The 144,179-nt window shown below is 42.7% G+C and overlaps 1 protein-coding gene across 1 annotated transcript; it reads right to left on the reverse strand.

Annotated features, from left to right (window-relative positions):
- Positions 1–7,086: 7,086 nt before the first annotated feature.
- On the reverse strand, positions 7,087–72,905 carry DARS1 (aspartyl-tRNA synthetase 1). The gene is made up of 16 exons (XM_066633021.1): positions 72,737–72,905; positions 67,530–67,587; positions 63,875–63,967; positions 57,895–57,997; positions 38,679–38,781; positions 37,225–37,305; positions 35,128–35,187; positions 23,022–23,133; positions 21,263–21,397; positions 19,502–19,649; positions 16,835–16,981; positions 15,581–15,623; positions 15,135–15,215; positions 11,145–11,256; positions 10,389–10,460; positions 7,087–7,642 (listed from the first exon to the last, which is right to left on the reverse strand). The coding sequence occupies exons 1-16, from the start codon at positions 72,800–72,802 to the stop codon at positions 7,551–7,553; spliced, it is 1,506 nt and encodes a 501-aa protein (XP_066489118.1). The 5' UTR covers positions 72,803–72,905; the 3' UTR covers positions 7,087–7,550.
- Positions 72,906–144,179: the final 71,274 nt, after the last annotated feature.

The raw sequence follows: 144,179 nt of genomic DNA on the forward strand, positions 1-144,179 counted from the left end.
GGTAGTAGGCTCCAAAGTATGCTTTTCCATGTTCAGAAAAGCCCTCCCATCCACCCTGAGCTTCTTACTATGTCACACCTGACCTTCCAACCCAAAAGTAATCAGCAATGATGTCACTGCCAGTTGCTTCTGCTGTTACTTCAAACTGGTGGACCGTGTGAAGTGGTCCGACAGAAGACAAATGTTGAGAAACACTGCTTTAAAGTGGTGGTCTTCAACCTTTTCCATGTCATAAACCCAACGAAGTATGAGACTGGGGACCCACTGCCAATCCTGCCCCCCTCACAGGAACTCATGTGCCCCCTTTGCCGCGCACCCCTTTCCCCCACCCGCCCCATTTCTCCCCCTTTCTGCATGTTCACAACAACCTTGTGAGGTAGCATCCTAAGCAGGGCTGGTTTAGGAGCTGCAGGGCAAGACAGGCAGGTAGGATTGTATCAAGAACTCGGTTTTGAGAAGGCAAAAATCATTACTGGATTTGATCCAAGCCCACTTTTGCATGGGCTTTGAAAGGTTGCCATGACCACCAAAATGAGGTCCCAACCCACAGGTTGAAGAACACTGCTTTAAGTGATTTCTGCCCAATGTTACATATATGCAACAGGGACCAAATGCGTACACCCGTGGGACAGGCAAAAATGGGTTAAAGTCATGGGATGTGGTCTCCCCCTTGGGGGATATAACCTGGTCTTGCCTTCTTTTGTCCCTTCCCAAGCAAGCAGACTGGGACTTCTGTCCCTCAGCAAATAACTCACTTTGCCTCTTGCTGAACCTGACCCTTCTCTGTTCAGGTTCAGTTTCAAAGGTAGCAGCTTAGCACTGCTGTGCACCAACTCTTGGCCCTCACACTGGAGGACTGTGTCAGAAATTGAGGAGATCAAGTGGTAATAAGCCTTTGAGCCAGCCACTCCAGCAACTGGGCTCTTCTTTCTTGACTGCATGTATTTGAAAATGGGTATTTGTTATATTTTGCATACCATGCAGCACACCCATTCAGCTCAACGTGGAAGAATGTGCTACAAATTTGCCTGTGTAGCTGATGCTGCTCCTCTTTCAGCCCTCTTCCACTTTTCCTTATAATCATATTTTCTTGTTATTTAACAAATGTATAGGCTGCCCTTCTAGGAGCTCAAGGCACTTTGACAGGTAGGTTAGACAGAGAATGTGACTGGATCAAAGTCACCCAGGTGGTTTCATGGTTGAGCAGAGACTTCAACCTGGAATATCCTAGGGTTAGTTTAGCCCCCTAACCAAGACAGCACATTGTGACCAAAGATCTTTCTAGAACAGTGTGAAATAGCACTTTTTAGACTTCTCTCTACCTGCTGTTAGATCTGCAGTGTTTTTTACAGGCCTTTGCTTTTTAGAATGGTTTGATCTGTCAGCATTAACAGGTAATCATACTGTATGCACTGAAAAGTTAATCTGTTGGTGGTTCTCAGCACAGGAATGAATCAGGCCTTTTCCCTGGTCACTTGGCAGTCTTTCCTGACAGTATAGGATCCAAGATGTCAGCTGTCATGACATTGGCTGCTTTGGCATCGTGTGCGGTTGGGGCAATTGAACGGAATCTTCAAATCCATGAATAAAAAGATTAACTCAATAGCTTTTTTCCCTACTTTAGAATGCCAGACCCAGACTGCCTGTGCTTGCCTGTCTGTCATAGAACTCCCTTAATCATAAGGATGCCACCACAAGTAAATCACCTGACCTAGATCATATTCTCTACATGTTCAGTTCTTTGAACAAGATGATAGCAGATATTGTTCCAGCACACTATTCTTCACTGAACACAGGAGTGAAGAACTGTCATTTTCAGTGATATTCCTTTGATGGAAACAGGTGCGTCTCTTTAGCAGAACCTATTGAAAGTGCATCATGGACTACAATTTCAAAACCAGTAGTTCAGGGTGCTCCAAACAACAGATCTAGCGCATCAAGAAAAACCTCTCAGGTGTGGTGCAGTCCTACAGTTCTGCCCCACAACTTCCCATCTTCTGCCTGATCTTCATCAAAACTCATGTCAGGCAGCCTATTCTTCAGGGAAACTGGAACACAGAGCCTTCTGGGGTGATCAACAGTGGAAGCAGCTTCCCAACCTGATTTTCTATGGTGATCAGGCACAAAGAGGAGGCGGTGGGGTAGAACAGTAAGGCTTCGCCACCACTGCACCTGAAAGATTTTTCTTTGCACACTGTGGGCTGTAGTTTGGAGACTTCTAGTATAGTCCATTATCTTTACCTAAGCCAGTGTGAGTAACAAACACAACTAAGCAACATTAACCCAGCCATCTGTCACTACAGCTGTGAAGTATCAACTTAGGGCATCACCACACAAAAAGGATAAATGTGTACTGTATGAGGCAAATTACAAGGGATGAAAGCAATCTGTATATTTGTTCTATAACATGCTTTCCCAAAACCTTTCAGCATGAATCAGTCATGACTTTTTTGTTTTATTTGGATGAAGCATCCAATAAAGGTTATTATCCAGAGATATTACTAGATCTGTATGAGAAAAGGTAATTGAATTTGATTGATTCCAGTTGGATTAGCTGAACAAACAAACTTTCTGGAGCCAGAATTTAAAAGTAATAAATCTGTGATAATCAGCTGTTACAGGTGCAGCCTATTTATCCATGGATTTTTTATCTGCAGATTTGTCTCAAAGCAGATGGGGTGGGGGAACCAAAAGTCACACACATGCTTGCCTCCTTTGCCCTGCACTGGTGTCTCGCTCCATTTCCAGGCAGCCCAAAACACTACAAAAAGGCTCTGCCTCGCCCAGGCAGGCACATAACCCTGGAGCCCTGGAAGAGGTTCCCCTTGCAAAGAAACAGTAAAACTCCTGGAGCCCCAAAGCCAGCAAAGAGGCTGAAGAGGGGAAGGGCGCTGAAAACCTCTTTAGCCAGAACACGTGCAGCAAGGTGGAACTCACTCTCTAGCTCTTGCTTGCTTGCTTGCTTGCTCGCACTCTCTCTCTCTCTCTCACACACACACACACACACACTCTCACTCACACAGGGGCAGGTGTGGTAGCAACAGAGAGGATTGCTTTAAAAAACCCAGGGAGTGTTTGCCAAATTCCCCCCCCCCCCCCATGGTGCAGGCAATCACCAACACAAGCAAGCCTTCCCACCAAGCAAAGCATGAAATATAGCCTACAATCCTCTCCACACTTTCCTGGAAGCAAGCCCCATTTACTACAATGGGGCTTACTTCTGAGTAGAAATGCATAGGACTGGACTCTTAAAAGATCAGCATCCCATGTGAAAGAAGCCGGGCAGCTGGCAACAGGGAGGGCTGAGTATGGAGAGGAGGGAATTGATAACAGCTGCCTTAGTTTCCTTCCATCCAGAAGTGTCTGGCTGCAGTGTATTTGCGTAACTCTATGGAATTTAGCACAATGCGTTTTTTGTTAATCATGCTGAGTCACGGAACGGAACTAACAAGGATAAATAGGCTCCACCTGTATTTATAGTCCACTTAGCAAATCTAACTACAACCAGGGACACAAGCAACAATTTTTTTAGAAGTTTCTGGGAAGATGCCAGGATTTGCTTAGCACAGTTGTTCCATCAGCTTGGCTATCCAATCTGATTTTGCAACTGGATGGCTTCACAGAGAAGGCCGGAAAAAACTTTAAATATAAAATTTAAATAAATAAATTAGAATTAGATGAATGAATAAATGGATGAGTGGGCTCATTCACTCAGCCTCTCTGGCAGAACACTCTCCAGATGCAATCGGAGCACAGCTCTGATCATGTTCAGATGAGTGGGCCAAAGGCTTTCAGGGAACAAGAGACTGGCCGTGGGCCGGATATAGGCAAACTGCGGGCCGCATCCGGCCCCCGGGCCAGGGTTTGGACACCCCTGTTCTAAGGGGTAATTATCTATAATACAGTTTTTATCATAAAATATGAAACATATGGTGAAACTGCACTTTCCAAGTTTCGCTGAAGTTTCTATACACAAGTTTTTGATCTGCATCTTTAATTATTGTTAATAAACCTTGAAAACTCAGGGAAGCCCAGCTCAGTATACTACCTGGTACTTTCTACTATCAAATATACCAATGCTTAACTATTCAGAAATGCTTACAAATAAGGAGACTAAGATGCATCACTTAAAAGAATTCAAATTTTTTAATAGGTGCAGTACCCTAGCTCTAAAAGTGTACAATAAAAATTAGGAAAAATTACTGAGTTTGGAGCATTAGTAATATAAGTTGCTATTCCAAATATTTTGTAAAGTAAATGATACTGTAGAGGCCTTCCTGAAAATTAAGGGGAGGCAAAGCTTTAACCATTGATCTTACAAAATGCAAATATATCTTGTAAGTTGGCTTTATAGTGAATTGCACAGATATGCAATTCTAGCAAAGGATGTAATAATTCAGTCATGTTCAACTTGAGATTCTCTCACAACACATGGTCCATGTAATTACATGGAAAAAACACACATGAATTACATGGTCCATGGCTCTTGAGCTCAGCTATAAGGCCTATCTATTAGAAGTAAATTGGAGGAGCAGTCTGTCCAAGGATGTCCTTCTTGACTAAGCGATAAATTATGTTCAACTTAAAGTTATTTGTCTTAAACTTTATTTGGGATAAAGTTATCTCATAAGAACATAAGAACAGCCCCACTGGATCAGGCCATAGGCCCATCTAGTCCAGCTTCCTGTATCTCACAGCAGCCCACCAAATGCCCCAGGGAGCACACCAGATAACAAGAGACCTCATCCTGGTGCCCTCCCTTGCACCTGGCATTCTGACATAACCCATTTCTAAAATCAGGAGGTTGCGCATACACATCATGGCTTGCACCCCATAATGGATTTTTCCTCCAGAAACTTGTCCAATCCCCTTTTAAAGGCGTCTAGGCTAGACGCCATCACCACATCCTGTGGCAAGGAGTTCCACAGACCGACCACACGCTGAGTAAAGAAATTTTTTTTTTATCTGTCCTAACCCGCCCAATACTCAATTTTAGTGGATGTCCCCTGGTTCTGGTATTATGTGAGAGTGTAAAGAGCATCTCCCTATCCACTCTGTCCATCCCCTGCATAATTTTGTATGTCTCAATCATATCAACCCTCAGGCGTCTCTTTTCTAGGCTGAAGAGGTCCAAACACCGCAACCTTTCCTCATAAGGAAGGTGCCCCAGCCCCGTAATCATCTTAGTCGCTCTTTTGCACCTTTTCCATTTCCACTATGCCTTTTTTGAGATGCGGAGACCAGAACTGGACACAATACTCCAGGTGTGGCCTTACCATCGATTTGTACAACGGCATTATAATACTAGCCGTTTTGTTCTCAATACCTTTCCTAATGATCCCAAGCATAGAATTGGCCTTCTTCACTGCCGCCGCACATTGGGTCGACACTTTCATCAACCTGTCCACCACCACCCCAAGATCTCTCTCCTGATCTGTCACAGACAGCTCAGAACCCATCAGCCTATATCTAAAGTTTTGATTTTTTGCCCCAATGTGCATGACTTTACACTTACTGACATTGAAGCGCATCTGCCATTTTGCTGCCCATTCTGCCAGTCTGGAGAGATCCTTCTGGAGCTCCTCACAATCACTTCTGGTCTTCACCACTCGGAAAAGTTTGGTGTCGTCTGCAAACTTAGCCACTTCACTGCTCAACCCTGTCTCCAGGTCATTTATGAAGAGGTTGAAAAGCACCGGTCCCAGGACAGATCCTTGGGGCACACTGCTTTTCACCTCCCTCCATTGTGAAAATTGCCCATTGACACCCACTCTCTGCTTCCTGGCCTCCAACCAGTTCTCAATCCACGAGAGGACCTGTCCTCTAATTCCCTGACTGTGGAGTTTTTTCAGTAGTCTTTGGTGAGGGACCGTGTCAAACGCCTTCTGAAAGTCCAGATATATAATGTCCATGGGTTCTCCCGCATCCACATGCCTGTTGACCTTTTCAAAGAATTCTATAAGGTTCGTGAGGCAAGACTTACCCTTACAGAAGCCATGCTGACTCTCCCTCAGAAAGGCCTGTTCGTCTATGTGTTTTGAGATCCTATCTTTGATGAGGCATTCCACCATCTTACCCGGTATGGATGTTAGGCTGACCGGCCTATAGTTTCCCGGGTCCCCCCTCTTTCCCTTTTTAAAAATAGGCGTGACATTTGCTATCCTCCAATCTTCTGGCACCGTGGCCGTTTTGAGGGACAAGTTGCATACCTTAGTCAAGAGATCTGCAACTTCATTCTTCAATTCCTTAATAACCCTTGGGTGGGTGCCATCAGGGCCCGGTGACTTATTGATCTTTAATTTATCAATGAGGTCTGAAACATCTTTTCTTTTAACCTCTATCTGACTTAACTCCTCGGTCAGGAGGGGCCGTTCGGGCAGCGGTATCTGCCCGAGGTCTTCTGCCGTGAAGACAGATGCAAAGAACTCATTTAATTTCTCTGCCATCTCTAAGTCTCCTTTTATCTCCCCTTTCCCTCCCTCACCATCCCTCACCACCTCCCATCCCCTTTCCCTCCCTCACCATCCCTCACCGCTTCTCTGGTGGGTTTCCTGCTTCTAACATATTTGAAGAAGCTTTTATTATTCCCCTTAATGTTGCTGGTCATGCGTTCCTCATAGTCTCGCTTGGCCTCCAGTATCACCTTCTTACATTTCTTTTGCCACAGTTTATGTTCCTTTTTATTCTCCTCATTAGGGCAAGACTTCCATTTACGGAAGGAAGCTTCCTTGCCCTTCACAGCCTCTCTAACTTGGCTGGTTAGCCATGCGGGCACCCTCCTGGATTTAGTGGAACCCTTCTTTCTTTGCGGTATACACCTCTGCTGGGCCTCTATTACTGTTGTTTTAAGCAGCCTCCATGCACTCTGGAGAGATTGGACTCTTTTTACCCTCCCTTTCAACCTCCTTCTAACCAGCCTCCTCATTTGAGGGAAGTCCGCCCGTCGGAAATCAAGGGTCGTCGGAAATCTCAAACAACATGCTGGAGTTTCACAAGCATAGGTATGAATGTGCTGTTTGAACATGCAAAAATACAATCTGTAAACAAAAATTCTACAATGTTGTAAAAAAATTAAGACACATAATATAGGTAGTTAGAAGCTTTATTGCAACCTGCATTCACAATTCAGTAAGATCAAAATTAGTTCACAACTTCCCAGCTGCTTTTCAAAACTGCCCTTGTTCAACTTGTTACTGCACAAATCTTAAACATCTGCGGTCAAATGTTCTCATTTGAGATCTGTAATTTTGTTGCCATATGTTAAAAAACCAAATTTATCTTTATTACACAATTATGAATTATTAAAATTTAAGTGTTTAGAAACTTAGTAAAGTACAACATGATAAGAGTACTCAACTTAATGTAAGTTTTCATAAAAAGGTGTTTTCTGAAACTAGAATCCAGATCTGTTAAAAAAGTTGATTGAAAATATTAATAACTAATGAGTCAAACTTTTGTTATTGTGGCACTTCATTAGTACGGATCTTCCTTTGCAGACTGCAATTAGGCTGGACCACTGAGAGCAGGAAACAGACTTTTGAACTCCAGTCTTAAGGTGTCAGGCGTTTGGGATCACGAGGGAACATAGATGTTTGCCGGACATTGCTCAACCCAAGATACAGCATGGTGACTCTTTCCAACCCTGTCAAAATGAAATCCAGTTTAATCAGCAAAAAGAATGAGCTATGCATATTGTATACACATATGTGAAAACAAACATATATTAACTATGAAGGTATGATGACACTATGAGAAAGTAGGTCAGCAACTAGCCTAAAAAACTGTTTACTCCTTCCTTCCACTTTATAAAGCTCTCCTCTTTCAATTTTGAGCACAGTTTGAATTAGAAGTAATTCTTTGTACTAACATTGTAGTTAACTTGTGCCACTTGCCAAACAGAGCATCTGTCCTTATTGTACACAAAGCATCTTGTCCTCAACTGTATGCATGTTTGCAAACTGTATGTTTACATTTTCTTGAAAACGATTTCCATTATTCAGAGCCTCAGAAGAATAGGCTGCCCCACTTGTTTCAACTGAGCAGAAGCTCTTATCCACCTTTAAGGACTGCCATGTGCTCACCGGAGCCATAGCAAGTATATGCAAGGGCAAACTGCTTAGCTGAACTCCCTTTTTAAAGTTATGTTTCAAAATGTGTCATTTTTGTTTGCATCCAAATGTTCCACAGCCACTTCCACAGTTCCACTTCATCCAAATATATTTTATTTATAAATATTCTTAGTTTTCCAAGTGAAGAATAAGCCAAACCTGGCACACCCCAGCAATGTGTATTCCAGGGCTGACCAAGCGTTGAGGAGAGGAGAGGCAAGCTGCTGCAGGTAGCAGATGCATGCAGGTAGTACCCATGAGACACATGCTTGACTGCTTCACCTGACCCCTCCTGGCTCCAGTGCTCTGTGGGTTGGAAGAGTGGCAAAGCAGGGCACACAAGGAAGCCAGGAGAAGCACCACCCTGCTTCCATTTCTCCTAGCTTCCTGATTCTGCCCCACTCTGCTGCGATATTTCAACATAGCATGACAGAGCCCAGAAACTGAAGCAGGTAAGAAGGGAGGGATGGCAGCAGCAGCAAACCAGGAAGAGGGCTGTAAGTGTTGTTGCTTCTGCCATCTCTTCTGCAATGAGGTTGCAGAGGAGAAGCAGAGAGATGCAGTGGCCACCATCACCCTCTTAACTCATCCACCCAGGCCGTCTCCTCTATGAGCAAAAAAGCATGCAGTGGCAAGTGGGCTAGAGGGCCACCACAGATGCCTCATGTTCTTCTTGCAAATGTTCACCCCTCCTGGTCAGTTTTTTCCCTTCAGTTAGGCTCACTTCTGGTTTAGGAGCTTCACTGGGATACCAGGTGGGGAAAAGGCCCCCCTCACACACACACTCACTGATTGCTCTTGAAAATGCCTCCAGCTCCCCATTAGCATTGGAGAGATGGGGCTTGTGAACTGCACATTTCCTTCACAATGTCTTCTTTGGGGGAGCACAAGATAGCCTTAGGAGAGTATCATAAAATAGCACTAAATATTCTGGACTTTATAAAGTACAGGTGTAGCCTATTTATCCATGGATTTTTTATCTGCAGATTTGTCTCAAAGCAAATGGGGTGGGGGAACCGAAAGTCACACACACGCTTGCCTCCTTTGCCCTGCACTGGTGTCTCGCTCCATTTCCAGGCAGCCCAAAACACTACAAAAAGGCTCTGCCTTGCCCAGGCAGGCACATAGCCCTGGAAGAGGTTCCCCTTGCAAAGGAACAGTAAAACTCCTGGAGCCCCAAAGCCAGCAAAGAGGCTGAAGAGGGGAAGGGGGGACCGAAAGTCTCTATAGCCAGAACAAGTGCAGCAAGGTGGAGCTCTCTCTCTCTTACTCACTCATTCACTCACACAGGGGCAGGTTTGGTAGCAACAGAGAGGATTGCTTTAAAAAACCCAGGGAGTGTTTGCCAAATCCCCCCTCCCCCGGTGCAGGCAATCATCAACACAAGCAAACCCCCCCCCCCCCCCGTGCAGGCAATCTCTACGCAAGCAAGCCTTCCCACCAAGCAAAGCATGAGATATAGCCTACAGTCCTCTCCACACTTTCCTGGGAGCAAGCCCCATTGACTGGAATGGGGCATACTTCTGAGTAGAAACGCATAGGGCTGGACTCTTAAAAGATCAGCATCCCATGTGAAAGAAGCCGGGCAGCTGGCAACAGGGAGGGCTGAGTATGGAGCGGAGGGGATTGATAACAGCTGCCTTAGTTTCCTTCCATCTGGAAGTGTCAGGCTGCAGTGTATTTGCGTAACTCTATGGAATTTAGCACAATGCATTTTTGTTAATCACACCAAGTCACGGAACAGAACTAACGCAGATAAATAGGCAGATAAATAGGTTCCACCTGTAACTCTAATTGTCTGGTACTCCTGACAGCCCAGCATGAAAATTGTCTGGGACTGCTCTTAGCTTCAGAATGGATTCCTAACTTTGCTGACCCTTGTGCAACACAGTCACATATAAGCTACGGAAACAGCTCAGGGACAATTTAGTAGCACCCCTGTCAACATAACAATGGGAACACTAGATTCAGGAATCACTGGGGTGGGATAGCACTTTCTGATAATCTGGCATATCTGATAATTCAGTACTACCTAGGTCCCAAAGGTGCTGGCTTATTGGAGTTTTACTTTTGGTATTGTTTGTATTACATGGGTAGGAATAAGTCTTCATCAGATAAGAGACGTGTTTCTTTTCTCCATTATTCCATGCACTGCAGGTGGGAAGGAGAAAGAGAGCACAGCTAACAAGCAGTAGAATTTTTTGCTTTGATTATGTGTCTTTGAACCTTGTCAGATTACTTCCTCAACAGCTGTTTCATAAAAAAGAAAAGTTACATTACCTATGCCACCACCAGCATGAGGAGGTGCACCAAAACGAAAGGAATCGATGTAAGCCTTAATTTTCTCTAAATCTGAAAAGGAAAGAATTTCTGTTATTTCAGGTCTAATTCTCATTAGCATTGTGGGTAAAGCCTCCAGGAAACTAGAAAAAACTGATATCCATAGACAGGGCTTCTTCTAGACCCTTCCTCACAAAGTCCAAGTTATTTTTTTTGCACTAATCCAGTCTTAGTAGTTTAATACCATTCTACAGAAAGAACAGCCTGCTGCTTTTTAAACATTAAACAGATGTGCACTGCAGCACTTGAGAAGGGGGGGGTTCCTCCTTTGAATCAAGGAACACCACTTCAAAGATAGCAAAACAGAGAATAGCCTATGTAGCTGTTTTCATGTATTTTTTTCTATGTAGCATACATGCTAGGTGTTGGTAGGAGGGGTGTGTATTTTCCTCCAGTAACCACACAGCAGTTGCACATTTGCCAAGCAATAAAATTATGACGAAAAGCTTGAACATATTCAAATCTACTTTCATGCATCCCTTACACACAAGACTGCATGACAACACAACCCTATAAATCACTCATTTATCTGAACACTTGCCGTACCACAGCTCTAGTGACATAAATAGCCTATTTTAAACTAAACAAAGCCTTGACTTGAAGAAAATTCCCCAAATCCCTGTCACATGCTTCGATTTTGCAATTGAATGAAAATAAGATATTTTTATAGTGAATAGCTAGAACTAAATGCATTACCAATGCCATGATGAAGGGCCCTCTCAGTCAGCAGCTGGGGATCATGAACTCGCTGAGCCCCAGACAGAATCTCTTCTCCTCGCATGAACATATCATAAGAGTTAGAGGTTTTCTGAAAAAGGTTGTAACGGGAGGAGGATTATAAAATTGGCAGCTGATTTATGCAGGCATGAGATCAGACGGACACAGGTAAAGCCAGCTTTGTTCTGAAGCAGCCATTTTCAACCACTGTGCTGTGGCACACTGGTGTGCCGCAACTAGCCCCCAGGTGTGCCGTGGGAATTAGGGAGAGGGTCATTTATCAATAGGACCATTGGGGGATGTGAGCCCCCCACTGACAGCACAGTTTGCCTTGTCAAGTGTCAAAAAGTTGATGGTGTGCCTTGACCATTTTAGTGGCTTGCCAGTGTGCCGCGAGACAAAAAAGGTTGAAAATCACTGTTCTGAAGCCTGATGTCTTGGTCTCCATCTTAAACCAGTTTTAATCTGATAGGTGAAAGTCTCACACACCTTTTTTGACAGAATACAAAAGATCTTCCAAATTTGAAATTCAATACGATTTTTGATTTTAATAATTTGTATTTTTAGAGTAACTTCTCTTGTTTGTGCCATTTGCACCATTAACTTACAGCCCAAACCTATGCTGGCTGCCGCCCTGTGGTACAACAGCATCGGAACAGTCGCCACTCTATCCTGTGGGGCCAAGGAGGCAGCTGGAGGTCTCCTTGGGATAAGGGAATACAGCATTGGTTTCCCTCACCCCATGTCGAGCCTCAGCAGTCCCTATGAGTCTACTTGGATCTGTGCAAGCTATTTAGCTGTTGCAGAACTGTGGAGACTCATGGCCCAGAAGGGGGGATAGCATGTGGCAGCAGCCTCTGCTGCTGTTACCACCCCTGCCCCTTTCCTGGGCCTGAACTGCACCCAGGCCACCCTCCCTCTGCCCAGAAACACCCCTCCCTGCCTCTCTCCCCCGGAATGGCTCCCAGAAGTCATCCATCCAGTGTGGAGGCCCAGCACTGACTGACACTGGCCTCTCTGTCAGCACCTTTCCTCTCCCAGCCACCACAGCATGCCTTACAGCAAGTCTACAACAGCCATTGCCAGGGAGCACAAGGGACTGCTTCCTGGTAACAGGATTGGGCCCTTAATCATCTTTCTTCTAAGTCAGTCAGGTTCCCAAACTGTGGGTCAGGACCTGATTTCGGGTGGGTGATGGAAAGATCAGATAATAAATTGCCTCAAGCCCTGAACCTATTCAAAAATTAACTGCCCTGCAGTTTGCAAGCATGTGTGAAACAGGGAGATAAATGTTTGTGGGTCTTTCTGGTTATTATTACTTATAAATAAATGAATAAAATATTTCTTTCTAGATCTCTTTTTAAAAAGTCTGGTAGTGCTGAGGCAAGTGTCATTTTAATAAGTGGGTCCTGGTGCTAAAAAGGTTGGGAACCACTATTCTAAGTGAAATACATGGTAGAAGTTTATAAATGCACGAACAGCGTGGAGAGTAATTTTGTTCATCTTCATCAATCCTAATTGGACTCACTCAATAGAGATTATTGCAGCAGGTCCAGGACCAAGAATATTTTGCACAACACAATCAACTCATGAAGGGCAGGATAGATTTAACAATGGCCAAACTGAATCTCCACTTTTGAGGGGGAGAGGCCCCATGGGAGGGATCCAGAGTTCCCTTTGCTAGAATGGCCCTTGCTTAATAGGTGGAGGAGGACCACTGGGGACAGGAACTGGCACTCACCCATTCTCATGCATTCCCCCTCCTTTATTTCTTTCATGCCTGTTGTGTTGCAGGAGCTGCTGCTCTGTGCTGGGCCCAGCAGCCCAACCTTGCCTTGCCAATTCCCTCGTTCTTTCACCTTCCAGAAGTTTTTCTTCTTCTATACTTGTGGGATGGCTCCAACATCTCCCTGCCTGCCCTTTTTATTGCACCTTGCACTGCCTATGTGGGTCCCTCACCAACTGAGAAACAGCTAGAGCTGAATGAGGCCCTCCATCCACTCACAGACATGGCCTCTGGCCTCTATGTGGGTTACCAACTCCGGCATTAGAATGATATAGGCTTAGACTGCCAAACACAATCTGCTCTAACTCAAAGAGTAGCTCATACTACACCAGCTAAAACTGATCCTCTAATTTTCTATTCATCTTCTTTATTGTCTAACTTTCTTATTGCTATGGAATGGCTGCTCAAGTGAGATTGAGATCTATGTCAAAAAACAGGGTTAAAATATACTGTTGTATTCTGTAAACACAGAATACCTCTATCTGCAAAATACCAATTAAGCAGTACATAAGAACATAAGAACAGCCCCACTGGATCAGGCCATAGGCCCATCTAGTCCAGCTTCCTGTATCTCACAGCGGCCCACCAAATGCCCCAGGGAGCACACCAGATAACAAGAGACCTCATCCTGGTGCCCTCCCTTGCATCTGGCATTCTGACATAACCCATTTCTACAATCAGGAGGTTGCGCATACACATCATGGCTTGTACCCCATAATGGATTTTTCCTCCAGAAACTTGTCCAATCCCCTTTTAAAGGCGTCTAGGCTAGACGCCAGCACCACATCCTGTGGCAAGGAGTTCCACAGACCGACCACACGCTGAGTAAAGAAATATTTTCTTTTGTCTGTCCTAACCCGCCCAACACTCAATTTTAGTAGATGTCCCCTGGTTCTGGTATTATGTGAGAGTGTAAAGAGCATCTCCCTATCCACTTTGTCCATCCCCTGCATAATTTTGTATGTCTCAATCATGTCCCCCCTCAGGCGTCTCTTTTCTAGGCTGAAGATGCCCAAACGCCGTAGCCTTTCCTCATAAGGAAGGTGCCCCAGCCCCGTAATCATCTTAGTTGCTCTCTTTTGCACCTTTTCCATTTCCACTTTGTCTTTTTTGAGATGCGGCGACCAGAACTGGACACAATACTCCAGGTGTGGCCTTACCATAGATTTGTACAACGGCATTATAATACTAGCCGTTTTGTTCTCAATACCCTTCCTAATGATCCCAAGCATAGAATTGGCCTTCTTCACTGCCGCCGCACATTGGGTTGACACTTTCATCGACCTGTCCACCACCACCCCAAGATCTCTCTCCTGATCTATCACAGACAGCTCAGAACCCATCAGCCTATATCTAAAGTTTTGATTTTTTGCCCCAATGTGCATGACTTTACACTTACTGACATTGAAGCGCATCTGCCATTTTGCTGCCCATTCTGCCAGTCTGGAGAGATCCTTCTGGAGCTCCTCACAATCACTTCTGGTCTTTACCACTCGGAAAAGTTTGGTGTAGTCTGCAAACTTAGCCACTTCACTGCTCAACCCTGTCTCCAGGTCATTTATGAAGAGGTTGAAAAGCACCGGTCCCAGGACAGATCCTTGGGGCACACCGCTTTTCACCTCTCTCCATTGTGAAAATTGCCCATTGACACCCACTCTCTGCTTCCTGGCCTCCAACCAGTTCTCAATCCACGAGAGGACCTGTCCTCTAATTCCCTGACTGTGGAGTTTTTTCAGTAGCCTTTGGTGAGGGACCGTGTCAAACGCCTTCTGAAAGTCCAGATATATAATGTCCACGGGTTCTCCCACATCCACATGCCTGTTGACCTTTTCAAAGAATTCTATAAGGTTCGTGAGGCAAGACTTACCCTTACAGAAGCCATGCTGACTCTCCCTCAGCAAGGCCTGTTCGTCTATGTGTTTTGAGATCCTATCTTTGATGAGGCATTCCACCATGTGACCTGGTATGGATGTTAGGCTGACTGTAGGCAAGCAGTAAAGACCTGTTCTCATTTTTCAGAAGAATTACTGAAAATGGATTTAGCATGTGATTGCAAACATGCTACAGGTTTCTAAAAGCTTTTTGCCACAAAATTCATGTCAGGCAAGTTCCAAGAGAGTGGCCTGCAATACTCATAACTTTTTTTTTCAAAACAATGTCACTTAACAAAAAACTTTACTTACAGGATTTGCTGGGTCTGGCATCGTATAGAACGGTCTTACGGCAAGGGGATATTTGTCAAGAATATAGAAGTCTGTGTCATACTGCAGAAGACCAGATATTATTAAAATTAATGCAAGATACTTAAAAAGGGTTTACAAGAAATACATACAGAAAAACCTTAGTTTCAAAATGCCTATTAACTTTTATATAAGCAAGGAGCAAATGTCATGACACGTGATAATCCATTAATTCCAACTTTTCTAAAGTGTTTAAAATTTGTATCACGTAGGCTCCAAAACATATTAAAACAGATAAAAATGACAGAATAGATATAAATTTCAGGCTACAAATATATGCAGAGATTCCCTGTGGCAATCACATCCAGTTTAATACTTGCTATAAAATTTGCTGCTCTAAAAAAGATACAGTTTACTTTTTTGAAAGAAATGAAAAAGGAAACCATTACCTTCTCTTTTACCAGACGGCCCAAGAGCTTTTCATTTGGTGTACTGAAAACAAAGATTCCCAGGTCAGATTAAAACAGTTGATGACTTTTACTGTGCATATCTCTAAGAAGTTACAGGGGTTTACATTTGGTCTGCTTTGCTTACAAAGTTTCAAACCCTACTAATGTGATGACATGCCATTTAATGTTTCAACTCTGGAGGAATGTTCAGGGTTCTTCCAAAGAATCTCTAGGAGCAGCTATTTCCAATACTCTCCATCTGTGCCATTGAAACTTGCAGGTGATTCTAGCTCATGCTGGTGCCTGCTTGGCCACATGACCAGACCAGATTGTGCAGTCTATGATGCAGGACTACCATGAAGTATGGTGAAGCAGTTGCTTTAAGCAAGAAGATTAAGAGCAGGTGCCATTTCCTTTGATCCAATTATGTGTCATTACAAAGAATGGTCAACGTAGAAGTAACAATTTGAATTGCAGAGGTTTGGGGGGGCAACCCCCCCAAGGTTTTCAAGGGCCAAAATATATAAGCCAGGCTACACATCTACTAAAATCATGAGGCAGACCCTTTTGGACTCTACTGAATACAGAGCAACACACCACAGTCTTCAAGCAAAGTAAGTTTTTGCATTGCATATACAAGACAAAAATTTCCTGGTGCTCTCTCTGATGTGTTTTTCTATATGCCAGGAAGCTTTCAAACCTATATTCCTCTACACACAGTCTCAAGAGGTACTAGGGAAGGAGGATTCCAACACAAACTAAGTGGCATTCCTACAATGTGCATACCTAGCTTCCTGCAGTGACTGTCAAAGTGACCTGTGGAGTGGGGGAGAGTTGTGCTTTTCCTGGAGATTTTGTACTAAATCCCCAAACAGACGAAGAAACAGATGAAGCTGTTGCTTAGGAATGCTCAAATTAAAAATACTGCATATTCCTGTTATACTATAGGGAGCGATGCTGTGTCATTGTCTTTGGGAATCAGGAATTGGTATGTGTGTTTACTCTTGAAGTGACATGTACTATAAAAAAATAAAGATGGCAGGGTTTGGAATGGAATGTAAGCTCTCATGGGCTGTGTCACTACACTATTATTCAGTCACTACAATGGGAGTTGCTCCTCAGTTAAGGATGCAATCCAGTGTACGCTTGCATGGGAGTAAGTCCCACTGGTATCAATGAGATGCAGCCCCAATGTGGTTACATTTGCAAGCCAGTAGGTGGCACCAATCACTTCCAACAAGTGCATGAACTTACCTGAGATCATCCTCATCCCCCATCTCTACTCCAGCTTCACGAAGCATAGCCAGACCTTCCCGGTACTCCAGCCTCAGGGTTGGCTCCAAGAATTTGAATGGTTCACATGGAAACTGTTTGCTCACAGTCTGAATTTCAGTCTGAAACCTGAACATAAAGATAAAGCAATTTTCTACAAGGCAAGAAGACAGTAAGAATGGCACTACCTTTTGTTGCCACAAGAGCTCAGTCTGACACCATACAAAATTTACTACTTTTCTGAATTTTTCTGCAAGAAGAAATGAGACTTTGGACATCATACCTGTTAAAATACTGCTCCTGCTGCACCCCCCTTTTCTCATTAAGTTGGTTAGATTTATAATACTACCCTAAAAATACCTGGCCTGTAAAGATTGTATTAGTGCGAATCCTCTGCAAGTCTGTATAAAAGCAAATGGTATATGTTTATTTAAATAGACTTATACCCCACCTTTCCTCATGAGATATTGGGTGCGCCAGGTGGCTTACAACCAGAACACTTAATGAAACGGTTAATGCCACCTATTAGTGACCTGGAAAAATGAGAATTAGGAGAACAGCAAGGTGTTTCATGCTGAAGTCTGAACCTTTACTGAACAGAGAACCATCTGCTGTATCAGACCAAATATCCATACAGCTCTGATGCTGCATCCAACATTGGCAAATTTGATGCCCCTGAAAATTTCCCAACAGGATACGACTAGCACTCCTGTTCCTTTAGGAGAGACACAATGCCTGTAAACATGGAGGCACAACCTTTATTTGCAGCCAAGTCTACCAGCTATTGACAGGCTCATTCATGAATTTGTCAAATCCTTTTTAAATGAAATCAAAGCTAGCAATTATCACTACTAAGGTTAATGAATTCCATTACTTAATTCTGCCTTGCAGAGCATAATACATTGTTGTGCTTGCCCTTAACCTGCCAATCTATTTGCCTGTGTTATGGTAGGCAGAGAGAGAATGATTCGTCTCCATTCTCTTCATCATACACAACAGTGGTTCCCAACCTTTTTTCACTTGCGTACCCCTTGGCAGCCCATTTCCGTAACCCGAACCTCTCCTATTAGCAAAATGTCTGTAATTAATATAGCTGCTGTCATTTCAAATTTATATGTTGCAACTGTAAATAAATGGCCCAATAATGGGATTAAAAAGCAATGGAATAATTTTTATAAAACATTCAACAAATATTTTATACACAACAAATGTTCAGTGTGATCCTTGAGCTTGTTTTGAGGCACATAGTTTTTTGAGATCAGGTTCAACAGATGGCAACAGTCTTAAATATGGAACTACATTCAGCTCACTTTGGCATTTATTTTTCATGAAGGGATAGGAAGAGAAAGTCCTCTCCACCAGCTCCATATCCTCGCTTGTATAGCTGGCATGTTTCATTCGTAAATGCCACAAGAAGGAAGGTTTCATGCCCACACACTACACAATGGGGCTTAGGACAGTCCTCATCTCCTGATTACAAAAACCTATACTTCATGTATTCGTATAAAGTATTTTCTTTTTTTATTTATTTGAAGAACTGAAGACTATGCCTTTTCACTGCTTTGCACCAAACTGTTAGACGTATCCTGAGAAATTCTTAGCAATTGATTACTTTCCACATTGTGTTTCAGCTTTTTTACTGCGCTGGTTTTCAACTACTGATTCATATCTGATAATACATGAATGGACGGCCAAAAGGTAAGCAGCTGGTCAGGTTTTCACAGCCAGCTAGCTAACTTCCCTCTTGCCTTGCCAGCCCCTCAAGGCATTCTAATACAGACCTGCCTTTTTCCACCATTTAATTCTTTTTTGAGTACCCATAAAGGTGCTGGCAAGTACCCCTGGGGGTACAAGTATCCCAGGTTGGGAACCACTGATATACAAGATGTTTGCGCCTTGCTGACTAACTGCAGTACCAAAATTGTTCAGGGATTTCCACAAGACACAGAAATGAAACTTTGTTTGCACTGAGGCAAACACATCCCAATGACAGATGTGTCTGAAAACAGGGAATTTTTATGTGTGTTGCCAAAAACATACAAGTCTCTGTTGCATTAGCAGCCAACACTCCAGCAGACCGTCAACAGGCCATACCCATGGCACAATTCAAGGATAGGACTTCCCCAATTCAACCATGCAGGAAGGAACAATTTCAAAAGGTAGTCAGAAGCTGTAAGCTGAAGCAGACATGACACAGGAGACCTAAGACTTCTCCCTACCCATCCCACTTGAAAGCAGCTGCTGGATACAAATACAGCTTACATTACAGCTGATTACAACTATAATGCAAGGGCAAGGGGATTAACCCTCCCCCATCCAATTTATATCATGCCCCTGAATCTATCAAATCCATGTTGGGAGAGAGCAGCCGGATATGGCACTTAAATTATGGAAATCAAGTGTGTGTATTGGGGGAGGGGTGGCAAAATCCAATCAAAATCTCCATCCAATTAGAATTAGAACTTTCTGCAATTGCTTTAATATATAGAAAAGGTTGGGAGATCTAGTCACTGCTTTTGCATGCCACATCTCAGCCCTATTATCTCCGATCGCAAGAATATAAGCTCTGTCTACTACCACGTTTAGTAGATGGAAGAACTTCTGCAAGTTCTTCCAATTTCTATGGTAGTATAAACATTCTCCTTTTACCTTTCTTGGAGTCCTTTGAATATCTGCACCATGGTGTCTGCGATCTCATCCACCACTTCATGATAATGGTAATTAAAGGCCATTTCAATATCCAAGCCAACAAACTCGGTCAGATGTCTATGAGTATTTGAGTCTTCTGCTCTAAATACTACAACATGAAAAAAACACTTTACACTGTATTTTAAACCTGCCAATAAATGTTTCTTGTCTTAAAAAAAACAACACTTTTTACATAACCTTTTTCCTATAATGAGTCTCAATCAAACTATAGAACCAATCTGTGTGACCAGAACAGTACTTTTTGGAAGCACAACTCCATTCTCCCACCAGAGAAGAGCTTCTGAAGTACAGTACCCTAAATGAATAATATGATAGTGTCTGCAACTTTCTTCACTCTCAAATTTACCTTTCTTGATCAGGACCATGGTATAACAAAGATCCCAAATGACTATAAAAATGATCTCAGATTAATACGGTATTAGATTTAAAATCAATGGCACAAGCATTAGGCCTGTTTTCAAACTCCCAGGGAGTTGAAAGCCACAGTAAGTTCTTGTGAGGGTGGGGGGGGGGGAGGCAGTGGGGGTGGAGGGAAGGCAGCAGCATGATCCCCAGGATCATGCCACTCAGGGGGGCTGCATGGGCTTGGGTACACTTACCAGAGCCTCCTGCAGCATCCCGGGAGTGTGGGGAGCCTTGAGCAGCTGTCCGCAGGACTCCCCGATGCTTCACAAGTGAAAGTGGAGCAATCGCGCTCCGCTTCTGGTTTAGCAGAAGAGGAGTGCGATCACTCCAGTTTCACTTGTGAAGTTTCAGGGAGCCCTGCAGACAGCCGCGCAGGGCTCCCTGCACCCCCAGGAGGCTGCAGGAGGCTCTGGTAAGTGTACCCATGCCCCTGCAGCCCTCCTGAGCAGCACGATCCTGGGAATCACTCCGCTGCCTCCTCCCTGCCTCCTGGCTGCCCCCACCCCTTAAGGGGAAACAGGTCAGGGCCCACAAGCTGGGGTGTCACGATGCCCTAGTCTGAAAAGCCCAGCATTAGGCAAATCTTATGTTTGAAATGGGGCACTGAAATCAGGAGCCTAGAAGGTGTATTTGAGAGTTTAATGCAGCGGTTCCCAAACTCTCATGTAAATGTGTGCGGGGTGGAGGGGATTGTGGTGATGCAATCACCATGACTGTGCTGCTACCAGGGACAAAAGGCTTTTTTAAACTCGCCCCTCGCAGCACCAGCCTTCTGAAGGGTCCAGTGAGCCTGTGGAGCCCTCTACAGGCTTCCCAAGCCTCAGAAAAGCTAAACAATCATGAAACCGGAATCTCATTGTTTTAGCTTTTCTGGTAAAAACCAGGGCTCAAAACTATTTTGCACCCCTTCAAATTTAAATCTATTTATTTCCAGTAAGTATATTTTTACTTCTGGCGCTGCCAAAATTGTAGGGTCTGCATTATGTTTGGTGACAGATTAACTGCTCAAGCCACCTTTTCCCTCTCTGAAGCTGCGGCAGAATATCTCAATGGCCACTAGAGAACACCATTGCACTATTTGTAGTTCTCATTTCAGCTGAATTGTATTTGTTTCACCCGCAGATCCTGTCAAATTGCCATCTGGATTAGTAATCTTTGCACGAAACTTTTGACTTTCAGATTTGAAGGGAAAAAGGACTCTTAAGACTCAGTGCATGTCTAACCCCAATGTATCATGCTTGGACCAAAAACATGGCTGCTAAATTAAAAGCTAAACAACAGTGAAGTGCTCCTTACCTGGCCCAATGCAGAAAACTTTGTCAAAGTCAGCACAAATACACATCTGCTTGTAAAGTTGAGGAGACTGTGCAAGGTAGGCACTGCTTTTGAAGTAAGAAACAGTAAACACATTGGCACCACCTTCACTGGCAGCTGAAAAGCAAAGGGGTCAAGCGGTTATCAATAACACAGTTGCAAATTCTGACTGGGGCATTAAAAACTTACCTCATTCCAAACAAGTCAATGACAGGCCTAAGACAGGCTCAATTATTTTGTGTTGACTTTTAAAATTTTAATGCAATTAAGATCTGACTTTTCTTTACCTTTCAGATAGAAATTTAGTTCAAATGCATTCTTCCACAGTCAGACCATAAACAGAGTATTTGGGTTACACTGTAATATATGTAATATAAACCCACTTCAGTGGCACTGAGTCAACAGACAAATCTTTCCACATCAGCCTTCAGAAAAGCAAAATCCTCCACCCACCCTACCCCTGATATCTTTTTAGTGGCACTAAAAGAGACCAAAATAGAAAGAAAATGGAAAGGCCATTGATAGGGTGTTTTATGACAGAAAGGAGAAACTGTAGGAGGCATGTGGATGTTGCAGTTAGTACCAGTCCAAGAGAGCCTGAACCAAAGCTCTGTACTGGGTATCTCAGGGTGCCTCTTGATTGCTTCTGGCGGTACACTGGGTGCTACCACCAGGTTCCTGCTACACTGTGCAGCTTGGTACCAAGCTCTGTGCACCTCTGCAGCCTGGAAGTTCAGCAGTGACATGTGATGTAATTGCAGAGAGGCTTCGTGATGTCACACAGCTACAGATGTCTCATAGCTACAGAAGGTGTTCGCACAGTGGTGCAGACCTTTTACAGCAGGGTCCTCCAAACTTTGGCCTGCAAGCCAGATCTGGTGTAACACGAAAAGCCCCTTGGATGTGGTGTAGCCTTACCACTCTGTACTGCAGCTTGCTATCTTCACCGTCAACTGCTGAAGACACTCATGCCCGGCAGCTGTTTCTGCTGGGAAATTGGGGTACAGAGTCTTCTGAGGTGATCGCAGTGGAAGCAGCCACCGGTTGTGAGTTTCTGCAGCAATCAGCTGCAAAGATAGGCTGCAGTACAGAATAATAAGCCTGCGCCCCCACCCCACCTGAGAGGCCTTTCATGTCACACCGTGGGCCAGAGTTTGGAGATTCTTGCTTTACAGGGAACCTAGGGTACCGCTTCCACTAATATTGAGGGCTTAGCAATTGGACCAGCCAGGTGAGCCCTCAGACAGTGCCTGACTCTCAACTCCAGCATTGGCTGCAATCTATGTTTGGCCCAGTTTCTTTTCCCTCTCGGACTGGGACTTTCAGACAGTTACAAGTCCAGTGGCACTGAGATGAGATGTGGTTTGCTAGTGCCAGTCTGCAGGCCCAACCTGGCTCACAAGTCATCTGTTGTCAGCCACTGCTATAACCATGCAACATGCTTTTATACACAGCAGAGTAGCTGCTTACTGGTTTAAACATAATATATGAAAATGGAAAGTACAACACTGTAATAGGTCTGCATAACTGAGCTGAATTTCAACATATGAAGCATTTACCTAAAATTTGTACAAATATTGTTTCAAAGAGACAGCTGCAACTAACATAAAATGTGTGTTTTAATGTGTAGTTAAATGACTGAAAGTAAATTAATGTTTTCAGTTTCAATACGGAGCCCCCAACCATGTTTTCAGCAACCAAAGTGTGAACATTTCTGAATGTGTTGCAAACAAATACATACCAGAAATAATCTTTGGAGTTTGAATTTCCACAAACCCCTTGTGAATGAGAGTTTCTCGAAAAAGCTGGCAAATCCCAGACTGGAGGCGAAAGACAGCTTGGCTAGTAGAGGTCTGTAAAGTGAGGAAATTAAGTTACAAATCTTGATATAATTTTGCTTTCTGGACACCATTTGCTTTGGCCAGGACAACAGAAAATCATTATATCATTCTCTCAAAGATATTTTATTACCCCAGGGTCTGCATAGAAAAGATCTGAAGCAGGTTTATACATAAGCAACAATAGCAAGAGTAACATCTGAAAACCTATATTAATCACTGAGCCAAAGTCGATCATTACCTTGAATTCTTTACACAGTTGCATATGTTCAGGTATACTTTAACATCCAAACTTTACAGAACATTTGCTGTACTCTGCCACCAATGACTGAGTCTGCTGCACAGCTATTGTTGGCCAAAAGAGACATTATAGATGTAAGTAAAAATGTATGATACACTAGATCAGGGGTGTCCTAACATTTTGGCAGGGGGGCCGCATCATCTTTCTGACACTGTGTTGGGGGCCAGGAAAAAAAGAATTAATTTACCTTTCAAATTTGAATAAATTTACATAAATGAATATATTAGAGATGGAACTTATATGAATGAATGAAGGTCTTGCAATAGCTCAAGGCCTATAAAAGGCCTTTCACAAAGCAAGGCCAGTCTTTCTTTTGCTGCCACTGCTACATCACAGATGTGGAACAGTAAGCAGTGGAGGAAGCCCCCAACACAGCTCATGAGAGAAGTCAAACAGTACGCTGTCACACAGAGAACAGTTGCATCAGGCCTGCATGGGCTCCAGCAAGTCTCTGGAGGGCCAGAGGCTCATTGGAGACTGGGGGCTCCCTGAGGGCCAGATTGAGAGTCCTCGAGGGTCGCAAGTGGCCCCAGGGCCGGGGTTTGGGCACCCCTGCACTAGATGAAGGAAAAGACCTTGGACCCAATCCTATCCCTTTCCAGGATTGATGTAGCTGGAATGCAGCCCCAAGGTAAGGGCACAAACATTGTCTTACATTGAGGTGGCCTCTGTAATTGTCCCCCCACCGTGGGATGCAGCACACGCCCTGCAGGCACAGCTGCATCAGTGCTGGAAAGTTGGGTAGGATTGGGCTCAAAGTTGCTAACATGTATTTAGAAAAACAATCACAAATCTAGTCCAGCTGAAAGGGAGTCTGCATCAGTGGTATGACATCTATATGAAGTTTGGCTTTATGGACAGCAAAAGGTAATACCCACTCGTCAAGGGGAAAATAAGATTCCTCCCTGCCCCTTTGCCTGATTGTATCTCCAACTCCAACTTTCTCTTAAAATGCATGACGAGCTTCAAAAAACCACAGGGATTGCTTGCTGACGAAATGAGTAACATACATGCACTTGAAACAGATTTAAAAGTGTTGACATTAACACAAAGAAAAACAGAAAGGACTGCTTAGTCGAGAAGTGCTCAGTTAATACCAAACCCACAACTGATGTCTGTGCTGGCAACATACTGAGAACTAGGAACCTGCACCTGTACGTAAGTCTATAATAATCACAGGGTTTGACGACTTTTTTCTTCTTAAAACGGATGTGTGTCATAGCACTCTGTTTACTAGTTTCTTTTTTCAAGATTTCAGTTAGGTTGAGACGTGTGGTTTTTCACATGACATGCCACTAAGCCACAGATGTACATAAATCAACACAAATGCGATATAACTATCCTTCTTAAAAAAAAAAAAAAAGCAAGCCATCCTTTGAGCCAAAGTTCACCTTCATTAGTAGGTTCCAGTAACTAAAACAGTGAGAAAGTGGCTGAGACAATCTGGCTGGGTTTCTGACCAAATGAGCTCTTAACCACAACCACACTAGGTTCCTAAAGATACAAATCTCAGGTTTACAGCAACCTTAAATCCTCCATCATGTTTTAAATGATCTGCTGGAAATGGCCTGATTGTACTATAGAAGGAAGATAGACTGGCAGGTCTTTACCACAACTATGAAAAAAACCAGAGACACAGACAAGAGAGCTACAGTCTGTGAACTGAGAAAAGTCAGCCCACCCCACCCTACCCTTCCCTTTTCTGCCATGCTATAAGCTCCAGAACTGAGATGTAGGAGCTTCCTAGTACTAAGTCCAATGGAGCAAGTTTACCTAGACAGGCATTTGTGGTAAAGCAGCCCAACTTTATGTATATAAAAGCCTTTTCCATAGATAACCTATTGCTCCTGTTCCTATTATTAAACATAGTTTTCCCCCCTCACATTTATATACTGCTATTCTTCTAACAGCAGTACATGGCTCCACCTTTATCCTCACAACCACATTATAAGGTTGTGGTGGTTCTCCCCTCTATTTTTGGCCTTTCACTGGTTCTGGACCTTTCTGAACCCCAGAGGCTTAAATGATGCCTCAGCATCCTTAAAGCTGTTAAGTCATCTAGATGCAGTAGCCCAGTGTTTCTCAAACAGACCTGAGATTGTTTCTGCATTGGGGGGGGGGGGGCGAAACAGGTGAAGATAACAATTTAATCCTTCCTGCTATGCAAATATCAAATGCACTTGATCTCACATTGTGCGTGATCAAGTGACATGCGCTCACTCAAAGGAAATTTTTAAATTCAAAAGTACTACTATACCACATGTGCAAATTTTTAATCTACTAATAGACAAATAATGAAAATCAACTGGCTATTTTACCTAAGTGATTCCTCTAATGGGACTGTTACCTCAAACTGAAAACATATTCTCCACTTAATTTGAGACAAAACTATACATAATGTACACAATGCTCTAACACTTGAAACCCAACTTTTAAGAAAAGACTTAACAGTAAATCTGTTTTAAGTTATTGTACCTTATTTATCCCACACATCTGTCAATTGGCAGATTATTTACAACGGAATATTTACAAAGCATTTTGAATGGTCTAAGGCATTTTCAAACAGGCTTAATTCAGACATTGTCACAAAGTCTGTCACATTTTTGATGCTGTGAGAAATCAAGCTTTGCACTAAATGTAATTTAGAAGCCAAACCAATTTTAGCTTCCAGGTGTACACTGGGTAAACTATAGATTAGATCTGCTTGTCTGCTTAAAATTTTTTATTGGATTAGTACACAGAGTTCAGTTTGTTCCTTTCCTAATGGTAGAGCACAGAACAATAGATTGAATAGACCATCCACAGTTTGCAAATTCATCTGAAACCATGGTTTCATTCTGATTTGCTGGCTGAATGCAAACCATGGGTGGTCAATTAGGGCATCAATTAACCCATGGTTAAGCTTCTGTAACCACAGTTTGGCACAATGCCTGAATTGAGACATGGTGTTTGACCAATAAGACATGAAGATAGAGGTGTAGTTTAGCTACATAGATTAACAATTCCTTTCAGAAAAGCATGAATGCTACCAGACAGGCTCCAGCTTAATAAGAAAATTGTAGCCCAATTTCCATGGCTTTTTATATCTCAAGCTTCTGTGCAGACTGTCAACAAACACAGATGGCTGTACAGTAAAAGGCAGACAGGGGTACCAAATTGCTCCAGTTAGGCTGAAAAGGAACCAAAAGCTTAATTTGGTGATGGGGAAAGGCTTCTATATGATCCTGTCAGATACATGCCAAATGAGAGAGTCTTAACAGTAAGGTTTTCTGTCAGTAAGTAGTAATTCATTGCTACTCTATTACAATCTTTATTTCCCGTTCTGAAGATGCAGAGAAGAAAGTCATTTTGAATATATTTCTATATAGCTTTAAACACCCACAAACAGTGAACTCACCACTCCCTACCCTGTGAAATTCTAACCCAGTGTTTCTCTACCTTTGTCCGCTGATAGACCATGAGAAGTGGTCTATCTTAAGTACTACAAATACTATTGATGCCAACACATGGCTCTGCCCCTTCTGGTCCAGTTACGTGGAAGCACCCGGGAAAGATGGGAAAGGTTCTTGCTCTTACTAGTCAGCAGCTCACCAACTGTTTGTTGGAAGTCAGTTGCCAACAATCAGCTGGTGAGAGGGAGCCTGCTTGAGAAGCTGATCCTCCAGGCAAAAACCTAAGAGCCTGGTGTGCTACCGTTGGTGTTCCTGCTCCCCCCCACGCTCGCCCACCGCTGCAGAAAAGGGGTGGCTGCGCTGTCTGGGAGCTTACCGGTTCCACTGCTGCTGCTGTTACTGGAGGTCTGTGGGGGGCTGTGCCAGTTCAGGGGGGGACCCCACTGCCTGCCGCCTCCTCACCGCCACCTCTCCACTGCTGCTTGGGGGGGAGCGGCGCTTGGGGGGAAGCAGCGCTTGGGATGGGCACTTTGCTGCCCTGGTGGGCCTCCTGTGGGGTGCAGCGTCGCTGGGGCCTGCAGAGCTGCCATTACTGGAGGTCTGCAGGGGCTGCGCCGATTGAGGGGGGGACCCTGCCGCCTTACGCCTCCTTGCTACTGTTCCCGCTTGGGGGGGAGCGGCAACCGGTGGGCGCTTCGCCGCCCTGGCAAGCCTCTGTGAAGCGCACCACTGCCAGGCTACCACCAGCCTGTGTCCCTCCTGCGGGGAAGGGCGGCGGGCCCAAGATGGTGGCCGCCACATGGCTCTGGTGCTCCTTGCTGCTGCTGCAGCTCCTTAGTTGCTACAGTTACTTGCCAGGGACATTCCAGCCAAAGTTAACCCTTTATTATCCTTCCTTCTGCTGCAGTCTGGTTCTGCTTGGCAAATGCTTGCAAAGCAGGTCTGTTTTTTGAAACACCAGGATGGGACCCTCCTTCCCAGGCTACAATTCAGTGCACCATTACTTAAGAATAACACCCATGGAAAGAAGTGGGTCTACTTCTGAGTGAAAAGGGTTGCAAATATCTCTCTGCTGTGAACTGAATTGCACACTCTCAGTTATGTGTTATGGGCTGTATGTTGTATGTAGAGCTTCTGGCTTAACACACCAGACACCTACCTTAAAGGTGTCTTTGATACATGGTTCTTCTCATGTTCACCTTAAAGGTGAATTTGATTCATGGATCTCCTGCAGTGGTTCCCAACCTTTTTCACTTGCATATCCCTTGGTAGCCCATTTCCATAAATTATACGCTTCATATTAGCAAAATGTTTGTAATTAATAATACAAGCCTTCATCTCCTCCATATGAAAGCCCAGACTTCATGTACTCATCACATATTTTCTCTTTTCATATGTTTGAAGAACAGAAGACTCTGCCTTTGCACTGTTTTGCACCAGAAGTGTGCTGAGAAATTCTGGGTGATTGATCACTTTTCATATTATGTTTCAGCTTTTTTACTGTGCTGGTTTTCAATCACTGGTTCACAGATGAATTGATGACCAAAAACTAGCTATTGGTGGGGCTTTCACAGCCAACTAGCTACCTCCCTTCCTGCCTTGCTGGCCCTTGCAAGGCATTCTGGAGCATGACCTGCCTTTTCTGCCATTATTTTTCAATTACCCCTAAAGGTCCTGTTGAGTGCCCCTGGGAGTAAGTGAATACCAGGTTGGGAATCACTGTTTTACTGGTATGTAGTTTACAGTGCACTTACTGAAAAAGAATAAAAATGTATCTTATGATCTTTTACTATGTTTTTAATAAATTAGAGACTACAGTTCTTAGGTAACAATTAGTTGTAGGTTATTTTTCAGGATCTGGCCTCGGGTAAAATCAGACAAAACTATAGTCAGAAACCCCCCTAAGTTTAACCCCCCGACTTATCCAACGGTCATAGAAAATTCCATGATCCATTGGCTCAAAACCTGCACTTGACTTATCTTATAACCTTATCTTATAGGTGAGTGTCTGCAGTGACTCAAGAGTCATAACACATTGCCATTGTGACTTGACTCATGAAAAATTTTGAGTTTTTCGAGTTATCATCATTTCAAGAAATGACTCATGAGTCAAGCTCTTCTCCGAGCATAACTTCACAGGACAAAAAGGCAGGCGGTGGTGGAGGAGTCCGTGTGTGAGAGTTGTCATTTAACACTCCCCTGATGTTCCCATCCCATCTGCACTTCAGTCAGCTATGTGTTGGTCCTTTACTTCAAACACCATTTAAGTAAACCAGGGGTTCTCAAATTGGTGGTTTGTGACCCACCAGCCTGAGGAGTGCTGCCTATGTCCTCTTAAGGACAATTCCCAGGATTGCACCGCTCCAGAAACACAGGAACTTTGTTTTTACTCTGGGGTAAAAGCTGCCTCAAGGGAGTGTGGGGAATCCCGCGGAGCCCTCTGCAGGGCTCCTCATGCCTCAAAACATTAAAAAATGCAATCACAACCCACTTTCAGATTGCATTTGTGAAACCAGAAGTGGGTCGCAATCACATTTTAAATATATTTTACAGGATGGGGACGCCTTTAGAGGGCTCCACAGGGCTCCCTGTGCCCCCCAGAGACCACTGTGGATGGGGGTAAATAAAAACAAAGCCCCTGTGTTCCTGGGAGCAGTGCAATCCTGGGGATCGCATTGCCACCATGCCCCTGCCTCTGATAAGAATTTCCTTGGCGCTCAAACTCCCTGTGAGTTTAAGAACCACTGATGTAAACAAAACTGCTGTTTTGTACTGCTGTTACTCAAGTTTAGTGGCACATACAAACAACTGGTTCCATATGAACCAGTGTCCTCCTTTAGTTCACACGCATGCGCGCACACACACATACAGGATAGGGACTTAAGTCATTTTGAGTCTAAAGATAAGTCTGTACTGGCCCCGAGTTGCGAGCAGAGTCAGGGTCAGTGCCGTCCACTACTTGACTCGAGTCATCAAAAACACTGTTTTAGCATGAGCTGAGCCAATGAGAGTCGGGTGCCCATCCCTACCTTCTGGTAACCTGGTGCTCTGCCTGAATGTAGGGTAGGACTGATGTAGGCAACTCAGGTTTTCTAACAAAAAAATTGGGTTTATTTACAAAGGATGCTCCAGTAGCACTCTCGCTCTTAAATGATTCAACGATGCAATTCAGCAGTGACATAGCTCAGGTGATTCAGTTCCAACTTCCCACACTGAATGGCGAAGAACTTGCTGTTTTACACACTTTGGGGTTGCTTAGCTCCTCCCCCTTTCAGCTGGCCATATGGGAGGGAATTTTAAACCAAACCACACCTCCTTAAATGGTTTTGGAGGGAGCAGGTAGCTTGAATTCCAAACCGTTTCCCTCAGAGAAAGGATACAGTTTTTAACCTCTGTTCACGAGGAGGAAAAACTGGAAGATTTTCTCCTCAATATATTCAGGGACTGCTGCTAACACACAAGCTCAGGCAGAACTTTCCAATGTTATGTGACCTTACACAGATGCAGCATTTTATTCACATTGCTGAAGCCAGCAATATATGCCCAAGCCATCTTCCAGTGGCCTTTCACCGTATTTCTTCCAATTATTGCTTCATAAAAAACACAGATACTTAAAAGCAACAAAGCATAAGTGCTTGTGACAGCATCATCAGTTTTTTGCTGCCTTTGTGAAGTACACACCACAATTTTTAAGTGGTATGACACTTCCAGAAAGTTAAAGAGCAACCATTGACAAAGTTGATCAGTCACGTATTTCAAGATGCATTTTTACCACTCCCCACCATCATACAGCACACTCTTTCGAACAGTTTTTTTTAGGTGGGAGGGACCACAACGATGGAAGATACAGAACAAAAACACAAACATCTTATAACTTTATACATCATTTTCCTTGAATTGCAATTAGAAATACACTATTTCAACATTATGTCTATCACAATGTGTAGTTTTTAATGCTTAAAACTATCCTTGACCTCAGGGTAAATCTAAATTTCCTTTTCCGGTCACAGAATAGACATCCTCAATAGTCCACTCACTGCATTTCCTCCAACTAGTAGTGAAATAAACATCTTTCAGATAATAATACAAGACTTGGATCTTACAAAATTCACTGGAGGCAAAAATTTCTTGTAGTTACCTGTAACCATGACAAATGTTTCTAAAAGAAATATTTAGATTCTATATCCCATGTTCTCATTCTCAATCTCAATTTTAGCTGTTACAGGTGGCAAATGATGGCGCTAGCCCAAATCAAGCTTTGACATATCAGGTGCCTGCCCAGGTTTGCCCATCTCCTCTCTCCCAACATGTAGACATAAGTTGAAGCATCAGAAAATAATGGAACAGCAAAAAGTAAGGATGTGATGCTAGTTTTAGCACATCAACTCAAACTGCAATCCTAACCACACTTTATTGAGAGTAAGCCCCATTGAACAAAATAGGACTTACTTCTGAATAGACTTGGTTAGGATTGTGCCCTCAATTGTCTTCACAATCAATAAAATATTTTTTGCCCATACACCCTAGAAAGCTAACATTTCTAGACTTCTATATAGACCTATTCTATATTCATAGAGTGACTTGTTATTATTCTAATTACATCTATACCCATGGAGTGACTATATTTGACCTGTTTAGCAAAATTTGTAAATATATTTCCATTCACAAGCAAGATCTTCCAATTGGAATTTTTTTCTTTTGCTATGCAAAATTACCCTGAAGAAGTGTTCCAACACATTTCCCTAGGATTTTGTAATATTGAGAGGCATGTATACCTCTACTAGAACTTCTCATTCTCCTACCAACTCTGGGTTAAAAATTCTGTCCTATAGGTAGCCTCCGCACAGTTGGTAATTATTTAAAACCAATTTGTTTGGAATATGCAATAGGAGGTACAATTATGAAAGGGTCAAACTTCAGGTGACAGTCAACTTAGCATCCAATCAAAAAAAAAGCTACAGATACCATACGGCATTCTGACTACCACTTCTGCCCTCAGGAGCTCACTGTGCAAACAAAAGCTTCCTACGTGAACAGGAGGAGTGTTCCACTCATGGATTTGGTCGTCTTGTTTGTGAAATGCTCCTTGTATTCATGGAAAAAGCTTACATTTCCACAATGAGCTCAAATGGCAAAAATGCTAGTTGAGATGCCACTCACAGTCTTAAAAATTACAAAAAAAGAGAAGGTTTGCATAGGTCAAATTGGTTTGCAATTTGAAGGTTTGCATAGAAAATTGCCTAGGTCAATTTTTCATCCACAATGGATGATGATGCCCTGCTTCCAAGCTTGAGAGACATGGAAAAGCAGAACACTACCACCCATGTACATATACTTCTACTGACCTAAGCAGTTAGTTGCAGGAAGTCAAAGGGTTGTACGTGCACACAAATTTCTCCTATAATCTTTGTATCTCCAATTATCTCCCACACCTTTCTGAAACCTTATTCTTTTCCCAATTGAAAAGACCTGCTGCCTACTATCCTCGGGAGGTGGGCTGCCCATGGGAACATATCTACTCAATTCTACCCATTCTGAAGTAAGAGCCAAAAAAGGATATACAGGCAATAAGGACCGCATACACAACAGTGGTTAAAGCACAACAAAGAGGTTCTTAATGAGCCAGTTAGATCTCCCATAGCTGGAGGCAGAGTTTACACAACAAAGATGTTGGCTCTTAATGCAAAGAAAAGGCATATATCTCCAGTAGCCCATGCAGCCAGCTAGTGTCTGGCAGGGAGTGCTTGTTTACACAACAAAGGCACTAGATTGGATTGAATATAGCTTATTGCCTTAACTGCATAACAATGGGGATGGGAGAACATATCCCTGTGGATAAGTGATGCACACCTGTACTCTCTTCACCTGTCTCCCTTGCACTATAAACCCATGCCATCTGTATTAACAGCTATGCATGGTTGATGGCTCCTGAACCATAAGAATGGTAACCATAAGAACTGTAAGAATGTCTCCCCTGCTAATCCTTTACTTAAAAAATGTGAACTATAGTCAGCCGACATTTTATTTAATGGTTGCATTCCAGACTCAGCGCATTGTTAAAAGCACATATATTCAAGTCAAGTCAAGTCAACCTTTATTAGGCATAAAATATATTCAAAATTGCCTTGAAAATCCTTTACTTGAAAAACTAAAAGGTACATGGGAACTGAGACTGAGGGAACAGCAGCTTCATTCTCCAAACTCACTTTGGAGCTTGTATTTTGTAAGTGGAATGGTGGATGGACTTCCCTACACTATTTAAATGGTTTTTCTCCATTTTTTGTTGTTGCTGTTTGCTGAGTCTGTGCACTTAAATTCTGTCAGTATGTGTAAGACATGAACGAACTGTACATTAAAGTTTCTGGTAAAGCCCTCACCTGCTTGCAGACAAGACTCTCCAAAATTCAAAACCTATCCTGTAAATACTATTCAACAGCCCTCCTCCCCTTTTGTTGGGTTTTCATTTTTTTCTGCAGTATTGCAAAACTTCGGAATGTTTTCTTCCCTACATAGCTACCTAAATCTGTGTTCCGCACAGCCACCCTCAAAGTTTCTCTAAACTGACTCTCCATTTTGGCGTTCCTATCTCTTTTCAATTTAGAATCACCAGTGAGTTTCAGTAACAAGCAGTTTCCTTCGCAGCTTCCAGAGCATTAAGAGTAGTTAACTGTAAATTGGATGCATCTATTAAGACAGTGGATGGGGACCAGAAAAGAGCAAACAAAGGCACATCAACTGCATCAAGGTCACTTAGGTCCTGATTACAGAAGATGATGCATCAGTTAACTGACAATGAGAACAAAACTGTTCAGCTACACTGGAACACGCTGCAATACATGCTCATGATGTTATGAAGAGTCTCATTAGCAGCCACTCATCAGCAATAATTGCCTCCAGATAATTTTTCCCCAGTTTATAAAACCTGCTAAGTTGAGAGTGTTAGTCTATCTGAGGGCAAACTACTTGATCTGCCACAGACAAATTAAGTATTTATGGATGGGTAAAACATGTTTTGAGTATTTGCATAGCAGCTTTTCTGAAAGTATTGACAAGATTGGTGTAATAATTCATTCATTCATTCCACCTTTATTGGCATAAAAGGTGTAAAAATGAGACATCTTACATAACATGAAAGCCTTGTATGATGAATGCCAACAGAAAGACTGTAACCTTCTTACCTGACCAAGTGCTTTATCTCTATTGCAGGTAGGTATTTCGTAAAGGTTGGGTGCAATCCTATACATATGTAACAAGAGCCCTACTGGATCAGGCCAAGGGCCCATCTAGTCCAGCTTCCTATATCTCGCAGTGGGCCACCATATGCTTCCTAGGACAGTAAAACACCTGTATCCTGTCGCCACTACCTTGCATCTGGCATTCAGATAGGCTACTGCTAAAAACTCACAGGCTGAATACAGATTAGTAAACCCATCCCCCCCAAAGTAAATCTGTCAAATTCCCTTTTAACAGCAGGCCAGATGCCATCACCACATTTGGTGGCAAGGAGTTCCACAGATTAATTACATGTTGAATAAAGAAATATTTCCCTTAACTGTTTTAACTCTCCTGCCAATTAACTTTAGTGAATGCCCCTGGTTCTTATGTTGTGGAAGAGGCAGAAAAACCCTTCTCTCTATCCATTCCAAAAGGAACTTTCTTAACAGATATTGTCTATTGATATTATATCACTTTCAAAAGAATCCATGCTTGAACACGCATTCTGATGCGCATCCCAATGCACAATCAGGTGTGAATATAGCTGGATCAGGACTTCAGAGTTAGGGCAATTTCACTGGCTTCCTCATGTCATCATCACGTTACTATGCAATTGATCAGGATCGCATAGCAAAGAAAAAAACAGTCATGTTGAAATTAAAAAATGGTAGCAACATATTTGTGGGACATTGGGCTGAAAAGAGGCAAAAAAAATAGGTTTCTTGTAGAATGCTTTGCAAACCCCTTAAAACCACTTTACTCCTTAAACTTTGCACTGTTGAAAATTAATTGCAGATCTAACAGGTCACTATGTAGTACACAGGAGTACAGGTACATGTCAACTGACAGATCTTCAAATACTTTTGAGTTTATTACATCAATGGCCTTTTTAATTACATGAAACGTAGAGTGTGTTCATTTCACACATTCAAAGAGTTAAAGTCAAATAGATGCTTTCTATTACTGATTTCTGTTAAGAGTGAAATAAGTTTAACAGCCAGAGGTTATTACAAATCCTTCAGGATTCTTAGTACAAGCACTGTTCTTGGTGCCCTCTTAACTATTTGATAGATTGCCGGTACAACATAGTGGGATTCTTACCCTCAAGTCAATCACTCTGTTGTCCAATCTCGTATCCTGGTTTACAGTAGCTCTTCCTTCCTGAACAGTTGCAACAGAAAAAACACAACAAAAACCACACATGTAGAAAAGAAAAGAAAATGACGCATGTTTTCGTAGTACGAGAATATTACACATAGAGCAAAATTCACAAGGTGCCCACACCAAAGATTCTCAATACCTGAGGCACAGACATCTGCTAAACGTCTAGCAGTTTGTGTGAGTGACTTGATGACACCAAGATACAAAGGCTGTGAATCTTCAAAGATTGTGTATCATGTTGCCTTCACTAAGTATGTCTGTGAAAAGGAGCTCCCTCGGCTCAGGGTCTCATGCTTTAAACACTTGACAGAAACATAACAATTAAAGCAGCAGGTACAGTCTGCTTGCCTCATCACAACCCCCAGCTATAGGTAGGTAACCAAGATGGACCATGGCCTGGTAGCTTATGCTATAAATTATCCTCTTCGAAATATATGCAGCACACTTAAATATGTTTTGAGCACAGTAGGATCATCTTTTTCTTGAGCATCATCTTTCCTGGGTCCTTAAGAGAGTTGCAGGCCAATACTGTCATTCTCCTTGTTTCCCTTTTATATGACCCTATCAGCTCAATTAAAAAACCGTATATCCACCTCTTTGGTTCCCTCATTAAGTTATGTTTGCGGGGACAAAAACGGTTCTTTTTCGAAAATCACACCAGTTTGGGAAGCTGCGGCTTTCCCCACAGCACCAAGACTCTTATGTCACAGGACTGTTTTGAGTATCTCTTAACAGATTTATCCACTACACACTGGAGCATCTCATCGTAACCCAGCTATACTCCCCCTCCACAATGGAATGACAATGATTACAAAATAGTTTCTTTTGCGGAAGAGATGGAAGCCTCCGATCTTCTTAAATTATTTACACATAATATCTTGAAAACACCAATCATAGCTGCAGGTACCAGCACCTTAGCAGCAGGAAGAACTCTTCACTGCATCTACAGTGGACCCTCACTTTACAACCAAATCACTTTACAAATGGACTCTTCACAGTAAAACAAGGTTTACTTTACAGTAAGTTATCCACTTTACAATGGGTCCACAACTGCCATCATAGATGCTAGATTAGCCAATCAGTGATGCAAATGCAAATGTTTGGTCATGTCTAACCCATTAGCAGTGTTTTTAACATCATGACTATCATCATCATGGAGGGAAGGATATATAACTGAAGTGAATGCTGCTGCAAATACAAGCCTTCTAGGTAGCCTCTCAGTCAATATCAGCATTTTTAACATCTGGCTGTATGTGTAGAGGGGAGGATATAGCCTTGTAATTTGTGTTTTAGAATTACATTGTGTAAACCGATAACCATGGCCCTTAAAGAGTGCAGTAGACACCTTTTAAATCACCTTTTAGAGAGGCGACTAGTTTAGTTCTGTAGGAGAAATGACAGTTTCCAAGTTTATTATCTTAATAATAACAACAACATCTTATTATCTAATTATCTTATTTGGTTCACATTACAATACACTTTACAATTACACTTTCACAATACAGTGGGGCCCTTGGTATCTGCGGAGGATTCGTTCTAGGACACCACCCCCTGAAGATACCAAATTCCACAGGTAATGAAATCTGGGGGGGGGGGGGCTGCACTGGAAAACTGAAAGTGAGGCTTTCTGAGGCTCCCGGAAAACCTCTGAGGTGCAAGGAGGCCACATGCAGCCTCCCTGAATCTTAGAAGGCCTCCTGGATGCTTCTGAAGGGCACTTCCAGTTTCACCTGAGAGGGCTGAGGCCCTCCAGCCACCTGCTTGGCAACCGCAGATATTCAAATCCATGGATGATGTCCACAAATAAGGAGGGCCCACTGTATAGTCGTGTCTCCTGAATGGATTACCACTGTAAAGTAAGGGTCCACAGTACGTACCGCAAAAGCATTAACAAGAAAGCATAAACTGCTAGATTGTAACAAAACAATTTACATCCAGGCCTTAAAAATTATGAACAGTAGCTAATAAGGTGATAAGCCTTTGCTTAATTTTTATTTTTTTTAAATCTTGTTTATATTGAAAATGATACTTTCTCACCTCTTCTCCTTCCACTTCTGGGCGAACAGCATCATCCAGCTGCAAGGGTAGTCGGGGTTCAGCCAAACTAATCACATAGATCTGAAAGAGACACAGTAACAAAAACAAAGCAAAAACTGTAGTGTGATTTACAGAGGTATGCAGTCCCAGGGTAAACGGGAGGCGGGGATGGGACCTGGCAGTTATGCTAGATCCCAACCCTGTTTCCCAAGCAGCGCAGAGCAGCTTGAAGCCACTTTGTTCTCCTCATACTTGTGCCACCACCTGAGGTGACGTAAGTTCCAGAAGACCCATTAGGGTTGTGGTGGCTTACCCGGGGTAAGGGGAAGAGTTTCTCCTTATCTCCAGCTGAGCCACTTCCTGTCCCAATGTTGCGCTGGATACAGTGCAGGCCTCCTGGCCTGCCTGTTCAAGCACAAGATAGGATTGCACTGCATGTTGGATTACACAGGCCAACACACATTTTGCTTCCTTACACATTACACCAATCCCTGGGTATACTTGGGGTGCTGATTCAAAAAATGGCATCTGTTTTGCCCTATCACGTCTAGTTTTGGAGATACCATATTGCCCTTTAGTGAATGGTTCAAGCAGCTTCCTCATGAGGAAGCTGCTGAACCATTTTTAGATTTTTAGATTTCCATTGAACTTCAAGGATTGCAGAAATTTGAAATGTTACAGAAAAGGCACAGAAAGAAGACACCTCACTCAACAAATATATATTTTGCTTCCTGGTGAATTTAAGGGTTAAAGAGAAAGAGTAAACAAAACATTCCTAGATAACTTGCTCTCCATGCTGAGGGAGGGGCTGACTGTTGAGGGAAAGAACTCTGTTGCAGTGTAAGGGTGAGTGAATGAAAGGGAGAGAAAAGAAAGGCATGACCTAGGGAGATTTGAACGGGGGGGGGGGGGGCGCGGCGGCGCTGGTTGTTTCATAAAGACAACTTCAATTCACCCTAAATCCTAACATTATGACCCAAGACATCCATGCTCTGAAATAAACTCAATTACCATACAATTATTCCAAGGAAGATGTGAACATTGCAGCACTTTACTGTGGTGCCTTCTTTGTATTATTCATATATTCCCTAAATAAGTTTATGGAGAAAATGTGAACTAGTTATTACGAAAAAGAAAAGCAGGTGTGTTCGCACATTTTGATTTTGGCAGAAACTGTTCTTAAAGATGATTTCAAAACATAAACTAAAACTAACCATGTAAATCACAGAAGGAAACAAAACACTCCAAAAATCTCTTCTTGTATATTCAAGAAGAACTGCTTCAGTTGTTTCAGTTTCTATTTTCATCTAAGTTGCTGCACAGATCTATTTTATTTGTTATTTTGTTACCTACTTGTATAAATGCTCACCCAGGAGGACTGCTCTTGGGAAGAGCATCTATCAAAATCCTAAAATCAGTGTGAAATAATTATTGACACATTATTTGTTTCTTACTCTTTGAATGTGCAGTTCAACATCTTGCTGAGTACAGCCTCCAATTTTATGTGGCACTTTCCTCACAACACCTTCAATGTCGACAATACTTTCTTTGTTGATGCTGTCAATAAAAAAAATAAGTCAGCGTGATCATCTTGTCACAGGAGGAAGATTTCACGTGAATTTTAGTTTACCCTGAAAACAGTCAGAACACCAGACTTTAAAAAACGTTGGCCCACTACTATAAAATAGAGCATTTTCAACAATATTTAGAAATCATCATTAGGGAGAGCAGAATAGGCAGTTACTAAATCGTTCTTCAGCTACCATAAATTAACACAGCGTGGAGAGCTGAGACGAACAGCCATAAAGAGATTTCTTCAGCATTTCAGATTCAATCATTATATCATCTGCCTGGGAAGCACTAAGCAGAAATAATGTTCTATGTCCAAATGAGCAAGAAAACAGCACTATTGGAGAGAATCAGGTGTATGCTTAAGATTATACCAGTGTTATTCAAACTGTGCGGCGCGCCTCTTTAGGGAGGCGCCAGGAATTCAAAGTGGAGGCGCTGGATGTCCTCTTGCAGTGATACAGTCACACCCTTGGGAAGAATAAGAGCCCTCTTCTGCCCGTTGTCTGCGCTTTTTTTTTAAAGCAGAAGAAATGGGAATTGCTCAGCTGCGAGAGTGGCTGCTTCCGCCCCGCCCTCTTCTCCCTCCACTCTGAGGCTGCTGCCTTCTGTGTTCCCTGCATGTTGTTTCCAAAGCTCTTCGACTCCAAACCCCATCTGACAAGTATGGAGCATGCTCAGCTTGCAGTCCTTAACCCTCGCTGATCCTTGTCTGGTTGGTTCCTAGTTCCCAGCCTGGGATCGCTTCTCATCAAAGTGAAATCTCTCTTTTCAACCCCCTCCCTCTTCCACTCCCCCCTTTCAATCTCCAAACCTTCCTGCTTTCCTCCCCCTCCCCAAATAATACACTTCCTATTTTACCAGTGTCTAGGGGTCTTAAAGTTGTTTCCATGCAGTTGGCAAAGGGGGGGGGGGAATAGAGAAGCACACACTTTACTTGGTCAGGAGCAAAAAAAGGGTACTGTTTTTAAAGTGATTTATTAATCTTGTTTGACTGAAGAGGAAAGGCTGTATTTTTAAAGTGATGAATCTTGCTATTTGAAGGGAATACTTACCAGCCACTGATGAAGTGATTGCCAGCCCAATCCTATCCACACTTTCCTGGGAGTAAGCCCCATTGACTCTAATGGGACTTACTTCTGAGTAGACATGCATAGGCTTGAGCTGTGCATCTCCTAGTACAGGAGACAAATCAGCTTCCTAACCAAACACTTATCAGCTCTGATATATTTTTATAGTCTATTTTTGTTTTCCCCACCAGCTGCTGGAAAAATTTAATTTCATTCAATTAATAAAGGGTTCAATCCTATCCAAGGAAAATGGGAGAAATGACTAGTTGGATTGGGGTCCACAGGGGTGTGTGTGTGTGTGTGTGTGTGTGTGTGTGTGTGTGTGTGTGTGTGTAATGTTGGTCAGACTGGTTGTTCACAAAGTTCATTTGATAAAACAATTCTATTGGTATGCTTACAAAGTTTAAAAAAATGAGTACTCCTGGACCAGACAAAATCTACCTACTCCAGCATCCTGTCTCCAATAGTGATCAGCAGCTGATCATTTATAAAGCATGTATATTGCTGTGCATTAATATATTTTAATATCTGCATTTAATTAATATGATTAATATAATTAATGTTAATGTATATTTAATATTATATTATAATAAATATTATATTATATTTAATATAGTTAATATTTCTGGCCACTTCCTGTTTAATGATGTCACATCCAGCCCTCAGGAACATGATGGGGAGTCATGGCCAACAGCCACAGGGGTCAAGGGAGCCACTGGCCGGGAAAGTTTGAGTACCACTAGATTATACACTTGAAGATAAGCTGCATATAAAAAAACGAACAAGTGATGAACTACATGTTGCATATTCTGGCTTTGCTGTTCTTGCTTGAACTACCAGCAAACAGGAAAAAAAAGTTTGGGGTGCATTTTCTTTGTCAAAGAATAATTCATCATGCAATTATTTGTAGAGCAGGTACAGGAGCTTTTCTTTAGTCAAGAACATCATAACCTCTATTTTAAAGTAAGAATGAAGAAAAATTTTACCAGTTTATTAAGCATCTTGTCATATTCTAGGTCCTCAAAACCTAACTCTGTATTACAGTGTTACATGTACTTCAGTTCTACAGCATTTTTCAACACACAAAGCATTTTACAATTCTGTCCACTTACTTTCACAAATACTGGAAGAAGCAGGTTAAGACCAAGAAAGATTTGCTCAAGGTTAACCTTGTGAGCATCATGGCTGAGCAAGAACTTTACCCTGGACCTCTCACAGTGTAAAACATGTTTGATAGTTTCTATATTCATTTGTGCTTCTGAACTAAGATCTTCAGCATACCTTATATTATCGTAGTATGAACCCAAAATATTCTTGCTTTACCCTGGTTAGTTGAAATTATTCTACATGTTATGTTACAGGTCAGTAGTAGTTACCATCCAGAAAATTTTTATCTACACAGAGCAAGTTACCCCAAGATGCTGCCATCTTGCTTGTCTCAAAGGTTTAAAATGTAAAATGAATTTCCACAAACCCCTGAATCATCATCAAGTTGAGCTCTACACTTTTCATTATTTAACAAGACTTTCTACTGAAAGCAGCTTGCAAAATACAAGACACAGCTATTATAAAATTAAAATTCATTAGATGAATAAGACATTAGCAGACAATAGACACCAATACATAGCAACATCACAAGATATCCTGAAGTGCTTATTCAAATACATTTCTTTTCTTCTTGAATATCAGCAGTAAGGACACTGGTAGACCACACTTGAGCTGCAATCCTATATCCACTTTTGGGAGTCAGTTGCAATGAACAAAATAGAACTTAGAAGCTGAGCCTATTTATTCATGGATTTTATCCCCTGGACCAACACTGAGCTAGACTTGGCTCAATCTGAAGCCTCTGAAGTCGACCAGAGCTGTGGAGTGGTTTCTGAAGCCTGCAGAGCTGCATGCATCCACCTACAGCCTCTGCAGGCTTCAGAATCGCCCCGGAGAGCAAAAGACATGACTTCCCGGTTTCCGAAAGCCATCTGGGGTGATTCTGCAGAGGCCACAGGTGGACATGTACAAGCTTCGAAAACACTCCAGTCACCTTTGGAGGGTTTAAAGGTGCCAGAACTGCGGATTTCATTATCCATGGCTTCAGTATCCGGTGGTGTGTGTCCGAGAATGGATCCCTCGCAGATACTGAGGCACCACCTGTATTTCTGAGGAAACGTGCATGGGATTGACCTGATCTTTCAGCCCATCACATTTTTCAACTCTTTCCTCAGACAAAGGACTCTGTGCAAGGCTGTCCTTAGCCAGCTGTGATAGTGTTCTCAGATATATACAGAACCTAGGCTACGAAAAGCTTTACAGCTCAATATCAGCACCTCAATGTCAGCAAATAGTCAGTTAAGTTGAAACACCATCTTTGAAAATGTCTCTGTCTCACAACTCCTTTAAGGAGAGAGATGATGAAATTTTTCAATGGTCAAAACTTTCTAGTAATTTTCAAGGACAGCCCTGCATAAAGCAGGATATTAGTTGATCAAAACTACAATTTGATGACAGTAGCGAAATCAGGAAGGAGCACAGTCAGTATATCAGGTGGAATGAATTGAAGGTAATAGTAACTACTTAATTATCAAGGAACAAGGGTGAGCCTGCAAAGTTGATCCAGCAGGGTCAAATTCTTGCTGCTGATAGCAAGCAAGCCATGTACTCCAATAATTGGTTAAAAGGGGAATAGAGCCTGACATAGGAAAATAAACCACAATGAGGTATAATTTTTTTTATTCCACCTTTCTTAAGATCACTATAGTCAGCAGTGTTGTAGCAAATTCAATAGTGTTTGAATCAGAGTTCTCTAACCCATCATTAAACCACTGTGTAAATTAAGGGCTGCCATCAAGATCCTTTTAAAAAAATGACTGTCATTCCTTGATCTGCCAATGTCTGCTTGAAGCTGTCCTTTAAGTTTCTAACCATCTATTTTTAACAGTACACTGAAAAAACTTTGAGGTGAAAGAACATGGTCAGCGCTTTTGCTGTTTTTATTTGACTCAGTCAAAAGTCCCTTCTGTGTCTCACACATTCATTTCCCAATAACACTACTAACCGTTGATGGTACAATGATTTACATCAAAAATACTGACAGACTGTGAGGAGGAAGGGGGAAAAAGAAAATGGAGCATTTTGAGAGAGATTCAAGAATGTATGGGTAGCTATGAACTTGATTATTATCCTAGAATTCATAGAAAGGGCTTCTTGGGTTAAATTCAGTGATGTTCCTGAGGGCAAGGGGGGCAAAAGCCCCAGGATATCACATGTGATGTGATATCACAATATCAAAATTGCTCTCCTGGTCCAGTTGTACGCCCTCCATCACCAGTGCGGACGCCCACCCTCCTGATTTAAAAAAACCATGGAGGAGAGCAAGTAGCCCTCGGTGCAGTGCAAAAAAAGCTCTGAGGGTAGCTCCTCCTTCTCCAATTTAAAGAGGAAGAGGCCAGACGGGAGTTTCAGAAAAACTCAGTCACTGCGCAATTGCAGCCAACTCAGAGCATAAGACCTTGGCATAAGACTTCCCTCTGACCTGGGATCAAAATCTGCATTTGTGCTAATCCCATACAATTATCTACAGTAAGGATGTCAAACTTGTTTCATACAGCTGGCTGAATAGCATTCATGATGCCTGCTGAGGGCCACAGGTCAAAAAGCAGGAAGTGATGTCATTAAACAGGTCATGACCAGAAATAAGCACTTTTTTCTCACGTAGGAACTCATTAGCTACATATGGCAGAAGAAAAATATACACAAATTTTCATATTTTCAAGAAATGAGAGCGCCCAACTATCACATGGACTGCCCTTTCAGCAGTGACAGCTCAGCAGCTGAGAGCAGCTGATGGTGGTGCTGAGAGAGCTTGAGGGCTGAATAAAGAGCTTCAGGGGGGCCTGTGGGCCTTATGATCAACACTCCTGATCTACAGCATTCCACCTGCACAGAAAAAAAAAAGACTCTATGATGCTTTCATTTGTGGGACTTGATACTATGCCAAACACATCCTGCCTTTTACTTTCTCCCTGGTGTGGCTATCACTGTGTATAAATATGCTTTAAAAATGGTTTCAAAAATTGTGTTATGAACAAGACATCATTCGATTTCAAACCAGAGCATAGAGACCAACATTTGACCCAGTGGCAGTCAATTCAGGTCAAGCAGTTCAGCAAGCTATATATGTTGCATCCCACTCAATAATTTAAATGAGGTACTCCTATATACATCCCATGCATTTCCAGGACATTTGTATACTTCAAACTGATGGTGTTTCATTACTGCTAAACGCACACTCTCAACTATCTGCATATTAGTCAAGACTTTCTGTTTTAACCACATGATTGCAATCTGGCTGCATCTGTGCAAACACATCTTTCAACAACAACTAAATATTGCAAGATCAAACCCACAGCAACCACTTAGCGATGAATCACTTTCAATCATGTTTCTTCATCAAAACTTTCCAAACTACAGAAAGCTAATGAAGTTATTTCCTTAGTTAACATGCAAATACATTAACTTTTTTTTTAAATTCCGCAATAGTAGCATCATTGGACCTCATACTTATTGTGATCAGATACACACTGACTTCCAATTCAGCTTCTGAAGTGTGGCTTTGACTATGGGCCAACTAAATATATTTGCAAATGTATGATTTTTACTCTTTAATGTTTCTCTCTTAACCAATAGCATAAAGGGCGTGAAGAGTCTTGTAGCACCTAAAGATTAACAACTGTATTGTGACATAAGCTTGGGTGGAACAGAGTTGGGGTCAATACATCTGACACAGAAACTTGTAAGTACTCAATAAATTGACTAGCTTTTGTTTTGTTTTTATTTTTCAAAAACAACTATAAACATACAACAAAAAACATAACACTTCACTACACAAAAAATACAAAGGGTGCAGGAAATATATATCATTATCATATAACACTAAAACTAATAAATCATTACATATCTTGATCAATTCCTCTTCTAAATTTACCTCTTAATATTCTTTTTTCATTCATCATACATGTATCACATCGTATCAAAGATAATATATATGTAATACAATAATCTAAATGCCCTATCGTATTTCTAAAACTTCATTTTCAACCAAGCAGGGTTTTTTCCCTTCAATTTGTGTCGGTTTTCATTGTTAATCCAAAACTTCTAGAAGTCTGTCCATTTCCGTCACATTCATTATTTTCTCTATTAATTCATTTTTCATTAATATTTTAGAATCCTTCCAATATCTAACATATAAGATCCTCACTACAGTTAAAATCATAATAACTAGGTATACATCATTTTCTTTATCTATAATGTCTAAAATATAAAATTTATTGCTCTAAGAAGATTTTTTTTATACTTCCAGATCTATTCCCATTGATCCATTGTGATATCATGGCCTATATTTTATGCCCAATTTTATCATGCATTGTTTTACTGTTTCTTCTTACATCTCGAAGTCCAATAGTCCATCTTATAATGCATATATTAATTTGATCTCAATCTTTCTTTAACATAAATGGCAACACTTTTTTTCTTCATCTGAAACCACAAAAACTTCTCCTAATTTTTTATTCCCCAACAATGCCCTATTCATTAGTCATCACGTTTCTTTTTACCGGTCTTCCTCTCTTTTTGTCTTTTTCTTGTTGCTATTGGTGAGCGCCTCTTACTCGCTCCTCTAAGCTCTTCCCTCTCTGATCCATCTGTTGTTCCTAAATCATCTGATTTCTTTTCATCAGACTCCATTTCTGGTCTATAATCTTCCAATTCTTTTCTTCTTGATATCTCTTCCTCCTTTTCTTCCTTTCTTATCTCATCTTTCATCACTGTACTCAAGAAGTTTTCTGCTTTCATTGTTGAATTTATATTATATCTCTATGTCTGATACTGAAAAAACATACCTTCTGGAGAAAGCCATCTGTATGGTATTTGCCTTTCTCTTAAAAATTTTGTCAGGTTTTCATATTCTTCTCTCTTATTCCTTACTTTCCATGGAACATGTCTCAAAATGTTGACTTTGTTATCATCCACTGTCCATTCCTTTTCCTGTGAGGCCTTCAGTAATTTATTTCTGTAAATGTTCTGATGAATTTCATATGGATTTCTCTTAGTAATTCCTGTTTTCTCAGATAAGAAGTGCTCACTGAGTCCAATTCTTTAGGTATCTCCTCCATTGGTGTGTCAATCCATTCTGATATTAATCTGACAGTCCACTGCGATGTATCTTCTCCTTTCTCCTCTGGCATATTTTGTATCCTCACCACTCAAGCTGCACTATCCATCTGAATTTCCATTAACGTTGTCTCTGCATCGTGCTGATTTTCTTCTATCTCCAATATTTTAGCTTGATCTTTTCTTATCTTTTGTCCCAATGTCTCAATCTTTTATTTTCTTCTGATGTAATTTTCACCTCCATCAGTTGTCCAGTAAGATCATCTAATTGTTTCGTTAAAGCATCCACACTAGCTTGAGTCTCTACAGATTGGTTTGTTAGTTGCTGTACCATCACCAACAGTTTTTCTATGTTTTCTTGCACAGTCTGTTTCCAGTCTTTCCCTTTCGGTTCCTCTTGTACTAATTTTCCAAGTCCCGTCTCTGATGCTGGCGAGCCTTGGACTTTCACTGTCTTGCCCGCCATCTTCCTTCTGCTCGCAATGTTCTTTAAGGCCACTAGATGTCATCAGCATATAATCTTCCTTGCTTCAATTATAAACACAAATCCAGTTTTTGCAATGTCTTTTAAAATTCATTAGATGTCACTAGACGTCACTGGTGCTCTATTTTATATATATTTCTCTTATCTTGTTTAGACTTGTAACCTTGGCAACTCAGGAATGTCCGACCACAGGAATGTCAAAACATCCAGCCGTTCCTCCAGGCACTCCCAAACGATAGTAACAAACCAAGGCAATAAAGGCTCCAATACACAAACTTTTCAAGGACAGTTAATTTGTAATCCACCAAAATTCAAAGTTGTAAAGTTATAATTATATTTTCATATATCCATAGCAAGCTTGGTAAATCTCCTCTATGATTTCTCCTCACACCAACAAACAGCTGGAGGGGAACCTTCCCCCCTCCTCTTCTCATGGCAAAAAACAAAAAACAAATCAGACAATCAAATTACTCAGTCCACACCAGGCATACACAAACGGAATAACACTTACTTGTCTTTCAACTTGTTTCCCTGCAGGGGCCTTCAGCTTGATTCAAAATGAATTCTTCACCATTGCTGCCAAGATGGCAGAATCTCCTGGGAAAGCCCTCTGGATGGGCTTTATCTCCTCAGGAATCTGCCATCACATGGAGGTGTTTGTCTCTCCTGACAAACAATCCTCGGATCTCCTTGGATCCGCAGTTTTTGGGAAAAAACAAGTGCCTCTCAAGAGTCTGAGAGAGGCACGTCTGTTCAGCTGCTGGCTGGCCCCTCCCCCTCCAATAAATTGACTAGCTTTTTGAGGGGTCAGAAGAATTTGTTTGTACTGCAACTGACTAAGAGTGCAATCCTAACCAATTTGCCAGCATTGAGGTAAAGGCAATGCAGCTCCTTACCTTGAGTAGGCCTCTGTGACTCTCCACTTGTTTGCTTTATAAACCATTTTATTAATCCCCTTCTCTCTGTACTCCATAGCACTTGCTTCTTCTGTCTGTAAATCTCTATTAGCCTCCTGTCCTATTCTGTCTCCCCCATAAAAACACATACTCTCTGAACTCTATACAGAACATACTGACATATTGTGCTTCTCTCTGCACTGCCACAGGTCTGCACCACCATGTTTCTTATTCCATGCTTCTGTTTCCTCATCTCTATACCCCTCTTTCCACTCTACAGGTCTCCCTGCATCTTCATGTTAGTTTCTTCCTTTAGCCACTTTTTACTCTTTCTGCCTTCTAGAAAAGCCGTAGTCCTCCTTGCAGAGTTTGGTGGTAGCTGCACACAGGATTTTTACTCACCCACAATTCATGCACTAAAGATATCTCAGACACAGACTGGCTATTCAGCTTAACTACTGGAAAAATTGGTGCCAATTCTACCACATACCACTCCAACCAGGGAAGCAGGAACAATACAGACCCACCAGTGCAGGCATTCTTCCATCCCCAAACACTTCTGAGAAACATGAATCAGCCACTGATGTTTCTACAACATGGCGGAAAAGAGTAACAAACAAAGGGTATTTTGAATTACCCCTGGAGACTACAGCAATGTATGAGGCCACAACTAGCCCACATACCTACAACTAGCCCACATTTATCAAGTTGGCCCTATACTTTCAGTTTCAATAATTTCCTACAGTTTCTAGGTCATCCAAATCAGTTAGTTTACCATCAACAGCCATTACAATCCTTTTGTTCACATTGCCAGGATGATTAAGCTATTGTCAAGAGAATATTTACTCTTTCTACCCTCTCATTAAGCATCTTGTATTTTTCTTCAAAGATGTTCTCTCAGAAAGTGTTCTCTCAGGGGTCACTTCATCATTCTTCCCTTTAAACAGCCAAGTGGACTTACGGGGATTATTAACTGCTTTTAATGAATGCTGTGATGGCAAATTTACTGTGCTCATTATAATAAAACTAAAATAATTGTTTTTGAACACAAACATATGACTTGTACCTGAAACATTTTTATAAGCTGGAATCAAGTCACATGACTCTTTAAGTATACCAGTTCCAAGGAAAATTCACCTTGAACCTACCAAACTGAAGACCAATTGAAGAGCAATGTGTATGTGTATGCATATATTACACACACACACACTTTGTAAATCAACCTCTGGCACCTTAAGATCCAACCTATTTTAAATCTCCTGGGATCTAAACTACAATTTTTATTTATTCACAGCTGTGAAACCTGACATATTAGTAAACTGATGAGCATGCTTTACAATACTGGATACTTAGAATTATTCCAAAGAGCACATTTGCAATATTAAGAATGGCAGTGGGTACATTACCACTTCTAACAAAAGTTCCCATGGGTCTGTTAAATGCAATGTAAAATGTTAAATGCATAATAGATTAAATAAGATGTGGTGGGAAGAACAGATGCTAATAAATTTCAAGAAAGTTTCATGGGCCATAATCAAACCCAATGGATAGATAATTTTTCTTCAGATAATTTTCTTTTGCTAGCTAGCATGTTGTAGTGACTAAAAGGCGAAGCTGTGAATCAGGACTTCCCTAGTACGAATTTTGTTTCTGCTATTGAGTGGCACTGAATTAGTCACTCCCTCTCAGCCTCACTTCTACAGTTGCAATACAGGGATAATACTACCTAACCTACAGGTAACTACTTAACCATACAAGTAATTCCTGTAAGATAACATCACACATGTTATCACACACATGAAATTGTTTACATACACAAAAAGTGTAATATAAATGAAAAATATTTTACCTTGCTCAGGTTTCAAGTAATGCTGTTAGAGGGGCAATTTCACAATATACCTTCTAAAAAATAAACTATGTGAAAATTGTGATTTTGAGGATATTATGATTACGTAGTGAAAAATAATGCAAGCTGTCACTAGAAATCTACATATTTTACTGCAGATCCTTACTTTTGCTTAGATTTTAAAATAGTGATATGTTAGACATGCACAAGATTGGGTTGTAGCCAGTATATAAGCGGCAGAATCTGAGCCGAAGTGGGCATATAGGGGGAAGGAGGAGACTCCGTGGGATACCACTGGAGTGGAAAGACATCTGGAAATAGACAATGAATGAACTATGAGAAAGAAAGGCACTGAAGGAGCTGACAGCAATGTGGAAGGCTGGGGAAGAGAGAGATTGAGGGAGCCATGAGTTTGTGTGGATGGACATCGTTAGGAGAGGGGAAGATTGAAAGAGAGGTTTCATTTAAAGAACATAAAGAGTCAAGGATAGAGAAACACTATGTGAGACTCAAGAGGAGTGAATTTACTTTCCTTCAATATTCTCCTCTCCCAAAGAAGCACGATTGCAGAGCCATGGGGAGGGGGCAAATGACACAAATTTGCAAAGCATGAGCAATAGTACAGACCATTATGGCAGGCTGCAGCAGCAATTGACTTTGCAGGCTCACTCTCACTATGTTGCTGTGGTCTCCATGTGACACACTGCTGTTGGCGGTGGGGTGTCAATTTTAAGACCACAACTCAAGTCTGCAACAGATCTCTAATTCCAGCAGGTCTGTTGCAGGGTAAATATTATTATTAACAGTGCTAATAATTAGTAGTCATCACAATGACTACACAATGACACAATTAGGAGTCACAGTGTTAGCAACCTAACAACCAGGGCTTGTTGAGCCCTGCTTTACAGTATTTTAGCTTACCACCCTGAACAAATTTTGAATGCATGTCAACCAATTATTTAGCTAAACCCAACTAGTTTTATCAAGGCACAGAGTCAGGAAGTGATCTGCCTGGATTAGCATTATTTTATGATTAGGAGATTGATGGCCAAGGTAATTTGGAATCTCATTGACTATATGAACTCTTGTGATGTAAGTGCAGAAATAAAGAAGAGTTCAGGAAAGTACAGTGGACCCTTACTTTACAATGCATTCGCTTTACGATTTCAATTTCAAAAACCTTTATTAGGCACTGGCAGTCAGACAAAAAACATAGGCAAAGCAAAATATAAACAGACTCTCTGCCTAAGAAACAGAATTGTTAGGGTGGATGGGGAATATGGTTCTGCATCTAGTTAGAACATAATGCAAAAGCTTAGCCAGTTGGTTTATGACTTGCATGTTAGTAGAAGGCTTTATGATCAAACAGCAACAACTGATTTTCTGTAGTAAACAAGGTTCACCGTAAGTTATTCACTTTATGATGTGCACACAATTGCTGCCAACAAACCTCATAGGTGACAGATAAGCCATTTAGCAACATGAACACAAGCATTTGGTAGCATCTCAACCAATTGGAGCATTTTTATCATCATGGCTGTGAGTATTGAGGGAAGGATACAGTCTTGTAATTTGTGTTCTGTGGCAGAAACTTCAGTTTCTGAGTTGAAGCAAATTACTGGAAAACAATGCAATATTATAGATGTTCCCAAACTCTTTGGAAGAATTTGGGACCTCATGTTTGCTAGGGAAGAGGGCACCAGCACTCCTGTGATCATGTTGGCACAGGGGCAAAAAAGGGCTTTTTTACACTTACTGGGGGTTGTTCTTCCCCTCTGGAGGGTATAGGCACCTTTGGGAAGCTCTGCATTATTAGGTTCACATTACAATATTTTCACAATACAATTGTGTCTCTGGTGGTCACCATCATAAAGGGAGGAGGTGCCACTGTATAACTAAACCCACTTCAGCCTTGCAACATAACAAGGTAAATAACTTGCATAACTTTCAATTTCATTCTCCTGAAATGAAATGACAACATTGTATTTTTTTAAACTGTAGGTTTTAGCTGAGACAAAGATAAAATATAAATATTTTAAATAAATGAATTTGCTAACCTGGCCCAGTATACAAGAGAAAACAAACACAGAAAGTTAGCATGCCACTCTTTTTTTCTTGTATAGAGGGCAGGCAAAGCTAGCCTTATGCTGAATTCATGTGTTAACAGTGAGGAAAAATATACAGACAATATAAGAGATGCACTCAAGAATAGCCTACAAGAAGGGTACCAGACAAGGCAGTGTCTTCTACAATCACTATCTTTCCTTGCACAGCTTTGAGGAGACCTGGTAAGAAGACTTGGAAGCTTTTAATTTAAATTTTGACAATTTCCATACTTTTCCTTACATATTATGTATCAGCAGAACAGTTATATTTTATGACATTTCAAAGCCAAATATGGTCTATTTTCTTTCCAACTTGGGCACAAGAAGAACCTTTCTGAACGTGACTTTCAAGTAGCAGAAACCCATTACCCAAAATCGGTTTCTGCAAGAAAGCTGAATACTTTCAATTAAACACATCAACTACATGTCATTAGTTATTCTCTCCCCTCCAGTTATGAAAGTTCTCAGTTATGTGTCAATATAAAAAAAGAGGAACTATTACTTGTTCAGCTGTGAAAACATATTACAAGAAGTAGAAGGAGCCTGTATGACCTCAGGTGCTCCTAAGTTCTTTCCTGAGAAAATAGACTTATTTCTCAAGCAATCAGATATTCAGAACTGTTCCTGGATACATTCCATGAAAAGAGCCAGAAAGCCAGGAACAAGGGAACTGAAGGCAAGGTGATTCATTCATACAAAAGCAAAGGATTAAACAACAGCACCCAAACATAGCTTCTTAGTATACGACCATTTATCTTAAGTCATTTCTGCCTAATGCTTACACGCAACAGGGATCAAATGCGTACACCTGTGAACTGGGCAGAAATGGGTTAAAGTCATTTTTACATTTGATTTCCTTTAAAGCAGTGGTTCTCACACATTTAGCACCGGGACCCACTTTTTAGATTGAGAATCTGGCAGAACCCAAAGGAAGTGATGTCATAACTGGAAGTGACATCATCAATCAGGAAAATTTTTCACAATCCTAGGCTGCAATCCTACCCACACTTACCTAGGAGTAAGTCCCATTAACTATCATTGTTAAAAGAATAGACATAGTAGCTTGTTAAAAGTACAGGTCTGTAACATTTCCCCAAATGCAGTCACATACCATGGTAGTAAAGTCATATTAAAAATAAAATACTGAAATGAATGGGGACCCACCTGCAATTGGCTTGCAACCCACCTAGTGGTTCCTGACCCACAGTTTGAGAAACACTGCTTTAAAGCAAGGTGAAGAGATATAAAATGGCAAAGCACCACAGGTGCAATTAGACAAATTTAGGCTAATTAACATGCCTCTCTTTTACATGAGATTCTTCTTGATTCATTGTTCTCTTGAATCAAAGTAAGAGGTTAGAGTCAGCACTCCAGAGAACACACTGTTAGATTCTACATGTCAAGGAAAGCTGTTTTTGAAAGTTGGGTAAATTTCAAAATACACTTTTGGATGTGTGCACAAGGATGGGCTGCAGTCAAAGTTCTGCTGCAAGGGCATGCATGCACATACTTTTAAAGAAGCTTTCTGTATTGGGGCTATAAGTAACAGTTTTTGAGTATCTATTCAAAAGGCTGCAATCCTGCATGCATGGAAGTAAACTCCCTGAACTCAGTGAGCCTTACTTCTGAACGGACGTGGATAGGATCAGGCTAAAGAAAACAAACACACACACACTTAATGTTCATTTGTTGGACTTTAAGCACCAAAGTTTATGCATCAATTTAGACAGCATAGACAGTTATGGATAAAGATTAAAAGATAGCAATAGTTTCCCTGCTACTATTTCATATTTGTATGCAGAAAATAACAGTATGTTTTTATTTGATCATAGACCATATCACTAAATTCAAAATCATGTCGTATATAAGTAACTGATTTCTCCAGGTAAACAAAGACCCAAGAATCAAAACAGATTTGACCTCCTTTCCAAACCTAAAGCTAGAATGTCTACATGTTGTGTCACATGCAGAATAACAGATCCTAATCAACCAACACTTCTGGAAGATTATATACATACACCACTGGTGTACACAGTACCATGTAGAATCAGACGAACTAGACAGGTCCTTATCTATGCAGCTTACAATCTATGTAAAGGGGAACGCATACTGATACACAGAGATAGAAGGGAAATCAGGAAAGAGTGTAGACAAATGTATCTAGAAAAGATGCAGTCAAATTGCACACGCTTAAAGCTTGTTTGGCAATGAAGGGGACGAGCTATAAGGCACCAGAAATGAGCTCTGAAAGCGATCTGAAAGGAAAGAGAACAGTGGCACAATGGAAATTAAGGGTAGATTTTTACACACAAGGGGGCAGTAAAATGGATGGGCAGAAACATTTAAAGAAAGCAGGATCCCTTTGGTTAGCTAAGAGTGGTAAACTGAAGAAGCAGAGGCAATTGGTAGAGTCATAACAAAAAAACAAGGACAAATTACAGGGTATTGCAAGGCAGTGAAGAGCTTCGAAAAGGTAGGGTTTATGCTAAATATGGAAGGGAATGGGAAATTACTGAAAGTATGCAAGGAAGGGCAGCACAGTCCAAGTGATGTGAAAGTGAATGATTTTGGCAAGAAAGGTTTGGAAAGGTAAGACAACTGAGGTACAAACGACAAAAGCAAGAGAAAAGTTTGGAGCAGTCACAGTGAATAATGACCAGACCATGAAAAAGGGTTTAGCTAGTGGGACAAAGAGGAATGGGTGGAGAGAGAAATGGCACAACTTGGCAACTGATTTAAGGAGAGAAAGGAATCAAAGATAGAATCAAGGCTACATGCCTGGTCAATACAGTGAATGGTGAAACTGGTTGACAGATCTGGGAAGCAATTGCAGAGAAGACGGGTCGGGAAGAAAGTTACATTTGGTCTTTGAACCAGGGGACATCCACTAAAATTGAGTGCTGAGAAAGTTAGCACAGACAAAAGAAAATATTTCTTTACTCAGTGTGTGGTTGGTCTGTGGAACTCCTTGCCACAGGATGTGGTGACGGCATCTGGCCTGGATGCCTTTAAAAGGGGATTGGACTAGTTTCTGGAGGAAAAATCCATTACAGGTTACAAGCCATGATGTTTATGTGCAACCTCCTGATTTTAGAAATGGGCTATGTCAGATGCAAGGGAGGGCACCAGAATGAAGGTCTCTTGTTATTAGGTGTGCTCCCTGGGGCATTTGGTGGGGCCGCTGTGAGATACAGGAAGCTGGACTAGATGGGCCTATGGCCTGATCCAGTGGGGCTGTTCTTATGTCTTGGGTATGCTGAGTTATAATTAGACATACAAGTGGACAATCGACATGCAGGCAGGCAGAAATGCAAGACTGAATAGAGAAGAAAGGGATTTGGGATAGAGATTTACGACTGGGTGTTATCGGCATACAGATGGCATAGAAAGTGTTGGAATTCCATTATTTCATGCAAGGAAAACGTAGCGGAGAAAAATGGTGACCAAGAACAGAAAAGTGATCAATTATATCAAAGATAGAAAAAAGAAGTTTATCTGTTATCTTAGGGCCAAATAATATGTAATGTTAAATGTATCGCTAGCACCTCAACATGCTTTTCTTCATAAACAGCAGCTACATCAAGATATCTAGCAGAGCAGGTGCATGGGTTGGGGGTTTTAATCTTACCCATATTGTGTTTGGATTCAGATTCCCTCTTCCCTGGGTGTTATTTGCCAAGGAAAATAAGCTTTCCTTGGTGCCAAAAGAAACATTTTCTTCTAACAAATATAATATGCAAGGAAGAGACCCATATGGAGTTGGACCTTGAAGAGGGTAAAATTAAAGACACCCAGCTGTCACATCTCAATGATTATTTACCCAAGAAAATTAAAGCACATCAGGGCTAGTGATGTACAGCATTATACATAGTTTGACCCATAGAAAGGGAAATTTCAATGAAGCGCATAAACCAAATTGTAGGCAGTCAAGAATAGAGCTGAAGTGAAAATGACAAGACAGCAAATGATCAATCAACATGATCCAGGTGTTTGGACACAAAGAAGCAAGAAGAACAACAACTGGTTAGATGGAAAGTTGTGTCAAGGGACAGCTTTTTGAGAATGGGGCATGTTTTAAACACAAAAGGGAAGAAGGAGAGGTTGATAAAGTAACCAAGGGAGATGGAAATCAGAAGAGAGGAAGATAAAGGTGGCAGCATGTGGAAAGGGTTCAATGGGGACAGGAGAGTGCTGCTGAGAGTGCCCTCTCATCATGCTGCTGAAAGGAGAAAGAAGAAAAAATGAGAGTGGTGGAGGAGAAACAGAGTGGGAGGTAAACAGATTGCAGTGGATTGTTTCAGTATATAAAGAACTGTTATGAGTTAATCCAGAAAATAAAGCAGCATCTTGGCTGTTAACATTTACTGAAAACCACTGCAAGTTTGTTGTCACCAGCAAAAAGTTTCCTACAAAGAATATAGGGTGTTAAGTGAAGCATGACCTAAGAAATAGTTGGGCAGTTGAACAAGTTGCCTAGGGAGCTTGTCGAAGAGACAGAGATGACAAATTGACAATTAGAAGCAAAATACACAGCTCAGCTAGGGAAAAAAAACTCAGTATGAAGAGAAGATACAATAGGAAGTGTCTGGTGCACAGCAGATGATAATAAAAAACTGAATGGAGTAGCTGCAGCCATTAGAAAGGTTGATCAAGGACTCATAACACAGCTGAAGCCAAAGAAGTGATGGCACCATCTAGAGAGGCCAAGTGAAGAGAACTCATCTTTTCTCTAATTATGTTATTTAAGAACTAGAACAAAACCAGACTTTGAAGCCATTAAAGAAGAAACAAAACACTTCACACTGACCATACACATCTAACCACTACCATCATTTCTACAAGACATTACTGTAGCACTGTCCTTCCCCGCCACTGATCTCCCCCAAACCGAGCCTGCCACTTCTGAGTTCCGTCTCCCCAGCAGCCACTGCAACTGGATTTCTGGGCAGGTGCAGTGGGCTGGGGCTCCGTTTGGGGGAGACTGGTGGCAGGGAAGGACAGTTCCCTGGTGAACGGTAAGTGCCAGTCATGCCAGGGACGACTTTCGCTTTGCACACGGTCTCCAGTTTGGAGGCTGCTGTCACAGAGCAATAGGATGATTGGGTCAATCAGGAGAGAACTAGGATAAATTTAAGCTGGCCACTTGCCGAGGCTGCCCACTTCTCTGCCTTCCCCAGATACCACTCTTAGGTTGAAATGGTGTTTCCTGAGATGGGTCCTTGTGGCTCTCTGAAATTGGGACAGGAATCCACATGAGGTCTGTCTGCTTTATTCACCTGGGGCTACTTGGCCTCGGAAGGGGATGATCCCAACTTTCTCCCTTGACATGTCTCAATCATGTCGGAATGGACTGGAAGCCAGCAAGGTCAGCTGCTCCAAGACTTTGAGCCAGGGTGGGGCTGGTTAACTTGGAAACTTGGAATGTGGTGCTTTACTACCATGCAAACAATAAAGGTCAACACCTGCACCAAGATGAACTATTTCCCTAACCAGCATCCTTACAACAGATATTATGCATTCAATGAAATTGTGGCTCATTTAAATTTCAGTATGTCTGTCTGGCCTCTCCTTTACTGGTATGTGCACATTTTGAAACTCTGCTGAAATCTAAAGAGTAGCACAAGTAGCCCATTAAACCTCACTAGTTGACACTTAACATGAGAGAATGGTCTAAGAGAGGAAAAATATTTGCTGCTCATGGGGTGTAGGGACTTCAAAAAGAATCCTTTTTTGTTGGAGCATTCTAGTCTTTTCTTTTCTCCTGCTTTCATTCCAGAAGATCAAAATTAGAACCTCATTGAGTGAAACAGCCTGGTTGATCCTTAAGCTGCCCAGCTTGTTTCCAGGGAACCTTGCTTTCTGCCCTCATTCCCAGATTCCTTTGGTAACCCAGGAATCTGTCAACTTATCAAGCCCAATTTAAAAGACTCCTGTGGCGAGAAGGTGCACCCCTGACTGTAATGCTTCTTCCTAACACAGAAACAAAGTCAATTACTACTTGGAATAAAAAATTAGGAAGCAAAAAACACACAGAACAAATTTTAGTGCCAGTGACAAAGATTAAGAGCACAAATTAGGTTCTTAACACTTTTCATCCTAAGAAAAAAGTTACAATCCTGAACTTCCAAACACATTCAGCTTGCACTTGGCATTTAGAGGAGTTAGAATATATTATACAGTGAAGATCCAATACTTAAGAAGGGAAAAAAGGATTGAGCCTGTGTCCACAAGTGCATTCACACATCCAACAAAATAATGTCTGAGCTCAGTCTGCCAACCTTTTTGTTAGCCAGCTTGAAACAGAGACAGAGACAGAATGCTCCCTCAGCAGTTCAGAATGAATCTCAAGCCTGTGTTCCATTTTGTCCTTTGTAAGTGTAATGCATTGAACACTATAGTGAACTGACAATTTAAATAACTACATTTTAAAAACAAATGCAGCTTTGATGTTAATGTGCAAAAATGGTCCCAACCTCTGGGAGCCTGGGTTGCTGCTATTATTTACTGTGACAACAGGATATAATTGCTTACTTACTTGGCAGCAAACTTTACCATCTGCTTACTTGCATGGTCTCCCACAGCCACCAGAGCCTGGACATTAAACTGCTGCTGACGAAGGACTAAGAAACACTGTTTTCCTGAAAAGAAAGAGGAAGGAACAATGCAGGTGTATTCAGATCAAGTTCCCCGAGTTTGTGCTGAATGAGTACATAAATGTTCCATAACTTTAAAATTAAACCACAATTCCAAACATTTATAAAACATATACAGGCAGGCATGCGTGTTCTGTGCTGCAGTTGAAAACTGCCACAATCTACTTTTGAGTCAAATTTGTTTCAAAATAGTTTGCAAAGTGACAAGTGCCTTGTTAAAAAGCAATGTCAGACACCTGGCATATGTAATACTCAGAAGTCCACCGGTATTGGCAGTTTCCTGTGCTTTTACTGGTATCCAAGATTTCTGTATGGGTCCTTGAGCTGCTCTCTATCAGTTGGTCCTATTTTTATTCCTGTAGTTCTGTTGTTCCACTACTTATTTTGATTGCTTTTAAGCCTTGTGGCCACTCAGGGCAAAAGTCAGGACATATAAATTCTAGAAATAAAATAAAGCCCGAGGGGAAAACACACAGACACACCACCCACTCCCCACCAAGACCAATATATCCACAGCATATATTGTCACTATGAATTATACCAATGCCTGCTGATAAAGATGCCAGGATACAAAGTATCACACAGTGTTTTTACCCAAAGCGAGATTTGGACCTTTGCTTCTGGAACCAAAGGAAATTTGAAAAGCAATTTGAGATATGGCACATTAACAAGCAATAAGAAATCCTACCATCTACCTGAAGGAGTTTTTCAAATAAATGCTGTTTAGGACTTTTTCAAATGAAACAACTTGTCTTCAATTTTATAACACAGTCTATCTGTGTTAAGATGGCCCAAATATTAGGTAAAAAACTTATGTTGATATCTTTTCACGGTAGCCACAAAAATGTTACAAACAATACAGCTGTCTTTTATATTAGTATACATTCTCTTTACAAAATAAGACAAAAGTAGCCCTTAAAGATCAACTGCTAAGCAAGCCATAGTTTAGTATGTTGCTCAAATTAAAAACAAAAGAAACTTGGGCTGCAATTCTATCCGCACTTACGTGCAATTCTGTCCGCACTTACGTGGGAGTAAACCCCATTAAACATAATGGGACTTCTGAATGGACATGAATAGGATTGGGCTCTTACCCCCCTAAATACTCTGAGTATTAGAAGCAATGGGGGGGGGAAGCATGTTAAAGATACCCTGATGTAGACTGATCAGACTTGACTCTGAATCCACCTCCACAGCCATCAAGTTTCATACTGATGCAATATAAGTACAAGCAATATCAACCTTTTCTATACCAAAGTACATTGATATATGCACTACTGGGCCCAAATTAACATTGGTGATTTAAATTTCTAAAGCCCTTCACAGCCTGGGACCTATACTGCTTTAACTAGTGAATCCCAAACTGTGCACAGCAGTACCTTGTGCATTGTGATGCCCCAGCCAGAGAGCCCTGGCCACTTTCCCTTTAAGAGACAGGAGCAGGGGGAGGCAGCAACGCAATTCCCAGGACTGAGTCGCTAAGGGGGCTGCAGGGACTGGGACGCACTCACCAGTCCCTGCAGCAGCCTGTCGGGGCTGTGGGAGGCCCTGCATGAACTTCTGCAGGGCTCCCCAGGTCTTAAAAAGTGAAAGTGCAGCGATCACACTCTGCTTTCAGTTTTGCGAAAGTGGAGAGCAATCGCTCCACTTTTTAAACTGCGGAAAGCCCTGCAGAAGATCACACAGGGCTCCCCGTACGCCCGACAGGTTGCTGCAGGGACTGGTGAGTGCATCCCAGCCCCCTTAGCGATGCGATCCTGGGGATCGTGTTGCTGCCTCCCCCCAACCCCCACAAGAACTTACTGCGGTTCAAACTCTCCTACAGAGTTTGAAAACCGCTGCCTTAGGGTGCCACGGCACAATTACAGGGGCAACACCAGATGTCTCTGGTGGCCCTTCTTACCAGCTGTCCTGGGCACCTTTGCCCTGGATCAAACAAAATCTTGTGAGATTTGGGCACCACCATCTTCGTCTGTGCGACATTTTGCATGACTGAAGATTGATGGCACCCAGCTGAGATAGGAAGAAAAGGCTGTGGGGGCGCCATGACTCCAGCAAGTTTGGGAACCACTGGCTTAAACTGAATCCTACTCAGTATAGGATAATTAACACCAATTGAACTAGAGTGAAACATGTTTTCTCAACAGGCATTTGAATAATTCAGTGCATTTTGTGGCTGTTCTTTGAATACTGATTTGTTTTCACTTGCTATTGGTTAACATTTCAGCTCCAAGCAAAAACTTCATAATTTCAATTAAGCCCAACCTTCTTGATTGCTGTGCTGGTTTGGTGTATCTTTCCACTCCTTTTGAATCATTTTTAGTGTTACGATCAATTGGGGGTTTTGTTTTTGCATTTTCAATGATTTTACTGTTTTAAATTTTGTGCTGCTAACCACCTTGAGTACAATGCCGTTCAGTGGTTTCAGGTCATGGAAACAGAGTTTAAATATTTACAAACTCTGAAGAGAAAGACCTCAGCAATTACCCCATTCTAAGACAGTCTGCCTGAATGAGGACACACTACAGTCTTAACAGGTAGCACTGAAACGTGTGTTATATGAATTCTTACTTTTGCTTTCTAGGATTGCTCACATTTTCACTTAGGTATTTTAAAAGGAGAAATGTAAGGAAACCTATTTTAAAGTCTGGTGCAACATGAATGCTTATCATGTCCTAATTCAGAAGCTTATATCTGAACTGATGTAAATATCTGTATCTGAATTCTTGGATATGGTTGATTAGTATCATATATTATTGTGCAGAATGGTTACAGTTGAACTCTCAGTTGTTGCAGATTTGTGGTCTTTTCCCCTCTTCACAGGTCAACAGAAGAAATGATTGATACCTAAGCACATGTGAAAAAATATTCATATATTTCCAACCCCTCTCCCCCATTACTGACTACTTTAATCTGATTCATAAAGATTGATACACTTAAGCAAGGTGAATTTCATTTAAAAATAGGCAGTTAAGATGATTTCACACTTCTAACACCAACTTAACTCAACAGGAACATTTTAAACAGTTCTGTTCAACAGATAATATTTACTTTCCACAAGTGACTCAGCACTGACTCATAATTCTACTGGCACTTTAAACTGGTAAATGGGTTTTCTGCGGAAAACCAAACCAGAGTCATACCAATGTGTACCCCAGAGACATAGCATTAATCGTGCCATTGGTTCATCAATACATATTTCTGTGAAATGTCATGAGTATCTACCAATATAGGAAGTTTTTGTAATATAAGTACAATCTCAGGCCACACTGTGGATCTTTAAACAGTTATGGTATTTTTATGATCAACACATGGTGATAATCTAGTGTTCCAATAGCAATATATGAGCAGAAGGAACAAACAAAACAAGTAACATATTAAGTGCTCTCTCTCACATGCTCACTTTCAAGCATCCAAGTATTCTCTCTCCTCAAATTAATATCTCCTGGGATGAATGTTGCAATCCTGTAGAGTAACCAGTTACATTAAAACATCTGAATTAACACACATGGATTGGAATGAACTCTTTGTAAGGAAATCATGGACCACAGAGAACCAGAAACACATACAAGAGTGCTTCATTTATCTTGTTCACACATAGCTATGAACTGGTGAGAGAAAAGTATTTTCAATGTTTATTACAGACTTTTACCTTCAAATAAAAAAACTGCAAATGTAAATAGTGTGCAATGCTAAACACTATCATGAAACAGCAAAGGTAGGTTTAAGATCTCTGAGCACTGGATAAACAGTTCCAAACTCTACATTCTGAAACATGCAGAAAAGGGAAGGGGAAGAACAGGAGCCTATTCCTCCACCTAATGTGAGATACAAATGAAGCAATTTTATCTATCCTTCCTCCAAGGAGGACACAGCAGTGCAAATGGGGTTCTTTCAGTTTATTTTAGGAACAGCCTAGGAAGTTGATAGTGACCAGCCCAAGGCCATTCATGAGTTCTGAGTCTAAACAATGATCTGAACCTATGCTACAGACATTCTAAACCAGTACTCTAACCACTGCCAATGGCTTGTACATAGGATATTAATGTATAGTATCTTGTTATGTACCAGTACTTAGAGGAGTCTTCAGACAAAACAGTAAAATTTCAGACTCCAAAGTTAGCAGTAGGGGTGAAATCATTACAACAGAAGCACCCCATCTGAATTCCACCTCGGTTCATAATGCTTAGCCAACCTCATCCCCATGTATGCACCCCTTGTCACATCTTTATAAATGAGAACTGTTGTGTTGTTGTAAGTGAGGGGTGGTTGTAAGTAAGAGGGAGAGAAGGAAAACATCAAAAGCGACTTAAACTGTTCCTGCAGCAATGAACTGTAGAAATGCCAGATTTTTCTTTACTCATTTAAACTGTAAGAAATAAAAATGTTAAAAAATTGACATTTCTCAGGCTGAAAGCTATTTCTTCTAAGTAGTTCCTCACTCTGCACTGTAGATTTTTGACCCTGCTCAGAACCTGCACCACTGAGTCAGGGCCCATTCTTATCCAACTTTCCAGCTCCAGAGTTAGCCACAATGCAGCCCAGTGGTAAGGGAACACATGTTCTTATACCTTAAGAAGGCCCCAATGCACACCACACTGGCACAACTACTCCAGCACTGGAAAATTAGAATTGGACCCCCAGCTACTAAGACAGGAAAAAAAACAACCTACACAATTTCAGAAGTTCCCATGTACAATGGAAGTGTCTTTTTCACATATTGAGTCAGAGGGTGAATAGTAGTATGCCTGTTAAGCAAGTAACGCCCAGATCAACAGAACAGCTGTCAGTCTTTGATGTCACCTGAATGAGTCAAAAAACATGTTTAAGCTTTTGCACAAGAAACTGATCTCCAAGAGAACTTATATTTTCACGGTGAAGAAAAATGACTGGCAGCTGGTTCTGAGTGAATGAGATGTGCCATAGATCGCAAAGCTTTGAGAAGAGTCTTTTTGAGGCCACTGTAAAAGTCAATTTTTTTTTTTAAAGAACGAGCTGAAATATTTCGTTTGTGGCAACATGAAAGCACAATTTGTTCCAGGGTTTTATATTTCTTTTAGAAAATATGATGCAGTGCAAACCAGCTATATTCTGATTATCAAGGTTGAAAACAGAAATTCTAGAGTGCCTGATGACTGATACTTCTCTACAGTTTAAAATCTTACATCTAAAAGATACTTTGTGTCCTTGAGGGTATCTAAGAACATTCTACCGTAGAATACTAAAAAAAACACTATTTACAGTTGAGCAAACTAACAGAAAAATCAGCACACTCATGTATCTACACACAGTACACAACTTAAGGAATGAAGGAGCATAACTTCTGCTGTGTGTATTTGGGAGCTAAGCTCATCACAAAAGTGCCCTAAACACCAGGCTTGAAATTCCAGGCTGGTGTCATCTCTTTCAAGTTATCTATTCATGAGTAAGCTGCCCAGCTGTCACTTCAAGAGCAGGCTAAGGAACTAATCTTATACACACTTACATAGGAGTAGGTCCCAGCAAGTGGAATATGACATGTAGACATGTCCAGAATTAAGAAGCAGATCCGTGCATGGGAAAAAGCTGAGGCTTACTGTTGGATAATTCCTTCAGTCAAACTTCTTGACAAGAATAGTTCTAGTATGCCACACTGGCTGGTAGATGAGACTGGTAGATGAGACTCTTCCCTACCAGTGGATTTTTTAAATAAAGCCTTTAGTCTGCTGCTTAAAACAGCAGGCTGGAAAACTTACATGAAATAAATATTTAGTTTGTTCATTGCACAGGGGGAACATAAAAGGAACTTTCTGAATCCATAAAGAGTTATGGGGATAACTGGCACAGATCTAGTGAAAGAATCTCAAAAATATCACATCATACCTTTTGCTCTGCTGGTATGAATCCTGCCACGAACCCAGACAACTTCATCAGCTTTCTCTCCTGTCAAGTCCTTTATTCGAACCAAAACACGATCTGTATGTAATACATGACGTTATTTAATTGTCTAAGAACACTACTGCTTTTAAATAACACAAATCAACCTTCAGATTTTGTTCACATTGATAAGAAAAACTATAAAAACTGCGAACACTGGGTAACAAATGAATGCTCATGCAACCTATGCAAACACATGATGCCACGCACTATAGAAAATTCAGGTTTTATATGCCACTTTTCAACAAAGTGGTTTACCTAAGGAAAACACATTAATATCTTGCTTTGTTGTTAAACTACAGGCCCAGCCTTGTTATACAAGGATTTTTTAATATAAGGATTTGACTTAACACGAATGGCCACTGCAAATGAGAATGAATGTGCTGATCCCTGAAGAAGGGGAAAAATGCACCCCTTTAAAATCACAGTTTAAAATACTGCTTTTTACTGTTGCAGAGAGACAGTCATACAAGTGATTACAGGTATAACCTAAGTATCCACAGATTTTTCTATCTCAAAGCTGATGAGAAGGGCCCTTTAAATCAAAGGAAAACAGTCGTTTAATAATGCCAGAGAGGGCAGGCAGTTGACAATCCATCAACCATTCTCTCTGCAGGCTTCTCCCTTCCCCGAGCACATGAAAGAAAGCTAAATGGCAGTGATTATCACCTTCTCCATTCTTTCCCCCTTGCTGGGGCTCCTGGTGAAGGGAGGGATTGCTGCCTCCTAGTGAAGCCTAAGCTCCTGGAGAGAGACTGACTCTGTGTGCATTACAAAGGACATCAGGACTGTTTTTAAACCAACAGAGCAAAGAAACTTTGTTTTTTTAATTGATTTGCTATAGTGCATTTTTTGCCATTCACATGAGTTCTTAGAACAGAACCCTCACGAATAATGAGACTCAACCTGTACAGGTATTTTATCAGTTTATTCCATTTGAAAGGCTACTGTGAAAGAGGCAAGATCAGCACTATTCTTGATACCAGAGAACTGCTTGCTTAGATGCATGTGGAGAGAGGGTCTTCTGTTGTCTGTGGCACAATCACCTGTTTATGTCAGCTGAGATGCTAACTAAATGTTATCCTAGCTTAAATCTGAGATGGACATCTCTAGAAAGATTTGAGCAGATAGGAAACTCCTTCTGACCTCACCTCATTTTTATGTTTTCAAACCTGCTCTTCCAACCTAATTCATTAACACACAATGCCATGCAACTTTCTACTTGCATCCAACAGCAAATGGGGATCCTAGTTCCAACCCTGCTTTTGCAGACGAGTTTCTTACATAAAAACAGCCCCACTGGATCAGGCCATAGGCCCATCTAGTCCAGCTCCCTGTATCTCACAGCGGCCCACCAAATGCCCCAGGGAGCACACCAGATAACAAGAGACCTCATCCTGGTGCCCTCCCTTGCATCTGGCCTTCTTGACCTTCTGCCAGAACTGTTTCTGGTTTTGAGAGCTTCACAACAGAAGTGACCTCTCTCATTAGAGAAGTCATCCTTTTTCTTCCTCACTTCAGAAGAAGATCACATTTTTCTTTTGGGGTTGTTGCCAATCCCTGACATAATCTTTTAGTTCTGTCTTGATACTTCATGAGTTCTGCAGATCCAAAGTATTCCTTGTGCTACGCTCTAAAGTGCTACACCCTTAACATTTTAGAGTATTTTGAATACCTGCATGCTTATATTTTTAATAATGTATGACAATAAGACTATTCCATATTTGAGCATTTTATAAAGCAACTAGCTCATCTGATTGAAAAACACTACTGTTAATAATGGAATAACTCCTTTCTGTTCAGTAGCACAACTAGCTAGAGGTCACAAGATCTCACTATAAAGTCTATCTGTTCGTTTTGATGGTGAGTTTAACTTTTCTTATTATAACCCTACTCCAGACTTCTCAGAGTTCTCCCATTCCATGCCACTGTCTGTTTTCTGAATCTTTCAAACTTCTGAATATCTTCACAGCTACCCTACTGTTACACTATACACTGAGCTGGGATTCTCTTTGGAAGTTTTTTTTAAGTTCTGCAAATTCATTTAAGCTTCTAAAAAGGATAATATAACATTAAAGATGGTCTATGTGAAAAAGTCTCATAATTCTGTCGTCTTTATACACAAGAACAGATCAGCGTTAATGCCTAATTTTCCACAAAGAGGAGATGTCTTTCCTCACAAAGTAACTTAAATGGTGGTGAAAAAAATAGTGATCATATGCTGCTAGGGTTGAGGAAGAAAAATAGAAAAGAGGCACACAAATAACTTCTAATCCCACTTCAAATTTCAGCATTACTAATGATTATCAAAATAGATTAACTATAATTCAGACAGAATCACAGCATCAATTCAAAAGTACAAAGCAACATTTTCCAGACATGAATAAAAACAGAACATGCATATCATGCATATTCATGCATAGCACCCTTTTCAGAAATCCCTACTGTTCAAGGCACTGTTAATCTGCATTAGACTAACTCAAAGAAATTATTGTAGACGTATTGTTTTCATTAAAACCAGATGACAACATACATTTGGCTACATATTCAAATTATTGTTTTTAACTGTTGTACAGTGCATATGAGAAGTCAGAAGCAATTGCTAAAGAAAAACATTGTGAAGAAAGCTGTTTTTGCAGAGGTGAATGAAGCAATTTTACTGGTTTTCCTTCCTTAGTGATTTGTAATCACAGCTAAAATGTCACTCACACCTCTCTACTACTACATTTTCCCATCAAATCACTCTTGGGTCGTTTCCTTCCAATCCTGTTTTTCTTTGCTTACCAGGCACAAAGACTCATTGCTCCCATTTACCCTTTATTAATCTCAAAACTAGAATCACACCTCTCGACTAGTTCCTCCTTTAAGTTCCATTCGGCAAATGCATTATTAGTACAAGTTAACTCACTGATTTTGTTGAAGAGCTGAATTAATGTTATTGTAAGATGTGAATACTGTATCCACAAGCCTACCTGGGAATTAGATTAGTATATGCCAAAAATTCAGGAATAAAATTACGTACATGGCCAATTCATTAAAATACAGTCATTCTAACAAATGGCAGTGAGTGGCAGGAGGATTCTTAGCAAGTGAAAAACGGCCTTTACTTGCAAATATCTTTAAAATGTTGCTCACTTTATAAATAGAAGAAACAAAGTAAAGATTAAAGAATGACACATCTGACCAAAGAGAACAGCAAGACATCTATTTATTTTACTTCACAAGTACTTCTTTGTTCCATAAACTGCACTGTAAACTTTTTTTTGTTGAAAAGCAGTATATCAATATTCCGCATAATAAGAATGTCTTAGAAATAGGCACTTCTCTAATGTTTGCCTGGATATGTATCAGTTCTTCACCTCTCATTCAAGTTAAGATTAGAATGTGTCATGTGCTAGAGGTGGTTAGATCCACAGTCCTTGGCCAACTAGGAGACTCAATGGAAAACTCGCTAACCTTTTTTCTCAGACAGACTGGCTCCACTGTACCTAAAAATGGTATCTGTATATTCAGATTGACACAGTAATCGCTTCTATCTTTCACAGTCTGGTACTTACAACCTGACAAACCTTTGTGTTCTTCCCAGAATTCTGAAACTGACCTGGTTTCTCCTGGGACTGGATCAACGGCAATACACCATATCTTTCTTTTGCATAGTCCTAAAACAAGAACAAATTATTACACTAAAAGCCTCTAAACCAAATATATCAAATTGAATGAAAACTATGTAATCATAGATACACTGCTGACTTAGCATATTTCATTAGATCATTGCCAGCTCTTAAATGGTGAAAATATTGTAAATTTTTTTAAAAAGTATACTCTACTCTTCTGCAATCATGGGACAACCAGGGAAGTTTATAACAATAAAACATTTATAACAGAAGCAAATACAGATAAAATTTTAAAAACTACAAAATTACAAATAATCAAAACTATAGGTCAGTCAGCCAAAATAGCTGACTTAAAAATTGTTGCTTAAAAGATCTCAGATTCTAAGCCATTTAGACCTTGCTGAGGGAATGAATTTCATCATTTGGACACTATTAAAAAGAACATCCTACTCTTTGTTCCTGCCAATCACACCTGACTGAGTGGGAAGACATGGAGCAAGGTTTCAGATGATAACCAAAATGCACATATGTATGCATGTGAGAAAAGATGGTCCCTTAAGTATCCAGGTCATAAGCTGAATTGGGCTTTAATAACCAGCACCTTAAGTTGGACATAGAAACACACTAGCAGCCAGTGCAGATCTAGCTGCATGTTAAAACGAGTTTCCCAAACTATGGGTTGCAACCCACTGGTGGGTTGGGAGCCTATGCCAGGTGGGTTGTGACCTGGGCTCTCCTAGCCACCCTCACCTTCATTTGGCTCCAAATTGGAAGACATTACGGAGACAGGGGAGGCCCCAGAGACCTCGGGCCAGGCTGGAAACAATCTACAGGCCTCTGCAGGCCTCAGAATGGCCTCCAGAAGCCTCTGAAAGCTACTACCAGGTTTCATAAGGCAACTTCTGGTTTGCCTCTAAAACCCAGAAGTAGCTTTCAGAGGCTTCTGTAGGTCATTTGGAGGCCTACAGAGGCCTGTAGAGCAGAATCCTGTAACCATGGTTTCACCTATCCGTGGATCGGGGGGGAGGGGAGTGTACCCATTACCTTCTTTTTTCTTTAGTAGCAATTGAAGCACAGATGTTTCTTGCTTAACCAAGGAACACTGTTGCTTAACTAAAGTATGTGATGTGCAGTTAACCAGCCTGCATACTAGAGGGAAATTAACAGGTTAACAGAAAGCAGGAACTATCCGGTTTCCTGTAAATGTTCAGTCAGTCTCCAGCCTGCATGTTGTATTCTTCAATTAAGCAAGAATGTTCCTTGTTTAAGAAAGAAACACCCAAGCTTCAATCACTACTAAAGAAAAACAAAGGCCATGGGCACAGAGTTTACATAGAGTTCCCCTGTATCTGCAAGTTCAGTATTTGTGGGAGGGGGGTGGCAGAATGGAACCCCTGTAGATATTGGGGGGAAGGGATGGAATGCCTGTATATGGCATTGGACAAACACAAGAAACACACACATGCACACTATGAATGACCTCAATCTACAGATCAACTTTCTCCAATTGCTCTTTCATCACAGAATTATTTGAGTCTTGACAACTGTGAAATCATGATGCATCATCATGATAGAAGGGATAAGCTCATTGCTCAACTGCAGTCACTAGTTATAAACCTATGGAAACAGAATATTTTCTGAGCAGGAACCTGACTCTGGCATTCAATTTCCCAGCTGGTCTGCCAGAGTCAGACTTCAAACCATGGAACACAATTAACTATTTACTCAGGCTTGCATCTGACAGGTGCACAAATGATACTACTTAGGATTATAAGGAAATCAGTGTTCTCAGAATTGGCAATATTTCCACATATCAATTTTCTGTTATATTTTGACTATATCATAACAATGCTAAGAATATAAAAAGGCAAATGTATACAACAGTAAAATGAACAGAAAAACCCACAAAAGATTGCAGATAAGTAAAAAAGGCAGATCACTAAACACTCATCCTTAAAACAATCTACTACAGCATGAATACCTACACTTATCTCACAAGTTATTTCGCACAAGCCTCCTTGGGTCCCTTTGGAGGGAAAGGTGGAGTAGAAACTCAGTAAGTAAATTTCCATAAAGTCAAGTATAAATTTTGACCATCGGTCTTTCAACCTAGCCCAGTATTTCTCAAACTGTGGGTTGGCACCCACTTGGTGGGTCGTGATTTGACTTCTGGTGGGTCCCACAGAGCATCCAATGAAAACATGGGTGATGGAAAGATCAGATAACTAATTGCCCCAAACCCTGAGGCTATTAAAAAACCAGATAGCTGCTAACTGCCCAGCAAACATTGAGCTTTAGCAGTTTGCAAGCTTGTATAATTATTGGGAGATAAATATTTGAATCTCTTTTTTCTGGTGTGCCTTTTTCCCCCATGACCATCAATGGCAGGTAGTGGGAGCAGGTGAAGGCTGGGTAACATAACTAAGTCCCACAAGTCTTGAGGCTACGCAGCAGAGTTGCCTCATTACAACAAATGGATTGAGGTTTTTTTTTTACAAACAATTTATTACTTGTAAATAAATAAAAATATTTCTTTCTAGATCACTTCTTTAAAAAGTCTTATAAAGCTAAGTGGGTCCCAACAGAATGTCATTTTAAAAGCAAGCCCTGATGCCAAGTCTGAGAACCACTGTACCAACTAGTATGGCATAGCAATTTAGTCACTGTTATTGCCCTCAGTTTGTACCCATTAGCCCATGGGTTCAAATTCCGCCCTAGAAGGTGAAAAAAGAAGAGACCTGTATGTTCTGTCCATTCTATGACAGAAGTCATGTTTGCATGCAGAAAATTCCAGCACCAATCTTTTCCATCTCAGGCATTACAGCTAGGAAAGACTTGCATGAGATGTCAAACTACCACTGTCAGTCAGACTAGGTCTAACAGACCCAACAAAGAAGGAGCTGTATATGTTATGTTATGTTAAAATCAACATGCACTCCAAGATTACTCTGAGGAAGAAAAATGATAGCAAAACAAAAGTAGTTCCATCCAAGAAATACAAATCGGTCCTCTTTACCTGCTGCATCGGTCCTCTTTACCTGAGGTACCAATGCCACATATTTGACTATCTGTAGTTTTGGACCAACCTGTACCTTCTGGACGCAACCGGAGGTTTCCTCCAGACAACCTGAGGGTGTTCTGAGGCTACCAGGAGGCTCTAGAACAGCAGTTTTCAACCTTCCTTATGAGGAAAGGCTATGGCGTTTGGGCCTCTTTAGCCTAGAAAAGAGACGCCTGAGGGGGGACATGATTGAGACATACAAAATTATGCAGGGAAAGGATAAAGTGGATAGAGAGATGCTCTTTACACTCTCACATAACACCAGAACCAGGGGACATCCACTAAAATGGAGTGTTGGGAAAGTTAGAACAGACAAAAGAAAATATTTCTTTACTCAGCGTGCGGTCAGTCTGTGGAACTCCTTGCTGCAGGATGTGGTGACGGCATCTGGCCTGGATGCCTTTAAAAGGGAATTGGACAACTCTCCACCCCCTTCTCTTCAGAAAGGTGAAGACAGTCAGAAAACAAGGAACTGCTTATGGCGCACATGATTATGTCACTTTTGTATCAGGTAAAGGGGGTGTGTACCGTTTCAAAAACCTAAAAAGCTGATACATCAGAGACAACAGTGCGCCAAAACTGACATATTACCGTAGGCCAGTGGTTCTCAAACTTTATAACATCAGGGCCCACCTAAAAAGCTTTACCAACCATGCAAGCATTAGCATTTACAAAGGTTATTTGACCATAGTGCTCCCCCCCCAAGTAGCAGATTGTTTAACCTTGATGCACATAGACCAGTCCAGAGATTTTCAACCTTTTTCATCTTATGGCACACTGAAAAGGCACTAAAATTGTCAAGGCACACCATTGGTTTTTTGACAGTTGACAAGATACACCTCACTGCTGACAAGGGTTAAGAGTATCCTCCAATGGCCCTACTAATAAGTGACCCTCCCCCAAACTCCCATGGCACACCTGTGGACCATTTGTGGCACACCAGTGTGCCACTGATTGAAAAATCGCTGATCTAATCTAATTGCCTAGTCTAGTCCAGTGGTTCTCAAACATTTTACCCCAAGAACCTGCTTTTTACAATGATAATCTGTTTGGACCCTCCAGAAGTGATATCATTAACCTGGAAGTGATGTCACGGCTGGAAGTGACATCAAGTAGGTCAATTTTTAACAACCCCAGGCTGCAATCTTACCCACACTTACTCAGGAGTACACCCCACTGAATATCATTGTTTAAAGCAGCCATTTTCAACCACTGTGCTGCGGCACACTGGTGTGCCACAAATGGTCCCCAGGTGTGCCGTGGGAATTTGGGAGAGGGTCATTTATCAATAGGACCATTGGGGGATGTGAGCCCCCATTGACAGCACAGCGTGACTTGTCAGTTGCCAAAAGGCTGATGGTGTGCCTTGCCAGTGTGCCGCGAGATAATAAAGCTTGAAAATCACTGGTTTAAAGCATACACACTGTAGCCTGTTAAAAGTACAGATCTCCCCAAATGCCATTTACCCAGGAATAAGTCCCATTTACTGTCATTGTTAAAAAAATATACATAGTAGCTTGTTAAAAGCACAGGTCTGTCACATTTCCCCAAATGCAGCCACAGACCATGTTGGCATCAAATCTAATACACTAAAAATAAAATGTTGAGATGAATAGGGACCCACCTGAAATGGGCTCACAACCCACCTAGCGGGTCCCAACCCACAGTTTGAGAATCAGCGGTCTAGTCTAACTGTTGGTTTTGTGACCCACCCAAAATTGGGTCAGGACCCACTGGTGGGCCACAGACCCATAGTCTGGGAAGCAGTGCCAGCGCAAAGCAAAATGTCCCACACAAACAGTTCCCTTTGAAAGGCACTCGCACACACACGCACTCCCCACTGTGGTGTGTCTGCAACCTCCAAAGCACCACAGGGAGGACTGGCAGTAGGAGAAGGGCTCAAGGCGAGTCTGCCCACAGCTGCGGACCCTGAGGGCAGGGGTGGCAGGAACAGCCCCCAGAGCTGAGCAACTGGGAGAGATTCTGGCTGGGCTGTGGGGGGGAGGGGGGAGGCACTGCCCAGGCACTGGGGCCTCTGAGTCTGCAACCCCTCCCCCCTGAGCTCAGTGTTCGCCCTCCCCCTCTCTCTCCCTCCCCCCAGCCCTGCTCTACCCCCCCCCCCCGGAAACCCACATCAGCGGGCGGTGGCTCCATGGCGAGGTCTCGGTTTCGCTCCTTGCGGGCAGCAACGCCGGGCATTCTGCCACATCCAGTAGCAGCAAACTTGACCAAAGGCTTTTTTTTAGTCTTTTGTCCCCTAACAGCTCCCGTACCACCTGGCAAAGTCCTTCTCTCCCCTCCCCCCACCCTTCAATTCCTCTCCAGCCGCCGGCACAAAACTCCGCTTTCCCTCCGCGTGTCGCACGCGCTACTTCCGGGCACGTAACGCACGCCGGGCAGAGAAAGAAAGAGAGAGAGAGAGCGCGCGCGCGCCGACTAGCACGTCATCGCTTCTACTCGCTCTCCCAGCCTCCCTCACCATCGGGGAGAAGTATCGCGAGAACTGACTGCTTTCTCACGAGCTTTTCTGAGGTGCACCTGCTGATCCGAACAGGGCTGTCACTGACTCTCCCCCTCCCCTCTGCAGCAGGGCGGGCTGTGAGCCCATTGCTAGGCATGTCTACTCAGAAGTAAGTCCCATTAGCGTCAATGGGGCTTACTCCCAGGAAAGTGTGGATAGGATTGCAGCTTCACAGCCCAATCTTATCCACACTTTCCTGGGAGTAAGCCCCATTGACGCTAATGGGACTTACTTCTGAGTAGACATGCCTAGGCTTGGGCTGTCAGAGAGGATAGCTGAGGCAGCAGCGGGGACTTGGAGCCCAATGCTAGGCATGTCTACTCAGAAGTAGGACCCATTATGGTCAATGGGGCTTACTCCCAAGAAAGTGTGGCTAGGATTGTAACCTGTATTTGCCTGTTACGGGCAGTAATAAAAGACTCTTGTGTCACCAAAAGAGGAGCAGCAGTACAATCCTGTGCATGTTTACTCAGAAGTAAATGTCACTGTGTTCAATGGGGCTTACCCCTGGGTAAGCCTGTGCACGCTGATCCCATTGATCACAGTGGAACCTTACTTCAGAGTAAGCAAGCCTGAAGCGTTGTGGCTGCCTTTGCGGCTGTAGTCAACAAAAGTTTCTGACACACAAAAAATGTTGGTCTTTGAGTCCTCAAGACTCCCCTCCCCTTTTTGCATTTACTGATCAGGGTGCCATGGCAGGAAGCCACTAAATCAACCAGTGGTATTTGTACCACCTGTAGTACTTGAGGTGGTGTCTGGTGGTACATGAGGGCCTCCCAGACTCCTGCCACCTGGCAGCAAGAACAGCAATAGAACATGACAAGAAGCTGTAGGCTTGGTTTAGCAGGCAGATCTGCAGCGTACCCTTTTCATGTGCTTTTAAAAGCCCTCCTGAGCCTCTTACTGGTGTTTTTTGCTTTGAGTCTGTTCTCCCAATCTGGAAGTAACTGGCAATGACATTATCACCAGTTACTTCCAGTGTGGTACTTCCAATAGGTGAACCATGTGAAGTGGGGGACAAACGCTGAGAAATGCAGCACTAAATAGATGATGCTGTGAGTGAATATAGGCAGACACAGTTTTAATCTACTCTTCACCTGTTTTTGTGTACACCCCTTGGTTGTGTCTGTTGTCTTGTGTGCTCCCTGGGGCATTTGGTTGGCCACTGTGAGATACAAGAAGCTGGACTAGATGGGTCTTTGGCCTGATCCAGCGGGGCTCTTCTTGACCTCAGCTTAAGAGAGCTCAAACAACAGAATCAGTCATAGGTCAGGCTCAGTAATGTTATGCACCCCCATTCCCTGTTCTGCCAAATTCTCGACTCCTGCCGACCACGGCAATTTGTCCCGTCCAAATATCCCAACTCCCTTTTAATGCCCGCTTTTTGGCTAATTAACACCCTCCTTTTCCAAGAAGCACAGCTGCAGTGTGCAATGGAATGAACACAGAACTCCTTATCTATAGCAAATAACAAGAATTTATTGCTACAAACACAGCCACTCCCTGCAAGTCCCCTTGTCCAGAGGCTTTCCCTCCCCAAAACTCCACTTAACTCCGGGGGTAACGTCTGAAGCCTCCAAGTCCAATCCGTCTCCAAAACACAGTCCAGTCTTCTGCAGTAGAGTTCCTCCTCTCCAGCAGTGTGTCTCCTCCAGCAGGGTCCTGGCAGTCCTCTCTTCCTGTAGGTCTGGGTCAGGTAGCCCTCTTGGTCAGCGTCCGGCTTCCGGCTGGGTCAGCATCCTGCTTGGCCAGCCCTTGGCTCCTTCTGAAGCTGCCTTTTATCCTGCAGCCCCTTGTTAAGTCCAAATTCAGCTCAGCTGTGAGCTACCTTGTTAAGTCCAAGTTAGGCTCAGCTGAGCTATCTCTTCAGTCCATGAGTCCATGCAAAGTCCCATCAAGGTCCAATGAAGCTCAGGTGTCCATCCAGGTCTCCATTGGCCTTGATTGATTACAGCTGTGGAGCCAGCCCTGCCCTTCCCAGAGCTGTCAACCAGCTGTCAAAACAGGGAATCGCTGTCAACACCACATCATCCACCTGATGATCTTCTGATCTTCCATTACATTCCCCAGTGATGAGACGTTCCAGGGTAGCATGACCTGCTATTGACTAGAGGAGAGATCAGTGAAGGCATATGTTGCCTTTCTAATATTCAGTTTATTTACGTGTTCCACCAGGGTAAACAACCATTTGGATTGGGCCAAGAGTTAGTTAATATTGAGCTATTTTATTCTCTTGCACAGGCATCCGAAAAACCTATATGGACCAAGTTAAGCTCAGTATGAAGCGGACTATCTATGGAGAACTTATGGATCTTTAAGCAATTAAGGGCACAATCCTAATTTGCACTGTAGCAGCCGGTTCCACCCCCCTCCTGGTCCCAATTCATCTCCTGGGCTGCTCTTCCCTCACCCAAAAATTCACCCACCCCACTTCCATTCCACCTCCTGCCACCCTCTCCAGCCTTCTGTGCCAGCCTGTCTGGGCCAGCACAAACCTTTTCTGGGCACAGGTTCGGCACTGCTAGGCCTTCGCACATCCTTGCGCTCACCTAGCCTGCTCTTGAGTAGCTGCGACAGTGCTTGATGGCACATTCACAACACTTGGAAGTGACACTCGCAACACTGAGGGCGCAAGTCCCTCGGGGAGGGTTGGATTGCTCTGCCCACCAATTCTAAAACTATAATAGAATCCAAAATTATATCTCCAAGTTTGTACAAAATGGAAATATACAGACACAAGGGGATTACAGTATATTACACAACAAAATTGCATTAAATAGCAGGTACATAGGAAAGTGGTTTTTTCCATCTGTGATGGTCTTCTCCAAGAGCAAAGAAATTCTGGCAAAAAATTATTGCAGTAGTTGGAAAAAAATGGGATAGTGTTTCCGTGGGACCTGCTAATCTTTTTATTAGATTATGTTAAAGAAATATTATCAATTATCATGAATTCGTTTCATGTTTTACTACTTTATCCAGAACAAACCATACACAGTATAGAAAAGTCACAACAGTCCCAACTGAATGGGAAAATAAACAGTACAACAGCCCAGTCCTGAGCTGCTCGGAGCGCAGGGCTGTCACAGCACAGAAAATGGCTGCTGTGGCTTCCTGAGTGTAACCAGGCAGCCGCTGGTGGTTCCTCAGGGGAAGGGGACGTTTGTTACCCCAGGTAAGGAGAGTAGCCCCACAAGGGGGCTACTGGATTCTGTGTCAGTCCTTGGGCAAACAACCTGGTGCAGAATCAAGAGCCTCCGTGTCAGGCTGCACAGTCTGACATGGAGCTCAGGATCCTGTGGAGCTGAGCTCCACCAATCCAGCCCTTCTCCCACCCTGCTCCCTCCCCCGGAATGTCTCCCCCCATGCCCCTACCTACCTCTCCGCTGCCTGGTTGTTTGCCGCTGGTGAGTACCGCAAGTCCAACAGTGCTAACCAGCACCTGCTGGCGCTCAGCTAGCTCCAGTGCTTGGCCGGGGCTAAGCCTCACAAACGTGTCTTCTGGCACATTTCTGACAGTGCACTCTGGTGATAAGCTGGCACACACTGCTTAGGATTGGGCCTTGAGAATGCTATCATGTCTGAACTATATTAGAGTGAAGTATACACACAGTACAGCAATCATGTAATAAATTTATTCAGAACTGGATCACATTTATTATTGGCAAAACAAAGGTCATATAGCTAAAAATGTGAATTTTTTTTCTTGCACCTTTATTTGGATGTATTTGTATGTATGATATGCATACAACATCCTGTGGCAAGGAGTTCCAAATATCAATTACACACTGGATGAAGAACTACTGTTCTCATTATCTGCTGGGGTAAGGTTCCTGGAAACCACAGTAGACACCAAGATTGTAGTTAGCAAATCATTGATCCCATAGGATTAACGAGGTATGGGGAGGTGCCAGCAGGAGACCCTCAGGATGGTAGCTGTGACTAGTTCAGAAGCTTTTAAAATGGCCATGTGAAGCTTCAAAATGGCATGGATAGCTTCACCGCTGGCATTTTGAAGCTTCCCACGGCTATTTTAAAGGGCTCAGCGCTACTTGTGGATGCCATTTTGAAGGTTTCCACTGCATCCTAAGGATCTCTGAATGTAGCAGAGACCTTCAAAATGGTGCCTGCGAGCAGCACAGAGCCCTTTAAAATAACTGTGGGACACTTCCAGCCATTTTTACCCTAATTTTTTTAGTCCTACTCTTTCCTTATGTTTGGAATGTGAGGTAGCTTGTAGTTTATTGTGTCTTTTCACTAAAACAAAATGAATTGAATATATATTAGTGAGTTTACTCAGGAAAGCACATTCAAAAAACATGAACTATAGACAAGAAAACTGATGGGCTAACTGTGATGAAGATAAGCAGCTGCATCCATATGTCTAGGAATAAATGTTATTAAAAGAAGGGGACAGGATTTAAGGATTATATTTTTATTAAATTTTGAAAGGGGAAAAATCAGCAATTAATGCGGTTACCATACTTTAAAAGACTCTTGTAGCAGCTGTGCCACAGGCAGAAATTCAGCTTTTCCCACCATAGGGCTGCAGTGATGGAGAATGCTGCACGTGTTTAATTTCTGTCTGTCCTACAGACAGATACACCATTAGGCACAAACGTGGCAGTCATATATTTCCTGCCATTTTCTTTCCTGTGAAGCTTCTGTTCCAGGCTGACTGGAGCTCTGAACAGAAAAAAATGATGTTGGGGATATACTGCAATATTTTGCTACAGATTTTCACTCATTTCCTTCAGTATCAAACTCAAGTGGTTGAGAGCCTATCAGTTTAAACCCATTTTTGCCTGGCCCACAGGTGTACGCATTTGTTCCCTGTTGCATATATGTAACATTGGGCAGAAATGACTTATTAAACATGATTTGGGGTCACCCAAAAATAAGGTAGGGCTTTCTACGTACTAAGTCTACATCTCCTGACTCTATAAGGATCAGATATGTATGTTTGTATAAGACATGTAAAACAAAACTGAGGGCACAATCTTAACCAACTTTCCAGCACTGACCTAGCCGCAATGCAGCCCCAAGGTAAGGTAACAAACATGTCCTTACCTTGAGGAGGCCTCCTTGACCGCCTCCCCACTGCAGAATGCAGTGCAGGCAACATTGGCACAGCTATGTCAGAGCTGGAAAGTTGGTTTGAATTGTGCCCTAAAAGTTTTAAAAACAACCCAACAAGGACCTGGAGGCAATGTTTGTTCTCTTACTTTGAGACTGCATTGTGGCTGCATTTGCACTGGAAAGTTGGATAGGATTGGGTTCTGACGTAATTTTGGATATATTACTTGGCCCCTTTTGCCAGGGATGGGATACTGCTTTAGCAGCACAAACCCTCTTACAACACCAACAGCTAAAGCACCAGCTTGTTGAAGAACTTGTCATCATCTGCAGGCTTTCCTCTCATCTGCTGTGATCAGTGTTTGCCCTGCCCATAGCAAAAACAGTAAAATCTGGATCCAAAAACGAGCTTTTCGACTATAAAATTAAAATTAAACAGTTCAGCCTCAATCAAGTCAAATATGAGTGTAGCTCCACACAAGGAGTCCCAAACAGACTCAACAGAACCCTTTCCTCCCCTTCCTGTCAACAAAAACACCCCCTGCATTAACCCTTGCACTGCTTGTGTGTGCATCCTGGTGCCAATAATGATGGGAGGATGGGGAAACATGGGTTTAGCTGAGGATTGTTGGACTCTGTCCACAGGCTTGGGCACACTTACCTAGAATGAATCATTATTTTAGTCCAGAAATTCTGTTTTGCATGCAGAACTCAAGTTCACAGAATATGCTTTTCTTCAGAATGTAGGGGGCTATGAATGATTTCTCAGACTTTTCCAGGAACTAAAATTTTAACTGTTCCACAATCATCTGATAAAATATTTGTTTTGTATGTCCAAATATAAGGGGAAGGATCTCTGAACAGATCCCTTCCCATCACACCACTCACACCACAGCTACTTTGTATTGCCCCCTTTTTTTTTTGAGATGTTACCTTCTAACCCTCTGTTCCCAACAGAAATGCATTTTAGCATGAATTGCAATAGGTTTCTGCAGCAACACACTGAAAATCAGACCAAAAGACCCTTCACATCACAAAACATTCATTTCAGTTTTCAGGTATTGGCTCTGTAGTGATTTTAAAATCTATTTGAAGATGTAAGCACATTTTTCAGTGTCGCTCATGGGATTGGCAATGGATTTTAATCAAATTAGCTCCGTCTGGAGTACAAGTGGATAAAGGCAGCATAGTTCATCTGCTTTGCCTTCTGTTGAGGGAAAACAGTTGCCACCTTCTGAGCCATTTTGATCAGAAAACCAATTAATAGGGGCGCTACCTGCAGCGCATCCTACAGCAACGAGTCCAAAGAAATTTGTTGCATGGGTTAAACTGGAAGAACGAGCGCTATGAGCTCTCCTCCGAAAGCTTTGACTCTCTCCCCCTTCATTCATAAGGGATTACCAAATGGGGATGACATCACCAGCTGTCAATTGGATGACCCCCTTGGGTATACATGGATGAAAGCGGTATTGCACTTAAGTAACAAGACATGACAGACCATGTGTGAGTGTTAAATAATTTATGACTCAGGCATACAGTAAACCACAAAGCCAAACCGAAGACATTTCAACAGTTTGGGATTTAAATCAGAATTAGTTATTTCCCCCTGCCCTTCTCCAAAAGGAAGTAACAAAATGGCAAGTACAATGCAAAAAAAAAAAAAACTCCCCCAAAACCTAAGTGGATGAATTTACAGGTTATAGTCTCAGTGGGTATACTTTAAGTAAATCCTTGGCAAGTTCTGCCAAAAAGAGGCCTTGCTATATTTTAAAATTATAACTTTGCTGCATGCATCTCTTTTGAGGTCTTGTTTTTAACTTAGCTTTGCCTCATTCTCTGCAAGCATAAGGAATATGGAAAGACACACTTTGTAGGTTGCAGTCTTGGGGCAGGTATATGTCAATAACAGCATGATCCTAACCTAAAGATGATCCTATTGTCATCTTTTAAATTGTTTTAATGGTTTTTATTTTTTTATAGTTGATTCTAACATTTTATCTTTATGTGTTTGGTTTGTTGTACACTGCTTTGGATTTTAGAAAAGTGGTATATAAATAAATAAATAACCTGCACTGGACAGCCATGCTGCATCGCCTGTGCTGTATCCAATTCAGCTTAGGAGGTGGCTGGAGGTCACCTCAGGGTAAGGGGATATATTTCCCCTTACCCTGAGGAAAGCCCCAGCCATCCCTATGGGGAGAAGTTACTTATGAGTAAATATGTTTAGAGCTGGGATGTTAATAAATTGCAAAAGGATAGTCTCTTGCCACCAGTGACAGACTACATAACAGGTCCAAATACAGGGTTGGAACCCCACCACAAACCATGTTGCCAGCTCTGTGCCCATGTCTACTCAGGCAACATCATTACAGAACTCAATAATGCCTGCTAAGAGCTCATTCATTTGCTCATTATCCAATGAGATGTACACAATTACCTGCCAACAAAGCCCTTCTACTGTCTGCATAGGCAAAGTGGTCACCCTCTATGCAAAAGAATAAATGGATAGAAATCACTGGTGTTCGGGGGGGGGGGGCGACGACACTAAGGGTGCAATCCTAACCCACTTTCCAGCACTAACATAAGGACAATGCAGCTCCAAGGTAAGGGAACAAATATTCCCTTACTTTGAGGAGGCCTGTGTGAGTACCACCCAACTGCAGGATGCAGCACACGTCCCATTGGCACTGATATGCCAGTGCTGGAAAATTGGTTAGGATTTGGGCCTAAGTTTCTTCAGGTGCCAGGCCATTAGTGTAAAGTAGCTCCTTCCCCTCACCTTCAGAGCCAGTCAAGGCTGCAAAATCTTTTGCTTCTGCAGCCGCAACAGGCTCTGGAAGCGAGGGGGGGGACCACTTTACACCTGCAACCAGGCACCTGAAGAAACTTAGTGTCGTCTTCACCCAGAACACAGTGATACAGATTTGACATCACAAATGGCAACATCCAGAAACCAGTTGGGGAACATTTCAGTAACCGAATCATTCCACTGCAGATTTCAAAGTGACAAGCCTTCAAAAGAAAAACTTCAAGGAGAGATTAGACAGAGAAAAGACTGAATTAGAGTTTATAACTAAATTTGACACCATCACAGGAGACAGACTCAATCACAACTAGGGTTTTTTTATCACATTGCGATTCAACATCATAGTGAGGCCATTATCACTAATTGTGAATTGTCACTGTGGTTAGCTTACATAATTTAATGCGTGTTATCAGCATTGTTTAATTTCTTCTTTCCAATTTCATATGCACCAATTTTTAAATCATATTTTCTAGTCTATATTTATGTACAGTGTATATACCTGCTTGCTGGTATATACACTGTATATACTGGGATTTCATTTCATGCCTCTGATGAAATAGGTTATAGCTCACAAAAGCTTATTCTGAAATAAGTTTGTTTGTCTTCAAGGTGCAACAGGACTCTTCATTATTTTGGTTGCTAAAATAGTTTGGTTTCAAACTAAGGTGATACATGTCAACTGTACATGTCAACTCTGGTAATCTGGCACCATACTTTATCCTAAATGTATTTGCTCAGAAAACCCCATTGTTTGCACAAAATGATGCTTTCAAGTAAAGATGCTGCAAATGCAGTCCTAACTGTATTTAAGAACTTAAAACTTAAGACTGCAATTTTCTGCACACTTACTTCCCGCTGAAAAGCACACTGACTTTTGCAGGGCTTGATTTTTGAGTAAACATGCGTAGAATAAAGCTGTGAGTTTTTTTCTGCTTTTGTTTTGAATTCAACAAGTGTTACGGTAACTTGCACTTTGCATAAGCAACTACACAGTAGAGAAACAGTTTCTACAATTATGACATGTCATGCATCTGAGTTTTATTTTCCAATAAACGGGGTTTTTTAAAACGGTAAAATGATGAGTCAATAGACAACACTGTGAAGGAACTAGCAGTTTGAGAACTGTTTAGAGTGACGAATAATTTGATTTATAAGACAGGGATTCAGGATCTTTGTAGATGCTCTTAGACCCCTTTGAGTTTCTCTAAATATGCAAAATTCAAATCTAGGTGTGACAAAAGCAAAATAAGCAGAGTGAGGCCTGGATCAGAATGGATGTTTCCCCATGGGTAACTGTACAAAAAGTTAAAAAAAAAATGCTTAACCTAAATTAATTTATTGTCTAATTGTAGATAAACCATGATGGGAAAGGGAGTTACCTGGGCCACCTGTGCTTAGATGCATCCTCTTCTCACTCACTCTTTTGAAGAGTGAGCAAGGATGGGGAGGGGTCTTCCCTCCTCTTTCTGAGCTCCTTCTTTTATTTAAAGCTATGGTCTTTGACCTTTTTCATGCCACAACCCCAATAAGTAAGAAAATCTTGCCCGCTCCCAGGACCCTATCTGCCGCCCTGTCAATCCGTCCCTGCTCCCGGGACCCTATCTGCCCACCCTGCCCCCATCATCACCCATTCCCTGCCCCTTTATGCCCTCCCAGCACTATTGACTGTTACCAAATATTCTTAATAGACAGGGCAGAAAACATTACCATGAAACCTGGAACTAGTGAAAGCTATTTTAGCACAATTACTAAGAACCTGAGCAGGACTGGGACACAATCTCCTGGTACCTGAACGAGTACACTAGATGCTTCCCCTTTTACCTGATGGTACTCTAGTTTGTTAGTTGTCAATCTTTTCCATTACTGTAAGCGGCCACAACCCCACAACTGAGGCTTTGGAACCCTATTGGGGTCCCAACCCCAAGGTTGATGATCACTGTTTTAAAGGGCCTGGCTGAGTAGGGAGCATGTTGGAAGTGAAGCAGCATTCATGCCACCCAAACCCCTATTTATCTTCATAACAACCCAGTAATATCTGAGAGAGAGCAACTATCCCAGGATTCCCCATAAAGGATTTGAATATGAATCTGCCCAGTTTAACTGTAGCCCAACACTGTAGCCACACCACCACACTAAGTGTCGAAGTTAGGCATGGCTGTTCTTACCACTAGGCAGGCTGCCCAATTTCAAGTGATGGATTTGGGCTAAAAAGGCTTGCAACAGAAGATTTTATTTTTAAATATCAGGAAAAAAAAGATAGTACTGTTACTACCACAGGGCACACCAAGAAATTAAAAAAAATGATACGCACCACTTGCAAAATACTTTTTAATCTAATTGCCACTGTGTGAGAAAAAGTTCAGCTATTTATATACTATTCCCAGCCCTTGGCAAGCTATGGAATTTATCAATGGTTTTGTTTTTTGCATAAAACTCCTGTGAAAGCATAACAAAGGCCTCCAAAGCTGTGTCGGAGTTCGTCTTGTAGGGACATCCAAATCCGTCCTGGATTTTCATTTAGGAAGTTGCTTCCTTTAGGAAGTTTTTAGTCAATGGGAAACAAAACCTTATTCAAAGGATTAAAAGCTCTTTGTTTTACAACTTCAGTCCAAAGCTTTTTCCTCTGACAAACAGCATTTTCAATTAATAAGACTTCTAAAACAGGAACTTTGAGGAAGTGCAGGCTTATGATAAGAAGCAAAGAGTATTTCTTTTCCAAAAGGACTTCACACAAAGAGGCATCCTTTTTCAATTAAGAGGCTGATAACAACTGGGTTTTAAATCAGGTTTTAAAGGACTATTCTGATAAGAAGCTTGCCAAATTCAAAGTTAAGCTGTGATGAGTAGTGCATTTAATTGGGAGAGAACCAATTTCATCAACACTTCAGTTGCTATGAATCTCAAGGTCCTTTTATAAAGCGAAGGAGAAAAATTCCAATCATCTGGTATATGGAGCAAAGTTAAACCTAGCATTTTTGAAAAAGGAAAATTTATGAATCTTATGCTCCAGGCATACATACTCTGTCACTTCCCCAATATAGAGATGCTTCCCATTTTCAATACTTAGGAAATATTTAATCATCATGTCACCAGGCTGTCTTTATTGTTGAGAATATTTAATGGTTGTCATTTGATTTCACTTGAAGTACTTCTTGGGGATTTTATTTGTCCTGATGAATCATATAGGAACATTTCTATATGACTGCCTTTATGGCAGCTTTAAAGCCTGCACTCAAATAAGGTCATTAGTGCTATAGAATCTTTGCAGGGTTTCTGGAGGGCCTTGTACCTGCTTTCGCCAACACCTAAAACCTACTTGATTCTTTCAAGGTAGTTTTTAGTTTATGTCCAAAATACATGTTAATGTAGAGGAATTCTTTCAATGAGTTGGAAAGGCAGGGCTGCCACCCAGAGCTGGCATTGCCAGGCAGTGGAAGAGGGCCCAGGATTCTCAGAAGTGCACACTGTTGAAGTGCACAGTGCTTCTGTGCCCATAGCCTTCTCGTGGTGGTGGAGGCCACCTCCCTGGCCTCCCCCTCATCCCACAGGGGATGTTCCATGTCTTGCGGGTGGGGACATGACATTTTATAGAGACAACCAAACAGAAGGAGGTTTCACTAATTTATTCAAAAGGAACACAGGATCCCAGTTGGGATGGCAAACACAAAGTATGTTATTCACTGTTATCTCCTCTAGAGGCCCAATGCCCAGCAGTTCCTTCACTTTGCACAGATAGTTTCTCAGTTAAGTTAGGTTAAGTTAGGTAGTCACAGCCACATCAGGATGAGCAGGGGTATTGTAGGCCCTAGTAAATCTATTGGGACAGACAGGTGCATGAGATTGATTGGCTCTCTCCCATCTCTACCCATAGGAAAGGAGACCCTTGAGTCCCACTGTGAGGGATGTGACTCTGCCTCACTTCAGTCCCAGCCAAGTGAACCCAGTGGCATGGCATGGCTTTTCCTATCCATTCTGCCCTCTGGTGATATTCTGTCTGCCATTGGTTGTGCCCCACAATGATCTACCACACTTTCCCTCCTGGGATTTCCCCCTTCCTAAGTTCCTCAGTCCCTTTTGTCTTCCCACTCAGGTTCTCCCCTTCTTCTTGGACCTCCCTCCATCTTTCTGTTCCCCGTGGTCTTTCTTCTCCCCCTCTTTCAACCTTTTCCATTTCCTCAGCATCTCCCCTTCTCTTCCTTTTCTTCCTCTTCTTCTTTCCTCCCTGCCCTCCTTTTTTTCTCCCTCCTTCCTGTCAGCCGTTTTTAAGAGCTGATACCAGCACCCAGCTGTCATCAGCTCCTGCAGATGAGCAGCTGGAGAGCTGTCGATCTTGGCTATATCAGAGGTGCTCAGTGAGGATGTCATTACCAAGTGTCTCCAGAGCCATACTAAGCTAACCTCTGTGATGCAAGGCTTGTACTGCACTGTAGCAGTCTGCAGCACTTCATATGGTGGTAATTCTCTTAGCCAAGACCTGTTTGGGCACCGGCACCTATGTGGAGTCTGAATCAAAGGTTGACGGTTTAACAGACAACCCATGGTGTCAGAAAGGAATGACTTCCACAGAGACCAGTGTGTGAGTTGTGTCTCTATGGCTTTTGAAAACTAGAAATCTTTCAGAGAATTAGACTCAATAGGAGCTGATTTTTGCAGAACCAGAGTCCAAGGAGCAGTCTGCAGCTCAAAAAGCTGTTCATTTTCTCATATGCGTGTACATCCGAAGGGCTTCTCTGTTCATCAAGCCACTCCCGCTCCTCTAAATCCTTCCTCAATTTTATTTCCTCCCTGAAACACAATGGCCCCTCTTTGTGTATCTCTGATATCACACATTATCTCCTTACTATTCCTCTCCACAGGCAAATCTGAATGGGCTAAGGGTTGTGTCCCGTCCCCCCGTCCCCCGGATTTTCTGAGATATCAAAAGGGATCATAGAGTACTCCTCTTGGGTTACATCATATACTCACTTGTGACTGCAAGCTTTCTTCTGCTTGTCCTGGTTCTGGTCAGGGATCATGTTATGTCTGCTTTGGGCGTAGCATCAAATATACATATTTGGAACAGAATAAGTGTTCAACAGCAATCATCGTGAAGCAAAGAAACTTCATTTAAGAAAGTTTACTGACTTGACTAGACACATTGCAATAACAACAACAAGCCTGCTGTTAATTAAGGCAAGCCAAGAGATCTGGTTGCATGTACACAATGAATCAGAATCCAGGATGACAGTAACAAAAGATGTCTCGCTTGCAGCAAGTGGACTGAATGATTCCTAGAGGAAATAAACGTAAGCATGAGAACAACAGCTGAACCAAAATCCCATAAGCCAGGAAAAACAGCTACACAATTACACTAACAGGTGGCTGATTTCAAAACAAATTTCAAGGTCTGACAGCTTTGTGCACCTGCTATAGGCTGACTTCTTTTAAGGGGCTGAGTATGGTATGATTCATAGATGGAAATACAGCTCTTATTATCAATAAGAAAAGCCATAGTGGGGAAAAAAACACAAACAAAATACTAGAACTTTATTCTCCATCCTGAATTGTGACAGTAATATTCAGGCCAGAAATTGTCAGGTATACAGTGTCAAACCTATGGGTATAAAAGACACTTCTTTCATGATTGCCAGCAGCTTCTACAACATCAATATAATCCCAAGAATATAATCCCAAGAATGGAGATTGGCAAAGCACATAGCAAGGAATCTTTAATTTTGTGCCATTTTCAGTTAATTTAAGACCCATCTCAGCTCCCAGAAAATTTTTGTATGTCTGAATCAACGTTCAGAGGACATTTGTAAAGTTGCTATTTTATATCTGAAGTTTGTTTATTTTTCCTCCGGTATTTCCTTAGGTCATGGTACACATTTTGGCTTTCCTATTTTGATAAAGGTATGCAGAAATGTGATCCATTACCATAGAATTTCCTTAAGAAAGTAGGGTACAGAAACCTGTAAAAATAGAATACAAAGCAACCAAGAAGAAAGATTTCTTTTGATGAGATTTGCAAATTATTGAACCTCATGAGGTGGCTTCTGGGTTTATCAATGAACAGAAAAATGAGAAGATGAGTGTGATTTAAAGATGAGTGTGATTTAAAGATGCCTGGCATCTCCAGGACCAGATCTAAAACCCTGAAGAACTTCTCCCAGCCAGAGTTGATAATATTGAGCTACATGGATAAATGGCTCAGGGCCCAATCCTATCCATCTTTCCAGCACTGGTGCAGCCACAATGCAGCCCATACCTTGAGGAGACCTCTGTGACTGCCTCCCCACCACAGGATGCAGTGTTTGCATCATTGGCATGACTGCACCAGCACTTGGAAATTGGATAGGACTGGGCCCTCAGTGTCCTGAACGTGACTCACCCTAGGACTCCAGAACCATGAAAACATGGGAGTGAAAGCTGATGAGTTACAATGGCCAGTTGAGGGCAAACAGCCTGTCTGCCGGCATCTGCAGAGCAACAGGCAGTGGTGTTGCTAGGGGGTGCGGACTGCACAAAGTGACATACACGAGGGGGGATTGTGACACCGCTAGTGACCAAAATCACTAAAATCACGGTTTGTAGGAATAATACCATAATGTTATATACCATTCAATGTGTAATTTACAGCGGAATGCAGTGAAAAAACTAGAGTGAAATATATCAGTACTATCTAAAGCTATGGCCAAAAACCAGAAAACAAAAATGCAACTGTCTTATGTAAAAAAAAGTACATTTCCTTAAATCAAAATGGACCAATGATACTGATTGTTTGAAGAGCCAATGAGATATTATTATGACACAGCATGGAGCCAATAAGGTGTTAGTGACACCGAGGGGGATGACATCACCAGTGACCAAAATCGCTAAAATCACGGTTTGTAAGAATAATTCCTTAGAGCAGAACGGAATGAAAAAAAAACACCATGTAGAAATATCTGTGTTCTATCAAAAGGTATATAGCCTTTACCCCTGCTAATTGGGTAAGAGGCACTTTTTCAAGTGGGTGCTCCTTTTTTTAGCAGGGGGAGAGTAACTGGCCCACCTCACCCCAGCAGTGTCTGTTCTGGTGGCTGTCTGCTGGTATTCATTTGCCTCTTTTTAGATTGTGAGCCCTTTTGGGACAGGGAGCCATTTAGTTATTTGATTTTTTTCTGTAAACCGCTTTGTGAACTTTTAGTTGAAAAGCGGTATATAAATACTGTTAATAAATAATAATAATAGCCCAAAGCCAGTGGGGGTGGGGAGATGTTACATCATCCACCACCTGGGGCGTTGCCCTGCCCACTGCATGGGAGGAGGTCTCTCATGGGGTAACACGCTGGCCCCCTGCACCAGGTGACACAAACCCTAGTTTGTGCCACTGACAATAGGAACCCCACCTTGCTAGCTCACAGAAAGCTGGATCCTCGCTGCAGCCAGGCAAGCAAGCACTGGGCAGAACCACTGAGATGGCTAGGGTGGCACCAGGGAATGCTCTCGCAATGGGACCTGAATGGAGGCTGAGGGTGATTTCTCTGCGAGCACATTGAAAGCCTGCAAGCTGGAGCAGGAAAAGTCATGGCCAGCTCATTCCCCCTTGAGGGAACCAGGCCCAGTGAGTCAGGGAGGGGAGGAAGGGCAGAAATGAGAGCGGGGAGGGATTTAAGGGATTAGAGTTCCAGAAGGGGTGGGCCTTTTCTCCACTGCTAAGGATATAATAAACTTCCTCACAGGGCTGATGAGAGAGACTCCTGGCAGAGGGCAAGAAGTGGCAGAGGCCATAGCAGGCACCTGTAGCCAGCCCATGGAAAAGAGGAGCAGCCATGGAGTAGGATCCACGGGGATTCAACCCCTCCCCAAAGCATGGTGTGAGGCCCCATAGAGGGGAAAATGGACTTCCAGGGCAGGAGCCAAGGGTGGAACTGGCCCTCACCCAGGGTCTCATGTCCCTCTTGGTGGTGAGACCGACACTCAGTATAAAGGCATGTTGTACTTTGCATAAATTCTGGAATACCCTACAAATCAGGATTGTTGAACAACACAGAGTTCTCTTTAAATGTAAGGAAAGGTTGATAGTACCTTAATGGTAACCTCTTGTCAATGTCTGACTCAACTGAACATGTGGGGATGACATTAAAGAAATCGATATCTCTGTGCATTTTAGATATCGTCCAGTCTGCCTCACCAAATCCAGTACTTGGAGAACACACGCAGCATTTCTCAAACTGTGGGTTGGGACCTACTAGGTAGCTCGCAAGCCAATTTCATGTGGGTCACATAGCACCTAACTCAGCTGCCACTGAAAATACAGAGCTGAAAATACAGGACACGGAGCTACTGGGCAGGGTGGGCTCCCAGTGGGAGAGAAGCATGGCGTTTGGCCCTGAAGAGGTGGGAAAATGAGATGCTGAAAAAGGAGGGGGGCTGTGCAGTTGGAGAAGGATCCAAGTCTGTGTTCTGCCTTGACTTCCAAGCTGGAATGTTTGAGTTCAGAACTATGCAAAATAACAGCACGAGCGAGCTGTGTAATGGGAACTTCGGCTGATTGTGGCTTAGATTTGAAACCTAAATTGATGATGTCACTTCCGGCCATGACATCACTTCCAGGTTAATGACATCACTTCTGGTGGGGTCCAACAGATTGTCATTCTGATTGTCACACTCAACTAATCCTGGTTCCCTCTGATGAAAGAGATCATTCATGGGAAGGGTGGATGAAGGGAAAAACAAACACAACACCAAGCAGTGAGTCCTGCCCCTTCTCTCTTCCAACTGTTAGATCTGGGGGGGTATTTGGGAAATTTCAGTGGATCTCTACTTCCACCACTAAGGTAGAGAAAACGAGACAGAGACCACCTTGGAAACCTCCCTCCCTCTCTGGAAAGGGGATTCCAAAGTCTAAGGGAATCCCCACTTCTGCAAAAACCAAAACAATGACTGAGAGTTCTGAGAAACAAGGCAACTGACTGAGGAGCTGAGTCTGCACAGGCAACAAAAAGCAATAAAAATGAGTTCATTAAAAAAACAAAACCGAATAAACAAGTCAAAATAGAAGAAATGGGGAAGGAATGAGGATGCTAAAAAATGCAAGGCAAAGTTCAAAAGAAAGTAGAATTGTCCAGAATAAGATTTGGCAAAGTTAGGACAGGGTTTAAAAGACTAGCAGAAAACAAAATAAAATTACTGAATGTAAGTTGCTAGGTATTTTAGCTTCTGTCTTTAACTACTCACACAGTCAGAGAGAAAGGGAAAGGGGTCTAGTTCCTGCATCCTGATGTGGGTTGAATGAGTATTTCACTAATGTGTGGACATAGCACATCAGTGATGTTGAATTAGAGGCAACATGCCAAGGGAAACTCTGTGAGTGCCTTGAAAAATCCTAGATTTGCAGTTGTCATAAGATCAGCCAATCGGAGGTATGAGCATCACACAGGACCTGCCATCCCATCCCACAAACCAGATGAGTTTGGCTGCCCAACTGGCCAGCATATGATAATCACAGTAGATGGTCACCAGCATCCTTTGTCTCTGGGGAAGCCCAGATGTAATGACAGAAAATTCACATAGTAATTATCTGGGATGCATGTGACCCTTCTATAAGAGTGCTGGATTAAAAAAGACAAAAAAAAAAAAAAAGACAGGGCTTATTGCAGGAAGATGCCTTAGCTACTTTTAAGATGCTGAGAGATCACAGAAGCGGGGGGGGGGGGGAGGGGGGAAGCCTGCCAAATAGGAGAAAATATGCAGAAAATAAGGGGAAATGCAGGAATTTTTATCACACTCCCTGATAAATTATTATTAAAAATATTTGTTTACAGCTTTCAACAAAATAAGTTCACAATGTACATGTATGGGGCAAATGTTTGCAAATGTATGTTGGTTGCATTTATGCATTATGTTTTAAATTGTACATTAAAACATCTTTAGGCATAAACCTAAAAATATGTAATGCATGACTTTACTCTTGACCCTCAATGATATATGTTTGATTGCCACATTTTGTTACCCTGGAAGACTTCCTACTGCAATCAAGGCAGAGTTTATAATGTATTTTGCATACCTTCTCTGAATTAGTTTTGAGAGGTTCATCAAGTGATCTAGAGGAGCACAAGAGAAATTCATCCCATTAGTATATCCCTTCCAAAAATCTGTTAAGGAAACTTGACTATTAAATAGTACACTGACCTTTCTTACAATATGTTCACAGGCTGGAAGAACCAGAGAAATGTAGAATTACTCAGTTTTGTAAAATTGTAATCCAGGTGCCTTCTAGAAGGATTTAATTCCTTGGACTTAAAATTCTATTGTATTACAAAGGTCGCTGTGTTGTCATTAATACATTTATATATTATATTTATATACAATAATATATATATATATATATATATATATATATATATATATATATATATATATATATATATATATATCTCTCTCTCTCTCTCTCTCTCATTTTTACATACTTTTAGGTTTTATCCTATGAAGGTTCATGACTTCTTCCTGTGAGATGCCAGCACTTCCTGTAGTGGTGTTGGGTTCATTGCTCCCCTGACCATTAAGATTTGGATGTAGCTGTGTAGCTTTTGGCAGACAAGGGTCTGAATAAGTGAGAGTTCCAGCTCCCCCATTCAAATAAAGAAATAAAGTTATACACATATTCAGAACAAATTATAATTCCAGCTTCATTACCTGAACAGCTTGATGAATTTTGTGGGAGATAGGAGTAGGAGAAAATTAGAAAAACAGGTGTAAAGCAGAAATTGTCCAGGACACTTCATGCAGAACATACAGTATATGTTACAGATCTGTCTGCTTTTGAATCTTGCTTTCCCTAGTTCCTGTTGAACTGCAGAGTAGTGTCTGTATAGCTGTTTTATATTAGTTTGTAACCTGACAGGAGCAGTTCAGATACTATCTCATATGTATCTAATGCTTTTTGACTGTTCTCACCATGTCACGTAAATTATTAAAGAAATCCTGACAGGAAGTGAGATGCATAATATGGTTAGCCCTTACTGCAAACAGGAGGTCAGAGGAAGACACAGTATTTTGCCTATGACCATGTTGTGAGTTCATGATGTGAAATTTGAACTGGCGACTTCTTCATTTTCTTACAGCACAATCCTGTGCATGTCCACTCAGTGGTAAGTCCCACTGTGTTCAATGAGACTTACTCCCAGGGAAGTGTATATAGGATCATGTCCTTAGCCACTATACTACATCAGCTCTCATCGTTTCCACAGCAAATACTTTCAGTCACCATGTTTGCTACCAATGCACAGGAATGCGGGGTAGGGGGCTTAATCCCCCTTGCACTTTCTGATTCTTCCCTGTATAAATGAATTCTTCCTGGGTCACTTTTTATTTAGCTAACTTTATGTCCTGTTTCAGAACCTGATTGGGGGTGATCAATTGAAAGCAGACAGGGAGCATCTGCACGGGAGAATCAGTAGATAGGAGAAAGGTCAAGGAGCACTTTCTTGTTTGCTGAATTCCCCCTGCCCTCCTCCCCCATGTTAGCTACTAAGAGAAACGTGGCACTAGAATTTTACATTTCTCTCATAATGTCTAGTTCTGCCCTCCTGGTTCATAATGACGCATTCCACTTAATAGAGGAAACAGCTGAAAAAAGAATGGCCTTGGCGCTGAATGTGATAGGCACATTTTATTGGCACACTAGCAAGCAAGAACAGGGTAACTGCAGTGCTGATGTAGAGAACTTGGACTTTGATTTGGGGTGGCCAAGGAGTTCAAGAAGTTTCTGTAATTATCCTGTGGCAATGTGGTCCTTTCACAAACTGTGTTTGGGAAGAGTTTATGGTGTCTGTGCCCTCTTAAACATGACCACACTCTCACTTTGGTTCTGATTGCCACTATCTTGAAATATCTTTTATGCTGTAGTACATGCTTCCAAAATCACCTGCACACCCTTCCTTTCTAACCACTGATGTTACAGAAAGTATTTAAAATAGATGATCAAAGCTGAAATTAAATCCGGATAAGACAGAGGCTCTCCTGGTTCGGAAATCCTCGATGCAGGTGCTGGATTATCAGCTTGCTCTGAATGGGGTTGCACTCCCTCTGAAGGAGCAGGTCCGCAGCTTGGGGGTCCACCTGGACTCGCAGCTGCTCCTGGATTCCCAGGTGGCGGCTGTGGCTAGGGGGGCCTTTGCTCAGCTTCGGCTGGTGCGCCAGCTGCGTCCGTACTTGGATCGTGCAGACCTGGCCACGGTGATCCATGCTACGGTGACATCGAGGTTAGATTATTGTAACGCGCTTTATGTGGGGCTGCCCCTGAAGACGGTTCGGAAACTGCAATTAGTGCAGAATGCGGCGGCCCGTGTGGTCACTGGAGCTAGGCGGTTTGACTCTGTCAGCCCGCTTCTCCGGGGGCTACATTGGCTGCCCATTCGTTTCCGGGCCCAATTCAAGGTGCTGGTTTTGACCTTTAAAGCCCTATACTGCTCTGGGCCAGGTTATCTTAGAGATCGCCTACTCCCATACAATCCGGCTCGTCCTCTCAGGTCATCAGAGAAGGCCTTTTTACAAGTGCCGCTGCCTAAGGAGGTACGTGGGGCGGCGGCAAGAAATAGGGCCTTCTCAGTAGTGGCACCAACGTTGTGGAACTCCCTTCCCCTTGACTTGAGAATGGCTCCCTCTCTTGAGTCCTTTCGGCGAGGCCTGAAGACCTTGTTGTTTAACCAAGCCTTCTGATGTTCTGGCCTTTTAAACATCTTTTATATATCTTTTAGTTGCTTTTTTACAGGCCCGATTCCTCTAAGAACTGCTGTTTTATGCTCTTTTATTCTGACTCTTCTGACTACTGTTTTTATGGGTTCTGCTAATGTGTTTTTTAATATGTTTTTATCTGTGAAATTATGTTTTAATTTGTTTTATATGTTGTTAGCCGCCCTGGGTCCCTTTTTGGGAGAAGGGCGGGATAAAAATAAAGTTTTATTATTATTATTATTATTATTATTATTATTATTATTATTATTATTATTATTATTATTATCAAAGAAGAAATCCAGAATTTAAGATACGCTGTAATCACATACCTTTCAATTGTTAATATAAAATGTAAAGTTTTGAGCACTCTTTGGATCACAGAACTTGTTACATCTATAAAGCAGAGAAGTAATCTTGTAACATGTTACTTGGGCATAAATCCCATTGAACTTGGCGAGATTTATGCATACGCACCTGAACCTGAGATTGCAGCCCAAGACAGTAAGTACTTCATCCGTAGTCGCTTGGTGTATTTTCATTTTTAAATTATTAGAAAGATTGTTTGATGTCACATTTATTTAGCTAGCTGCTTGCCCCATCTGAACATTTCAGACCATATGGTTATCATTAAGCCCATGTACATGTAACTGATTTACAGCCCAATCCTGAGCTGCCTGGGGCTGCTGCAGTGCCAAAAAGGACTGCTACAGCATCCTGAGTGCAACTGGGCAGCCACCGGCGGCTCCTTGGGGGAAGGGGACGTTCATCCACTTCCCCCAGGTAAGGAAAGTAGCCCTGCAATGGGGCTACTCAATTCTGTGGTAGTTCTGGAGCTGCCACAGAAGAAGAGTTCTGTGTCAGGCTGCATGGCCCGACATGGAGTTCAGGATCTAGTGGCGCTGATCTCCACTGGTCCCGCCCTTCTCTCCTCCCTCCCTCTTTCCGGCATGCCTCCTCCCTCCCTCTCTCTCTCCCTGCACTCCCCCCATCCAGGAATACCTCCTCCCTCCAAACCGCCACCTACCTCTCCACTGCCCCACTGTTTGGGCAACCCCCAAGTGGCAGAGCACTGGCTTTCCACGGGTGCTAGCCTAGCGTGAGCTCATGCTGGACTAGCTTTGGTGCTGGGTCAGCGCTAAGCCCCGCAAATGTGTCGTATAGCACGTTTGCGACAGTGCATGCCGGCAGTAAGCGGGTGCACATAGCTCAGGATTGGGCTCTTGCTGTGCAATCCAATATGTATCTACTCAAAAGTAAGTTCCACTTATTTCAATGGGCCTTACTCCTAAGTAAGTATGCATAGGATTGCACTCATAGTCACATATTCTTTCTCTGTCTACCTCTGCCTAATTTCCCTGCCCTTCCTCTGGTGTCTCTCTGTGTTGATTGTTCCTGTCTTTGGGACAGGAACTTGCTCTCTTGTACTTGGTAAATCACCATGCGCATAGATGGCCTTATAGAGCTGACTATAACAATTAGAGATGTGTGCAGATGGGGAGCCCATGTCTGGAAGCTCACATGCTTACTGTAAAGAAAGCAGAAAAAATGCATTATGTTTAAATTAAACACAAAGTACATCTGAGTACAAATGATCTAAACAAATGGGAATACTGGAAGGGGTGCAATGACATTAGCATATTATAGTACTTTGAGCTTTTAGGCAGCATTGCTAGATGTTGATACTCCAAGGTGTGATACTAAAGCTGTGACTTAGTTGCACAGTTAATACCTTCCATTGTTACTGTGACATTGCAAGAAGCAGTAGGATAGTTCTCTCCTGAAAGAGGAATAGTAGTATTCCTTCCTGGGCCCATGCTGTCCGTTCTCCTCAATGCAGACAGCAGAAACATTATCCCAACAGGGATTTTGTCAGGATACTGCTAAGCCCCCTGTTGTTGTTGCTTCCAAGGCAATTCAGAAGTGTTATAAGGGGGGGGGGGATTTTTTTTTTTTTTAAACAAAGGCATTCCTGGAGGGGGTCAAAACAGTAAGCGTCTTCTGGTGCCCAGAAGCCCATGTAAAGCCACTGCTCCCCCCTTGCTTCCAAGCTAGTCACAGCTAGGAAAGCAAAGTGGAAGGGTTTCCTCTGCTTTGCTCTTGTCTTCCTGAATGGCTTGTATTCCCAGCAGGATTGCATTCCTAGGGGGGGTGGAGTATTTGCACTTGATCTCAGTGAGTGCTGCTGGAGGCTGCAGGAGGTGCGGGGAGCCCAGTGCAGCCCTCTGCAGGGCTTCCCAAGGCTTGGAATCTTGAAACAGAGTGATTGCAATGCACCTCCTGAGGAAGGAGGGCTCCCTACACCTCCCCACACTGGGCTCCCCACACCTCCTGCAGCCCTCACTGACACCAAGTAAGTGCAAACACCGCCCCCACCACCACCTCCCCATTAATTACTTATATAATTTTATGTAAATCATTTCTGAAGGTCAGATATGGTATTCACGTATAGGTTGCTGCTTATTTGGGGGCTGCAGGGCTGGCCCCAGCTTTTGGGAGGTTCTTGGTAAACTTCTACTGGTTTGGAGAGGATCACTGGCCTACTACCACATAAAGCTGCAGAGGTCATCTTGGGAATCTGCATTTGGGCCTTCTGAGGGTTCTGTACCCCCAGTAGCTGCCCAGCAAAGATGACCCCTGAAACTATCCTCATTTTGAAGGGGCTAAGTCAATACTTGTAACCTGCAGCTGAGTTTAGAACACCTGTGCTTTTATTCTGGTCCTGTTTCTGTGTAGAACGACTGACATTTGGCTTGACACTGTTTGGCCCGCTGTGGGAAGGAAACAAAATAAATAGAAGTGGAAGTGGCAAGGTCACCTTTAATAGCATATGAAGTACTTCTTAACAAGTGTTACAATTGCTTTGTTTCTTCCTCCTGAAGCATTATAAACATGCATCCTCAGAGAAAGCTTGTGAAAAACAACAGAAGGAAGCTGGAAAAGCTCTTAAGAAAAAAAAACAAAAACCAAAAAAAGAAGGAGTTAGCCAAAAAGCTTAACTGAGAATGCAACATTGTCCAGTGACTGCATTGTGATATGACGTCTGCCCTGGGAAAAACTGTTGATGTTTTGAAGAGGAAGGAATTATATTGTCCCAAATTCCTGTGCTCCCACAGCAGCACAAAAACCATGATAGTTATGAGGTTGAAATTTAAACAACAATTTAAAAACATTTAGAAGTGCGACGCTCACAAAAATCAATACCTCAGCACCTTTCTTACCATACAGACCTGTATCATGGGCCCCTCCCTAATGTTTGGCCTGAAAATTTGACAAGAAAAACTATTTCTGGCTTGAAAAAAGGAAGGAGTTATTGGTGTCTTTTCACTTTTTTGTAGCTTTCTTTGTTGGAGCTACATGGATTCCTGGATGCTTGATTTGTATTAATAGCCAGATGTAATTAATAAACGTATATGCTTTCCTGCTACAACTAGTAAATGCCCTTTAGTCATTAATTTCTGTTCCAAAGACTCAGGGCCCAATCCTATCCAACTTTCCAGTGATGATGCAGCAGCAGTGCAGCCCTAAGGTAAGGGTACTGATATTCCCTTACCTTGAGGAGGCTTCCATGACTGCCCCCCCCCCCCCGGAGGATGCAGCACATGCCCACTTGGCATGACTGCATCAGTGCTGGAAAATTGGATAGGATTGAGCCCTTAGTGTCAGTTCTTCTATGCAGAGGTCTACCTCATTTGCTAACATATGTTTCAGGTCATCGTACCAGTGGCTCCGGCTCCTACTGACCTTGGGATGGATTTCAGTGTCCCTCATTATCATGGTGTTTTCCTGAACCCAAGGATAAAAGTAACAACTGAGTACAGATAGGATAAACTGGGTTCAGTAATTCTTGAACTCCATCAGCAGTACCACCCATTCTATTATTCCTAACTGCGAAGGCTGGTAAAATTTCATTAGCTAACCATCTCTTAAGCCTTTGGAAGGGATTCAAGTTTTTTCCCCTTCTTAAGAGTGACCTTTAGCTCATTATGCCTTTAAGGCCTTTGAGGAAGAGAGTCCATGTATAATGGTTCTCATCTGCTGCTACTTAGTAACTTTTTTTTTTTTTTTACAACTGCTGCATTTATTAGCTGTGGCACAACTGAGAATAGAGATCTGATTCATCCATTGGCTTTTATTCTTTCATCTACTAGGTGTTGCTTTGTTACTAACTCCTTTTATAGGGTTCTGGTTGTGTTGATTATGTCTTCAGCTAACCAAGGAGACTTCTGGCTGCTTCCTGGTACCCACTGGATACAGTGGTAGCCACTTTGGAAAGCTCAGGATTGGGCTGTCTGATATGATACAGCTTGAGTCTAACAAAGCAAAAGTTCTAACAAAAACTAAACATACAACAAAAATGTTGAGAAAATGCTTTGAAAGAGAGAAGTTAATAAAATAATTGTTAAAATCCCCTAAATACTTCACTCTTTCAGGCTTTAAAAATCCAAGTGCTATTTCTGAAAAAGAAGGCAAGGCCTAATAATCTTATCACAGCTTTAGAAATCTGAAACGCTTTTGTTTCTTCTTGTGCTTATTTGTGTTTTGATATTATCTAGAAGGCTTGACTGATTTCTTCCTGCAGAACCCCCATTTACTGCAGCAAAAGGAAGGGCTGGGGAGCTGGAGTCTTTTGACTGCTGAGGAAAATGCAAATGGCACATATTACTCCCTGTCCTTTCCCTGCCTTTCTTATCTCACTGCCTATTCAAAGAAACTATTCTTTGAAACTATTTCTGCCTATTCTATTCTGCCTATTCTGTCTGCTTTTGGGGCAGACTCAGGGCTCAATCCTATCCAAATTTCCATCACCAGTGCAACCACAATGCAGCCCCAAAGTAAGGGAACAAATATTCCCTTACCTTGAGGAGGCCTCTATGATTGCCTCCTACCAAAAGATGCAATGCATGGCTGCACCAGCACTGGAAAATTGGATAGGATTGGGCCCTTAGCCAATAATCTTGTGCACACTTACCTGGGAAAAAACAGACTGAACACAGTGGAATTTATTTCTAAGCAAACATGGACAGGATTGGGTTGTTAATTGCTTTGTGGCAAGCCCAAAGTGTCTCAGCAAGAGCCCACCTCCAACATAGGGCCACGAGCTGTAAATACAATATGGGAAACAACAATTGTTAAAGCCAATTTGACTTACAGGATATCGGGTTTTGACACGGAATGTAACATGGAATAAGTCTGAGCAATGATGCAGAGGAGGAGGCTTATTCTCGCGAGTGGCCCAAGATATTTTGCATCTGACATGAGGCACCAAAGAGCCAAGCCACCTCCCCCATTATCTGGGGGCAGGGGCAGCAATATTTTGCTCCTTGCCAGCAGGCATATGAATAGCTAGTTCCTTGTCAACCTCCTTCTGCACTGAATTTCAAAAGGTGGGGGGCCAAGAACTGGGATAGAGAAGAGAGCCCACTACCTAAGGTGTCTTCAGCAGCAGAAGCAGTGGCACTGGCACCAATAGCAGTGGTGAGTTAAGGGGCTCACTCACAGTTCCCTTACTCGGTTCCCTTTTATATGTCTGCTGTTCTAGTTGAAACAACACTGCCTGATTTACAGTCACCTCAGACAGAGCCTGGTTCCCTTGTCTTTTCAGATGATCCCTTTAGCTGCTATTTTAGAAGGGTATAGAGGGCATGGTTTCTTTATAACTGGGAAGAGCCCAGGGCTGTCTGATTTCATTACCACCCTCACATCTTTCCGGGTTCCATGAACCCGGTTCATGGCTTCTTTCCTTCACCTTCTCCATGCTTCCCTATGCCTGTCAACACAAGCGCTGCAAGGCTGCATTCCCTTGGCTGTTGGAATGTGGACATTCCATTTCATAGCCCAGAAATTATTGACAATGATTAGTGTCTTCAATAACATGAAGAACATTTATGCGCACACCTCTCCAACACCCATGAAAACTGATGGTGGAGGGAGGTTCGAAGGAGAGAGACAGTTATTTCCCATTGTGCAGGGATGTGAATATACATATGACTATGATGGTATGTCATTGACAGAAAACAAAGCCTCCTCAATGCTCTCACTCTGACAATCAGGGCTGGGGAAGGGAACACTTCCGCACTGCCAAAGCCACTGATACTGATACTCTTGTTTCACTAAACTGGTAGTTTCATTGCCCACCAGCCCATGGCAGCAAGAGAGGGCCCAATGGCCTCAGCATCTTGGGATACATTCTCTGTTTCCACACATTTAGTGTGAGGGAAATGAGAGGGCTTTTTTTTTTTTTTTAACAACATGTAACCTCATATGTCACTGCCAGCACATAGTCAAATCTGATTGCATTTCCTGAACATTCGCCCTTTGTCCTAAGAATACTCATGATGAAAATTCAGCACAGCACCACATCCAGTGACATGAGTTGATGGTTTCACATTGCTCTTCCTCAAACTCTTGAAAACCTTTTACTGCAAGTGGGGAAAGCTGGAACTAAGGGGACCTTCCATCATAGCAGGTGCTAATGCAGTCAGGTGTTGTTTCTGACATCCTTGCCTGTGGTTCCCCTGGACATGTCCTCAACAGTGCTAGTATCCCAGGATATTAAGTATTTGGTCATGGTGATCACTGTGTTTGACTCACTGCTTATTAGGGCCAGCTTGGCTGCATGAGTGTTTGGGGTAACCACTGTGTTTAGGGATGACATCATGACTCCTAAAAGAGTATCATGAGAGTTAAAATGTGTGTCCTAGTGACTTTTGTGATGTTCCAAGGGAACCAGGCAGTCTTGTTTCTGACAATGAATGAAAGTTTTCTTCAGGAATGATGAACGAAGCCCAAATGTTTATTCTTAAAACCAGCAAACAATAGATAGCATCTCTTCTGCTATAGTGTGACGATAGTTGCATTCCTAAGAAAATTCATGTTATCAAAAATCACGTTATAAAAGCAATTGTTTCAAGGGGGAAATATGGGCTAGAGAGTTTCAGACTTGCAATAACAAAGTTGACTGAGAATGGTTTAGGTGCCAGCATTCGTCCTTATCTGCATGAGCACTTGGGGGCTTGTGGATCGCTGCCAATATTCCGGATCTCCGAAGGCAAGGAAGGGAAGAGAATGTATGTAAATATAGGCAAGACAAAGCAATCCTAACCATACATACATGTTGGCAACCTTCTGTCTCGAGAGACTATGGTATCGCGCTCTGAAAGGTGGTTTTGGAACATCGTCTAGTGTGGCTGAAAAGGCCAATTCGGGAGTGACAATCCCTTCCACAATGGGAGCAAGTGCAGTCTGACCCTGGTCTGTCTCCCTGGCTATGGGCCTTCCTTCTTTGCCTCTTAGCCTCAGACTGTTGGCCAAGTGTCTCTTCAAACTGGGAAAGGCCATGCTGCACAGCCTGCCTCCAAGCGGGCCGCTCAGAGGCCAGGGTTTCCCACTTGTTGAGGTCCACTCCTAAGGCCTCTTGCAGATGTCCTTGTATCGCAGCTGTGGTCTACCTGTAGGGCGCTTTCCTTGCACGAGTTCTCCATAGAGGAGATCCTTTGGGATCCGGCCATCATCCATTCTCACGACATGACCGAGCCAACGCAGGTGTCTCTCTTTCAGCAGTGCATACATGCTAGGGATTCCAGCACGTTCCAGGACTGTGTTGTTCGGAACTTTGTCCTGCCAGGTGATGCCGAGAATGCGTCGGAGGCAGCGCATTTGGAAAGCGTTCATTTTCCTCTCCTGTTGTGAGCGAAGAGTCCATGACTCGCTGCAGTACAGAAGTGTACTCAGGACGCAAGCTCTGTAGACCTGGAACTGTCTCTGCTGGAGAGAAGGTGGAGTACCTCAAGACATGAGGGATGCAAACATCATCACGCTGTACAAGAACAAAGGTGACAGGGGTGACAGCAATAACTACGGTGGCATCTCTCTCCTTAGTGTTGTAGGAAAGTTGTTTGCCCGAGTTGCACTAAAGAGGCTCCAGGTACTTGCAGAGAGCGTTTATCCAGAATCACAGTGTGGATTCCAAGCCAACAGGTCCACCACTGATATGGTATTCTGCCTTAGACAACTGCAGGACAAATGCAGGGAACAGCGACAGCCACTCTTTATAGCCTTCATAGATCTCACGAAGGCCTTCGACCTGGTCAGCAGGGATGGCCTCTTCAAGATTCTCCCCAATATTGGATATCCACCCAGGCTCCTCAGCATCATCAATCCTAACCACATTTATTAGAAGTAGATCTCACTGAAACAAAAGTGCTAAGCCCTATGTGAGCAGGGGGTCTGAAGAGTGAGCCCTGTTTGCCAAGCAGTGTTTCAGGCTGTAGGGCATGGTGGAATCCACCATGGTGAGGCCTGGCAGTCTCCTGCCTGAGGTGGGACTCATCCTGCTTTCTTGACAGAAAGGCAGCCAGATTCCTGGAGAAGGCTCATTTTGCTGTGCTATGGCTCAGTGTGGCCTCCATTCCCAGTGCATCTTCTTCCTTTTTGGAAGACAAAGCAACAGTGGCAACCCCACATGCTCTCCTTTTCCATCTTTCTGGGCTGGTGGTGCATCAGTGGTGAGTGGGATTAGCTGTGAGGAAAACATGCTTGGACATGCTGTAGCCAGAACATGCTCATCTGTATGGCAGGGAAGGAGCAGGCCCTTGAGTGAACCCTTTCTGTTTCCCTGCTTTGCCTGCAGCTGCACTGCAAAAGCGGATGGCAGCTCAAGAGGGGTGGCCGAAACAAACAAACAAACAAAAAAACTGGCAGTGCTGCAGTCTGCTGCTAGTTTCTTTCCTTTGCGCTCCCATTTTCAGCTCTGTTGCTGCCCCAGTTCTCTCTCTCGACTATGTTCAACAAAAGAACTCGTATCACTATCACTTCATAATCAATAGCAGATTGCATTATACAAATCACATTCCCTAATTAATCAATCACATTATATCCAATTCATATTATGAAAACTTGCAGTGTAGGAGAAATGCCCGTACCTCCTTCCTGCCTTGTTATCTAACATCTGGTCTCTTTCTTCCCCTTATATTCATGGCTACTGCAGAGGATGAAATGTAAGAATGTCCCCTTCAAACCAAAAGTATTGGTCCAGTGTAGGGAACAACAGACTGCATCCAAAGAAACACAAGCAGAATTCTGTTAATGCAACAGGGATTTCCCACTTCCATCTCACCACTGCACTCACTGGAAGTCTTCTCCTGAAGGTCAGGAGACTCTTCCAGACCCAGAACAATGTCACATGGGGAGTGGAGAGCTACAGCAGGAAGGGCAATCTGCAGAAATTGGGGGAAGTGCCTTTCCACTGGTGCAAAACATCTCCAGATACAACCCATCTGTTATGCAAAGTTAAAAAAGGACTGATACTGAAATTTCAAAAAAGTGAAATTCAACGTTTCTTTTAGGTTCCTCCCGAGGAGGGACAACTGAGACTGAGAAGACAAACAAGTTTCTACATAACAGCTGAAATTTCTCAGGAGGTTTCTGTACATCCCCTAAAGTAAACCTTATCCATTTCTTGTTCTTCTTTCCACAGTGTTGGCTTTGGTTAAGCAGTTTGCCTTTTAAAAAAAGGAATGGAACCTTTAAATGTCTGTCTATAAATTTCTTTTTCTGCTATTTTGTCATATTATTCTTCATAACTTGCAGGAAGCCAATACATCATAAAGTGCTGGCAAGTGAGAACTAGCTACATTTTTCTGGTGAACGTTCCTGCTCCAGAAGAGCTTCACCCACAACCAGCAGCAAGATAACGTCCTTGTGCATTAACAACAATATCTGCGAAGCTTGTGGAGTTACACAGGTGTAGCCGAGAACTAAATTCAGTCTCTAAAGTATTGAGCAAGGAAATCAATGATCATCCTTTTTTCTTAGTCTCTTTCCTTTTCCGGGAGCAATGAGCGTAGAGATGGAGGGAAATGCACAAATGCGAACCAGTTTTTCTCTAAGCCCTGAGGCCCTTCTTTACACACCAGTTGAGGAAAGGAAATGCACTAGGATTAGTCCATTTCCCTTTGAAGACAGCTGTGTGTACACTGTGCAAAGAACCGGTGTGTTATTTCACTTATTGCCGGCTGGCAGCAGGCTGAATTTGCCGTGTCATCTTAAACAGTAGGAGGGCCAACGGAATATATAAAATTGTTGCAGCATATGCCAGGCGGAAGGAGCTGGAAGTTTTGTACTGCTCTGCAACTTTTTTTTCTGTTTTTGTTATTGCAGCTTGGCATGAAACTATTAAATAGAGAAGCACCAGAACACCTTGCAACGGCAACAGCTGCCAGTGCTGAAGGTGTTTGGTAGGGTTTCTCATTTTGACTGCAAACAAGACTCATATTTTCTTCGCTCTATCTGTTTTCATTTTATGGGGCACAGCTTTCAAATAATGTGAAACACTGGAGAATTCAGACTGTATCTCATTAATATATTTTAAAGGCAGTCACAAGTGTGATATGAGTGATGGTGGAGTGAATTGGATCAGGATTATGGCAGTAGGAGGGAAATTGTGCAATTTTCTAGATCTAAATCATCTATTCCCTTCATGCTGGTCAAACTGCTGTTTGCTCTGGTAGGGAAATCATATGGGTACATTTGTGTTTTCTCCAATGGGGAAAATAGCAGATGAGAAGATAGTGTGGTCCTGATCCAATTCAAAGATGCCTTCACTGCTTTTAAGCCTGCCTATGTGAACCGCCTTGAATAAAGTCAGAGGAGTAATTGATGGCCAGAAAGGCAGTATATAAATACCAGTATTATTATTTATTTAAAGGAAATTTAAGAAGGATGAAGATCCAACAGTCATGGATCTTGAATGTCTCCTCTAGTCTGCCCCTTAATATTACAAGTGGATACAAAAAAACTTTCATGGGGAGGAACAGGGCAAAGATGAAGATACATTTTCCCTTCTTTTTCTTCTTCTTCTACTACTATCACCTGATATTTTATATGTGGGATACTAACTCTGAAAGCCCTCTTGCGGGTCACCACCCATCTACTTCAGATGGTAAAGGTGCACAAAGAAGGACTTCCAATGAGGAATGTACTATTTGAGTTATCTCTTATGTTAGAGCATAGTCCTTCAGGAATCCAGGCCCCAAGCCATTTTAGGGCCCAATCCTAACCAATTTTCTAGTGCTGGTGCTGCTGAAGATATGCTGTGCCTATCTGAAGGCCTTAGGAGTGGACCTCAACAGGTGGGAAACCCTAGCCTCTGAGCGGCCCTCTTGAAGGCAGGCTGCGCAGCATGGCCTCTTCTAGTTTGAAGAGACACTTGGCCAACAGACTGAGGCAAAGAGGCAAAGAAGGAAGGCCCATAGCCAGGGAGACAGACCAGGGACAGACTGCACTTGCTCCCAGTGTGGAAGGGATTGTCACTCCCGAATCGGCCTTTTCAGCCACACTAGATGCTGTTCCAGAACCACCATTCAGAAAGTGATATCATAGTCTTTCAAGACTGAAGGTTGCCAACAACAACTCTTGTATCCATGGATAACTGAAACCGTGAATCCTGAATCTGTGGATACCGACGCATGCCTGTATTTGTATACAAGAAACCCATATCTTTTTCTAAATGGATGGGAAAGGAATGGGGTATATATTTTGATTGGAAAAATTACCTCTCCCCCGCTTCAGTAGATTTCCTAGCTGTCTTCAGCTTCATCTCAGTAAGTCCCTGCTCTGGGGATCCAGTCCTATCCAAATTTCTAGCGCTGATGTAGCCATGCAAATGTGGCATACACTGCATTCTGTGGTGGTGGGGGGCTGTCACAGATGCCTCATCAAAGTGAGGGAATGTTTGTTCCCTTACCTCAGGTTTGCATTGCAGCTGCATTGGCCCTGGAAAGTTGGATAGGATTGGGCCCTGAGTCTCTCTTGCACGTCTTCTGATTTGGTCCTTACTTCCAAACATTTGCAATCTAAAATTGTGTGTGTGTGTGTGTGTGTGTGTGTGTGTGTGTGAAACAGCTGTAATCCAAAGAAAATGACAATTTACCTGCAGAGCTCCTCCTTATCAAGGGTTAAGAGGAAGTTTAATGATCAATCTTGTATATCCCATTACTCCAGCCAAGTGCTACCAGAAAATTGGCAGGAATTTGCAAGGCCTTGTGAGCAAGGCCAAATTCAGGCAAGTGGATTAGGTGTGTGTGTGACTTCAGGGGGCTTGGATTGGAATAAGGTGCACCATGCGCCACTCAGAGGGACTGGGAGAACACTAAAGTCGGTTAACAGCATAATCCTGCAGAATTATTCCGTGCTTTTCACTAGCCGCATCAGAGAACGTTCCTTTATATCCCATTCTGGGGAGTCAAAAAATTAGGCCACAGTATCACTGGAGCAGACGGACCCACTCTGTCTACATGGCCAGCAGCATTTGCTCCTTTTTGTGAGAGTTGCCGGGCAACGCAATGCTGCCCGCCTCAGCAACTGCAAGAACCCATTGAAAATACCAGAGGGGCAAACAGAGAAACAGAGGGAGAGAAAAGAGGAAGGAGGGGAGAAAAATGAGCTCACCAATTCAGTCTGGGTTGGCCCTAAGAGGAGAGAAAAAAAGCTGAATGGGAACAGAGAATAATTAGCGATGCAGCTATGCAGACACAGATTTTCATTCTCCTTGCTCTCATCAGAGATGTACACAGTTGTCAATCAAATGGTGGTATTGTGTTTTCAAAAGAGACCAAGAAGAAGACTGGGAAAACCTGAAGGAGGGAGGAGGGGTCATGAGCAGACACAGTCTCCCCTAATGAGGGGAGAGTGTCAGGGAGAGAATGGCCTTTGTAGGGGAACGGAAGGGTGGATGGGTGAGAGGAGCTGGGAATGGCCATAGCCCCTGTGAGTGTGCACGTATATATGGTGTACAGATTGGAAGGGGGCTGATACTTCTCCAGAATGAGACCTGGAAGCATGGGAATGAGTGGGAGCAGTAAACATGGGCTGGGGGGTGAGGAGGAGGGCTGATTTAGGAGTGGTAGGGGTGATTAACTGTGTGACCACACTCACACTATTTAATGGATTTTTGTTTTATTACCTGCATCAGGCCTTAAAGGAAGGGTCCTGGCTCTAAATCTAAACAAACAGACTGATTGACCATGTCGTCCTGTCAAACTGCATGTTAAGAAGCCAAAAGGTTTGACTCTTGCATAGTATTTCAAGCAATAAGTAAACATTTTGTATGACAAGCAGTTCTGGTTGTTATACAAACATGTGCTGAACAAGCTGAGAAGTATCCAGAAGTAGATCTCATTAAGGCTGCAATCCTATGCACACATTTACCTGGAAGTAAGTCTAAGTGAAAACAGTGGAACTTCCTTTTGAGTTAAAATGCAGAAGATCACTATGTTTTATTCCATTTGCACATTTGGTATAATAAAATGTGTTTAATTTAGATGATCAAAGAACTGCATGTACATCTCATGCACCTCTTAACAGCTTCTGATCTTCAGTTTGAACAAAATATGCATAATGTATTTTTGCAACTGCTAACTTCTGATTTCCATGAGAGAACGTGATTGAGAATTGCCGGGCAAAGTGGAGCTATCTAAAGAATGCAACCGTCACAGCTATAATCTATCAGGCCACTAAGAGAGGCAAATCCTTTTTGGCTCAAATGACCCTCCAAATGTACAACATATTATAGTTTAATTCAAAGACGGATTAAAACTTCCTGGTTATTCCTTGGTGCTGTCATCATGTGTATCATTTCAATTCTTTGCAGTTCAGTGATATGTGAGTAAAAACAGTTTGCCTCGCAAGATCCAGGAAATGAGCCATGCAAGAAGTTGTCCATCAGAGGAGAGCGCACCTGAAGGTCAGCATTCTGTTTCCATCTTTGCTTATGAGAAATAATATTCAGGTTTGATGAAATGGGGAAAAAATCAATCTACTGACTGTTCTAAAAAATCATGATCATGTCTATAAAATATTCCCAGGATATGTGGACACACCAACAATTCTTAGCCCAGAGGAAATGCATTTGACTTTTCCTAATCTTGACCTTTGTGTTTGACCTTTATGATTTTCTTATCAGTTTTGCCAGGCACACCATGCACAAAAAAATAAAGTTGAGATAGCTCTGGAACTAATGCATGCATTCACAAAAGAAGGAAATTGCTAATGTAAGCTTTTCACTTAGCAGGGGGCATGCTAGGAATGGATCAGGTTGCTCCAGCTCAGTGCTAAGCATGTCTACTTGGAAGTAAATCCTACAGTGTTCAGTGAGTTGCTCAATCTCAAGTAAGGGTGCATAGGACTGTAGCCATAATGACATTGTAAACATGTATTGTGATCTAATTACAGCAAAATAATTATTGCGAATCTTTCCTCAAGTATAATGCAACTTGACTGCCAAATGGTCACTAAACCAGAAGTGCTTGGTTTTTTGTTTTGTTTTGTTATTTTCAGATGTTTGGAGATGCAGGAAGTCCTGCAGTGGGCTCTGCAGGCTCCCCAGACGCCCAAGTACTCCAGCACTAACTGCAGGGAAGTAAAAACAACTCCTCCATCCCCAGCAGCAGCTTGATCCTGGGAATTGTGTCCTTTGCCCCTCCCACACACACACACTACCTTAGATAAAGGAAAAGAGGAAGCACTGCTTGATCATTGGCATTGCCCAATTTGCACATGTTTTGGTATAACAAATCCTTCTTGTGCTATGAGACAATGTAAATGCTGCTGCAGTTCAAGTCTTTCTCATACCACAGAGGTGAGAAACTTGATTTTTTTCCCCAATGCCAGCGTCACTCCATCAAATTCTGGGTAATGCTGGTGTGAGGAGGAACTTCAGATTAGGGTATTTCCATGTAGCATGGGATTTCTCATGTTCTGGCGGTTCAGGAAAGTGCCACACTCCAGTGGCTCCTTGCTGCCAGTGTAAGATGAAAGGATGGCTCATAACTTTCCTTGGTCACGACACTACTATTCAAAAAGTAACAAGGAACAAAAAGTAAAGAGGAACAAAGCACAACTCTAGTAATGACTAAGTGCTCTCTAGTAATGATTTTTCATTCTGTACATTTGGGGCAGATTCATCAGATCAAATGGACTGATTTGGCTCTTGAACATGACGCTTCTCAACCCAGGTTTAGTGATATATAGATTTCTAGATGAAATGAACAATGTCATAGGGCAACACTCCCTTCCAGCCATGATTCAGTTCATTTTGACTTTGTTGATCTATATTTTCATTGACATCATTTCACTTTGATCTTGAAAAATACTTTTAAAATATGGTTATGTACACTTCCTTCTAGCATTCAGTATCTAGATGTTTTAAAACCAATAATGTTGATTGGAACAATGTTCATGGCTTAACAATATATTTTATCGTAACATTTGGTATACCTTTTGCCTGCCCAATTTGCAGATTAATACTTCTCTCTTCTGTTGTTTGAAACAAACTCTTTACGCAAGTTGAAAATCTCATGGTAATGAGTTGTTGTGACATGTAACATGTCTTTGGCACATGATGCAGTGAATACATCAATTGAACTTTAATGCACTTGCCACTAGTGGCATGCCAATAACTTGGTAATAGCATTAAGAACAAATATTTTTTTAAAAAGGAGACAGAATAAATCATCATTTAAAAGTGGTTTTGCTGTGTTGAAGCAAGGAACTATGTTGTATGAATACACCCATAGCCAGAATGTTTGTAGTTTTGTAGTTTTGAAGGTTCCGAAGGCACAGAGGGGAGCAGGAAAGAGACCAATCCTAACCAAATAGCCACTGCATGGGCAACAAGGCTGCAGGAGGTCTCCCCAAGGTGAGGAGACGCTTGTTCTCTTGCCCCGGGGAAAGACCCAGCAGCTGCTATGGGGCTACTCAGGCCTGCCCCAGCAAAATCACTGGCATAGGTCTAGCAGCCCCATGTTGGTGGATTGGGCTGTGGAGGAGGGGGGGGATAGGATCCAGCAGGATCCCCTGCCCCTGTTCCTGTCCTCTCCCAGGCTGAGTTTGCCCACCCCTGCACCCGTTGCAACATTTCCCCTGCCCTGTTACATTCCTCCCTCCCTCCTTCCCTCTTCCCATTCTGCGTGCCACACAACAGCTCTGCTGGGCAGAGATTGTGTGTTTTTCTTTTGAATGCTGACTTATAACTGGTTCCATTCAATAAAACCTCTGATTGAATCCACACTTTTTGTCTCCTTGTTAGCAGATAGGGATCCCTTCTTCACCCAAGTTGTTTCTCACCTCAGATAGCCTCAGGGTGGGGTGCTGTGAGGGGCCTCTCAGAGTCACAGAAATGCAGGAGGTGTATTTTTATCCCATTTTAATGTGTGTTTGTCTCTGTGTATAAAGAGATACATATACAAGACAGGTTGTTCTATATTTTAGATAGTATTGGACTGACTTGGGGGTTAACATAAACAGTGAAGCAACATACCTTGTACAGGATCTTCTTCCCTTTGCATTCAGTTTGATTCCATTCAGTCTTTGCATGTTGAAGTTTAAAAAAAACAAAAAACAATAATATACAGTTGGGACAAAATTTCCCAAAATTCATACTTTACTTTTGTCAGTGTTATTGAACTTCACTGAAAATTCAGACAGTACCCTAATTAGGTACCTACAGTAGTGGCTGCAACGTTTGGAGAGCCCAGAGGCAGAAGCCCTCAGAGGGTCTTCCAATGACATGAGCTCCTATGTTTTGGAAAGTGCCTGTGCATTCCAGCTACCCCACCCATTTTGATGCCCAGGACTTGGGCAACAGAGGGCCAATCCTATCTAATTTTCTAGTGCCAATGCAGCCATGCCAATGGGGCCTGCTCCGCATCCTTTGGTTGGGAGGCAGTCACAGAGGCCTCCTCACGGTAAAGGGACATTTGTTTCCTTACCATGGGGCTGCATTGTGGCTGCATCAGTGCTGGAAAATTGGATAGGACTGGACCCAGATAGACATAAGTCCTCCTTCATGCTGCCACCCACAGCTGTAGTGGTGGCAGTAAAGGAGAACTCTTGCCTGTCTACTGCCCAGCCACTGGTTAGCTTTCCTGACAGAAACTAGCTGGGAAAGCTAACTGGGCACTGAATGGGTGAGAGTTGACCTGCAGTGCCATTGCTGTAGTTAAGCATGGAAAAATTTCAGAGAAGTTGTGTCTGCTGATGTTGCCCATTTCCCCACAGTAAGCCTTATAAGCGTTCACCTTGTACCCTTGAGCCCTGGCTGGCTTATTGGGCAATGGTGCAAAGCAGCTACAGCAGTGGGGAGTGTGCTTTTCTATGGGCTCTGGCTTACTGGGGAGCAGCAGTAGCAGCAGAGGACCCTTGATGCACGGGAAGGATAGAGTGAATAGAGAGATTCTCTTTTCCCTCTCACACAACACCAGAAACAGGGGACATCCACTAAAATTGAGTGTTGGGAGTGTTAGGACAGACAAAAGAAAATAGTTCTTTACTCAGCTAGTAGTTGGTCTGTGGAACTCCTTGCCACAGGAAGTGATGATGGCATCTGGCCTAGACGCCTTTAAAAGGGAATCGGACAAATTTCTGGAAGAAAAATCCATCTCTGGTTACAAGCCATGATGTATATGTGCAACCTCCTGATTTTAGAAATGGGCTATGTCAGAATGCCAGATGCAAGGGAGGGCACCAGGATGCAGGTCTCTTGTCTTGTGTGCTCCCTGGGGCATTTGGTGGGCCACTGTGAGATACAGGAAGCTGGACTAGATGGGCCTATGGCCTGATCCAGCGGGACTGTTCTTATGTTCTTATGCCTCAGAGACTGGCCAGGCATGGATGTGGGCCTTACCATGGCCATGGGGTCTTAGCACATGACCACTAAATTCCATTGGTGGAGCACCATGGGCATCAATCTAAGTCATGTGATCTGGACACTTGGAAAGCTGCCATTAAATTTAGTGCCTTCAAAAGGTATCAAACAGCTAAGGTGACTGATCCTTAAGTTTGGATATAGAACCGTGAGATGTCAGAGCTTCGTGCCTCTTAATAGACCTGATTATTTTATTTCCCCCCCAATCCATTTTTTCATTGTTTAGATTTTGAATTTAAGTTATTTCACATTTCCCCCTATGGTTTTTTTTTCCCACCTTAATGTAGGTTTGGCACACATTTCAAAGCTGTATATTCTGTAAATGTCACTTGATACAGTGACGTCTGTTTACAGATTGGAGTGGAAATCTTTCCAAGTCTTGTCAGACCATGTCAAATGGCAGCAAATCCCAGTGAGCCACCTCTCGCTCCAGATCCCAGATAGGACAGTCTATCCAAGAAGTAACATCAAAGCTGCTTCTTTTACCAAGAGGCGCCATACAGAGCAACCCTTTGATTTCTCCCTTTATGGCTTGCACGGTCAGATAAAAGTAATTAAAATAAAAATTCTCAGAGGGTCCCCTTTATTTGTATTGGGGAGGTGGTCGCCAGGGAGAGGAGGGCAGAGGCGAATAAAGCCTATCATCTGCACATTCTTGTGGCCTGGACTTTTAAAAGTGTTTTTTTTTTGGGGGGGGGGGGGTGAGACGAATAGCTGCTTTAAGAAACAAATCATAAAGGACAAGGAAAAAAGGGAAAGATCTTTAAGAAACAGGCTGCATCATGTCCTGAGTTATGCTTCACCCCAGCTGTTTATTCCTTTCATTCTTCTTGCTGAGAAAAATGTTAAGATCAATTTGGATAAAACTGACATCACCTTCCTGTTGTTTTGCCACAACTCATGCAAACAGAAACTTCTCTGCTATTTAGTGTGGCAGTGGTTAAGTGAGAGTTGGAGGTTTTGTGGGGGAGTCAAGAGAGACAAGCAGATGGGTCTCCTATTCTAATCCCTGCACTGGCTTGGTTGTGGAAGTTGCGCACAGCTTCGATCCAGCCTTTAAATAATGGCTAGACCATATGTTGCTGCAGAGAAACACATTAAGGTTTGGCACACTCAGCGCAAGAACATATTTTGTATCATTCAGAGCATAATTGTCAAACCTCTGACAACTTTATCTTAAAACACAGAGCTGAAGAGTTCTCCTTGCAGCATTATGGTTTGATTTTATTCATATAATAATCAAATGAAGGTTTTTTTTTTAAAACTGTTCCTCAGATTGTTTTTGTTTAGATAACATGTTCAGCATGTCCACAATTGTTCTTCCTCTTTTTAAATATATGAGCATGTCTGTGAAGGATGCCCTTTAAGCTCTGAATGCAAAACCAGGGCATACCTCTCCTTTGGGGGAAAGCTCATTAGCTCAGCAGCAGAGCACATGCTTTCCATCCAAAAGGTCCCAGAATCAATCCTTGGCTCCACTAGGTTGGGCAGAGAAAGACACCCTGCGCTGCCGCTCTCCCTCCCTCCATGTAAAGCACAGTCCATCCTTGAGTCCTGATTGCCTGGACAAAGGGGAGGGTGGAATGCCAGGAGACAATATTAACTAGAGACCATTCCACAGTTGCAAGGAGATTGCTTTCACATTGTTTGGGGAGCTGGTTAACAATATTTATATGTACTGAGTGTAAAAGCGATGTATGATTCCAGTTTGAATCAAGAAAGAAACAATGCCCCAGGGATTGCTGCTTGAAGTATACATTTCACTGAACATGTCTGAAGTTACATCACTGTTTATCACTTCACCATGACTTGCATGGAATATAGCAATTGCATTACTGAGCTTATGAACCATTGGGTAATTGTGTAGGGAAGCATATTTCTTGTGCTATAACACATACTGACCCATCACCTTTCCATTCTGCCCTGTTTTCCTGTTCCTGCTCCAGCTCCACTCCTTTTTCTCTCCTCCTAAGGTAAAGCAGTGCTCTGTTTTTCCTCTGATTCAGACCCAGTCAATTCCAGGGACATTGTGGGCCCAATCCTATTCAACTTTCCAGCACTGGTATAGCCACAATGCAGCCCCAAGGTAATGGAACAAATGTTCCCATATGTTGAGGGGGCTTCTGAGACTGCCTCCCCACCACAGGATGCAATGCACACCCCATTGACACAGCTGCACTGGCACTGGAAAATTGGATAGGATTGGGCCTTGAGTCTCTTATTTCATCCTCACCTCTCTTCCCCTTGCTAGCCCCATGAGCTAATATTTCTTTTCCTCAAATCAGTTCCTCCTGTTCTCCCCATGGATGCCTCTTCTTCCTTTCCCCTTGCTGGAAACAAACACAGGTCTAATAACCATTTTACTCTTATGCAAAGGATGCTCCATGTATCACTGCTTGTCCATTGACACTTGGTTGCATTTCTGCTTTCACATCTCCCTCCCTTAATTCTAATGTATCCCTCAATAACTAATAATGTGTACCAGGGATGGGCATGTCAAGCACAGCTTGACTCGAGTCAAGTCTCGAGTCTCTGCCTCCCAAACATCAACTCGAAACTGAATCATTATGGGGGGCACTTTCCAACTCAGCCGGAGTGTTTTTGTGACTTGAAAAACCCACCAAGGAAAAAAAACGGGGCTGCTGCGTGTGTGTGTTGCAGTTCTCTTTAAACACTCCCCTGATATCTCCGCCCATCTGTAAACAAGGTGGGAGGGGGTGCAATGGACTGCGAGAGAGCGGAGACAGAAGCAGTAAGAGGGAGGAGGGTCACATGCAACAGCTGCAAGGCTTACCAGGACAACCCAATCCTTTGCAGCTCTACTCACAAATAGTCCCATTTGCACCAAGCATTCAGTGAGGCTTCCTCTTCCCAAGTAACAACGGAGCCATGAGGAGCCATGTGTTGGAAAGTGTGATCTCTACAAACCGCCTCCCCCCGCTTCCCTGCTTCCTTCCTGGGCTCCTCCAGCCAATCCTAAGGCAAGAACCCTCTTGGGCTGTTCCTTCTGTCCTCCCTCATCCAAAGTAATAAACCAGACCACCCACCCTTTCTGTAATGATCCTTGGTTCCTTTAGAGATGGGCAAGGAACCGACTCCCGCTTCCTACTCTCTTGCGCAATGCAAAAGCCAACCATTAACCCTTTTCTGCCTCCTGGTTGAAACTTTCTTGCAGCTTGCCCAGTCTAAACGATGGCCCCACAAGGTCTTTCACACTGCGAAAAAAGTAAGCAAGCACACTCAGGCACAGACAGACTCCAGAGTGCACGCGTGGGGAATTGGTTCACGTCAAGTGGCCTCAGACTTGAGTCAATGCTGAGTCATCGGCACATGTGACTCGAGTCTCCATGAGTCCTTGAAAAATGTTGATTTTTGCAACTTGGACTTGAGCCACCTGACTCAAGTCCCCATCCCTGATGTGTACTTTCTAATTTTTTCTGACTCCATCTCTTAAATGCACAACTACTTTTGGGTTGCATCATGAGCCAGTGGCCACAGATTCTTTATGATAGGCCAGACTTTAAATAAATTCAAATAAAACCTATTCTGTCTGTATAATTGTTTCTGTTTAGAAGAACAGACAATTAAATCTAAGCATACTGCCATGAAGTGGGTTCCAGTTTATTCTGGAATGGGGCAATTTGGTTACCTGATAGTAAGCTTGAGGTAAGAACTTTTTCTCAGTTTTCTGTGAAATGAATATAGCTAGTTTGCTCACAAACTTGCACCATGTTGATACAACAGATAACAGTACAGAAAGAAATGAGAATAACCTACAAACAGGGGTTCTTCCAGGAACCTTAGGCTCCTTCCCAATGTCAACATGCCCCTGATCCATTGTTATGATACACATGCTCTGGTTTTCCCCAGCACATATTGCATAGCCCCACATAGGCCAGTATACGTACATGGTGACAGATTTTCTCCCCTTTGATACTGCCTAGTTTTTAGTAGCTCAGTGGAGAATTGAACATGTGCAATCAGCAAGGACCAAGGTTCTTTTGGGCGAAACACACTATGAAGGCTATCTGAGGGCCCGGTTTTTTTAATCATTATGAAGACTCTTGTACAATCAGTAGTGTACTGTCCTTAACAACGTCCTTCTAATACATGCAAAACAACTTGTTAGTACTTTTCAGCTCCAGCATTTTTCTTACTTGAAGGTTTTTTGTTTTTTTTTTACCAAGAGACTTGATGCCTATTCAGAGAGTTGGCATAGCATCCTGGTTAATCAGGTGATAAGAGATAACCAGGCTTCATATCAAAGTGAATCCCAGAAGCAGCTTCATTGAAAACAAATTGCATGAATTCCTTAACAAGTTTACTGGCTGCAGTCTCCCATCTTCCCCTTGTATTTGCAAAGTGTTACTGATAATATTCCCATTTCTCTGTCTAACAAACAAAGCAAGAACAGCCATTTCTTATGTTGTTTACAATTTTGCTAAAAGTTCCAGTTTGGTAGTGGCCAAGAAATGACAGTCAATATTTCCTTTCTGTCTCTTTTTGAAGGTGCTGTTATCTTACCCTTTCAGAAAATGTTTGGCAAATTTGCTTTTTTTCCTTTCTTTCATAGCAATTTTGTCTGAATCACGCCCAAAGGACCAGATCACATGTTACAAGCTTCAAAAGGATTTTGATGGACACTTTTTGTTGCTGTAGGCAGCAGGGACTGCTTCTGCACCCACTTACCTTGTTCCCTCCTCATGCCCTTGAGATTTAAAGTAACAGTGCAAGAGAAGGAGAGTGAAGTGAGTACCTAGGGATGTGGAAGCGGATTATTTGCTTCTACTCGCTTTTAGCAAGTAGGAAGCAGATTGATGCTGCTCGGTCTGTAGCAGACTGGAGGTAGGCAATGGTGGTAGATTCAGGAAAAAAGGGAACCCTGAATTTACTGCTCCTCCTGCACTTCCACCTTGATAAAAGCCACATCATTTCCTTCATGGAAGGACCAGCCCAGGTTCCAGTGCCAGGGAACCATTTCCTGTGAATAACACACTCTTCTACTCTGTTACTGGTGTCAACAGTTTTCTTTTGATCACTGATAAATGGTACTCCTCACCAACAAAATCTGTTTGACACTAAATCATCTCCCCATTTCATTGTTTTTAAGTCAGTTCAGTGGGCTTGCAGTATCCACAGGCTTGCACCTGCTGATTCCATTATCCACGGATATCTCTCCATGGCTCAGACGGCCTCCTGGACATGACCAGAAGCCACATTTTGGCACATCCAAGGTGTTTGGAGGCATGGGGAGGTCCACAGCCCACACTTCAGAATGTCTCCCAGACATGAACTGGAAGTCACAACACAAACCGGAAGTGACTTCCAGTAATGTCCTAAAGGCCTTCTGAGGAGGCAGGGTGGCCTGTGGAGTGAACCATGGGTTTGGCATGACCTCTGGAGGACCAGGCGCAGCCCCCAGGTAAGTTATTGCAGCACTGGGTTCTGAACTGAATCTGATGAATTTGTTGTCCGCAGGGGTTCCCGGCAGCGGGATTCCAGGCCACTGCCCTGTCCAGGGCACACCTCCAGGGGTACCACCCCCCCCCATCTGGAGGTGTCGCCCCCATGCCATGTGGAGATGCCTGCCTTCTACCTTCCAGGTGTTCTGAAGGCCAGGGATGCTGCTGCATGCAGCCTCTCTGACCCTCAGGAGACCTTGTAAGGCCTTCTGGAGGTTGAAAATCAACACTTCTGATTTTCAGATGAAAACTGGAAGTGTTGATTTTCAGCCTCCAGAAGGCCTTACAAGGCCTTTGGAGGGCTGGGGAGGCTGCACGTGGCTTTCCCAGCCCTCAGAAAACCTCTGGGGAGGGTGGCCCTTAGGGGTTGGCCTTCAGATTGGCGCGCTGATATTGGCATGCCAACTGAGTGCCACAGAGAGGCTGCCAGGGGGAGTGGATGGCAGCGTGGCACCAGCCCCCAAATCTGGTGCCCTGGGCATTTGCACCCCCTGTCTCCCCCAGTATACCATTGGTTCCTGGAATGAAACCCCTGCAGATAGCAAGGGCCCACTCAAGGGTTTGCTCAAGGTTTTGTCTTGCCATGGCTACAGTGTTCTGTATTATTGTCAGTGAGTTAACTTTATGAAACTTCACATTACGCACCCATTCAGATCTCTGAATGCAGAATTAATAATAATACGTAGCATTTGTAAAGTACTTTTTCAGCATTCATTCAAAGTACTTCACATGCAGTCTGTTCTTGTTATCTGCTAGGGTTAAGTTCCTGGAAACTCTAGCAAATAGCAAATTCACAGATAATGAACCATTGATCCTATTGGATCAATACGGTTAGGTACAAGGGGTACCCTGGGGGAAAGGGTACCTTCTCAGCCATCAGAAGAATCCAGCCGAGTGCAGCAGGAAGTGCCACAATATCTCTGAATGCTGCAGAGACCTTCTAGAGGCTGCAGGGACCTTCAGAATGGTGCCCAAAACCAACGCAGACCCCTTTAAAATGACTGGCGGAAACTTCCACTGGCCATTTTAAAGGGGTCCTTGCTGCTCACAGGTGCCATTCTGAATTTCCTTGAATCCTCTAGAAGGTCTCTGTATAGTAGAAAATGAGAACAGAAGTATGGATAACAAGAGAAGGTAACAATTCTGCCCCTCATGGATAGGTGAATTTGCAGATAGCAAATTTGCACGGGAAATTCTGATTTGCAGCTCCATTGATTCAGTTGTTGCTATCTGCATTTTAATCCTTCCATTCCCATCACTGTCCTGAGATCAGTCCTTAGTTCATCTAAAGAAAGATTTTATAATCTAGATTCTATGATCTAATCTATATCTAAAGATTCTAATCTAATCTCAGATTCTAAGATTCTAATCTAAAGATTCTATAATCTAATCCAGTGGTTCTCACACATTTAGCAACGGGACCCACTTTTTAGAATGAGAATCTGTCGGGACCCACCGGAAGTGATGTCATGACCAGATGTGTCAGCAGGAAAATTTTTAACAATCCTAGGCTGCAGTTCTACCCACACTTACCCAGGAGTAAGTCCCATTTACTATCATTGTTAAAAGAATATACATAGTAGCTTGATAAAAGTATAGGTCAGTAACATTTCCCCGAATGCAGTCATATACCATGGCAGCATCAAGTCTAATTTATTAAAAATAAAATATTGAAATGAATGGGGACCCACCTGAAATCAACTTGTGACCCACCTAGTGGGTCCCAACCCACAGTTTGAGAAACACTGATCTAATCACATTATATAATCCCAACTGAAAGGTTTGACCAAATGCAGAATGCTGGTGTTGTATTCGTCTTCTTTTTTTAATACGTTCATTTAAATTTAGTTTATTGACTAAACAATATAGTGCTCAAAGAGGGTAAACATATATATTGCCCACATTAAACAGACCTGTTTTTTCTGAAGAGGGTAGTTACATAAATGGGGCCCAAAATTAAAAACAACATGACAACTAAGAGCACAATCCTAACCATGTCTACTTGGGAGTAAGTCCCATTTTGTTCAATGGGGCTTACTCTCAGGAAAGTGTGGTTAGGATTGCAGCCTGACTGAGTTTAGCAGGGCACATTAAGGCTGCAATCCTAACCACACTTCCTGAGAGTAAGCCCCATTGAACAAAATAGGACTTACTTCTGAGTAGACCTGGTTAGGATTGTGCCCTAAAAATCTTTTTTAAAATGTAGAAAATAGCTGAATAATTGAATATTCAAGACAATATATAATATCCCTATGGAACTTTTGAACTCCCCACTTCTGACTACTTATTGCTCTAATCTCATTTGCATTAGCAAGTGTCACTGACCTAGCTTTTATATGCTAAGCAGCTAATTAAGGGCCAAGCTTTCCTTTTTTCCATTTGCAGCCTCAGATTCCATTTTCATACTTAGAAAATTATTGTTTCCACTGCTTTGATCACACACTTCAAGCAACACCTAATCCCCATAAACATATTGGTGGAAAGAGTGTAGAAATTAAGTGCATGGAAATGTTTGTGTTGCTGAGGGAATAACAATCATGATAATGAATACATTATTATTTTTTTAAGCCTTTGGCATGAAATGGAGCATTTTCACTGTTAATGGTTGCAACAGATGGTTCTTTCTAGATAACAGTCCTTCTTTATTCCTGTATCTTTCACTGTTGTTGAAAAGCATCTTTTGGCCATGGGCTCTCATAGGATTTTAAAGCCATGCAAATGAAAAAGGCCAGCATTGGGGATCAGTATCATTGGACAGCTGCGGAGGGCTCAGCATCCACTGCTGAACCCAATTCTGTGCTCATAGCCTTCTCATTCTAGTAGCAAAGTAGTTCTCTTGGGGTCCACTCATGTAGGAGAGACCTTATGGAAGACAGTTTGCCAAGGGTTCCTTGAAAACCGGAGCATGCCCTTGAAATGGACTGAGTTCTATCTAGCATACTTTAGTTCTCCTCCACAGGAGCATCACCCACCTTCCCTGAATGTTCAGCATCTATTAAAAAAAATAAAATCCTTATCCACTTCCTGTCCTGCCTGCAGCAGTGCATTTCCATCATCCTTAGACAAGCACAGTTCTCCATGTATGGGAAGTAAGCTGACAGTGTGTGTTTTGATGGAATCTCGTGCATGGAGCAGTCCATGTGTGATGGGTAGGGAAGGATGAGACAAGGACCTAGATGTTCCCTCACATCAACCTTTTATAAAAACATAAGAAGAGCCCCGCTGGATCAGGTCAAAGGCCCATCTAGACCAGCTTCTTGTTTCTTACAGTAGCCCATCAGATGCCTCAGGGAGCACACAAGACAAGAAGATATTTGCATTTTGCTACCATTCCCCTGTATCTGGCATTCTATATATCCTCACACCCCCCCACCCCCACCCCCAATGAAGACATCAGACTTTTGTTTTTAGCCAAATGTTTAGATGGTGTTCCACCCAACGACTCAATCAAAAGTAAGTTTACTCCACCTTTCCATTCTCGGGCCAGTGAGTATAAGGGCACTAGGATGATGAACAAACCCTTGGATGTTTAATACATGAGCCTCATTAGTCTACTTGAGTTTAGGTTTTTGCTACCTTGCACTGATTTATGATGCCCGGCCAAGTTTGCTTTTAGTTCACCTATTACCAAACCATTTCTGGCTTTGCCTCTGAATTAATAATACCTAAAAATGCAACACTTTGTAAAACAGCTACTGCTATTCAGGAAGTGTGGCACATGTTCTCATGGGTGAATGTTTTCAGGAAAACACTCATTGGGCTGAGACTAATCCGTCTGCAGGTGCTGGTCTTGTGGTTCATGGTAAGACACAAATGGACTGACTCAGTCCTTCCTACCAGACATCATGTGATGAGTAAGTTTATAATATGCGCACAGCCTTTGAACAGACAAACATTTTGTCAACAAGATGGAAAAACCAAATATTACCCAAAATGAAAAAGGAACTTTGAGGTCTAAGACACAAGAGATACATTTTCCAGATCATATGATCAATAATGAATTCCTTTCTCCTGCCCTGACTAGTACTGTCTAAAAATCTCTGTAGTCCACCATGCACACAATTTCCCCCAGGCCTGAACAAAGCCAAACCAGTGCCCAAACTGGCACCAATTTTTTCTGCCCCCTTTTTTGTCTTTTCTCCCCTGTGCATGCTGACTCAACTCTTCCTCTTCACTTTCTCCCCCAGCAATCCCATCATAACTCCTTCCCATCTCTTCTCTCTTTCAGATGGACAGAACCGGAACCCCTCTTTGGTCTCTTCCCAGATTCCACTCACCCAATTTATTTAGAAGAAGAGAGCCAGGAAGAGGATGCAATAGTGAAGTTGGAGAATGAAGTAGGACTCCACTATAATTATCCTCTTCCTAGGTTGCTCACTCAAGGGAAGGTGAGCAAGTGAGAAGACAATTACTGTGGTGTCCCATCTTCCCCTTTTCCTGCTACCAGCCCTCCACTGTGATATTCTCACTCTCTCTTGTGGAAAGGAGAGTGAATCAGGAAGAAGATACTAAGGCTTTCATGGTTGGATGAGTCTAAAACATAGTTAAAAATAATGCTTGAGTCTTCCAGCCACAGATTTAACACACTGTAGGATCTAGTCCCAACATTTCACTTTCAACTGTGGAAAGCATCTTCAGAGGGTTACAAAGAGCAAAGGACACAAAATTCTTTGTAACTCCCTGAAGATGCTTTCCACAGCTGAAAGTGAAATGTTGGAGCTACATCCTACATTGTGTTTTAATCCATGGCTGGAAGACTAGAGCAACATCATTAATTATGTTTCAGGAAGAAGATCATGGTGGTGGTGGAGGAGATAGCAGAGGAGATAGGGTGTGGCTGCTGCCTCTGCTGAAATCCTTTTCTAGATTTCTTCCCTTGTGGGAACAGATTGAGTAGGGATGGAAGCAGGATAAGTGACTGAGTGGACTGGTGGAGCCAATGGGCAGGGATTATAGGTGGAGCTCCCCCTGCCAGTGCACTGCCTCCCCAAGTCCACTTCCTGGAATGTTCACTTCACCTTTCCTCATGAAAGGTCTGCCCTTGAATTGCCTTGATATGTGTCTTGGTCCAACACAGGTAGCATCTATGTTTCTTTCTGGAATGGTTTCACAAAGCTGAGAGTTCAATACTAGGATGCCTTAAAACTATTACTGAAAATTAATATATCAAGACTCCCAATTTACTGACCACTTTCTGCCAACTGTTTGCTTGTTTGCTTACTTACTAAATGTATACCTATTTTTTTCAGCCTTATAATCCTCTGTGCCTCTGTAAGGGTAGACAGAGAGCAAGAAGGGTGCAGCGGCCAGCAGTTAGTGATTGGCACCCACCTCCAAGCTCCCTGCCTCACCCAACTGAATATATTGAGAATGGATTAAAAGGTGGTTCTTGCTGCCACCTTCCAATGAGGACAGTAGAAAGCTGCCTGGGGAAGAGCTCCCTCCCAGATTAGCCAGGTGGTCTGGGAGTCACAACCACTCATTGTCTTCTAAGAGGACAAGCATGTAAAGCAGTAAAAATACATGCTATGACATATTGGAAGAATTGGCTATGAATGGAGAGAAAGGTGTAAGGATAAAAAACAAGTTACTGATAATCCAGCCAAAGGGGAAAAAGGAGGGGGCACCAAATATTGGCAAGGATGTTCAAATGCAAGCACCAAATAAAACTACATGACTTACCTGATTTCTTCATTCCTGCCTGACTCATTCTAATGGTGCAAGATCTTTGTACCTTTAGCAGGATATATGGGATGGGTGGGCAAAGCATCAGATGCACTTGATCCCAGGCCTGGACAAATATGCAAAGGATCATGTGGGTGCTAACTGCTCTGGGTTGTCCAGAATTCACCAGTTGGATCGGATGGAGTGGGCATTAGAGTCCTAAATTTCCTGCTGAAAGCCAAATTCTTTGTTTACTAGTCAATTGGCAAAGGAGTAAACCATTAACAACAACCACAGCAGCCATCAATAGTTCTTCATCTGGATGACTTAGCAACCCCTTTGGGATACTGAGGCATTGTTATGATCTATGTCCCAGGCCTATAGTCAATTTACAGGCTGGATAGAGCAAGGCTAGGCCCTGATGTCTTGGCCTGCATACAAGCAGTGTAGCACTGATGCATCATGGGATTGGCTGATGCAACAGGGCACAGCAGGGATGATGCAATACCCTGCAATACCATGTCACCAGAAAATGAGTCATGTGGTCACCAGATTGTAGCCCGCCTCTCATTGGCCAGTGCCAGTATATATTGCAGCCTGTGCAAGCTGCTGTGTGGGAGATGTTATGTGGAGTGTCTGCGGGAAGCTATGTCGGTGGAGTTGGTGATCGGAGAATTGAGAAAAGTGCTTGCTGAGCTGCCTTTGCACTGTAAATATTGTACATACTTCAAGTAAAGGACATTTGGTGGTGGAGCACTGCCGTGTCTATGCCTCATTATTTACCAGGAGTATCTGCCTGACCTTGAGTCTCTGGAGCTACGGTGTCGGTTGCGTACTGCAACAGGCATTACACAAACCTCTGTGACAGAAAAGTGCAAAGCAGGTGACTAAGCAAAGCAGAAGCTAAAATCTGGGATTTTCATTATGGCCTCTCCTCAGACCAGTCCTCAGAGCTGCTAAAAACAACCAAAATACATGTCACTGCAGCTGCAGCCAAGCTTGCCTTGTTCATCTTTTTCATCGGAAAGGAGAGTCTAATTTTCATATCAAGGATGTATAGCTGAGAAGAGTTCTTTCCTCCTCCATCTTCTCAGATTCTGCAATCTGTCACCAGAACCCCTTTTTCTGTAGCCTGGTTCTAATCCTGGAAGAAATCCAGGCTGGAAAAAAGTGCCTGAGTGCGCCAGTAGGTACAGGGAGGTAAGGGTAAGGCAGGGAGGGTGGAGGGTCCAGCTTCTAATATATCTATTATATATCAATGAGGCAGAGACATGAACTATAATGGTTGCAGCCATCATATCTACTGTAGTCCTGAAATCCTAGACCAGCCATTTTTAACCACTGTGCCGTGGCACACTGGTATGCTGCAAGTGCTCCACAGGTGTGCCACAGGAATTTGGGGGAAGGTCATTTATTAATAGGGCCAATGGGAGATGTGAACCCCCACTGGCAGCATTCTGTGCCTTGTCAGTTGTCAAAAATCTGGTGGTGTGCCTTGACCATTTTAGTGCCTTGTCAGTGTGAAAAGTTTGAAAATCACTGCCCTAGACATTGCACCAAGTGCTTGCTTAATCTCTAATTAAAGGATTGTAGGTGATGGAATCTGTGCCTGAGACCCAGGAGCACTGTTGCCCATCAGAGTAGTCAATAGTGGGATGGATGGAACAAAGGCAAAGGCTCAATATGAGGCAGTTTCATGGGTTCCTTGAATATTGGGCTATCAGGCAGAAGCTCAACCTTTTCACCGTCACAAGCACCCAGATTTGGGCAAAAGGGGAAACTGAAGCTAGACAAGAACTGCATGAGACATCCGAGAACCAGATATGCCAGAGCACGCTATGACTCATGGCCTGATGATGCATTTCATGTGGATAAAGACAAAACATTGCAGGCTGGAGGGAGGGAGCAATTTGGAGCAGAGAAGAAAATAGTCCCTTCCCTGTCTGCTGTTTTTTCTGCTCAGATAATCTCTATGTTGCCTGTGCTCACACATGTAGGTTTTTAAACGCATGACAGCCTATATTGTATAAGAACTTCAACAGCAGACCTAGCAGCTAGACTCATGTTATGCTCTTGGGATTTCACTGCCATTGGAATTTCCATGGCATGTTCTCCATCCCCTGACATAAAGGGGATATATTGAGAGTACTCCCATATGGGATACTGCCATAACCTTGTGAGCCAGTGTGTCCCAGCAGTGACAGCCAGGGATGTGGAACAGGGCCATGGTAATTCTCATGGTGATGACAGTGCTCCATGTGGTGACTGTAAAATTAGCCCTTCTGGAACAGACCAAGCTCCATCCTTCTAGTCTAGCACACACACAAGCAGGATATGAAAGCATGTGAAGGCCTTCTTTTGTGACTTGTCTCCAGCACCTAGTATTCAGAGCATATTTAGACATTGTTCTCTTTTTGTGTCGAATTTGCCATAGGAATGCATTTTCTTCCTCAGCTTCTCTGTGGTAATCCTAATGTGTGCTCTGACCCTCAGCTTGGTGCCTCTTGCTTCTGTTTGCACTTTGTGCAAAAGGTCACTCTGGACATTGCTGATCAGTTGGTAGGAGCCTCATCTTGTTGATGAGACTAAGCATCCTGATTGTAATGCAAAGCCTTGCACGGAGCCTGCCACAACGGTAGCCACAAGTACTCCTGGTTTCTGCTCGACTTTTCCTCAGTATGGCTGTGCCATGCTAGGAAACATATACAGCCCATGCTGGTTTGCCTGCAGCATCTGGAAGGAACAATGGGGAGAGGGGTTGCTTGGCAAGTGGGAAAGAGCAGGCTGACTGTGCGTCATTTCTCATGTTTTCAATAGAAGCAAATTTGCTGCTTAAAGCTAAACTGAGAGATCAGGATGACTGGCTGAGATGTTAATAATAATAATAATAATAATAATAATAATAATAATAATAATAATAATAATAATACTGGTATTTATATACCGCTTTTCTTGGTCTTTATTCAAGACTTTATTCAAGGCAGTTTACATAGGCAGGCTTATTTAAATCCCCGTAGGGATTTTTACAATTGAAAGAAGGTTCTATCTTTCAAGAACCACAACATTCAGATGTTTCATTCTGATCTGGTTTCACATTCTGGCCTCCATCCTCCCACGCTCAGAGCAGATGGAATAGCTTGGCTTCAGCTTGTCAGCTGCTTCAAGGTCGCACGGTGCTGGTGGCCTCGAACTGGCGACCTTGTGGATGTTATCTTCAGGCAAATGGAGGCTCTACCCTCTAGACCAGACCTCCTGCGCCTTTTACTCTTAAGTGCAATTGAAATTGTTAATTTATTGCTAGGTTCCAAGTAAAATGTGTTCAGGATCATAAGATAAACGTATCATTTCCACTTTGGGTCCAGATTTCCCAATAGCTTCATTGTATCTAGAGCTAATGTTTTTGCAGCAGTCCACGGCCATCCAGCAGAATATTTCTGATTTTAGGTAAAGAAATGTGATGAACAACATGGATTGAAATAACATGGAATTTGCAATGTGGTGGTAATTGCTTTCTTTTCTCATGTGATCAAGGCCAGAGTACTATGCATGTGTTTAAGCATGTGCTATGCAGATTTTACTTTCCATAACAGCCCCTCTGTGGCTGCTGTTGACTATGGATACCCCCCCTCCATTGGCATCAGTGGAAAATGGAATAAAAGCTTCTTCCCCTCCACTGTGGGCCTGATCTGGATCCATTCCCCTGTTTGTACTATGCAGCAGAGAAAAGAAAAGCACAGAGCTGCAAGACATGTGCTTAAAGTAATGAGTAGCTTGGCCCTCAGGTAACTGGATCACGGAAAAGATTCTTGCCTTCAGTTGAGTAGTGCTTCCTTCCCTGTGTCATGGGTAACTTCTCCACTAACCATAGCCAAAGATGCCAACAGCAAACCCAGACATTGCTGCAAGAGGGGGAAAAATACATTCTTAAGCTTGACATCTGGGTCCTGCAGCTGGAGCTAGTGGAAGGAGGAAAGGAAAACAGTACAGGCTGTCATCAAAAGGTAGTGGTGGTGCCAAGTTAGCATGGAAATTACATACAGATGCCATTTTTACTTCAGACAAATAGCTCAGCTATTGGAGAAAAAAACAAAGATGTGCTTAGAAGAGTCTGATCGGTGAATGAATATTGGCATTTATAGCTAAAGGGGACTAGCAGGGACGTGTTGGTTCTGAAGTCCCAATGGCTGGCTAAATGATATTTTAAATGCAAGCCATCATGTTGAAAAGCTTCCGTGCAGAAAAACGTCCGTAGACTACGTTACAGCCGGGATTCTCTGAATAACTCACTGTCTGGGTTTTTCCAGCCAGATACTTCACTTCTGATCATTGTGTAGGATAAAGGGTGTTGTCTGAAAAGAGCCAGTATTCTGAAAACCAACACAAATCAAAATCCATCAGGTAGTTGCAATGGGGCTAAAGGAAACTGGAAAGGCATTGACCTGACCTGACTTTAGAAGTCTGATCCAAGCCAATCGCAATCTTTCCATTGCCTGCCATGAACTTTGGATCAAGTCACAGATGAGATCATTGTACCCCTTTTGTGATTCAGCATCCAAAAGGGATGCTGGAATTGAAATTTCCAGCATTGAACGAGTAAGCGAAGCCATAAAGGTAGATTGCATTTAGCGATGGTTTCTAGACAGAGCTGAAAACAGGAGCAACGAACACCCACAAAGATTATCCAGCACAGAATTAGGTGCTTAAGATCAGTTGATTGATTTTCATAGGCTGCAGCCTGCCTAATGCAGTTCTGGACTGTGCCCAATATCGAAAAGATAGAGCTTTTTTCTGTTGGCACCAGCAGCATTGATAAGTCTTGTGACCAGTTGGGAAAACTACAAGCATTTGATTCACACATTGTTCTATCAGGATTTCCCCAGGCTAAAGAACAGAGCATGAAAGAGTCCCATTTACAGGAGCCAGTGAATAACTAGGAAATGGGGATCACACCAGGCATTATCAGAAGATGTTTGCAAACGTGCAGGGAGCTCTGAAAGGTCTTTCTCTTAAGCCATTTTGAAACAAGCCAGGTTTTCTGTGGTACCACAGCCTGCATGTCACCATAGCCTAGAATGAGAGAGAGAGCGAGTCCCTCATAGGATTGGTCTGTGCCGTCTTCTCTGCTTTCTCACAGCTCTTCATTCACAAAAGCATCGTGTGACATCGGCCACCTCAGTACCTGCACATCTACTTTTAAAAAGAATATTATTGTAGCTAATTCTCATACTGTAATACAGTAATACATACTGTATTACAGTAATACTGTATTACTGTATCTCATACTCTCATACAGTAATTCTCATACTGGTTCTACCACAATCTCTGTGTTTGACTACCTAGCTACCTTCAAGTCAGCCTAGCATGTATTACAATATTTGAATCACTCCCCCATAGTCCTAAAATTTAATGTTTAGACCAGGGTTTCTCAACATTTGTCCTCTGCTGTACCACTTCACATGGTCTACCTATTCAAAGTACCACCAGAAGTAACTGGCAATAACGTTGGCCAGATGCAACACAAGGCCAGATGCAACACAACAACAATAGCAGTAAGAGGCTCAGGGTGGACAGGAGGACTTTTTTGAGTGCAGAAAAGCATGCTTTGGAGCCTCCTACCGCAGTTTGTTGTGTCACATTCCTGCTCTGGTTGCCAGGTGGCAGGTGTCCAAGGGTCCCACAAGTACCACCAGACACCACCTCAAATACTGGTTGAGAAACACTGGTTTAGACAGCTCATTTTCAAGTTGTCAAAGGATTTAACATATATATCACAATCCTTGCCACAGATTGGCCTGTAAGATAGTTCTGTCATATTATTCCCATATTGGAAAAAGGGAGTTGAGGCTGAGAGAAGGATGATTTTGCCTAAGTGATCCAATGAATTTAACTGATATTTGAACAAGGGACTTCCTAGCAAAGAGTTCGTGTAATAGAACCTTTAAAGCACTATATGACTTGGGGCCAAGGTATTGAGACCCCTTCTTCTATATAATCTGACTTGTCTCCTCTGGTCATCGGAGAAGGCCCTCTTACAGGTGCCATTGCTTATGGAGGTGGGAGGGGCAAGGTAAAGAATAGGACCTTCTCAGCAGTGACACCAACTTTATGGAACTCTCTCCCTCTTAATTTACAAACGACTCCCTCTATAGAAGCTTTCTGGCAGGGCCTAAAGAGGTTTCGCAGTAGACTAGCCTTCTGAGATTTTTTTTTTTTTTTAAATATTAGATGTCTGTGGGTTTTTTTATTGGGATGTCATGCAAACTAGATTTTATAGTCTTTGCCTTTTCTTAAGAGGTGGCACTTACTGCTGATCTTTGTTTTATTTGTAATATTTTAAAGTTGTTTTTGTTTTAATATTTATATGTGTAATATTTTAAGATTATTTTAAACGGTTATGCTGTAATTAAAGTTTTAAATGTGATTTTATGGCTCTGTAAGCCGCTTTGGGTTGCCCTTGGGGAGAAAAAGCAGGGCACAAAACCAGTGAATAAATAAAAAAAATATTAGTTCACATATTTCCCCCGTGCTATGCCAAAAACATAGAGGCTAAATGATATTTAGAGACATTATGATGTGATGAGATTGTAAGACTGCCTTACCCCAAGGAGCTATCTGTAAAATGACACACATCACGATCTTTTGATGCTGTGCAATTCCTCATTATACTTGCAATCATTACGGGCCTCACTGCATGAGGAGAAACAAAATGCATTTTCCTAGTCACAAAATATTGTGATTTTTGAGTGCTGGGAACATTTGATATGCTAGCAATAGAAGTGCTCTCTGCTCAAACATCTTCTGAAACAGTACGTATCCCTGGGTTGCCGGAGCAGTGGCGGTTTCGTTCCCTGGCAGAGTAGAAAGCAGCAGCCGCAATCTTTCCAGGTCTGCATGACATTTTGGTTTCCCCCTTAAATGTCTAACTGAAGTCTGACTCATAGGAAAGAAGTCTGTATCCTTTACAACAAAGGAGTGTTTACTGTACACGTTTGCATATTAATTGTGTGAAAGAGAGCTTGTCTGGAAAGACCCCTAAAGCAAGATGGAAAGAGAAAATGTGATATGCAAAAGGGGTTGTTCTGGAAAGCCCAAACACACAGCTTGTTACTAATTTTCTTCTCCATTTAGGTTGTGGACAAAGTCTGGTAGACAAATGAGTTAAGTATTAGCCTTAACTAATCCATTGTTGCATGAACCACAGTGTATTTTCTGGAGCTAACAAAGCTGATAAATGCTCACACTTCATTCTGACACCTTTCAAGCTCTCAAGAAATCCTTAAGAATCACAGACAGCAGATTGTGTTTACATTCCTTATTGGTTGACAGGTTGCTGAGGGGTCACCTTCATCTCAAATTTAGGTGAGGGAGCAGTGACTCTTGTAAGACATCTTTCAATTCCTGTCATTTGAGTGTCCCTTGCTGATAGCTCATTGAAGACATCTGTTTGGCTTAAAATGAAACTGTCTCCAGGGAAAATCACACACCACCGCATGCGCAGATCACATAAATGGGGAAATGGACCATTCTTTGTTTATTTGCTCACTGGGGAAATGGATTTTAAATGTTTCTTAGTAAGTATTGGGTTGTTTTGAAGTGTCCTTTTTCCCTTACACCAGTGGTTCCCAAACTTTTTCGGGCTAACGCCCCCTTGAGGCCCAGGAAAAATTCCTAGCGCCCCCCCACCTCTTTGCTTAATAATCTACTGCAAATTCAAAACAAGTAATACAACACTATAAAAAAAAGCGTATGTATTTGACAAATAAATCTAGTAAACAGTATTTAAAGTTAAATATATAAAATTTAACATTTTTAATAAATAACATTTTTAAAAACCTAAATTTGCATCTCTTCTGCAACTACGTTGTCTTCGCAAGTTTAATGGGATGGATGTATTTGGTGTAGGGATATCAGCTTATCAACATCTGGCTGGAAGGAACTAAGGAAAAGTCTTAGATCCCCACGTTCAATAATGTTCAGTCTGTTTCTTTGCTTGGAAAGTAGGTAGGCGACTGCACTGAAGCCTCGCTCCACTAAATATGATGTAGGAAAAGCAATGAAGCACATCTTAACTTTGTTCCACAGTGCAGGGTATCAGTCAAAAATTTTTTTTTGTAACCAAGTCTCAACAACACGAAATACTGACTCCCCTTTTGTATCTGTTTCTAGTTGTCTTGCAAATAACAGCTCTTGAACCAAACTTTCATCTTTGACAAAACGAACATAAGCAAGAAGCAAAGATTGATTGCCTGGAAGAATGGACTCCTCTAATTGTAAACCAAATTCTATTGTTCTAAGCATGTTGCACAATGTGTCTTCAATATTTTCAGCCATTTCATTCACTCTTCTTTGAACAGAGTTATCACTGAGAGGAATAGCTTTAATAATTTGTTTGGGTGACTTGTGTAGAACTGTACGCAGAACCTCACTGACTGCTGGCAGAATAAGCTGTTCCCCAATTGTATGAGGCTTACCAGATGTAGCAATTAGCAATGAGATGTTGTATGATGCATGCAAACCATCACTGGATTGCTGTGAAGTGCTAGCAAACATATTTACAATATTTTTCCTTTTCTGTAATTGTTCCCAAAGTGACTGAAAATATGCTAAGTTTTTGTCTGCTTTATCAGAGTGCATTTTCTTCAAATGTTGTAGGAGCCTGGAAGGTTTCATGGCTTCATTTGAAAAAACTCCCTCACACAGTAGGCACATTGGTTGCTGCTCGTTATTTGGTGCTGGTACAAATCCATATTTCAGATATTCCACACTGTATTGCCTACACTTCTTTTTTGTTTGCTGTGTTGGAGCCATATTTTATTCTGGAACAAGAATATGCAAATTCTTTGCAAAGCACACACTCACTATTTGCAGCAAACTTTGCAACCAACCTTCTCTGCAGAGTCTGCAGAAGTCTCCAGCAGGCCAAGTCAAGAAACACCTGTGCAAATCACACACCACTACTTGCAGCAAACTTTGCAACCAACCTCTTTGCATCCAGCATCAACCATCTTGTATATGTATAAATTTATAAATAAATATGTATAAATATATTGCATGTATTTTTTATCTTGGGGCGGGGGGGGTGCATGCATGACGGGATTTTCTTTGGGGCAGTGCAGGCAGGTCCAGAGGGGTTGGGGGGGGGCAAGACTAGTTAGGCTGCAATCCAAGCCACTTCATTTCAGGGGGCTTACTTCTGAGGAGACACAACTGGGATGGGGCTCAGACTGGGAGATAGAGGCTGCAGGTGCAGGGGGGGTTGGGAGGGGGAGATTGCTGGACTGGGGGCGAGCCCATCTGAGTAATGGACCTTACTTATGAGTAGACACAAGTAGGATGAGTAATGTATTGAGGCTGCAATCCTTAAGACACTTTCTTGGGAGTAAGTCCCATTGAATATAATGGAACTTACTTCTGAGTTTTTAGCAAGGCCTGCCAAGATTTTGGACTGACAATCAGCCTGAAGAAAACACAGGTCATGGTTCAGGATGTGGACTTACCTCCCTGCATTACAATCTCTGCGCATGAACTGGAGGTTGTCCATGACTTTGTGTACCTTGGCTCAACGATCTCCGACACTCTTTCTCTCGATACCGAGCTAAACAAACGCATCAGTAAAGCAGCTACCACGTTTTCCAGACTCACAAAGAGAGTCTGGTCCAACAAGAAGCTGACGGAACATACCAAGATCCAGGTCTACCGAGCTTGCGTCCTGAGTACACTTCTGTACTGCAGCGAGTCATGGACTCTTCGCTCACAACAGGAGAGGAAACTGAGCGCTTTCCACATGCGCTGCCTCCGACGCATCCTCGGCATCACCTGGCAGGACAAAGTTCCAAACAACACAGTCCTGGAACGTGCTGGAATCCCTAGCATGTATTCACTGCTGAAACAGAGACGCCTGCGTTGGCTTGGTCATGTCGTGAGAATGGATGATGGCCGGATCCCAAAGGATCTCCTCTATGGAGAACTCGTGCAAGGAAAGCGCCCTACAGGTAGACCACAGCTGCGATACAAGGACATCTGCAAGAGGGATCTGAAGGCCTTAGGGATGGACCTCAACAAGTGGGAAACCCTGGCCTCTGAGCGGCCCGCTTGGAGGCAGGCTGTGCAGCATGGCCTTTCCCAGTTTGAAGGGACACTTTGCCAACAGTCTGAGGCTAAGAGGCAAAGAAGGAAGGCCCATAGCCAGGGAGACAGACCAGGGACAGACTGCACTTGCTCCCGGTGTGGAAGGGATTGTCACTCCCGGATTGGCCTTTTCAGCCACACTAGACGCTGTGCCAGAACCACCTTTCAGAGCGCGATACCATAGTCTTTCGAGACTGAAGGTTGCCAATACCTACCTATACTTCTGAGTAGACAGCCTCAGGATTGCACACTTATACTTCCTTCTCCTCTTTTACCTGGATATCAATGGAGAAGGCTGCTGCTGAGCTGTGTTGGTCCCAGGCAGGCAGGCAGGCAGCACAACGCCGCTGCAGAGGCTGTGGTGGCGATGGCAGGCACACGGCACAGGCAAGCAGCTGTGGCCACACAGGCAGCAGGCAGGCACCACGACCAGCGTTGAGGCTGTGGCCACACAAGCAGGGAGGCAGGTGGCAAAGTGCCGCAGGGGAAGAGCACTCACGAGGCTGTTGCCTCAGAAGTCTGGAGCACTCTGAGCGGTGAGGGGGGGAGGAGCCTCCTTCTCCCGCTCATTGACTCCAGGCAGAGAAAAACAAATCAGAGGCGCGCAAGGACAAAGCGCGCCAAATTCAAACACTGGCCGCCTGGAACCCCTTTTTTTTGGTGGCGGCCAGCGTTTTTCACCTGGCCTGACCTGTCACTGCCCCCCTATCGCCCACTTTGTCCCCATCGCCGCCCAAACGCCCATTTTACTTTCAACGCCCCCTTGGATCTTTCCAACGCCCCCTGGGGGGCGCTAGCGCCCACTTTGAAAATCACTGCCTTACACAGAAACCAACACACACAGCGATACACAATTATATGATCAAGAGAGTTTAATGTTGCTACACTGTGGGTAGTGTTAAGCTATCTACATGTGTGTACGTGCCCCTGGAACTGGAGCCACTTAGGGCCCAATCCTAACCAATTTTCCAGCACCAGTGCAGCCACAATGCAGCCCCAAGGTAAGGCAACAAATGTTCCCATTCCTTAAGGAGGCCTCTGTGACCGCCTCCCCACCACAGGTTGCAGTGCATGCCCCATTGGCACGGCGGCACTGACAACTGGAAAATTGGGTAGGATTGGGCCCTCAGGCTACTATATACAACTACTACACATACGTACACAGATGTTAAAGGATGTGTGTCTGCCATTCCCACGTTTGCTGGGGAAACATCAGTGTTTCACTGCTATACCTGCGGCCGACATGGTTACCACATGAACACTGCGTTCCGATTCATACTTAGATGGGAGGAAGCTCCATTTACTATAATGGGACTCACTTCTGAGTAGACACACATAGGCTTGGGCTCAAAGTGTGGAGCATCTCTAAGGCCACCACTGCCTTTATGGTGACAGTGGAAGGTCCTCGAAAGAAGCAATATTACCTTTTTTCTTTAACTTTTGCTGTTCTTCGGGATAATGGAATGATCAGCCAGCCAGCATATGGTGTAGCCTGACCTGCAATCTATGCACGCTTAGTTGGAAGTAAGTTGCATTCAACTCAGTGCAGCTTTCTTCTGAGTAAATGTACAGAGGGTCAGGTTGTTATACAGTGTTATCTGGGTTCAAAGCTCTCCTCAGTCAGGAAACAAACTGGTCAGCCACTATTTTCTCAGGCTAATCTACCTTACAAGGTTTTTGTGGGGCAAAAATTGAACAACTCCATGTGCCCTATCTTGAGTTATTTAGAACCAGAGCAGGATACAAATGTGATAAATGGGGGGTGGCCAGCCTTTCAACTTTAGGGTCTCTAGACCTTTAACAATTGTGTAGAAGCGGGAGAATTTCAGCAGGTTCAGCTTGTCATCTCATAGATGCACCTGCACCTGCTGAAATTCCCACCTGTACACAATTGTTAAAGGTCCAGCAGCGCTAAAGTTGAAAGGTTGGCTACCCCTGTGATAAATAGATGTGGTACAGTAGCATTCTGCTTGTAGACATATATATCCTTGAAAGTAGGTCTCCTTTAATTGCTTAGAACAGCCATTTTCAACCTTTTTCATCTTGCAGCACACTGACAAGGCACTAAAATTGTCAAGGCACACCATCGGTTTTTGGACCATTTACAAGGCACACCATGCCGCTGGTGGGGGGCTCACATCCCCATTAGCTCTACTAATATATGACTGTCCCCCTAACTTCTGCGGCACACCTGCAGACTAGTCATGGTACACCAGTGTGCCACGGCACAGTGGTTGAAAATGACTAGCTTAGAATGTGAACTGCTAGTAAGACAGATAGAATTTATGTCTGGATAAACATGCACAGGATCAGGATGTAAGTTTTCTTTTCAGTTTTGTTTTTTTAAAATTTACAAAGGATTATAAGGCAACCTGCTAAAGATTTATAGCTGATTCTGGTGGGGGAATATTTCTTCCTTGTTGCTACTTAATAATAATAATCTTCTCAGCTTTGAAATAATTCCTTTACATATTGAAGGAATTCACAATAAAGTGTATACAACAGCATCTAATTGCAAATAAAATGCATCAGAGCCATAATGGTCAGTGTGGAATACTGGAGCAAATGCATCTACCTCTTCAAAGTGACAAACAATTAACAGTTTCTCTGCCATCACATTTGAAAGGATCTCTGAATATTTATTGGCAGCCATAAGAAAAGACAAATAGGACCATTTGGAAAGAAGCGCAGTGCAAATGAAATTAGCCTTTCCAATGAGAGCGCTTGGAGAGCCTTTTTGCATGATTTAGTGATGTAATCATCAGCACTAATTTGATTTAAACGGGACTTGTGGTTACCTTCATACAACTGGGAGGCATTAGCTGTGACATGACCTCCTAGGTAGCTATAGATACTATGGGAGCCTGAAGATAGGGACTTACTATTAAAGTCCTGAGCTGACTGACCTTTGGTTAGATTAACTCCACTCTTTAGAAGATAATTTCATTTACAGCAGCTGAGATCCCTTTTCTGGAGTTTGCTGACTCAGGATTAAAATGCTGCTGTGGTTATAGAGCTTGTCAGCATCAACTGTCCATTGACTTTAGCACTGTGGAAAGAACAGCAGAAGGGGCTGTTTGTGGGACCCCCTGTCATGTTGGGTGAGATCACATAGATACCTTTGTGGCCTTGTGCAGCTGTCCTCATTAGGGTAGCAGAAAAGAACTTTGCAGGCCTTATGCTGAAACTTGTGCATGCAGAAAAGTACCAAGGAGTAGGGTGTGGATAAGTTTTGTTTCTCAACTTCCTGAGTGGAGGTAGTTTTTGTAATATAAGCCTTTGTGGGCTATATGAGATGATCTGATGAAGTGGACTGTAGTCTATGAAAACTTATGGTATGTAGGTCTGTCACCTTTAATCTGCCACAAGACTCTTTGTTGGTTTTGCTCAACCAGGAAACCCTGATTCCTCTTTGCTACCTGAATAACAAAGCAAGTTATCCAATGCCTTATTTTTTCCAATTATATTTAATGTCACCCTTTCTTCAAGGAACTCAGAGTAGCCTACATGGTTTTCTCCTCATTCTCACAACAGACCTGTGAGATATATTAGACTTTCACTCAACTCTATGCAGGGTTTATGGTGGCAGTTCTCATGATCCACCACCAAAAGTCCTGGGTTGATGGCACAAAGCCACTGTGCTGTTTGGTGGGCTGCAGCTGCCAGCACAAATGGCCAGAGGCCACAGGTGGGCAACAGCAAGTACACAGAACGTCCACTGTTCACTGCCACTGGTAAAATGGTTCAGGGGAGGATTGGGGCGGGGAGTGAGCTGGACTGGGGGTAACTGCACACACCAAGATCTTCTCCCCCCAGGAGTCTCCTTGGAATTAAGTCAGCAAAAGAGCTGATGTAGGTCTGAGGAGACCCATTGAAGCTCAGGCAGCCTATGGAGAGGTAAGTAAAAACATTTTTTATGTACCTCACCTGGGTTGTTTGGTGCCCCCCCCCCATAGCATGCAGTGCACACTCCATCAGCAGTGCTGCACTCTCTGGGCTGCCAGGGGATAGGATTACGAGAGATTATGGCTTGCCAAGGGTCATGTGGTGACTTTCATGGTTGAACAGAGATTTTAACACAGCGCTCTCAAGTCTTAAGCCAACTCTCTTACATCACACTGGTTCTATCTTATACAGGGCTGTCCAAACTTTTTGGCAGGAGGGCCACATCATCTCTCTGACACTGTAGCAGGGGCTGGGAATAAAATTTGAATAAATTTACATAAATGAATATATTAGAGGTGGAACCTATATGAATGAATGAAGGTCTTGCAATAGCTCAAGGCCTATAAAAGACCTTGCACAAAGCAAGGCAGGTATTTCCTTCGCTGCTGCTACTGCACCACAGATGTCAAACAGCAAGCAGCCCTTGTCACACAGCTCACACGAGAGGTCGAACAGTCACCCTCACGCTGAGAGCAGTTGTGTTGGGCCAGCATGGGCTCCAGCAAATCTCCCGTGGGCCAGAGGCTCATTGGAGACTGGGTGCTCCCCGCGGGCCAGGTTGGGAGTCCCTGAGGGCTGCAAGTGGCCCCCGGGCCGGGGTTCGGGCACCCCTGATCTTATAGAACTGTTTCCATAAGCACTTTGTGGTTAGGACTACCACCTTTTAAAAAAGCCCTACTAATGGGCCTGTAAGAGCAGCCTGTCATAGAAACAATGAGCAGAGAAATCATTTTATATTACTGAATGAAGTCTTCCATGATGCTGAAACTGGTTCCTGGTTTTCAATTCCCTACTCAACACAGACCTCTGTGAGCAGCCCAAACAAGGCACTGAAGTTTACATACCACTGCAATCCTACAGTATGTGCTGGGTTGCCTTGCAATTTATGTAGATTTAAATTGGGTGATTAGGACTTGCTGGATTGCTGGGCAGATTGCTTTTAAGACTGTTGAAAGATTTAAGTAAGAAATGTTCCCTTGCAATGTTTGTTTTCTTGTTCACTGTGCTTCTAACAATCACTAATCTTCCATTCAGATGACCTTTGCACTCACTTGATCTTTGCACTCCTGCATTGGGCATTAACAAAATTGTTTGTGAAATAAACTTTGATTTTTTCCCCTATTTGTATTTCTTCTTCTGAAAGCTGAATAAAGAAGCTTTCCCCACAAAAATCAATTATTTTGAAACCCCTGTTGTTATTAACGGTCACTGAAGATCTCTCTATTATAACCCCCAAATCTTGCCATCCTTAAATCTAGCTTCCATTTGTACCCTTTAATAATCACTCAGAGATGTATTGATCAACCCATTACTTGATCTGGGGACACAGGGTCCAATCCTATCCAATTTTTTAGCACTGATTCATGCCAATGGGGTGTGCACTGCATCCTCTGGTGGTGGGGGGGGGGCAGTTGTGGAGGCCTCCTCAAAGTAAGGGAACATTTGTTCCCTTACCTTGGGATTGCATTGTGGCTGCATTGGTGGTGGAAAGTTGGATAGGATTGGACCCACATTTCCCTGTCATAGAGCGCATTCTGTTTAAGCACTGTATCTGAGCACATGGAGTTTATCTGTGTCATTTTTGAAAACAAATATAAGAAAAGTACCATTTCCCTTGCTACCAAATCCACTGAATTTAATGCAGAAGTCACACCAGGCCAGGGTAATGGAGGGTACAATTTGGCCTGGTGTTACTGATCTCAACAAGACTTCTTTCTGCGGTGGATTAATGGTGACATGCTTGCCAGAAGGAGTGTGTTTTCAATAGGGAATTGACTGAAGTGATCTTTGGTGCTCTAGGAGAGGAAAAAGGAATCCCACTGTAAAGAACAGCATGGGCAAAGATGTGCAAAGACAACCGTGGGAACAGACTTCAAAGAGAGGGAAAAACCAAGGAGAAAAGACTGCACTGCTTCCAAGAATGATCTTTGTGTGTGCGTGTGTGTGTTAACTGCAGATGCCATGTCTATTCACTGCTTAAATGGAAGCTTAGTTATCCCATTGCACTGTAGTATAAAATGTTTACCTTTTTTGTATGATTCTATCTAGTGATTGCTATTTTTGTTATATAATAAAATGAGTGTACACTATTGCAATATTGCATGATGCCCCTTAGATTCCTTTGATGGAGAATACCTTGGTAGCTCCATGAATAGAAATAATAATATTTATACTTCATGTTTAATTGATATCTTTGCAGGTTCAAAGCACACAGATTATTGAAGATCTTTTTGTCCACTTTTCTGTTAAAAAAGAAAGCTCAAGGCAGTGTCCAGTACATAAATAAATATATTTTGTTCCATGAAATATAAAAATACAATATACAATAAAAAATACATTAAAAACAATCAAATAAAATTAAAACAGTGATTCTAAAAGCAGAAAAAAAAATCTAAACTTAAAACAGAGAGCAAGCAAATAAGCAAAAACTCAAGGGCCATTAATTGAAGGTCTGTTAAAATTATGAGGTCTTCAACAAGTACCAGAAGAGAGACTGGAAGCTAACCAGATACCCCATGGCAGGGAGTCACATATCTTAGGGACCACCCTTAGAGACCCTCTCATGCATCACCACGAGTGGAACCTCTGAAAATGGTGGGAGAGGCTATCTTTATTTGGCTGATCTTAATGAGTGGGCAGATTTCTGTGGACAAAGAAAGAGTCCTGTAGGTATCCTTATCCCAAGCTGTTTAGGGAAGCAATTTTCAACCTTTTTCATCTCATGGCACACTGACAAGGCACTAAAATTGTCAAGGCACACCATCAGTTTTTGACAATTGACAAGGCACACCCACTGATAGCTGGGGCTCACATCTCCTAGTGGCCCAACAAATGACCCTTCCCCAAACTCTCATGACACACCTGCAGACTATCTCTGGCACACCAGTGTGCCATGGCACCGTGGTTGAAAATGGCTGGTTTAGGGCTTTAGAGATCATAACCAAAACTACGAATTGCACAAAGAAACAGACTAATACTTGGTCTGATGTTGCCCAAACAATGGGGTAACTAACATTTCCCAGAAAACTGGCTCCAGTCGCAACTTTTGTCGCGGTGTTTTACCTCACTTGAACTTTCTGAACATCCCACAAAGGCAGATCCATAAAGAGTGAATGGCACTTAGCCCAGTGAGTTGTGTCAAAGGAATGGGTAACCATTGCCAAATCAGCTGTTTGCAGGACCTCAGTTAACCTTACAATATTCCTGTGAGGTAGATCAGTATTATTATTCCCATACTAGCGATGAAGTGGAGACATGATGCCACACTGAAGGCCACCCATTGAGTTCATGGCAGAAATGAAATTTCAGCCATTGTTCTACAGTAACTCTCGGCCCCCTCCTTCTCCTTGCTTTGCTTTGCAGGGCCAGTCTGTCGGCACAGAGAACAAAACCAAATTGGCATCTCCTGTTTTCAGCACTGTGCTGATGTCTTTGATGGAATGGACACCCAGATAAAGGGTACTCCTCTCCCACTACTAGACTATTCTCAGGGTAATCACCGGGAGATCTGACTGATTTACAGAGTACAGGAGTGAAGTTTAGGAGGCACATAAACCTGGAAGCTGCTTGCTCCCACGGCGAAATGAAACAACAGCAACATTGCAATGACACATGGAAACCTTTTATATAATAAACATTTACCTGCTGTTCACAGGTAAATACAGGTGTGTGCATTGAAGGAAACCTGGTGTTGTGGCTGAGAGATTGAGCTGGGAATCAGCAACTCCGCAGTTCAGATTTCACTTCTGCTGTGACCTCACCAAGTGGCCCTTAGCCTTTGCACTCCCTGTGCAATATACTTTAACAGGTTGCTGCAAGAACAACATCCAGGTAATACATGTGAAGTGCTTTGGAGACTTGGAAAGTACTATAGGAATGTTAAGCATTAGTAAAGGCACGTGAGAGGACACAAGAGATGAAAACTGGATGACTACAAAGTTGCCATTTTCGTTCACCCATTTTTTTTTCCAGATTAGGCTGTAATCCTGTTGAAAATCTGTGAGTTAGAAATGAGGAACATAACTGATGAGAATGGAAACTTTGTTTTGTGACTTTGGTCTACAAACAGTGATCATTCCTGAAGAACAACGGGAACGGCATCCCCCTTTATGCTTCCATAGCACTCATCTTGATTCAGCGTTCATAGTCTGATAACCAAACAAACATCATGGAGGAGCTGGGCAGTTTATTCATTCTGGTTCTTAATAATAACCACTTCCTCATCCTCCTTTCAAGCTGATTTAACAGTTAACTTGATTTGATGGATAGCAGGCAGTTTCTTGTTTAGTCAATTCTTACCTTGGGTGAAATGAAAGTTACAATCTAGAACTTGTAGATACAGTCTAGAACTTGGTGTCACTGCTTTCACTCATCATCAATCTCAGGTTTCTCCCGTGGTTATGGAAAAACTCTTGTGGTTCAGAAGTAAGTTAAGAAATTATTACCATAGACACGTCATGATTGAATAAAACCTGACTCATTCCCTGACTTGTGGTGTTGATGATGTACATCAGTACCAGATCCAGCATCAGGTTCCCATGGCATGTACATGTCCCAAGATAGGTACCCAGGTATTTCTGACATGGGACAGTGTATCAGTCTCGGACAGACATTCATTATGTGAGAAGAAGCAGCACTCCTGCCATCTCATAAGTGTAGGAAAGGGCAGTTTCAAACTAAATGAACTTTTCTAGTATCAACAGGTGCCTGGCAGCTGCATGTTGTGTTTTCATGCCAAGGACCCATTGAATGCGTAGAAGTGAGGGAGTGGCATCCTTTAAGCAGCACGCTCAAGCATTGTCTACGTTGTTGTGCTTCACACTGTAAGAGAATGTGTCATTGTTGTGGTGCTAAAGCAATACATCTGGTTGGCGGAAACCCTTCCTTCCATCTTCACTGGTATTTCCTTTCCCAAACATTTTTTTTTAAAATGGCCATTTCAAATGAATGTGAAAGGCTGGTCATTAGTTCACTGACAAACACCAGGACTGCTAACGTAGGATAAAATTTTTTTAGCAGTCATCTGAAAAATGCCCAATCAATAATGACCACATAGAGAGGTAAAGATGTTATGGGCCAACAAACATGCTAGTTCTCCTACACAATGATTAATCTTTGTGTAGGTCAGGTTGAATATTTATTTGAGTGACTTGGAACAGACTTGGAACATTTTATTTTTGTTTACGATCAGACACTTTGAGGGGCTTGCCAGTCAGAAGGACTTGGCATTTGCTATGCCCAGAGCCAAGTTTCCCAGAAGTTTCTATGAAGAAAAGCAACAGTAAGGCACTACCTCACTTGTATGTCAGTAGACAGCTGATACAAAGTGAGGTCCCTCACTTTGGTTCAAGCAAGAATTCCCTATGGTTTCTTCTGTGGGCCACTGCTGGGATATAACAGGGTCTTCCTTGTCACTGTGCTGGGACTGTGAACCCTGGAACATGAACCTGATTCTGCCTCCCCCACAACTAGGAGCCAAAAGAAGGAGAAAGGATGCCTTGATTGAATCTTGCTGCTGCCACCTGCTCACAGCTGATAACCCTGTTTCTTCCTGCTTGTTCAGCTCCAGGTGTGGAGCCTCTGCTGGTCTCTCAAGGAGGCCTATTGGCGATCACCTCATCTTTAGAATGGCTTGTGCCAAGGTATTCAGGGACTGCTGCAGATCTTGTTCATTGGTAAGTTTGTCATGGGTTAACTCAGTGGCTTCTCCAGAAGCAGCAGGGTCCAGCAGTGAGGTGTGACAGTGGTGGTTCTTCACTTCACAACATGTTAGCCATGTGCAGATGTTCAGTGTTATGTATTGTGGGGGTGTATTTTTATCATGGTAGCCAGCGTGCCACCACTAGGTGGCCTGGGAACCTGGTGCACAGTCCTGCACCAGTTCCCTGGGTGCCCGCCATTCACTCCCTGACAATGCACTCACTGTTGCGACTTCTGTGGAGAATTCAGGGATTTGCCCAGTCAGGTGGGCTCTCTGATAAATATGGGCTCAGCCACTACCCAACCCGGCTGACCCTTGAGACCATGACTGTCCTTGATGGCCTCTTATACAATAGACTGTTTGCTTGTGGATTTGTGGACAGATGGTGTCCATGTACATGTCCATAGCAGCCTGCACTTGTAGCCTGCTGTGCAAATATTCTACTGTCTGTGTGGACACTGGGCACATGGAAGGGGTGGGCCTTGCTGCAGCAGTTTCCTCCACCTATAGAGAAGCATTACTTTGAATACCTGCACTGGTCTTTTGGCCTTCACAAAGATCAGTTAGTGTGTAGGAAATCATAGCGTATGTATGAAGTGGCTGCCCTATAGACTCATTCATCCGAAAGCCCAGCCCAAAGGCAAAAATCAAGCCCAAATATTTGAACACAATTTGGTGAATTTTGAGAGATTAGTTAGCTTATAAGTTTGGTCATAAATTATTCTTGGAACAGATGAATGAAATGAATTCCTATCCCCCTGCTGGTGCAGCTGCACCAAAAAGGTGCACACTATATCCAGTGGGGGGCGGGGGGGCAGAGTAGGAAGCTTTGGAAGGGAAAGGAGATTTAAATCCTCTTACCCCCTCTGTAAGCCTCCTCTCAGCAATGGGATCTCTGGCCTGTGCCATTATTTCATTAGTGCAAGGGTCAGCTTTAAACCAACTGGACCAATTGCTCCCAATTGGGCCTCAGTCCTAATAGAGCCCCACACTAGATAAGCGTACAAATAAAATTAATACTTTATTAAATCATTTCACAGTCACTAAAACAAGTGGTTTTGTAAGTGTTTATGTTTCAAAGATAATTTTGTGTTTTTACTTGTAGGCTTACATGTGTGCAATTTTATATTAAATTGTATTTAGATCCATTTGGTCTTAACTCACATGCACTTTTTAAGTGCACATTTTGATTGCTTTCCATCCTAGCACAGAGATATAAAGTCTATAATAATTTTTATTTATATCTCTAAGATTCTATAGACCTTGGCTGCGAGCCCAGGATCCCACCAAAAGTTCCAGTTGGGCTCTGCAGCTCCTCAGACAGGCCCTGGCTGACGCAAGTCTAAGGAGAGAAAGGGGGCAGGGAGGCTGCTGCAGGAGGGGTTAGGAGGATCTGGCAAGTGCCATTGCCACTGGATCCAACCCATCCTGCAGCCTCCATGTACCTTTTCTCTCCCTGCCCAGTTTTGTCCCCTCCCTGCTTCTGTTTCACCCTCCCTCACCCATCCTGCCTCCCCCACTGGCTTACGTCCTCTGTCCTTCCCACTGGTACACTGGCAGTACACTACCCTGTGCAGAGCTGGAGTGTGCTTTACAGCTATTTTTCAGCAACCAGCGCTCAACAAGCACACGTTCAGCCAGTAGGGCAGCTCAATAGGATTGGGCTATGATTTAATCCTGAAAGAAGTTGCTCATTCATCATATAAGAGATATGCTTATTCCCTGTTCAACACTTGCTTTTATGACTTCTCTTCTGTGTATAGGATTAGGCCCATCTTGTCTGATTACATTTTCTCCTGGCAGATCAGTTTCTGTAAATGTCTCTGGTTGAGTTCCTTCATAATGTCAAGAGATGAGTTGCTACGTTTCTAGCGTA

The sequence above is a fragment of the Tiliqua scincoides genome, chromosome 1 (genome assembly GCF_035046505.1).
Source record: "Tiliqua scincoides isolate rTilSci1 chromosome 1, rTilSci1.hap2, whole genome shotgun sequence".
Lineage (NCBI taxonomy): Eukaryota > Metazoa > Chordata > Lepidosauria > Squamata > Scincidae > Tiliqua > Tiliqua scincoides.

What these genes read in the sequence shown, in the direction of transcription:
- DARS1 (XM_066633021.1), bottom strand. Translation starts at nt 72,802, where the DNA reads ATGCCCGGCGTTGCTGCCCGCAAGGAGCGAAACCGAGACCTCGCCATG. An exon ending in TTGAACTGCACATTCAAAGA is followed by an intron (nt 37,306 to 38,678) that starts GTAAGAAACAAA and finishes TGTCTCTTTCAG; the next exon opens with ATCTATGTGATTAGTTTGGC. An exon ending in TCATGCTGGTGGTGGCATAG is followed by an intron (nt 7,643 to 10,388) that starts GTAATGTAACTT and finishes TCATTTTGACAG; the next exon opens with GGTTGGAAAGAGTCACCATG.